The 116100-nt window shown below is 39.4% G+C and overlaps 6 protein-coding genes across 19 annotated transcripts; 3 read left to right on the top strand and 3 right to left on the bottom strand.

Annotated features, from left to right (window-relative positions):
• The first annotated feature begins 5853 nt into the window (after positions 1 to 5853).
• Positions 5854 to 9033, top strand: LOC102233234 (lens fiber membrane intrinsic protein-like). The gene is made up of 5 exons (XM_005800912.2): positions 5854 to 6028; positions 6592 to 6780; positions 8402 to 8551; positions 8642 to 8776; positions 8846 to 9033. The coding sequence occupies exons 2-5, from the start codon at positions 6606 to 6608 to the stop codon at positions 8905 to 8907; spliced, it is 522 nt and encodes a 173-aa protein (XP_005800969.1). The 5' UTR covers positions 5854 to 6028; positions 6592 to 6605; the 3' UTR covers positions 8908 to 9033.
• An 853-nt stretch (positions 9034 to 9886) lies between these two features.
• hsc70 (heat shock cognate 70) lies at positions 9887 to 18115 on the bottom strand. The gene is given in 9 exon segments (NM_001286281.1): positions 9887 to 10273; positions 12787 to 13019; positions 13117 to 13315; positions 13399 to 13601; positions 13673 to 14228; positions 15372 to 15524; positions 15868 to 16073; positions 16183 to 16392; positions 17987 to 18115. Coding segments are annotated over 8 exon segments (1914 nt in total). The 5' UTR covers positions 16388 to 16392; positions 17987 to 18115; the 3' UTR covers positions 9887 to 10114.
• An 8038-nt stretch (positions 18116 to 26153) lies between these two features.
• On the top strand, positions 26154 to 31895 carry LOC102225618 (zona pellucida-like domain-containing protein 1). The gene is made up of 11 exons (XM_014469481.2): positions 26154 to 26238; positions 26428 to 26534; positions 26622 to 26848; positions 27120 to 27304; positions 28616 to 28688; positions 28787 to 28884; positions 28976 to 29056; positions 29178 to 29349; positions 29431 to 29530; positions 31036 to 31062; positions 31151 to 31895. Exons 1-11 carry the CDS (start codon positions 26183 to 26185, stop codon positions 31237 to 31239), a joined length of 1215 nt encoding a protein of 404 aa, XP_014324967.1. The 5' UTR covers positions 26154 to 26182; the 3' UTR covers positions 31240 to 31895.
• A 412-nt stretch (positions 31896 to 32307) lies between these two features.
• Positions 32308 to 54273, bottom strand: LOC102225357 (synaptotagmin-like protein 2). Of its 8 annotated transcripts, XM_023351042.1 has the most exons (20): positions 53641 to 54273; positions 51657 to 51900; positions 48943 to 49106; positions 48689 to 48800; positions 47129 to 47177; positions 46911 to 47013; positions 46410 to 46821; positions 46136 to 46338; positions 41529 to 43904; positions 39361 to 39477; positions 39227 to 39277; positions 39062 to 39156; positions 38861 to 38974; positions 36880 to 37043; positions 36432 to 36534; positions 36148 to 36309; positions 35906 to 35990; positions 35047 to 35149; positions 34749 to 34954; positions 32308 to 32984 (listed from the first exon to the last, which is right to left on the bottom strand). In XM_023351042.1, the coding sequence occupies exons 2-20, from the start codon at positions 51755 to 51757 to the stop codon at positions 32836 to 32838; spliced, it is 4869 nt and encodes a 1622-aa protein (XP_023206810.1). In that variant the 5' UTR covers positions 51758 to 51900; positions 53641 to 54273; the 3' UTR covers positions 32308 to 32835. The 8 variants fall into 8 exon arrangements, with proteins under 8 accessions (XP_023206810.1, XP_023206804.1, XP_023206808.1 ...); XM_023351036.1 differs by having other exon boundaries at positions 38861 to 39156; XM_023351040.1 differs by having other exon boundaries at positions 38861 to 39156; positions 39361 to 39474.
• A 549-nt stretch (positions 54274 to 54822) lies between these two features.
• Positions 54823 to 84552, bottom strand: picalm (phosphatidylinositol binding clathrin assembly protein). 7 transcript variants are annotated; one of them, XM_005800906.2, is made up of 24 exons: positions 83826 to 84551; positions 73886 to 74028; positions 73733 to 73808; positions 73539 to 73641; positions 71588 to 71681; positions 71330 to 71441; positions 71124 to 71230; positions 70993 to 71034; positions 68670 to 68681; positions 68013 to 68098; positions 67789 to 67912; positions 67573 to 67706; positions 66660 to 66760; positions 66292 to 66444; positions 63935 to 64018; positions 62173 to 62265; positions 61931 to 62041; positions 61682 to 61798; positions 61539 to 61569; positions 61338 to 61437; positions 60171 to 60230; positions 59033 to 59137; positions 58565 to 58670; positions 54823 to 57138 (listed from the first exon to the last, which is right to left on the bottom strand). In XM_005800906.2, the coding sequence occupies exons 1-23, from the start codon at positions 83953 to 83955 to the stop codon at positions 58578 to 58580; spliced, it is 2211 nt and encodes a 736-aa protein (XP_005800963.1). In that variant the 5' UTR covers positions 83956 to 84551; the 3' UTR covers positions 54823 to 57138; positions 58565 to 58577. The 7 variants fall into 7 exon arrangements, with proteins under 7 accessions (XP_005800963.1, XP_023206937.1, XP_023206938.1 ...); XM_023351169.1 differs by lacking the exon at positions 58565 to 58670 and having other exon boundaries at positions 83826 to 84552; XM_023351170.1 differs by lacking the exon at positions 63935 to 64018 and having other exon boundaries at positions 83826 to 84550.
• Positions 84553 to 96820: 12268 nt separating this feature from the next.
• LOC102231769 (zona pellucida-like domain-containing protein 1) lies at positions 96821 to 106173 on the top strand. Its single transcript, XM_005800905.3, has 11 exons — positions 96821 to 97365; positions 97680 to 97840; positions 98818 to 99038; positions 99130 to 99311; positions 100882 to 100954; positions 103308 to 103405; positions 103743 to 103823; positions 104064 to 104235; positions 104339 to 104444; positions 105269 to 105298; positions 105418 to 106173. Exons 1-11 carry the CDS (start codon positions 97040 to 97042, stop codon positions 105588 to 105590), a joined length of 1623 nt encoding a protein of 540 aa, XP_005800962.3. The 5' UTR covers positions 96821 to 97039; the 3' UTR covers positions 105591 to 106173.
• The last annotated feature ends 9927 nt before the right edge of the window (positions 106174 to 116100 follow it).

The raw sequence follows: 116100 nt of genomic DNA, 5'->3' as shown, positions 1-116100 counted from the left end.
ATGTTAATATAACATATGACCATTAAACGATTTTCATATAGGGATGTTATATCATGACCTGACATGACCTGAAGATTCCAGGTTGAACAGATGTTGACCACAAGCAAGGTAAGTGACACAGGGTTATTTTTGAAGAGATGGGGTGGTCACCTTTCTAAAATAATGAGCCAATCATTTTTTGCTAAAAGTTGTTTTTCGGGTTGTTGTTTTTTTTTTCTCCCCAAAATCACTGTTGGCAAAAAACGACTTATCCATTAATTATTTCAGCAAGATGACAACAAGCGAGCATTTTACGTGAAAGTTCGGTGGAAGGAAAAAGTGTGGTTGAAAATAGTGCACAAGCAACGGAAGCAGAGTCCATTCGAGAGTCTTGTGGAATGACCTGCACAATTGGATATTGAAGAGCCCCCCCCACCCCCCCGCCGGGGGACTTGTGTTTTCTGATCCTTGTCTGTTTCAGGTCCTGGGGTCTGTGACTCCTCACACCCAATATCAAAAACTTGCATGGAAAAACTCCACCTACACACACAGACTAGTTTGCATTTGCTTTCTGTTGACTTCCATTCATTTATGCATCTGTATTTATGCCTAACCCAGACATTCTTCCTCGTCTTTGCTTGTCTATTCCCAACTCTAACCTTAACCAAAACTTAATTCACACCACACTTCTAAACCTGACTAGAACAGAAGAAGCGCAAAAGAAAAAGAAAGAAAATCAGGACCAGGAGAAAATAAACATGGCGCAAGTGATCCTGTGTGTCTGGTATAAAAGTACACCCCTACACACACACGCCTGTACCCCTCCACAGGTGTTTGAATTCAGGTGTTTATGCATACGCTCTATCTTGGGCGTCGGTTGCCACTGAATACATCATGTATTAATAGCATGATGCTTTTCAGCCACGCTGTTATAAAAGCATCTGTTTCTCACTGGTTACTGTGTCATTGTTTTTCTCTTTTTGCTAAACTTCTCTAACTAAACTTCTAAGGTGTCCTCTTGTATTCCCTTCATCCTTTTTCTCCCCTGTATTCTTATTTTCATCCTTCCCTTTTAGCTGTTTGCCACCTCTCTCTCTCTCTTTCTTTCTTTTTCTCTAAAGAAAGACGTTAAAAAAGCTGTGATTGCCCCCCCGGTTGCTGATAGTGATCTGGTGTGTCGTGTGATCCGTATAAATAAAACGATGAAGATCCGTTTTCATGTGACTGAGAATATTAATGTGGGGACGTGAGCAGACTGTCAGCATTAGCAGGATGCACATGTTTCATAGCAGGGTTACAATATATTGCCTAAACCTCATTACAAACATGGTTGCACATTGAAGAGTTTAATTATGCAGAAAGCAGAGGCACTGATATATGATGATGCTTTCATCTATGCAAAGGGGGGAAAAAGTGTCACTGGAGGATTTAGTGAATATGAAAACACCGAGAATCTCGCCGTCTTTTACCTTTGATCCGTAAGCAGAGATCTCTAGACATCGGAGGAATCTAACTCCACGTGTTGGACACGGAGAAGTTTCCACAAAAAACGACCGGGACCGGAAGGCCGCGATCGCTCCAGGAAGTTTGGAAAACCTTCCACAGAAAACAACCTGGTACCTGTTTAGTACCAGCTGGTTTTGTTCCACATCCTGATTCTGTCGTCAGTTTTTTAATCTACATCAATTCCTGGATATTCACAGAACAAATATATTTGTACTAAGATTAAATAGTACACAGGTTGACTCTCTTGACTTATTAGATGAATTTTGGGGCAGGAGTCTGCAAGCTTTGCAATCCAAAGAGCTGCCAATGTCCCATGAAATAGGGCGAGTTTAGTCACTTTTGATAAACATCTACTACAGGAAATTTGGACATTTTAGAGAGCAACCATTTAACTTGTATTTTTAAGTGTTAAGATAAAGAAAGGAGAATAGATACATTGTGCTCCTGTGAGATGTTGATATTTTCCACATAGTTTCCAGCCCAATACCAAGAGAAATAGATCAAAAATAAATATTACTGCTACATAATAGTGTATTTGTGTTGTGGATATTTAATGTCAAACTTCAATGGAAAACCTTAAAAACGGCTAAAACCTTACGTGTATCTATATTTGGAAAGTTTACCTGTGTATTTTTTTGTTGCTGTATGTTTTCATTTTCAGCTAGTTATTAAGAGCCACCTGTGGCTCCGGAGCCACAGGTTGAAGACCCCTTGCACGGTAAAGGCAGCCGAATAAAAACGCACATCACAGGTTGATGTTTTATTTCTAACGTCGAAAGCCATCTTTCGTTCGCCTTCCACCTTCCAGTCGTGGGTGTATTTGACAGAGACATGTCAAACTGAATCCTTTTAGATTCACTGAAGTCTGTGGTTTTAATTTGAGAAATGTAGAAAAGAAAAAAAAAAAAAGCTAAAGTGATATAAACACTTCTGCGAGACCAAAACAAGTTTGCGTGGAACTGTTTGCTCCGAAATGAGAATTTCCGTCTCATGTAACCATAGCAAACCTCTTCTGAGGTGCAATGAAATAACTTTGTGTCTCTGATTCAGAGAGGCCTTGTAGCACGAAAAAAAAAAAAAAAAAGAAGAAGAAATGAGCTCAAGTTTTTCAACCGGAGCCAAATGACCCCGAAGACTGAATAAAACTCCTGGTACGTCGTATCATGTTCCGAGGAAGAAAAAAGTAAAAAAAAAAAAACAAAAGTCTCATCTACGAGAAAGTTTGCTGGAGTTGATGCCTTCCTTCCTCAGATTGCAGCATTGTGAGGCTGAACGTGGCTTAATGAGAGCGGGAAGCCTTCATCTCGGAGTACAGGCCCTGAAACGTGACAGCGCTGGGATATGAAAGGCTTCCTCCTCATCCCCCCCACATCCTATGTCAGCTCTGTCATCCACTGGGTGAACCTTCCATGTGCAGATCTTATTAGCTGAAGAAGCAGCTGCAGCAGGGAGACATTCAGACAGCGTGGAAAACATGTTGGACTCCGTCGTCTTAAGCTAACACCATCTGGGTCCCACCAGGCCAGGAGGATGACGGTAATCCACTGCAATTTGAACAGGTCACATGATTCAGACTGCTGGTGCAATCCTGTGCTTTTAGGCATGTGGAGGCTCTGTGGTCGGGTTACGATTCTAACATTAAATAGTCTTACACAGGAGAACCGATGCACAGTGGGTTTAATATGAGTTCAATGCTGATACCCCAAAAAACTTTACTATAACTTCATATTGTAGTATTATTTTTATTCATAGAAATCCCAAGATGTTTATACAACTCACCTGATATGAGCCTAAGAGCTTCATATAAAGTACAATGTTTGCAAAACAGACATTCATTTAAAAAAAAAAAGAAAAACAGTGGAACCCCCTTGACATTGGGGCCCTGGGCTACTGCCCTGGTAAGGCCTTTCTTAAGTCTGACTGATTACACACATTTTCTGGCACTTGAATCTTATTTATTCTTGCTCTACCAAAAAGTAAGTTACCTCAAAGAACCTGTCTGACAACACGAAGTAGGTTAAAAGATTTCAAAAAGCAAAACATCCCGCGCCGAGTGAAAGAACATAAGAAAAACACACACGCGAGAAACAAAATCAATGACATCGATCGGTCAATGTACGATTTTTGAAGCACAGTAAGAGCAGCAATACGCGAAAAATAGAGAAAACACCAACAGCCGTAAACCTTTCCTCATAAAATTACATCGATGATTAATGTAGCAAAACTCAGAAAAGCAAGTGAAGCGTCACAAGTCGAGCTTGCCTCAGTGTTCACTGTTCATGAATTCAACTTGGTGGAAAAGAAGACAATACGTCTCACATTTACCCACAAAACGTCTCGACGATCCCCATGTTTTTCCAGGGGTAAAACATTCTCTCTCCCTGGAACGACGAGACAAAGTAGAACTTTTTAGTCTCAGTGTGATTTGTAGAAACTGAGAGATCAAATAAATCCACGACGCGTCATGAACCATGCGTGCATTTTGAGTTCAGGTTATACGCATGAATCATCACAATACAATCCACGCTGCTCAATTGCAGCGAAATCTCTCCAGAGCTCAACCCGAGCATGAAATGGAGCCCAATCAGATCCGTGTTCATGACGCTGAACGGTGAACACACACACACACACAACACACACACACACACAACACACACTGTGTACTGGCAATTAAATGTGTCGCGTTATTTTAGCACGGAAGCCTTTGAAGTTCAAGCGATGTCATGTTCATGTGTGTGCAATCTCTAAGCGGGTGAACGTTCAGCAGAGTGCACAGCATCGAAAAGTAACTGGAAAGCGCCACCTAGTGGTGACGTGTGGGCTTTTATTTTGAAGGTGGACTCTTTGTGTAGATAGAAAGAAAAAAAAACACTAAGGGAAACGCAGAACTCGACTATTTGCTTCAAAGCTACTGCTTTACAGTGTTGCCCTGGCAACCGTAGTTAAATCAATGTAGTCCAAAGCTGCTGTGCCGAACTACAGAACCTCCATTGTGGTGCGTTCAATACACCAATTAAATAAACAGCGATTTATTTCTCTCCCACAGCTTGTTTCCTTCAAACACACCAAAAAAAAAAATATTTTCTCTACTTTAACTTAAGAAAAAGCAATTAAATGCGCTTGCTGTGTGTTTCATTTTGAAGAAAAACCTGCGAAACTAGTGATGTGTTTTAAAATCGTCTCTACTTTGTCACGTCACAACCACAAGGTGTGTGTTTTTTCTGGTGTCACACATCAGCACAAATCGCGAGATAATTGTGTAGCAAAGAGAACATATTGCATAGTTTTTAAACTTTGTGGGTTAAAAAAAAAGAAAGTCAAAGTGCAGTTTCCAGTATAAAAAAAAGAGAGAGAGAGAAAAAGAAAAAAAAGTTCTGAATCCATAAGTAGAAATTAAATGTATAACTTATTGTACTTTTTGCTGATTCCAAGTCAAACAGGAGGGAAAAAAAAACAAATATGTGGACGTCTTTACCATGGCCAAATGTGACCCACATTTTACTTTCATGCATATGTGCACTAAAATATTTGTATCTGCACATGGAAAAACAAATGTGAGAAAGTTTCAGAAATGTGAATACAGATGTAAATGTGTGTACCAAATTTGTGCGTCACCATGATAATGCAGATGCTTAGACTATTGGAAAAAGTAATAAAAATACTCTCAGCGGTTTTTCTTTGGTTTAATGTACAACAAGAGTAAATCTGAACAAAAACCCCCAAACCATCTTCCCATCGCTTTACTCGCCACATTGACCCGCCAAGTCCATCGCATTCAATGTTGGTCATAATTATATACGTTTTTATAAACATCTGAGCAAATTTTCATCTGCAATTAAACGCATTTCATTTTCTCCGGGACGGCTGAGTGCCAATTAAAAGGCGGCTTCTCGGAAATCCAGCACTTAACGCATAATAAATCAAAGATAGCAGCAATTTGTCTCTCAGTTTTCATTAAGAGTCGCGGAGAAACGAACGGGAGCGCCGCGGCGAGAGCACCTCCTCTAATGTATTCACCATTTAAACCTTAAATGTCCGAGGGAAGAAATTATGGATGGGAATTTATGCAAATTGCGCAGTTTCAATTAATAATAATCTGGACGGAAGCCGGGTGGTCTGGCGCAGACAAATAATTGCCCAGAAGGGATTTGCAAACATTTTTTATTTTTTTTTTTTTTTTTTTTAAAAAAACGACTTAACTCTGCTGTACTGCTGCGGGTTTTGTCTCTGCACCGGCCCGGGCCTGTTGCAGGTCATGAGTTTACTGTGCGAGGTTTTGAATGGAAAGCCGCCCGTCATCAGTATTAACCGGGGCGCTTTAGGAGTTTTGTATTTTCAGCAGATTCCCCCTTAAACACAGAACTCATCCGCTGTGATTGGTCGCGGCTCCGCAGCGCCCCATTGTCCCACCGACCCGTTTGTTCGCTCGGTTTCCTGCACGCAAACAAAACTTTCCTGCCGTCCCGGGCGGCTTTGTGCTGTGACGACCTGGAATATTGGATCCCCCTCCACTGTTTCCGAGGAAAAGAACCAAAACGCAGAGGTATGCAGTCGAGTCCTTTCCAAATCTGCATTTGAAAGTTATTTTCTAACGTACGTTTCGAATTGAATTGTGATTTTCTTTTTGGGGATAAAAAATGCTGGAAAGGTCCACTTTGCATAAAATATTCCAAGAGGACGTCATGTTTTTATGGATGCTCCACTGAATCTAAGCAAGAAGAATATTCCTTGGCTCATTTTGCCTCCTGTTTGGTATTCCTGGAAAGCCTCCTGATTTATTCAGAGTCAAACGTGTTTAACGTCACTCTGACGGTGTCAAAGGTCAACGAGGTATTAGATCAAACCGGCCTGCTTCTTCATGTGGAGTAAGGGCTGATACTTCTGGAATTATACCCCCCCAAGTTCCCTCATGCATCTTCTCCCGGTTTCTTCTGAGTTGTCACACCGAACGCTTCGTAGTAATCAGTGAAGCAGCTCCATCCGGATCCGTCTCAAGCCCAGACCTGCCCCCCCTTTCTTTCTTTCTTTCTTTCCTTCTTTCTTTCTTTCTTTCTTTCTTTCTTTCTTTCTTTTTTCTTAATTTCTTCTTCTTTTTCTCTCTCTCAGTATATTTTGGAAGGATGTACAGCTTCATGGGAGGCGGCTTGTTCTGTGCCGGAGTCGGGAACATACTCCTCATCGTTTCCACGGCGACCGACTACTGGATGCAGTACCGCCACTCCAGCAACTACATGCACCAGGGCCTGTGGCGGTACTGTGTGCCTGGGAAGTGCATGACGCACACCGACAGCATCGGTGAGACTCGCTCCACGCTGGCTGCTGGAGACGGTTGTGTGTTTAGAGTCTGACTGTGTCGCATCAGGCTTGTTTGCTTGCCAGCGAGCAGTGGAAGGCCCCACGGCGCGTTGCGGATTACATGGAAAAAAAAACTTTTTAAGAGTCTCTTTGTTTCAAAAAAAAAGATGTTCCAGTAAAATCGGTGGACCAAGATTCTTCTGGTTCATTTCTACGTTAACCTGGTTAAACCGATAGAACCGACAGGATATATGATGGCGTACTGTAGAAGAATAAGCAGCAATAAAAGCAAAAGAAGGGAAAAGAAAATGTAATTAAGCCGCAGTGCATAAAACAGGAAACTCTGAATGATTATGTTCTGAGATAAAGCAGGTAAAAATGTTAGAAAAAATGTAAATCAGTAAAGATAAATTAGATAGTTAGATAGATAAATCTTTATTGTCATTGTCACAAGAACAACGAAATTTAAAAGGTGCCATCAGTCAGTGCATATGCTTAAAAACAAAAAATAATAAAGAATAATAATAATTAGGACTGTGACTAACGATTATTTCAGTAATAGATTAGTCAGATGGTCATTCGGACAGCTGATTGAGATTTTATAAAATGCTGCTGATTATTTTATGTAACCACTTTTTTATACAATATTTGTTATGCATTTAAAATGTTTAAATGAATAAACAATTCAGTTACTGTTAAAAAAAACAAAACATTTTTAACTAAAAAATAAACTTCAAATTCAATAATATAGCAGTACTTTAGTTTGCGCACGCGTAATCATTTGTAGATTAATCGACAATTTTTTGGGATTAACTGATTAATAATTACATAGCAAAAGATACTTAAGGGATTTTTTTTTTTTTTTTTTACAGAACTTGAACCAGGTGAAGCTAGTATTATATTCTATGACACTTCAGGAGTTCTATGTACAACATGTCTGCAAAGTTGGTTTTTTTATTATCTTAAATTCAAAATGCATGTTTTTTATGCAGTTTTGGCTTAATTATTGCTCTGACTGTGATATTCTTTCAGCAAATAACCTGTTTTTGAGTCTGTATACTCCAGTTAATGATTAATCGATTGCTTAATTCGTTGGCGATTGTTTCGACAGTCGATCATTCCTGATTAATCGCTTCAGCTCAAATAATGACATCAAAAGAGTGAAAAAAAAACCCAGTTCTCTGCCAACCGGTGTATTTACAATCATCACATTGTGAAAAAAAGTTAATTAGGGAAAATAAAAACAACTTTGGAAACAATAAAGACGAAACAAAAAAAAAGACTTTCAAACAATAAGTCAACCCTCCAGAGATCAGCAGCTCACAGGTCATCATGGATTACACTGTGAAATAAAATGTCAATGTTACAAGGAACAATAAAATAGAACCTTCAGTTCAAGGTGATGTAGCAGATAAAATGACCTCGATGAAAACTAAGCTTTTGATACTAGTCCGTTTTACTTAGACTGAGTAAACATTTTTCACCTACACCGCTGGCCGCTCCCTCTTTCCCCACGGCGACCTTTTGACCCCGAGAAACACATAAAGTCATGTCCTGTCATGTAGCCGAGAACACGAAACCCTGTCCACTCTCCCCAGAAAGATCTCCTCTCATCCCACAGCGTACTGGGACGCCACTCGGGCCTTCATGATCCTCTCCCTGCTGGCTTGTTTCATCGGCATCGTGATCGGCATCATGGCCTTCATCCACTACTCTTCCTTCGACGGGTTTGACAAGACGTTTGCAGCCGGGATCCTCTTCTTCATCTCCTGCAAGTCACTCGCTAATAACCACACGCCGCTCTCGTTCTCTCTGTTTGTGCCGAACTGAAACTGGTAACTGCTGAAAATCCGTCGCGCAGGCTTCTTCGTGCTGCTGGCCATGGCCGTCTACACGGGGGTGACGGTCAACTACTACGGGAAACGCTATGGCAGCTGGCGATTCTCCTGGTCCTACATCATGGGCTGGGTGGCGGTGGTGCTCACCTTTTTCTCAGGTGCAAGCCTTAACATGTTTGTACACGCACGAATATATGTCACTCGTTTTAATCGAGCGCTCTTTTTAGGTATCTTCTACATGTGCGCCTACCGGATGCACGAATGCCCAAGGAACTCCAACTCGCGCTGAAGCGCTTCAGGATCTGTAAGCGACGCCACGCGGCTGAAACGAACCAGTGTTGATGTGAACCTTCCCAACAGCTTCCTGTGACTCGTCACATTCAACGATAAGCAAAAATAAAGGATTTAAAAAGTGTTCCGCTTGTCTCGTTTTTTAATGTCTGTACTGATAATTTCATTGCTTCCAGCTGGATCGCGGCTGACGGCTCTCAGGACCAGTACCGAAAATGAACTGCAGTGCTACTTTCTCAACCATTGGAGTCTAGTCAAATCAATTTGATTCACTGATTATACATGACCATTAAAACTGTCGTTTCTTTTAATTTTGCTTCATTTTACGACAGCTTCTTAAATGTGTTTGATCAGGTTGGGATTTTTAGTGCGTTCCTTCCGTTTGTCTGTACAATCTTTGTCTATTAAACTGGGGGAACCATTTTCCTCTACAAAGCCTGCAACTGGTGGTGTTCCTCAAGGATTCACTTTCATTTGCTCTACATATTCTTCCTTTGGGTTAAATGTTTCTAACTGCCACTGAACACCGAAGACTTTACAGTTTTTGGTTAAGATCTACTCTGAGTTGCACTAAAAACATGCTTTTTTTTGTGTGCAATTTCTACTTTACTGTTGAAACTCATCGTGCCGTTCTACAGTTAAGTCGTAATGATTCAGCCTCTTTGAAATTTGCATCTCTCAGCACTATTGCGTCTTCAGATGCGAGACGGTAACATCAAAATATGGAGCCATTTTGATTTGCAGAAAGAGCGAGTGTAAACTCTGAGTTTTTTACTTAGACTTAAAGGAAGCATAATAGACCAACCTTTAAAGTTACAATGTTACAGAAATTCCACTTATACTAGTTATTGAAAATACTAGAAAGCTGTTCATTTTATAGAGACCGGAAGACTTGCAAGAAGTAAAAAAAAAAGTCCAAAGTTAAGTTATTTATTTATTTATTTATACTTCTTTTGGTGAAGAACTGTGCAACAGGTACAACTCCATCTCAAAGTAACCAACCGAAATACTTTGAGGCAAGATAAACATTAACCATTTTAACTTAGAAACTCGCAGAGAGTTAAAAAAAAAAGAAAGAAGGAAAAACAATGTCCAGAGGACAGTAATTATTTGTTTACTCTTCAGAACATGCATTGGAAATATAAATAAGGCCGACTGTGGCATCGAACATAAACAAAGAACATCTGTTGAGGCCGCAGTGCAGTTTAGTCGACCTCCTCTATGGTGGGGCCCGAGGCCCCTCCTGTTCCGGTCGCACCAGCTCTAGGCATCTGTCCTTCACTCTGGTACAGTTTGGTCATAATCGGGTTGCACAACTTCTCAAGCTCCTTCTGCTGGTGCTCAAACTCCTCTTTCTCTGCACTCTAAAAAAAAAAAAGACAATATAAACAATGTTAAATATGATATTCTACTACTTTCTGGGTAAAAATAAAGCTGAGAAGTGCCTGGATATTTTCAGTTAAGTCATTCTTAAATTAAACCTTTTGCTAAAAGAACTTTTTTTTTCCTACTGTGGGAAATATGCAACATAAAATTCAACAGATGTGTGTATAAAACTGCAGAGAGAATTATTTTCACCCGCTTGAAACAGTTTATTAATTTGTGTGCGCAGCTGTCCCCTTAATGCATGGACGTTGCTATGTCGACAGACGGAGATAATAACCAACAAACTCAATCTTTGCTGTTTTAGATAATTGAATAACAGAAAATGGGAACCATATTTGGATTGATTTTTTTTTTTTTACAGTATGACGGGAATAGGTATAATCACCGGCAGAAAAACATATTGACATATACGGACGGATGAGAACGAGCCTGAGAACGTGGAGGATCTGCGGAGGGCTGTTTTGCAACAAGGAGCCGGAAGAGAATAAAGCTGGTGATCAATATTGATTAAAAATAGACTTCAAAGTAAGATGGAGAAATATTCCAGTGGAGCTGTGACCAGAAAATGCTTTTTCAAGTTGATCAGTCGGCCAGTTGGATATTGATCCAGTAAACACAGACTCCCACTGCAGCTTTAAGCCTCTTATTAGCAGACATAGATTTAGTTGAACACTTAAGGCTGTTACAATAACAAATTTTAAAGGATGATAAATTGTCCCAGATATTAGCATTTCTCTAATTTCACAGTGAAAACAGAGTTAATGCCTCTTCAATGTATATGTACAAAACTATTGAAACTCAGGGTTTCCCCCAGAAAACTTGCTAAGCCCGGTGGTTGGGGTGCCGAGGCGTTCCACCGTGTTTTCTAATAAAAGATGTTAAGTTGACAGGATAAGTAAAAATATGTAAAAATATTATATGTTACAGGAAAACATCACCAGTGAAACGATATTTAAACCCACAACTAGTCTTAAAAACAACCAATCACAAAACACAATTAATTAATTAGTTATTTGCACTTTTGTTTAATCCAAGTTAAGTCGGAGGCTTCATAAGGCCCCCAGGGCTTCAGGGGCCCATAAATGCTAATATTTTAAAACAGACCACAGATACATAAATGTAACATTTGTCTATTGAGATGATCGATGCTGCTAAATTTGATTTAATGGTTTCAGCATACATAAATTAAAAGATTTTTAAATTATTTAACATTTATATGCAAGTTCTTAAGGAGCTGGCAAGTTTACTTTGTAAAAGTTCAAAGAACAATATTCATAGTTAAATTGTTTTGTTACCATAGCTACAATCTGATGCTGTGAGTTTAATCTTTGAATTTGAGCTTTGTTTCCCCCACAAATACAAATTAGTAAACTGCAATTATAACTTATTGCTTTTTAGGTTGGCCAGTTAAACTAGTCCCCGTCTCCCAGATTTCACTAAATTTAACACAGAAGCTGTTAGAGGCGCTGATGTTTTTAGCAGCAAGAGGGGCCCCTCAGTCAAATTCTGCTCAAGGCCTCATGCAGCCTTGGACCGGCCCTGCATGATGGGTTAAATCCGCTGCACTGCGCAGAGATATGCAACAAACGGTAGATTTAATTCAATGCTGCTAATGTGGCTTTAGTAGCTCTTCCATTTCGTGTCTGTTGAGGTTTTAATAAGGGAACAGAAACTATTTTGGTTGGTCCAGTTTATGGGACGAGTTTCTTAGATCTTCGCGCAGCTGTGCACATTAACTCTGTCTGACTAAGTGGACAAAGCATTTGATATTGTTTGATGCATCGTTTAACCGGAAAAACAATACTAAAAATCATAGTAAAATAATATAACACCAGCGTGAAGCGTGACTATGAGGCGAGCATGAAAGCTCCTCACTAAGCTGAACCTGCATGATGAGGTTAACGCTGGTTCGTTAACCACTAACGCACCGGCCAACCAGGACCACATACATAAACTTTATCAGCGCAGACAGAGCCACACGCTGGGTAGTGTGTTGAGATGGAAAAGCTGCACAAAATTCTTTGTCCACAAATATAAATCATTCTCACCGCTCACTCAACGCACCTCTGAAGCGCGATTACAAGTTATTCCTGCGGTTCATGTAGAGCTGCGCACCCAAAGCTAACGCGGTGGGGGTTTAAATTCCTACCTTGAGCAAAAACTCTAGAAAGAAACATAATTCCTCACAGGAGGTTGATGTGAATATCCATACAGGTCAGCCTGTGTCCAGTTTAAATGAAAGAAGGATTGCAGGATCACGGGAACATTCGCACTGAGGTAAACTTAAGACATCCAGCTGCTGCAGCGTGCAGAGGCGCCAGTGGTGTGATTGGTCCGGCTATAAATGAATAAACTATAAACCTATCTTCTATAAACATATCTTTTAGGAATAAATCTGCTCCGCCAGTGAAACGCTCAGATATAATATATATATATAATATACTATAATATACTGGGGTAAACCCTGAAACTACTTCTCTCAAACTCAAACCTGATTTTTGTCGAGCCAGCTGATGACCTCGTTGCATTTGTCCAGGACCTTCTTCTTGTCCGATTCGCTGATCTTATCCTTCAGCTTCTCGTCCTCTATGGTGGACCTCATGTTGAAAGTGTAGGACTCCAGGCTGTTCTTGGCCACCACCTTTTCTCGCTGCAAGTCGTCTTCAGCCCTGTACGTCTCCGCTTCGTGAACCATGCGCTCAATATCCTCTTTGCTCAAGCGGCCTTGAAGGGAGAAACAAAATTAGTTATGATAAAAAGCTATGATTAAAAACTGACGGCTGGGGTTAGCTTTTCAATAAATTTAAGAGAGTTTTGTTACCCTTGTCGTTTGTGATGGTGATTTTGTTCTCCTTCCCGGTGCTCTTGTCGACAGCGGAGACGTTCATGATGCCGTTAGCGTCGATATCGAACGTCACCTCAATCTGAGGGACCCCCCGAGGAGCTGGCGGTATTCCCGTCAGCTCAAATTTCCCGAGCAGGTTGTTATCTTTGGTCATTGCCCTTTCGCCCTCAAACACCTATGAATACGACAGCTAAGGTCAACTCAACTGGCACTTGTTTCATCTTTTGGAAGACGAATGTAAACAGACGGCTGCCTCGCCTGAATGAGCACGCCAGGCTGGTTGTCGGAGTAAGTTGTGAAGGTCTGGGTCTGCTTGGTGGGGATGGTGGTGTTCCTCTTGATCAGCACGGTCATGACTCCGCCTGCCGTCTCGATGCCCAGAGACAAGGGCGTGACGTCCAACAGCAGCAGGTCCTGAACAATCTCGGATTTGTCTCCGCACAAGATGGCCGCCTGGACAGCTGCGAAACAAACGTTTAGTGGTTTCGTCTTGAAATTACGGCGTCATTTAAAAGGTGTGTAGTAAGCATACCTGCACCGTACGCCACCGCCTCGTCAGGGTTAATGCTCTTGTTGAGTTCCTTCCCATTAAAGAAGTCCTGCAGGAGCTTTTGGATCTTTGGGATGCGGGTCGAGCCTCCCACCAAGACAATCTCGTGGATCTGAGCCTTGTCCATCTTGGCGTCTCGGAGAGACTTCTCCACGGGCTCCAGCGTTCCGCGGAACAGGTCCGCGTTCAGCTCCTCAAAGCGCGCCCTGGTGATGGACGTGTAGAAGTCGATGCCCTCGTACAGGGAGTCGATCTCGATGCTGGCCTGCGTGCTGGAAGACAGAGTGCGCTTGGCCCGCTCGCAGGCCGTGCGCAGGCGACGCACCGCCCTCTTGTTGTCGCTGATGTCCTTCTTGTACTTGCGCTTGAACTCGGAGATGAAGTGGTTCACCATGCGGTTGTCGAAGTCCTCGCCGCCCAGGTGGGTGTCGCCCGCCGTGGCCTTCACCTCAAAGATGCCGTCCTCGATGGTCAGGATGGAGACGTCGAAAGTGCCGCCGCCCAGGTCGAAGATGAGGACGTTTTTCTCGCACCCGACCTTAAATGAAATGAACCATTTTTATTTGTTATTCTAATGTCTGTAACACTTTACCAACCTTTGATACTCTTGGTAGTTTTGAATCCAGAAAAAAAAAAGGGGATTACAAGATCATCCCCATCAAAGCATCTGTTGGAAACTTTTGACATTTACTAACTCAGAAAGGTGCATCAAAGTGTTTTGATGCATTAAATGAAAATGAAAGAGAAATAAAAAACAATGAAGCATAGAGCTTTAAAGCTGCAGCAGAGAGTCCTGAGAAAACCGTGCACTTAACCTGAAATTTTTAACCATCGTACCTTACATGACCGTCCCCTTCCACACAGCGGAGCCTACAACAGTTTTCCTGTTACGTTTATCAGTCAATCAATCAAGTTTATTTGTTTAGCACGTTTCAGCAACAAGGCATTTCAAAGTGCTTTTCATCATAAAAACACAAGAAGATGAAGTCCTAGAAATAATATAGTCAGCAATTGAGAAACCAGTGACAAGCATTGCATTTAACTGTTGAAAGAAGCAGCTTTTTCAATAATTTTGCTGATGAATGGAAAGTTGGAGATCGGCCTGTACATCTGCAGTAGTGATTTGTCCAGATTGTTATTTTTTATCAGTGGTTTGATAACTGCTGTTTTTAAAACCTGGGAGAAAATGTTAGGTTGTTTCTCCACAATTACCACGGCTTAAGTAAAACAGCAATCTTGACATGCACTGTGTGGGAGTCGGGGGTGAGCAGCACGCACATGAGCGTGATTGACAGTGCCAAGACCTTTCCTACTCAATCTGACTCATTGCTGCTGACCAGGAGCAATATATTTCTGCAGATGGTAATAGGACCACTGGGGGAGCCAGAAAAGGTTGACCTTTCTCACAGATTATCTGTCTCATATTCTTCTGTCAGTACATAGTGACAGTTAAGGCAAATATGTAACAACCTTTTTTTTTTATTTTATATAAAAGTTACTTACCGCAGCTTTAAAACATAGGACTCAATTTTGCTCTTCTGTTTACAAAAGCAACAATTTCAATTATATCTAAATCCCTTAAGGAAAAAAAATATGTGTGGAAAAAAATTCAAAAGATAAAGAAAGAATTTGCCTGTGAATTGCAGAGAGGTGCTCAGAATTGGGTTGTTTTTTTTTTTACCTTTTTGTCCAAACCGTAAGCAATGGCAGCAGCCGTTGGCTCGTTAATGATACGCAGAACATTGAGCCCAGAAATGGTCCCAGCGTCTTTGGTGGCCTGACGCTGAGAGTCATTGAAGTAGGCAGGTACAGTCACCACGGCATTTGTTATAGTCTGGACCAACAAAAAAAAAAGAAAAAAAGAGAGAATATATTTTCACATTTTAACGAGATATTTTGTAAATCGATTTGTTCTTTATTGCAGTTTTAAATTGTCCTATTTGAACAAATTCAAACAGGTGTATAAACACATTTGGTCAGGTAAAACTCTTAAGATGAATATTGTCATGTTTTACAGCAACCTTTTTGTCTTGCAGATACTAAGGAAGAATTCTGACTCAACACATGCAAAGTTCATCCCTTTGCAAAATAAAACGCATCTCAAACACTTCACAAATGGTGAATATATGCCAAACGTTGTACAGCGGCAAGCTAAAAGTTTGAGTAGACTTGTGTACCTTGCCAAGGTATGCCTCAGCAATCTCCTTCATCTTCAGCAGCACCATGGAGGAGATCTCCTCTGGGTAGAAGGTCTTCGTCTCCCCTTTGTACTCCACTTTCACTTTGGGCCTCGAGCTATCATTGATGATGGTGAAGGGCCAATGTTTCATGTCTGATTGGACAATACTATCATCAAAACGACGCCCAATAAGCCGCTTTGCATCTGAGGAAACAGCAGAGAAATCATAAGTGAGCTTTGTTTCCATCTCCCCAATGAGGCCAGTATTCATACTTTTTTTCTCTCTCTCTTTAAAAAGGAGCAAAAGTCGTACCAAAAACGGTGTTGTTGGGGTTGAGGGCCACCTGGTTCTTGGCTGCATCTCCAATCAGCCTCTCTGTGTCAGTAAAGGCCACATAACTGGGCGTGGTCCTGTTCCCCTGGTCATTAGCAATGATCTCAACTTTCCCATGCTGAAACACTCCCACACAAGAGTAGGTAGTGCCCAGGTCAATGCCTACAGCTGGTCCCTTGGACATGGTCTCTAAAAGAGGAAGAGTAGTTATTAATCATTAAACAGACAGTATCAGCATATCACAGATGACCCCGGATCTGTTTAAGTCCCTGTGAAGAGTTGTGATGAAGTGTACGGCGCAACAAAGCTATTAACAGACTCTGAGCATATCATGCATGAGGGAAGGGGAAAAATCCAGAGCACCTGTTAAAAGGCTATTAGTCAGACAGAAGCCTAACAATAGGCCTTAATTGTGACAACACGGATCTCTTCCAGGAACAATGTCCACTACATCCTAACTGACAAAAAAAAAAAAGGTTTTCTATAGACTTCATGTATTTAAGTCAGACCCAGAACACCAAGAATAATAGGACGAAAAGCAAGCTGTAACTTCACTACATGATCACTACCAATAACCAAGAATATTTTTAGTGTTTGGGTAATAGACTGAACACATATAAAGTTCAATATCAAATTGCTTCAAGAGTTGAGTGGAGTAGTCTCGCTCCTGATTTATTAGAAACTAATTTAATTTACAGAATGAAGGAACTTCCAAAACCTAAAATAGACCTAATGACCACATGGTAGCAAAGCTCTAAACAGTTCGCTACAAATGGGAACACGAATTGCAAAATGTCAGGCTATGAATGAGCTACAACCTCTATTTTTTTATACACCAGGCTGCAATGAGATTAACAGTATCTGTGCCATTTGTTTCAATAGCTCTGCTGTTGCCATGCTGCTTGTGTTCAGCTTGAGTTTTCTTCTCTGTAAAGAAAGAGCATTATTTGTTAAGGCATAAAAAGTTGCTCTCATACAAGTTAATGGTTCTTAGAAAATCTGAATCCTCTGTAAATTTCACTGTCAAGAACCAAAGCATCTTAACATCAAAACACAAACAAGTGCAAACCCAATTTCATTTACTTATAGGTAAATGAATCGAATTAAAAGTGATTTGATTATCCCTACTTGCTTCAGACCTTTAAAATATAAAGATTGAGCATCTCGTTTGCTTGAGCCGATAAAAATTTGGAATAGACCATTTATACATAGATTTTAACATTTAAAACCTGATGTTGATCCAGCTTATCATGGTAATAATTCGGTTTGACAGCAAGGGGTAGCCTAATGCTTCCTTAAAAATCTGCATGCTTCTGCACCCCAAATTATCCGCAGCAGGTTAAGTCAGAGCTGGGGGCGGTGTATCCTTAAAGAGTGCTCGGAACTCTCTGGAACTTTCCCTTTACCTTATATACGACCGATACGTTAAAGAATATTAAAGACAAGCGTCTAGGAGTGGAGTTCAAGGACCCAAAAACTGTTGGAGTCAACCGATGTGAATAACAATAAGTACAGATAAAATGCAACAGCATCATTTCTGACACATGTTGCTGGGGGACTTTAATTATGCCCAAAAAGTAATTTGGACGTTTGTAACGCAAGAAATGGCCATGTAAAAATGGGGAACAGTTAAAACAGTAAAACTTGTAAAACAGTCGTTTGTTTGAAACGTTGCTCGAACGTTAAGGACTCAAAAATCTACTATTTCACGTTTTTTTCTCCCTCACTACTTAAAAAAAATATACAAATAAACATTAATAAGACTAGAAAAAACGTTAAATACCTTCGCTGAATCAGCAGACTTGCTTCTTCTCGAATTACAGCGGTTGTAACCGATACTCTTAATGAACTTCTCCGTTCAGTAAATCTGGATGAGAACAGTTGTGATTCCTCCGGTTGTCTTGGTGATCTTCTCCTCAGCGCGTGTGCTTGCTGCTGCTGCAGGGGCCGCGCCTCCTCATAAACACTGGCACGCGGAATTCTCTGGAACACAGGAGGAGTCAAGCTGGCCAATCATCTGCCGTCATACTTCCCACCTCCTAAAAATCGACCAATTAGAGAGGTTTACACACCAGCCGCTACAAAGCAGAAATTTGTTTCGAATAGTGGAGGTTTCTAGCAATGACTAGCAATATTGAGAAAGGAAAGATCCAGTAGCAGCCATAGACTTCTTGTTCATTCACCTACGTTTCAGAGTATTATGTTTTCCTCGGTGTGTAACTTTTTTTTAACACAAAACCTGAACGTTTTTAGATTCTACGGAGCCCTCCGGGGGACATGGGATTTTTTTTCTTTTGCGTTCCCTCGCAATAATCTACTGATCAGTTATGTGGCATAGTTGAATACCGTAAGCCCTTCTTACGATGGCCGCCGTACTTTCTGCCTTAGTACAAGGTTATGTAAGGTTTTTCCATGTATATTAATATCTCCTTGTGAAATATCTGACATTTTATACCTTTTTCTTTAGTATAGAAAGGCACCACAAGTCTATTATATAAACAGAAACTTTCCGAGGGAAAGAAATAAAAATACATCCAAACTATTTGGACTATTTCTGAGTTATTATCGCGGGTAATAAGTCATCTGACAGTTTTGATTGTGTCTCTGTTGTGTTCATAGTCTGAATGGTTTAAAGGTCCGTTTCCATGTTCAGTTCCATCTCAAACTTAACAGACATAAACATGCAGTGAATAAATCGACTTTCAATCAGTTTTTGCGCCAAAGACTTTATAATAGTAAACACGTTTTATTATTATAAAACACGACAAACTAGTGGTGGTAAAGGGCCGCACTGGGTTAACTCGGGGAATCTGATCTGTCCGTGTATCAATCAAATACAAACCTTTTCTTTGTTCTGTCACAATTATCGATTTATTCCATTTTGATTATCATGGACTAAACTTTGCAAGGATCTGACCACTCGGCTCACCGCTTCCTCATACACACGAAGCCAGCAGGTCAGTATCCGTCCCATTCATACTTGATGACAGCCACGCCCACATCGACACACCCACCACCCAGGTGTCAAAGTCGCCTGTTCCTGTCATATCAATAATTACTTATTTCATTCTTATGGCTCTTACAGAGCCTCAGTGAAAACTTGTTTATGATTATTAACTGGTGCAAAACACTGATTGAAAATACTGCATGTTTATGTCTGTTAAGGCTAAGATGGAGCGGCACTGAAAGCAGCTCTTTAAGCCATTCAGACTCCAAACACAACAGAGACACAATCAAAACTGTCAGATGATTTATTACCCGCGATAATAACTCAGAAATAGTCCAAATTAGGATGTATGTTTATTTCTTTCCTACTTACGGAAGGTTTCTGTTTATATCTTAGGTTTGTGGTGCCTTTCTATCCTAAAGAAAAATATAAAACTTCAGATATTTCACAAAAAGTTTGGAGCATCATCATCAAAATGGAATAAATCGATAATCGTGACAGAACAAAGAAGTGGTTTGGAGTTGATTGATACACGGACAGATCAGATTCCCCGAGTTAACCCAGTGCGGCCCTTTACCACCACTAGTTTGTGGTGTTTTTAATAATAAAAACTTGTTAATAGAAAAAAACTGTTTGGTGCGAAAAACAGATTGAAAATTAATTTATTTTTTCCTGCATGTTTATGTTTGTTAAGGCCAGTGCTTCTCAATTCCAGTCCTGCCCCCCTGCTCTGCATGTTTTAGATGTGCCTCTATTCCAAAACAGCTGATTCAAATGATTGCATGACCATGAAGTGCAACAGAAACCTGTTGATCACCCACAGACTCAATCCAGGTGTGTAGCAGAAGGGAAACACCTAAAACATGCAGGGCAGGGAGGCCTGAGGACCGGAATTGAGAAACGCTGGTTAAGGCTAAGATGGAGCGGCACTGAAAGCAGCTCTTTAAGCCATTCAGACTCCAAACACAACAGAGACACAATCAAAACTGTCAGATGATTTATTACCCGCGATAATAACTCAGAAATAGTTCAAACAGTTTGGATGTATTTTTACTTCTTTCCTACTTACGGAAAGTTTCTGTTTATACCATAGGTTTGTGGTGCCTTTCAGTACTAAAGAAAAATATATAAAATGTCAGATATTTCACAAGGAATATCTGAACATACATGGAAAAACCTTACATAATCTTATATTAAGGCAGAAAGTATGGCGCCCCGTAAGAAGGGCTTACAGTATTCAATTATGCCGCATGACTGATCAGTAGATTATTGCGAGGGAACGCAAAGCTTTTGCCAGAGAACGCAAAAGGAAAAAAAATCCCCATGTCCCCTGGAGGGCTCCGTACTGGTGTCTGCAGAAGAGCAATAGGAAGAATAGTATTGAATCAGTAAACAAAAAATTATTTACTATACAGTACATATGGCCTCGATCTATCTGACCACATGGGGGCAGAACAAGATGATTTCAAAGGTCAAAGACATTCACTAAATAAATAGATGATCATCTTGCTGGGGGATTTAATTAAATAATGAACTGTTGAAAAATAGCGATCAGCGAACCTGTTGCTAGACTAAAAAAAGAGGAAATTACCTAACATGCAATTAATAGGAAACAAAACATGGAACGATAAATATAAATTACAAAGTGATAGAAAATTGAAAAACAGAGAAAGGATTGTATGATACAGTTGTGCTCATAAATATACAAACCTTGACACAATTTAGAGTTTTTGTTTTGGCCACTTTTCCGAGAACATGAATGATAACACAAAAACTTTCTCCTACACATAGTTACTGGGTGACGCCATTTATTAGACTTAGACTTAGACTTACTTTATTGTCATTTTGCATGCACAGGGTGTATACAGAACAAAATGTCGTTGCATACGGCTCAGGACAATGTTTTGAGCTTCCAATGTTGTGAGGTTACTCCAGAATAAAATAAAATACAGTATAAAATATGAATATAAATATGAATATAAATATAAAATATAAAGTGCAGGAATGACAGTAAAATAGAAGTTACTTAGCTCTGTATATGTGCAAGGTATGAAGTGGAGACCAGATTTTAAGTGCAGTCCAGTTAAGAGTTCAGCAGTCTGATGGCAAGTGGGAAAAAGCTGTTTCGGAACCTGGTGGACCTGCACCGGATGCTGCAGAACCTCTTTCCAGAGGGCAGCAGGGAGAACAGTCCATGGTGGGGGTGTGAGGGGTCACTGATGATGTTTCGGCCTCGGGACACGCAGCGCTGGGATGAAATGTCCTGAATGGAGGGAAGGGGGGCCCCGATGATCCTCTCTGCTGTCCGCACCACTCTCCTCACTTTCTTCCAGTCGGAGGCGCTGCAGCCTCCACACCACACAGAGAGGCAGCTGGTCAGAATGCTCTCTATGGTGCTTCTGTAGAACGTCTTGACGATGGGGCGGGGGCAGGTGTGCTCTTCTCATCCTCCGCAGGAAGTACAAGCGTTTCTGTGCCCTCTTGACCAGAGACGTGGTGTTCACAGTCCAGGTGAGGTCGTTAGTGATGTGCACCCCCAGGAATTTGGTGCTGCTGACCACCTCCACAGCCGAGCTGTTGATGAGCAGTGGAGCGTGGCTGGGCCGGTTCTTCCTGAAGTCGACGATCATCTCCTTCGTCTTGTCAACGTTCAGGATCAGGCTGTTGTCTCTGCACCAGTCCACCAGCTGCTCCACCTCCTCTCTGTAGTCCAGGTCGTTGTCGTCTCTGATGAAGCCCACCACCGTTGTGTCGTCCGCGAACTTCACGATGTGGTTGGTGGCGAACCTGGGGGCGCAGTCGTGTGTCATCAGAGTGAACAGCAGAGGGCTCAGGACGCAGCCCTGAGGGGAGCCTGTGCTGAGGGTGATGACATCGGAGGTGTGTTGTCCGATCCGGACTGACTGAGGTCTGTCGGTGAGGAAGTCTAGCAGCCAGTTGCGCAGGGGGGTGCTGAAGCCCAGGTGTCCCAGTTTTTCTGCCAGATGCTGTGGGATGATTGTGTTGAACGCTGAGCTGAAGTCCAGGAACAACATCCGCACATGAGTGTTCTTCTCCTCCAGGTGAGCCAGGCTCAGGTGTAGGGCGGTGGAGATAGCGTCCTCAGTGGAGCGGTTTCGGCAGTAGCACTGGTGAGCCATTCAGAGGCATTGTCTATAATACAGTATGTGCTTACTCCTTTTAAATCATGTTGACACCAGAAACTTTCCAAACCCTGATCAAAACTTCACATACCCCAGTCCTTAATATTGTGTATTGCCCCCCTGAACATCAGCTTGGAGTCCTTTGTGGTAGTTGTGGATGAGGCTCTTTATTTTCTCTGGTGGTAACGTTGTCGGTTTTTCTCGGCAAAAAGCCTCCGGTTTCTGTAAACTCCTGGGTTGTCTTGAATGACCTGCATGTTAGAGTTTTCTCCAGAGTGGCTCAGCGAGGTCAGAGATGGCCACTCCAGAACCCTCACTTTGTTCTGTTGTAGCCAATGACACATCAGTATGAATAAGTAAGTCCCATGTGCAGCTTCCGGGCTGATGAGCCCAACCCCACCTCCCCCTGAGTATTTCCTGATAACATACCACATTGTTGCAGTTGTGGCCAAGAAGACTTTGTTCCAGAAATGTTTATGCTCGTCTCTGTGCTGTCTGTCGTACTGTAAGACGAATATTTCGTGGCATTTTTATAGTAATATCTTTCTTCTGGTGACTCGATCTTGCAGTCTATTTTTCTTCAAGTGCCTCCTTATTGTGCGTCTTGAAACAGCCACACTACTCTATTTTCGGAGTCTGGTTTTTCAGGTGAAGTTATTCGTGGAGTTTTTCTTTGAGTCCCCAACAATTTTTCTGAACTTTTCGGTGGTTTATCTACCTCTGGTTTCAGTCTGTGAAGCACCAAAACAACCCCAAACTATCCCACTGCAATGAGTGTTTCTGTATAATGCTATGTTTCTAAAATGTTGAGTTAGTTTTACTCTGTATGTAACTGGATCCTCATCATACTCATCATACGTTCCACATTAGTCTATGGGTTGACAAGTCCTGAGAACCATCAGGATGTTTTTGGTAAATGTGAGCCAGTAGGTCTTTGTGTTCTGGTTGGTCAGCAGTGGTTTTGGCTTAGGATCTCTCCGATGATTGCTATTTTTGCTCATTGGTTATCTTGGAATCATGAACACTTAGATTGACAGAGGCAAGTGAGCCTTGCAGCACTTTAGATCTTCTTCTGGGTTCTTTTGTTACCTTTCTGATGAGTTGCCATTTGGCCTTTGGAGTACTTTCGATAGGTTAACTGCTCCCAAGAAGGTTTATCACAGTATTGTGTTTAGTACATTATTAGATAGTGGTTTTATGTGTGAAAATGTTTGCATAACCTTTTCCAGCCTGATATCAATGGCTTTGTTTTCTGTTTTTTAATTTTCTGTTCTTGTAACAGTAAACTTTTGATTCAACAAGGGTGCAATGACTTTTCTTCTTATGCTTCAGTTTTGGATATAATTTTTCAGAATTTATAAACAACAAACATCCACTAACAAATTAAAACAAAAAGACAAATAGAAGAGTAGTTTTAGCTTATTTGATGTTTGAAAATATGTCACGCAAATGTATTCACACCCTTTGAACGTTTCCACATTTGCCAAGTTACAATCTCAATCTTTATTGGATTTTATGAAGATTTTATGTGACAGTCCAAAACAAAGTAGTGCATGTTAGCAAGTGGAATGAAAAACTTACATCATTTTCACTTATTTTCACAAAACCACTTCAAAACCAAGAACCACTTCTTTATGGAATTACAGCTGCAATGCCTTTGGTGTATGTCTCTCTACCAACCCTGGAGACTAAAACTATTCCCAATCATCTTTCCAAAAGAGCTCAAACTCAACCTGGTTAAATGGTGAACATTCGTTTTTGAGTTCTTCACATGGATTTTCAGTTGAATTTAGGTCTGGAGTGGACTATTTAAAATTCAGGTAGGTTCACCTGTTCACCTTTAACGTTGGATTGATCATTTTAAAAAGCACTAGATGCGACGAACCAAATAACACAAAATGTACGCAATACAATATTTGTTGTTTTTTTGTAGATTACAAAAGCTTCACAGACCTTTAGTTGCTGGAAACATACTCCCTCCCGATTCACATAAGAACAAATGCTGAGGTTGGGTAAAAAGGAAACATCGGGGTCACAGATGATCAAATTTTAGGCCTACTTTCGGGATTGGCTTACCTTTACAATGCAGAACATGCGTGTTTTGAAATCGAGAGCTTCTTCTATGTGACTGGTGCTACATGAGGTGTTGGATAGATTTTCAGCTATGACTCACAGTACAGCAAGCTCTACCTACAATAGTTGTTTGAATCCCTATAGTTTATTCAAATGTAAAAAAATCAATACCTTTTGCTCAATGTGACTCTGTACAAGTGAAGCAGAAAGAAAGAGGAATACGATCTGTAACGATGCAAAAGTAAGAAATGATACCCGAGCAAAATGTACTTTAATAAGACCGTTAATCCTGTACATGGGGCGAAAAACATATAAAACTCTACCATTCATTGCTTTTTCCCCCATAAAAGTTTTTTTTTTAATAACAAGGAGTCCAAACAGCAAAACGATGTACTTCCAATTTCTGAGAAGCAACAAAGGCTTCATTGTCACATCATGAGAGCACTTAATCTGTGTACTGTAGCAAAATGTTGACATTTTTGAGTTATACTCCCTCGAGGCTCTCTTATGAATGTTCATTGAACTGACTGTTCCGTCACAGGAGTACACATAACACAACCCTAAGCACCATTCCTGTTTCTTTGTCATCCTCTATACTTGTTCTTGTTGCCGGTGGACGTCTAATGTATCTCCTATTTCCATTCATGGTAAAAGGTCAGATTTATGGACACATGAGATGCGTTATTTTATTATGTAAATAGCCAAAAAAATATGAGGAGGCATTTATGGGAGGCTCAGACCAATCATGGAACGCAGAGTTCTTGAAAAACGTGCGGCAGGTACATCGACCTCTGGTCACAGGTCCTGACCCACATGGTGCACAGCCTGCTCTCCTTTATCGCTCTCTCCCTAAGGTGACTGCATTGAACGCTTTTGGCACCAAGTTCTGTGTCAGCGCTGACACAAATGGCATCGCTGGGAGACAAATGCTGTTTATCAATAACAACAGAGACACCAAATCCTGTATTTGACATCAGATACGCCCCGAGTAATCCATTGGGAACCCTTATTCAGGCCGAGTCCTCGTGTCCGTATCATGGCGATGTTCTTCTGGGAACTTGTGATTCCATTTTTTTGGGTCAGGATGCTCCACAAAAGTGTTGGGATACCTTTTCAGATAGGTGTGTCGTTTTGTTCCCAGATTGCACAAAACAGCGGGGACATTTTTCTATTTAAGGTTCCGAGCCTGAGGCCACAACAAAAAAATTGAACAGCTCAGTTCCACAAAGTCAATGTCAGAACGTTTATCGTTTAAAAAAAATTAAAAGATAAATACCTGATATCCGATCACTGATCCAGATATTTGATAGATCTGGGATTTAAAATGAGATTTGGAGCATGTAAGGGTGTCCTGGTGGGGAGTGTGTTGTTTGTATGATGGATATCCTGGGGTCTCTTTGTTTTACGCCTGAGATCATTTAATAATTTGGTCAGAAGAGGATTTTGTGGTATGTTTCAGAAATGATCCTCCATTACGACCACACACAGTAACAACATCTTAATGTCACCTGCTTATATGTCAAAAATGATACATTTCTCATAAAATAAAAAAAATATCTCTGGCTTAATAAAGAGATTTAAAAAATAAAATCAATGTCCAAAACTTTTCACTCAAGAAATTAAGTATACATAGAATCATTAATTATTCATAGAATAATTCATTTCTGCAGTGAAATGAATTATTCTGTGATTATTTTTGATTTTGGCCCCAAAATCAAAACCCTACGTCAGCTATTATGAAAAATGAAATTGAAGGCCCGGTTCAGGTTACTCCATTGTGCTGGCAGTCACACGCATGTGGAGCCAGCGCTTATAAATGGAGGCATCCGTCCACGGAGGAGAGCAGACGCGACGCAAGATGAAGACATACAGGTGAGTCTGGGAATTTTTCTTCTTTAATTCAGTCTTTCTTTTGAGTCGCATCAGTGACTTAACGTCCAGAAACTGTTTTTTTTTTCTGAAGAAGAAAAAAAAAACACCTCTTAAAAAGGGTCTTTTTAGAATCCCAGACATCTATAACAGTTTTTGAAAAGTTTGATTGTTTTTGCTGCTTTCTCGCAGATCCACGCTGATGCTGGTCCTCCTCGTGTGGCAGCTCGGCCTGTTTCTGCAGGCCGACGCCCAGATCCCAGACGAATGCATTTTCAGCAACACATACAGAGATCCAGGTTAGACTTCTTTGGATTGCTGCTTTTTTTTCCAAGTTGACGTTGCTTTAATTTGCATCCCTCCTCCGTTTTCTCTCTCTCTCTCAGAAAATGCTGACATAAACGTAACATGTGGCACCCAGTACATGGACCTCAGCATCTACATTTGTCCTATTTATAACTCTCAGTACAACGAGTCCCTGATGGCGCTCAACAATCAGTTCAAAAACCCGGTGTGCTTCGGAAAAGCCGACTGGACTGTCACTCCGCCAGTTTTAAGATTTAGATTCCCCATAAATGAAACTTCCTTGTCAGCATGCGGCAACAACTTCCAGGTATTTAATTCTCTTCACCTACCTATATTGTTTGAATCCACTACGTTTTTAGTGAATTGGAGTAGAGGAAAAGGATTCAACCCTCCTGTGTGGTTTCGGAAATTGACGGTCTGACGGGACTATCCCCCTTTTCCCAGCTGTCCCATCGTGACATTTGCCGGGCTCCTCCTGAGCCTCTGGCTAAGACCGCCGGGAGGGTTTTAATTGTAAAATATTTGCAAAATGTGCATATTCTGCTCTATTTCTCATTATCATTATTATTATTTCACAGATAACCAATCAGGTTGGAACTGGAGAATTTGCAGACTACTCCAAAGTGGAGTTTGTGAATATCTCAGGCATGGTCATGTCTGTAGACCCGTCGGCTGGCATGATCACCTACCGACCGCAGATCCACTACATCTTCTCCTGCAAGTACCCAATGCAGTACCTGCTCAACAACACTCAGCTCAGCGTGTGAGTACAGCAAGGAGACAGCCGCCGTATCTGTAGAGCACACACAGGAGGCCCAGAATCATGGAGCATGATGTTAATAGCTTTAGTCTTAAAATAGAAAAAAACAAACAAAACTAATGAACAATACTGCTGAAATATTATGACAGTCCAATAAAATACAATTTACCATGCAACAACAATTGCTCAAATTAATTATTTTAAAATGAAACTGAAACAAATCCGGATACAGAATCTAAAATGAATAAACTAGTGTGTAATTTTAAAACGCATATGTTAGTTAGTTTTTTTTCTTTCAAATTGCTTCATGGTCACAAACTATAGTAGTCGAAACGTGCCGGAATTTAATAATAAAAAAAATATTCAAGGATCAGTTAAATGTTACAAATGTGTGGATATTTTATTACATATGTTTCTATGTAGCAAAACCCAGTTTTGCTGCGACTAGATAGAAATTGTTTCAATATATAATTGTTTTTATGGTGACCTGCTGCAGCACTAAATGAATTTTCAGTAAGCTTTATCTATTAAGACAGTGGCCAATACCAGAACTGCAGCGTCATTGGTTGGACGTTTACCAGCTGTGCGGGAGAGCCAATCAGATGTTAGAGAGCAATGTAATGCAGGAACCATGTAATCATTTAAAAACTGGGGTGAATATATAAGTTTTTAGATTTAATGGATGCAACTTTGAATTATTTTATTTAACCTATAGATTTATGTGATTGTTGCCAATTTATTTTATATGCCAGCTTTATCTGCCACCGTCGGTGCTAAAGCTGTTCAAATCAATCTCTTTGGTCCAAAGCTTACTTCCTGTAGCAACCGTGATGTGGCCTGTGTGGTAACTTACAGAGACGAATCGAAATCATTTCATGTTGCAATGCAGCACAAGAACTAGTAAGTAATTGACAGAAAATGATCAGGTGGAGGCCCCAAAACTGGCACGACTTAAGCAAAAACTGGGAATGTGGAACAGCGGTTTAACTCAGAGCGGTTTAGCTGAATGCCAGGAGCTTATGTGTTCCAAGAAATGTTGAAATCAGTCAAATAATTATGTATGTATTTTCAGTTTTAATGGAAATCAATAATTTATTTGCTTCTTACGTTGTAGCACATTTTGCTGCAACCGAAAGGGGGAGTAGAGAGCTACGTCAGTCTATGCCCAATGCTGCCAACAAAATTCCCATCACTCACACATTTTCAGGCGTCTCATGAAAATGACATCAAACCAAAGAAACATAAAACCAGACAATTTTAGCACCTTTGAAACCTTAACTTTATTGAAAACCTCGGTATATTCTATCCATGCAGATCGGGTGTCAACGTTGCCATACGAGACAACAACGGTAGCTTCATCAGTACCCTGAGTATGGAGCTCTACCAAGTAAGAGCTACTCTCATTTGAATTCTTTTTTGAAATAATATTTAATGTTTTTTTTTTACTTGATTCGATCTTTTTTTTTTGTCTTTTTCCCAAAACAGGATGCAGGATACCAGAACCCGCTTACAATTCCTCCAACAGGACTCAACCTGAAAACCAAGATCTACGTTTCAGTAAAAGCAACCAACCTGACAGAAAAGTATTCAAACTTTGATCATTTAAATCTAAACCGGCCACATCTGTGCTAAAGGAAAACAAGCTACTGAAAGTGTAACTCTGCTCCTCTAAAGGTTCAACTTGCTGCTGGACCGATGCTACACCACCACAGGTCCTTTTCCCATGCAGACAAATTATTACGACCTCTTTGTCGGGTGAGTTGGGTGCCGGATACGTCTAGCCGCATCAAGAGACTTTCTTTTTACTTACATGACATTCAACCCTCTTGGGAACTCTTTGTTCTTGACAAACCTCCCGCGTCTTGATGCATCCCAGGTGTAATCGTGACCCGCAGACCAAAGTGGAGGAAAACGGCGTTTCGCAGAGAGCTCACTTCTCCTTCGAGGCCTTCAGATTTATAGAGCACAAGAATCTGACAGTTTCCACTTTCTACCTGCACTGCGTCACCAGACTGTGTGAGACAAGCACCTGCAGCTCCTTACTGCCTGTAAGCCAACTCATGTGCAGCCTTGCGGGAAGATTTTTACTTTAAGTGGGTTTGAGTTTTTCTCTTATTTCCTTACGACAGGTCTGTAACGGTCAAAAGCGTAGAAGGAGAGCAGCCACGGATGTGCCGGCCAACGCTACGATCACCTCTCAGCAAATACGCGTCGGCCAACAGACCACTGGTGCGTCTTTAACTAAAACACTTCATATGTCTATTCCTCCAACACCATCAGAAACAAAGTCACAAAAGGAGAGAATATACAGCTGTGAAATTTCGGAATAAAACTTTTAAGTAGCATCACATAACACAACCTGTTCTTTCCCAGAGCTTACAAGTAAGTACAAGTGTCAGGCTCAGGCACTGATGGACACAGGGACTGAACAGAAAATTACAACCAGGTATTTATTGGGAGGTCGACAAACTCTTAGTCAGACAGGCTAGGGTCAGAACCAGGGAATCAAATCAGGATCAGGCGGCCCCTGATCTTCGGGCCGGGCAAACAGGGGATCCGAGCCCGCGGGTCCAGAGCCCAGGTCGAAAACGGGTATCCGGTCAGACAGGCCGGGGGGGTCGAAGCCAGGAGGTCCTTTTCCAACAGAGAGGATCAGGGACAGGAGAGGGATCGCGCTGAGGGTTTCACAACAATCTGACGCCGTGCAGGGAGAGTTCCGTCCTTATATGGCAGCAGCTGGAGATCAGGAGGATGATGATCAGGTGCGAGTGGTCACTGCACAACAGCAGCTGTGACAACAAGTGAGCTCTGGGAAAGAACTGAAAGAAAGAACTAACCAAGTACTTTCTTGAAATTTCTGGGAACTTGCAAGGTACTTTTTTGGAATGGTAATGGAACCTTCCTAGACTTTTAGGTTACGCTTTACAAAACTGACTGGTGAGTAGTTCCAAGTACCTGGTGAGTTCTGGGGAAGTACTAGTTAGTTCCACTAACATACTTTGTCTTTGGAAAGTACTTTGCGAATTCACCTGGGAAGTTCCAGTATTCATACTGCTGGCAAATATCAGCCAAATCAGATTTTTTTCTTAGTGGGCAAAGGCTCATGGTGACAAGGTCAGACTTTTTAGAAGTGTAAACACTCAGGCCTGGCCTACATCAGATGTGAGCCAAGTCCTGAATCCGGCTCGGATCCACCCTTTTGGAATGCGGTTCCAGTGGGAACAATTGAAGTGGGTTTGATGCTCCTTTGACGTTTTAAAACAAGTGTCCTATCATAAGAGCCAAGAGGAAGATACTGTTAAATAAAAGTTGCCCTCGGCTTCCTTAGTGCGGGATGAACTTTCTGTGAAGTCAACATCCCTGTCTCACCCTTCCTTGCTGCAGTACCGGCATCCCAACAAACCTGCACTGAACCGGAAGCCAAAGCTCCGCAAAATACCAAAATGCATTATGTCACTTCCTTTAATATTTGTGCCTTTTGACACATTGAGCGGTTCCCATTGGACAGATCCTTTTCCATTCGCATAACCCTCAATGGTTTTCACAATGTGGTTATTAGAGAGACTTATGAAAGTATTTCCTAAAGTACTGTTTTTCCTGTTTAATCCTATCTATAAGTAACAAAAAACACACGTAACTTTCCCAGGTTTAACTTAAATATGTCAAAACTATTTGAATGATATTGACTAACGTGTTGAATTCTGAATATACTTCCTTTGTTCTTTTTTTTTAAGATGCTGAAAGTAAGCCGACTTATCACAGTAAGAACCTGCCGTATAACTGATGTTCATGTTTACCGTTTTCCTCATTTTAAGGTGGCTCACTGTATTTTTTTCCCTCTATTTCTAGCCGCTTCATCGGCTGAAAGTATTGCATCCGCTTTCTCGTCGTTGCTGTTCTCGTTGCTGCTTGCCGTTTGTGCCACGAAATACGACTAAAACGCCTCGGGGGGCAACGTCACCTGACGAAGAATGAAGCCAATCATAAATCACAGCACATCAGCTGCAAAGCAGGGCGGGACGGGATTTTACACTAGATCAGGTAGTCATGAGATTCAAACGCAGATTTACACCTAATACACAGTCTTACTATTTGTTAAGAAGAAAATAAGGGCTCAGCTGGTGTATAATAACAGTGCATTGTAATTATATGTCAGTCATAATCATTATATTGGATTAATTTCCATGTATTTAATGAGAGTTGACAGCTTTTATAATCAGGAATGTTGTAATTGTTTTGTTTTGTTTTTTTGCTGGGAATAAAAAGAAAAGCAATTTAATCCTTTGTGAAATGTAAAATATTTTGGACTGAGCACATCTATTTTGACAAGTTGTTGGTGTAAACTGATTTATTTCTCCCTGTTTTTACGGTAGGTATGTAAGTAGACTACAAGAAAAGATGAGCAGGCAAAAAGGTTGTTTATTTTACTCTTTCAGTTTATTCAGTGAAAGTGTTCAAAGGCCATTTGACTATAACCGAAAACCTTGGGACAAAACTGATCTGCGGTTGTTTTGCCCACAAATTTCCCAGAAATGCCATAAATTTGTTAAATAGTTTTTTTTTTTGTTTTTTTGTCAGGTTCTTTGTTTTTAACCAGTTTTTTTTTTGTTTTTACCAGTTTTTTTGTTTTTAACCAGTTTTTAACCAGCAAACCATTTTTGTTTTTAACCAGCAGACCATCACAAAGTCATTTTTAGGTAGTTGAATGCATTTTGATATGCATTAAATCTCATTTTAGCTGCAGAAAGCTGTCAGCTGAAGTCAACTAAAAGTGTAATTCATCTCCACGTCTTTTTAAAAAAGGTTTATTCAGGCACCGCGTGGTAAAAAAAACCTCCTCAAACTGGAGACAAGGAACGCGAGACTGGATCTGGACAACTTCAGTCAAAAGAAACGCTGATCTGAGGTGATCCATGTTTAATAGTTGCAACTGATGTAATGAAAGTTTTAGTGCAAGTAATTTCTACTGGCTGTTTCACTTCAAGAAACACAAAAAAATACAAATGTAAGATAGGAAATTGTGAATTTTATTGGTATCAAACAACAGGTTGTGGTTTTATGGGGTGTAGGTTGCAGACTTTGGAAACATCAGCATATAAGGCGACTCTATAAATGCAACTTTCCTAAATTTCATGACTCAAAGTGGAATATCTATAACATAGTACTCAAAGTTAAGGAGTCCCCATTGCAAGGGTTAAAAATAACCAAATTCCCAACCCAGTGTATTTCAGGATTCTTTGCATAAAAATGTGAAAACTTAATTTCACAGCCAAAGCTTTAAACTTCTCCGATAAAATACAACAAAAAGCTCTTTTAACCTTTAATATGAAGAGACGTCAGTGTCCATATCCTTCATTTTGCCAACATTTGTCTCACAATCTTACTACAGAAGGAGAGTTTGCTTTTTCTGCATCATAAAGTCAAATTGTTCAAACTTAGATGTAAGGTTGCTGTTACTATTTCAGCTTAACACAATAATTTAACCAGGTTTTTGTCAATGGAAATAAATACTTCCTGCAGCAGTCGGGTGTATTTTATTTTAGAGCTGCTCTGGCAGAACTTAACATTCTCAGCGGCAGCACGTCCTCCACCCATTCACTGGGAGAAGCCATCATGCGGTCCCAGAGCGCCACCTCGTACGGGCCGGAATCCATCCAGTCCACCAGAGCGCCGTAGCTTCTTCCTGCGTAGAGGAAACATGCAGCCGACACTGGATTATCCTCTGGTATCGTCTGGATTCAGGCACTTTAACACTTTCAAATATTCAGCTCTTTTTTTTTTTTTTTTTTAAACCATTTACACCAGGATTTCTTTGTTTAGAGCAGGGGTGTCAAACTCTTTTTTTCGTTTTGGGCCAAATCAAGATTATAAATGCTCTTAAAGGGCCGGTTGTGCCAGAATGTATTGATAAAACCCGTTAAACTGTTAGAAATATTAATGAATTCTTTTCAGTCCATCCAGGATTAAGCAACTGTGTTTGTGATTTATTTTTTTTGCAATAAAATCAAAGTGTTTGCGGCACTAATTTGGAAATATTTGTGATATTTCTTAATGACGGTAAATGCAAGTTTTTATTGCTCGCTGTATGGATCACAGACTATAATCTGACATCCATTAAGGCTGAGGCAGCTGTTTAGTATAAGTATGAAAGTTTTCGACAATTTTTGAGAAAAATCTGCAATAACCTCCCAACTATGTATTTGTGCAATAAAGTGCGAGGATCTGTTGATTTTGGGTGAATTTCCACAATAATTCGGAAAAAGCTGGATCGACTGATTGATATAATTTGGCAGTAAACGGAAAAAAACTGCAATGATTTGATTAACATAATATTTAAGCACACTTGGTGTTTAGTCTAGAATCTAAAAGGCCACATAAAGAGCTGCGGCGGGCCGGATTTGGCCCACGGGCCTCGAGTTTAACACATGTGGTTTAGAGTTGCCTTTCTCTTATCGATTTGATCTCAAAATATAATTCAGATCTTAAAAAGGTCAGAGCTTCTTCTCGGTTTCAGGTTTCTGACGTCTTTTCTGAACTTCGATGCAGCAAAATTGTGGTTACGGTACGAAAGCGGCGTTTTCTTTTCTGGCAGGGCCCAGTAAGGAAAAGTGACCACAAGTTAGTTTATCTACGTGCACCTCATTCACGAGGATGTGTAAAACTATCCAAATGTGTCAGAAAAACAATAAATACAGCCAAAATAATCAGAAACAACAGAGTACATGACACATTTGTTGCGAAAATGCAACATAAGAAAAACCAATTGTGACACAAGTTAACCATAAACTACATACAATGATAGAGATAGATTTAAAGTCATAATTGAACAAAAATTGAATGAATAAATGAAACATAGAGACGGAAACAGATGGCAACAAAAAAGCCAGAAGAGAAAAATGACAGAATGAAGTAACAAATCATATTTCTGTTCATTCTGGTTGATTTTGTTTTTCGTCTTTTTTTTGGATTCTTGGTCTCATTTCTAATGCAAATATCTTAGCAAACTTGAAATAAGACAGAAACTAACTCACAAGTAGCTTTTAAGCAAAATACAGGAGCTTGTTTTAAGTCAATAACTCCTTAATATTGATAAAAAAAGATTTTAGCTACAAGTGAAATAACGTACCAGTGGAATAATATTTTTCTTATTTACATATTATAAAGGGAAAGTGTCCCGTCATTGAACAAAAACAAAGTTATTTCTTTCTGGAAAGTTACTTGTAAGTTAGTTTTGTCTTCTTTCAGGTGTACTAACATATTTGTATTTGGTAACACTTAGATTTTTTTTGGCAGTGAGGAGACAGTAAGAGCCTGAAACACTTCTTCTTTTAGCTTTTTCCTACCAACCGACCTAATTTTTAAGTTACAACGACCGCACGGGGGGAAAAAAAGCAGCCAATGTCCAAAGAAAACCTTTGGACCCGTTCACGGATCAGGCGATGGTTACCTGTTCCGGCGCCGAGCCTCAGCCCCCCCAGCAGGTTGCTGGCGAGTCGGTCTCGGTCCCACACCGTGAGCTCCACGCAGGCCTCGGTCAGATCGGCCTCGCCGATGCCGTCGTACACCATGGTGTGGTTGAACACCGGCTCCACGGTCCTCCGCAGGACGCGCGTCTTCTGGCGGCTCTTCCTGCTCGTGTCCGGCAGCACGAAGCTGGAAGCAAGGGAGAACGACAGGGCGCGTTTACTTCACACATCAGACGTGGAAAGCCTAACCTTGTTTGAGATGATTTATCCGCTGCCTACCATTTGACGTACGGGTCGATGGTGGCTCTGATTAAAGGGAGGTTCTTGCATTCCTTCACCCAAATGTGAATCTCTCCGCTGCTGGAGACATCTCTGGGTAAACCTTGAAGAAAAGGAACGTTTGCTTGTGTAGCTGAACGAAAAATGGTTTTACATTGTTTTGGTGCATCTGAAAAGTGTGGCGTGAATTTATGTTTAGCCCCATGAGTCAAAACTTTGTAGAAGCGGCTTCCGCTGCTGAAAGCTGAACAAAGAGTATCGCAATGGTTTAATAGATAGTTTTAGAAATACATTCTGCCACAGCCGGCCCTTTTGAAGACATTCATAATCTTGCTGTGGCATGAAATAAAAATGAGCTAAAATTTTTTGAAAATATATAAGTCGTCAAGAGCTGCAAATAACTATTTTTCTAAATATATACTCCAACGAATGTTTCACTTTGAAAGCTAACAAAGTGTAACTAAAATGTTTTTCTATTAGAAATAAAATAGGGACCAAATGCTAGTTACTTTTAAAAGCCTGTTGTAGATATCATATATAGATTTTGCATAAAAACATAGGGGGAAAAAAATCCTAGAAATACCAATTTCTTGTTTCGTCCACATTATAAAACATTTCCTTATTGTTGTTGAGCTACAGAACGAAACTGACAGAATATAATTTCCTTTACTTTCTGCGCCAAGTTTATTTAAGCAGGCAAAAGAGGTGCAATAAGCTAAAAAAAAAAACACCCAAGAAAGTTACTTTAAATCCTGGTCTCGTTTTTCATTTTTACGATTTTCACTGACTTTCCCAAGCTAAAGACTTACATCCCTAACCAACTAATTCCCAACGCAGAGGATGATGACTGTGAGCAGACCTTCGCTGTGGGTGACCTGCGGCAGGTAGCGGATTGCCAGTCTCATCTCTCCCCGCCCGCTTAGCGGCGCAATCGACGGTAGAGTCTGAAAAAGAGGCGAGGCGCGATATGAGCAGCCTGGCTTAGCCCGGTGGGAATGAGTGTACAGGCTGGACCAATGGAGGTAAAAAAAAGTAAACCCTCTGTTATTCGGCGAGGAAAGAAGTAGCGCAGCTTTTGTGCCGCGGTGTGTTTGCGTTTACCTTGGCTTTCAGCGCCAAGTAATTCATCTGGGTGTGGTCGAAGTCCCACTTGGAGAGCTCCACGTCCACCTCGCCCAGGAAGCTGTTCTTCCCAAAAGTGTCGTGATGCCAGACGGAGAGAATGAGCGTCTGTGTCCTGAGGTACTCCATGCGAACACGATACTGTACAGACAGGAGAGACGCTTTTGTTTTGCCGTGGGTCGGAGTGTTTAGCGTGTGAAAAAAAAAAAAAAAAGAAACACCCAACCAAAACCTCAGTGGGTCAACTGAGTGCGCGGCCGTACCCGGAGGATCTCGTTGAAAGTCGGATTCAGTGTCTTTTTCTTTACAGATGTTTTCCTCTTTCCCAGATTGGCTTTGTCAGGAACCAGGTAACTTTTGACGTACCTTTAAAAAAAAAAGAAATTTAAAATAAAGCAACATAATGATATTAATGACAATTAGCAGGAGTAGAACGGGACTTCTATTGAAAACCGTACAGAAAATTATGACTAGATGTTACCAACCATCAGCAAACAATATCAAAATTGCACTTTTGTTTTGATTAATACTACAAAAGGTTCTTTTTATTTCGTATTATGAAAGAAAACCACAGTTGTTAATTAGGTGTGTTTGTAAGTCAGTCTACGCCACATGTAGCCGGATATATTTTACGTCTAATTGGTTAATTTGCTGCACATTAGCACCGGCCACAAACAACACCGGCTGGTAAAGAATACGTTCAGGACTGACGGGTCGGAGCGGCTCCTCTTTGGGTCGACTGCGGCCAGGTCGCGGCACTCTGCCACAAAGATGTGAAACTCCCGCAGCCTTTGGACGTAGTTGATGGAGAACTGGATGGTTCCCTGAACCTCCACAAAATCGCCGCTGTACATGGTCATCACACTCCCACTCAGCTGAGAGCAGGCAGGAACAAAAAGAAGAAGAAGAAGAAGAAGAAAAAAAAAGTTAGGTAAACCTTTACAAGAATCTGACCTAAAGTTGAGTGAACAAATTTTCTGGCAAATAGGAAGAATACCTATCTGTCCAGTGGCTAGGCTAGCTTTAGCATCTTAAGGACCATACGCTGTTGTGTCTCATAAACGTACAATTTGAAGTCACTTCGCCCTTAGAGTATGTTTTTTTTTCTTAGCTCGTAATTACTTGTTGCTGCATTAAGAGAAGATAATGCTTTATTGAATTTTCAAACAAAAAAAATTATTTATTTAGGAATTTTTGCATTTTTTTCACAAGTTACCCTGTTAAAATAAATTATCCATCATATTACTTCACTCATTACATGTTTGTTTGTTGTTAAAAACATTCTTTCATTTCCTTGTTTATGTTTCGGAGCAAAACACAATGTCAAGCTGCCAAGGAAAGTATGAACATAGGTTCTAGATGTGCTCCCAGTTTTTGAAAAAAGAAACCCGACTAAACAAAAACAGGACTTCTTGTACCACAATGCCTTTCCAAACTTTAATAAATTTTATGAAAGAAAAGCGAGTTAGACGGAAAGCTAAACATTTTTTAAACTTTTAATTTTCTTGCAAACCAAATCCTGAAAACGTGACCTCCACTTCTATTCTTCTAACCCACAGGAGATCATGTGCAACCAACTGCACAAGCAAGTCACTTAATCAGTAAATAAAGTCCATCTGTTTGTAATTTCGGGTCATTATAAATCCAGCTGTACTGGGAAGGCCTGAGCGCCGTTAGAGAATATTAGAGAACAAACAGTCATAAAAGACAAAGAAACGCTGTCAGGACGCATGATAAAGCTGTGAAGTTTAAAGCGGATAGGTTATAAAACAACATCACAAGTACTGAACGTCTCGCTGAGCTCTGATCGATCCATCATCTGAAAATCGTACAACTTCAAAGCTAAAAAAAAAAAAAAAATTCATCTAATCTGTCAGGCTGGGCAAAAAGAACCTTCTAATCATCAAAGAGATCCATGGTGACGCCGGAGGAGCTGCAGAGATCAACAGCTAAGATGGCCAAATCTGTCAGTAGGACAATTATTGCTCATCCACAACACAGATCTGGCCTTTATGGAAGGTCATTGTTGAAAAAAAGTCATGAGACGTTGTGTTTCCCTCAAGCCAAGAGGGGAACACACCGAAAGTTGTTGGTCTGTACATCAACTTTCAGTTGTTGTATAGACCAACAATAATCAGTTATTGGTGTCTGCAGATTATTTCATTTACAGTAAGACATTTTCCCATGTTATAAGTGAAATAATCTGCCAAAGCAACTAATAGTTTTTCATCAATATAAAGAAATTACTGACTTGAAACAAGCTCCTACATCTTGCTGAAAGATTACTTGTGAGTTAGTACACTTGAAATAAGACAAAAAGTTATTTGCACTAGAAACTGAACCAAAAATACTCGGTAAGATTTAGTGTTTTTTAAGTGCACTTAGTTATTTGAACCAAGTAACCCTCCGCAGGAGAGAGGCAGTTAGGTCCAAATACTTAATGTGATTAATCTGCATTATGTCATATTAACACTTTAAGTCCTAGTTTTTAGCACTGGTTTGAACAGCAGACACTTTAGCAAAATATAAAACACCGATTGAACGTGGATGACCTGCAACAGGGACACAACGTCACATTTCAAACATCTGTGAGACAGTGGAAGTGAAGTTTTAAACACAAAGCCAACAGGTGACGAAGGCAGCGTTTACACAGGGAGGATGCTCATGCAGAAGCAGTAGTGTGTGAACGTACAGAAGACACAGACGTCATGCCAGAGGAGCTGCTCAGGATAGTCGCTGAGCTGCCCGCTGTTAGTCTTTCTAGAGGGTTACTGCCTTCGCAGAAGTCGGTGTCAATGCCGCGCTCCTGAAACACAGACGGACCGCAGGGGAGGAAAGCCTTGTGCGGCTGAACGCGGTGCAGGGTTCGTTCTTCAGTCGGGGAAAGCTTTACCTCCTTCTGTAAGAACGACGGGACGGATTTGCTCATCTTCTTTAAGTGGTCCGGATCCGAAAAAGAAGAGGAGGAAGGAGTGGAGATGGCTGAAACTGTGGAGCAGTACAGAGAATCTTTAGTATATTTGCAATATTTGCGTTTCAAACGTTTGCGCGTTTTTACCTTCACTGCTGCGCCTGAGGTCAGCAGCCGGGTCAGCCCTCCTTTCTTGTCCTTCGAAAACAGTGAAAAACAAACTCATCTCAATTGTCATTACCAGATGTAAAACATAAAAATGTTGTAGAGGGCGTGCTGACGTGGTGCTGCGGATGCGGTGATGTCCTCCATGCTTTTAGCCAGACTTTTAGGCCGTGCCTCCGCTCGCCGCAGCGCCTTTCTGACCGGATTTTGCTCGTCTTCATCGTTTCCTTCTGCTATGCAGGAGGAAACGACACAAGTAGGGCAAGACATTTTCACAAGGAGATTTGATTTTGACAGCTTATTGCTCACATTAGACCAAAAAGGCAGACTTTTAAAAAAATGCATAAACATAAATATAACAAAATGCAGATTATTGAAATAATGTGAAAAGTGAGAGTTTCTTTAATATTGTCCCGGCACAATGTTACACTATCAAAATTCAGCCTAGATCTAGTTCTGTTCCCATGAAAATTTTTAGCTTATAAACAAAAACCACATAGTTGTTTTTTTTAAAATGGAAGATTGTTGTTTTTGTTTTTAGCTGAACTTGTCAGTTGTTCACATTTTCACTAATCAAAATCCACTTATGTGAAAATTCTGATGTTCAACATCTGCAGTACGTAAAAGACAGAAAGCTTCTTTTTGTTAAAGTTGGCTTTCGTTTTTGTTTTTATAGGTTATTCATTTCTATTTAATTATGTTAATTGATAGCTATCTAATAAGAATTTTCTAAAAAAAAAATTCGAAATGCCACTCGGTTCTCTCAAGGCTTCATAAGTTTGCTTTTCTAAGAATATTTAAATACACATATAAAACAATGTTTTGCGACATTATTATCTGTGGAGCTTGTTTGTGTTTAGCTTCGAAGCCAAACAAAATACAAAACTGATGTAATTTAGATCAATCTAACAGTGATTAAGGCTTAGCCTTCATTCCTCTCATTGTCTTTTAGCAACTTTTCTTCTGTTAGATTAGGGTGTGGCAGTTTTAAAAATATATGCTGTTTTTATTTATTTTACAATTTTATCTTTAAATGTCATTGTTTTGGCGTATTTTAAGTGTAGGAGAGAGAGAGAGAGAGAGAGAGAGAGAGATCTATCTATCTTGATCAATCAAGATAGATAGATTGATCAATTGTCGATTAATCAACAATTGATTGTTGATTGTTGGGGTGTTAAATATTAAAGTTAGGCTCGTCTACCTAGTAAATTTACTTATTTGCTACAATGGCTTTCTGGCTGCAAGACAACATCAATCAAAGATCCAGTGGCAGAAAACCTGGTACTGCTTTGAAAAAGGTTTAACATTCAGGAGTTTATGTGACACAATCAACACAACAATGATTAGGTCAGCTGCTAAAATGCTCAGTGAAGACAATCTGTTTAACAAAGCAGCCACTAGGTAACTAAACTCTTTTAGTTGTGATTAAAAAAAAAAGTAGAGATTGACTTTCTTCTGCTATTTAAAAAATGCTGGTAAGTTCATTTCAATGTCTATTTTGGCAAAAAATAATATATAGATAGATCTCTCTCTCTCTCTCTCTCTCTCCTACACTTAAAATACGCCAAAACAATGACATTTAAAGATAAAATTGCAAAATAAATAAAAATAGCATATATTTTTAAAACTGCCACAACAGAAGAAAAGTTGCTAAAAGACAATGAGAGGAATGAAGGCTAAGCCTTAATCACTGTTAGATTGATCTAAATTACATCAGTTTTGTATTTTGTTTGGCTTCGAAGCTAAACACAAACAAGCTCCACAGATAATAATGTCGCAAAACATTGTTTTATATGTGTATTTAAATATTCTTAGAAAAGCAAACTTATGAAGCCTTGAGAGAACCGAGTGGCATTTAGAATTTTTTTTTTAGAAAATTCTTATTAGATAGCTATCAATTAACATAATTAAATAGAAATGAATAACCTATAAAAACAAAAACGAAAGCCAACTTTAACAAAAAGAAGCTTTCTGTCTTTTACGTACTGCAGATGTTGAACATCAGAATTTTCACATAAGTGGGTTTTGATTAGTGAAAATGTGAACAACTGACAAGTTCAGCTAAAAACAAAAACAACAATCTTCCATTTTAAAAAAAACAACTATGTGGTTTTTGTTTATAAGTTAAAAATTTTCATGGGAACAGAACTAGATCTAGGCTAAATTTTGATAGTGTAACATTGTGCTGGGACAATATTAAAGAAACTCTCACTTTTCACATTGACAGAAAAAGTAATGCTATCTAGGGTGAATGTTACTAAGAAAACATAAAGTTAGATCTTACGATTCGAACTGTTCCAGATGTTGGACCATGTTTCTGACGTACTGCTGACAGACGACTCTGGGCCTGTGTCTGAACTGCTGTAGTTTGCCCAAACCGGCCGCTGGCTTGTCTTGGTCGTCTTCCTGCCATGACGCTCCTCTGAGCTCAACGGTGTGCTCGCCCCCACTGGTTCACTCAGATCAAGATCGTACATGGACTTCACCTCTGCGGCGTCTTCGCTCAACGCGAGCGCGAGCGTGGTGTGAACGCTGGTCTTGTCCGTCATCCCCAGGTAGTGGCGGTAGTCTGTGGGGACGAAAGCCCGTGCTCGTGGAATCACAAACTCTGGCTCGAGCTGCCTGTGTTTCCTGCTCTGAGACCGGAGAGGACTGAGGTCTACTCTCAGTTGGGTTGGATCTTTTTCCTCATCTACGCTCAGAGCGAACATGCTCGTGGCGCGGCGCAGAGAACTTCCACGGCTGCTGGAGATGCAGAAGCTGTCCTTTCTGCTTTTCGGAGACCGACTGTCTTTGGTTATGCCGCTTTGTGGCTTTGTGGACTTCTCTTCTCGACTGACGTCCTTTGCACTCCTTTTGAACTGTTTTTGCTTCCCTGTCTCTGCTTGCGTGTAACTGGGCAAGTTACTTTTGTTGTCACTTTGTAGCTTTGATCCAGATCCAACCTGTTTATCATGTGGAGACTTCGACCTCTGGGGAGAAGGAAACGACTTCATGGCAGCTCCTCTTGTTTTCTCAAGAGCAGTACTTACATGATAAATCTCCGCATCAACAGACTTTAAATCCTGGGATGAAAGCTGGGAACGGAGGGGCTCTTTCCTTTTGGGGCTTTTAGGTTTGTCAGAGGTTAAAGACGCCTTAGAGTCAGCAGTAGCCTCGTCCCAGAACTCTCGCAGAAAGTTAAACTGGGCACGACTCGTTCCAAGACTTGGATTCATCTTGTCTAACCTCTGATTCAATGGTAGAACCGTAAAATTCTGGGGATTCTTGTTACTACCTTCCTCGTCGCTTCCCGAATCATTTCCAATTGATCTCAAGTCAAACTCGGACTTCGTGAATCTCTTCATCAGTTTTGTTTGATTCACACCACGGGTCACTTTGCCCTCTCCAGGACCTTTAGGTTTGCCGTTGCAGAACATTGGCTTGTTAAGCTCCTGCTCCCAAAAGGACTTCAGCTGCTTTATTCTCTCCGCTGTGCTTTCCTGGTGTTGCGATGGTTGCTTGTTTGAGTATGAACCGCCGGCCCTGTCCTTGGTGGCTGGATCATCTTTTCCTTTGGGAGACGAGCCTGAGTGTAAGTTTTTATCCTCACCGTCTCTCCTTCTCACATCTTCAACCGAATCTCTGTGAAGTTTGGCTTTTGTGGTGAGTTGCCCTCCATTCTCATCCATGTACGAGCCATTTCTGGACAAACTGAAATTTTCCGACTCTAAGCCGACCTTTGTTGAGAGGTCTGGATCCAGCTGAGATCCAGGAGCGGTCTTGGACAGAAGGTCTTGCAAGAACATTTCTTTAGATCCTGAAATGCCATCTGGTTTAGCCACAGAATCACTCTCAAACTCTTGATCTATGATTGTTCTCTCTGATGGGTTTGGTCTGTTTGCAAGTAAACCTTCTCCTTCCAACACTCTTCTGTTGGCGGCTTGTAGATTGGATATTAACTTCAAATGGGTAGAGTCATTATTGTACTTTTCGGGTGCTTCTGACTGAATAGAGTTCACCATTTGCATGTTTTGGTTGTTGAGTGGCTGCTGCTCGCTTTCAACACTTTGATCTGGGGTGTACTTATCATAGAGCCCCTTTCCACTGTACTTTCCAGGAACAAAGTGTACATCAGGTTCTTTGACTGCAAAACCCTGAGCTGAGTTTACTCTGTCGGCTGGCGTCACGGATTTGCTGATAAGTATCTTTGGGCCCGCGTTGCTTTTCTCCCAGAACGATTTCAAATGAGAAATTTTCAACGGCCTGCTTTCATCGCAACAATCCCTAATGTCCTGTGAATGCAGATGTTGAGCATCGAGCGTCTCCTTGCTTCCTTTTCTGTTGAGCTCATTGTTGAGCTTTGTTGTCGTCTCAGATCTATCTAGCTTTCTTTCACTGGTCCCTCTGTCGAATGACTCTTCCTCCCTTGATTTGCTGACAGACGCGTGCTTGTCAAAGCTTGTGCAGGCCTTTAGAGTGTCTTCTGAGTTCAGCCAGTCGCTGCTGTCTGTGCTGCGGTTGAACCAGTCCAGCACCTTTGCTATGGAGTCGTCCTCTTCACCAGTGGGGCTCGTTGTCTGAGAGGACAGTTTGAAAGCAGTCATCTGATTGGGCTTCTGAGCTTGCTGATTGGATTTGTCAATGAAGTGGAGATCATATGACATAGGAGGGATGGGATCTAGAAGTGGAGGAGGAAGCAAAGAAGATAAATACATATCTCACTGGTGTGTGGTTTCCTTTAATTTATTACATTGATCAGTGTCAAAAGCGCAATATACCAGTCCATGTGGAAAGAAAAAGACTTTGTCTTGCAAACGTGTTTACACCCTATAAACGTTTCTACGTTAATTTACAGTAACACATTTTGATTAAGTCGCAGGCTAACACAAAGTAAGTGATACTTTGTAGAACTACCTTTGTAAATCTTATGGGGTATGCAAGCAGTTTTTCACATCTAGAGAATTAAATGTTGGACTGACTATTCGTCTTTGCAAAATAACACCAGCTCAGTCCAAATTGATTAAGGACAATATGTTGCCATCAACATTCTTGTCTTTGAGATTTTTTTAGGTCTGTACTTTTGACTAGGTCATTCTCACATATGAAGATGCATTGGTCTAAACTGCTACATATTTTTTTTACCAGGATGTGTCTTTGGGTTTATTGTCCTGCTGGAAGTTGAACTTCTGCCCTAGTCTCAAGTCTTTTGCAAACTCTAGCAGACCTTCTTGTAGTTTTGCTCTGTGGTTGTGTTGCTCCCTCTTTCCATCAACTCCAAAAAAACATTTTCCTGTCCCTGCTGAAGAAAAGCAATCCCGACTCCAGTGGAGTGCACAACGAATCATTTTTCAACAGATTCTCCAACCCCAACTCTGAATCCCTGCAGCTCCTTCAAAGTTTCTATGAACTCTTGGTTTTTTTTCTCTGATTAATGCTCTCCTTGCCTAGTCTGTAATTTGAAAAAGTCCAATGGGCTTGAGTACTTTTGCAAAGCATTGCGATATAAAAACTGTACAATTTTTATGCATTCACTCTTTTCATGGAGCTCATTTAAATTAGTAATGAGCATTTATTTCTTATTTTTATTTTTTTTAAATTGGAGCTTTAAAGCTTTCACCATTACATAATATGTCCAAATCTTTAAAAAACTTCTTCCTTCTAACATTTAAGCTGTGTAACGATGCTGGGTCATCGTTTTCATATGAATCATGTCAGGACTGGAGGCTTGCCAGTCCGCTGTCCTCTTCCTCTGCAGCCATGTCTTTGCCATGTGTGCTCAGTGGGGGGTTTGCATTGTCCTGTTGAAAAATGCATGCAAAATATGCTCTGAAGGCAGCATATGTTGCTCCAAAACATTTTCTGCGTCTTTTCGACTCTAATGCTGCTATCACTAAGGTCTATATGGTCTGATTAGTCCTTTTCATGTTTGATCCAGAGCACATGGCATCAATTTCTTCAAAATGAAATAATAACTAGGATAAATTTGGAATACAGACTTATCTGACAATAACAAATCCATTTATCGGGTAATAGTCTGCCCATAAATGCCTTTGATGGCAGAATAATGAATGTCATCCAAGGATAACAGGAGTCTGATTTGCCTTTAAATACCAGATAACCATGAATTTAACCTGCTGACACCTCCCGCTTGAAAAAGCGTCACGGTTTTAGCCAACTTACAGCTATTCTTTTAAAATATGCAGCAGGAAAAGCATGAAGCGATGGATGTTCATGACTTAAATCAAAACGGTGCTAAAATTAAAGAAAAAATACATTTTTGACCCCATTATTTATCTCTTAATGACCTGGTAAAGATATTAAGCCATAGAATAAATGATACAACCTTAGCTTGATGATGTTCATTCAGTGGGGAAAATGCGGCATGTTTTTAGAACTACATTTTTTCTTGGAGTAATTTTGGTAGGCTAGCTATTCCTGGAAGGGTTTAGATATGTTTCCTGTTTGTTTTTTATTATTATTTGTAGATAATGACTCTCACTGATGTGCTGGAGTTCAAAAAATCTGAGAAATGGCTTCATAAGCTTTTCAAACGTCATAATAAACAATGTTGTGCTGCAAAAACACAAAGTCTTACCAAGTATTTTTGGTTTAGTTTATATCGTAATACACTTTAAATAAGACCAAACTAACTTTTCATCAAGATACAGCAGCTTGTTTTAATCAAATGATTCCTTAATATTGTTAAAGTATTAGGTCCAGTGGCAGATTATTTCACTTAGAGCAACTTGTAAGTGAAATAACTTAAAGCATTTTTTGTCAAAAGTATTTTTTTTGTGTGCCAAAATCAGCTTTGGCAAAAACTTGACTTGGGTCATTATTTTAGGAAGGTGATGATTATAGGAGAGATACTCAAACAAAAGATGAACTCATAATTGAAAGAGGGCTCACCCAGTGTGTTTGGAGGTAAACTCATCTCCTCCTGCCGCCCTGCTGTTCCCACGCTGCTGCTCGTGTCTCTGTCCTGAACTTTATCACTCGGTAGGTTGAGAATGCTCAAGGTCGCGCGCTCTCTTCGATCGTCTCGGGCTTCGACCCACTGCTGTGGCGTTTCTCCGTCAGCGCTCACATCAGTCCCAGAGTGAGCAGCCGGTCTGAAACGTGGCAGAGCTTCAGAAACGCAGGCGGCTTTGGATGAGCGTATCAAGTAAAGGTTTTTACTCACCGCTCTCTTGTTGTTGATGCTGAATTCTTGTCCATCTCCAGACTTGAATTGGAGGAAACCTGAGATACAGCACTGAGTGGCTGCAGGGAACTTCTATCTGCCGCTGTGGACGTCGGCGCAGAACCCGTGACCGGTGCATAAACACTTTCCTGAGGCGTTTCATCTGTAATCTTCAGGCCAGACTGGTTTGAGCTCCCGCTGGATCCCAGCTGGCGGCTCCGTCGCGGGGCAGGCACAATGGCCGCGGGCCTCGCCGGAGCGTTTAACCCCCGCTGGCTGCCGCGTCGAGGCAGGAACGTCCTCTTCTTCGGTACGGGCCTGAAGCCCGTGGAGGAGCTTTCTGATGTGACGGAGCCCCCCGAGGTCTGACTGGACTCCCCCGCCGGGGCATTCTTCCGCCGGGAAATTGCCTCTGGGTGGAAAAAATAAAAATAAAAAAAAGATTAGATTTTGTTGTGGCTTTTATCACAAACCTGTTTGCTCCAAATCTCAGCTCCCCACCTGACTCCTGCGTCTCTTGGTCCAGACGGGGGGCCGTGTTATGGTTATTTTCAGGAGGCTCAACAACAATGAGGGAAGCTCGATTAAAGGGGTTGTGTCTCGGCTGGGAGGGGAACGAAAGGGACAAACGATTTAGATCGCAGCAGCTGCTGTACCACAGAGAAAAGTACAGATGTACAACAGGAAGCTAACCTGTCAGTTCTAAAAACAATGCCTACCATTTTGGGGGAACGAACTGATGAGTATCGATTTTCCTTTTCAGCGTCACTGCAGGGGAAAAGATAAATAGCTGATATTCTTAGACACTTTCGCAAGATGAAAAGTAAAACATCATCAGCAATAAGCTGACATTAACACATGACATGAGAGTTTCCATGCAAATATCACTTTCAGGATTCCAGGCTCCAATTTTTTTAGGTTTTATTTTTTTGGACTTTTTTGTGACACTTTTACATCAAGTTGGAGGTGCTGCAAATTTGTACCTGGAATGTCCCACACTCAGTTTGTGATCTGCGATAACGTCCATTCTCTGAGAAACCTCCTATTACTTGGATTTATGCTTTGGCGTCTAAACCCAAACTGCGAGTCACGTTTATGATACCGGTCTAAAAGAATCTATAAACTGAAAGATGAGGTGAGATTGACTTTTTCCTTCTTCTGTAAAAGAGTTTCAGTACACTTGTGGGTCAGCTGATAAATAAAAGTTGCTCATTAATATGCATCCTTGGGTCGTAGTAATGCAGTTTTCTTTTTCTTTTTTTTTTGTTGGTAGTAAAATGCTCAAAAGCTTAAATTTGCCATTTACTCTGTCAACATTTCTATTTAAACTTTATGGATCTTTATTTACATATGTTCCTAAAATCAAACCACTTTGATCGGGATTACAAATATTAACATGATGGGGTAGACGGTTATTCTCTAAAATGTAAAATACCTGCACTGTTTTCATGACTGTATTTGTTTACTGCCTCATAAATAACTACAATACCTTCCAAAGGACTCACAACATTAAGTGTAATATAAAACATATTGAAGTTTGTGGTGTTCTAACATGACAAAAACATAAAAAAGATACAAGGGGGAAGAAAACTTTGAAACACACCGCATATGTAAAACACATTACTTTAATCAAATTAAATATTATATGAAATGCCATAACTCTGAACATGGGGCAGATGGAGGATGGAAGAAAATTTGCCTAATTTAATGAATATGACTGCACTAAAAGCTCATGTGATGAGGTGATGAATTTAAAAAGTACACAGTAAGTGTAGCCTTTGTCATAGTGTAAATACCTGACAAGGAGTTGGAGTTTTTACAGCCTTTGAAAAAAGTTCAAAAAGCCTAGCCAAATCAAATATTGACTTCTTCTCTTGCTGACAGAGTCTAGGCTGTGACCAAAGTTATAAAATATGCCTTTCTGTTATCATTACTTTTGAAACGTCTCAGCAGTGTAGCAGGCTTATTTTCGAGGGTTTCAGTCCATATAAAAAGTTTAAATGTTGCTAAGCTATTGTCCTGTCAATTTTGCCGTGCATACTTCTAAGTGGGTTAGAAAACGGCCTGTTTCCAGGCAGCACCACCTATGTTTACATAAGCCGAGTCACAAGGCTGTCTGCACACTGGCAGGACGCCGGCGTCTTTTAAGGGCCGAGCAAAAGAATGTCTCTCAGATGTGAGGGTGTCTGAATCTCAAGCCGAATTTAAGATTTGTCACAAAATCAGAGGAGCTCATTGGAAATGGTCTTTCAAGAGGACAGATCAAACTGATTGTGTACTTCGTCTCCGGTGGTTGTGAGGATTCGAAACACCTGGCAGGTTTTGGAGGAGGCGCTGCGTCTGAGCTGCGGCTGCTGGGCGTTTTGTTTCTCTCCACTCGAACGGACCCGTCTGCAGGGAGGGGGGGGGGGGGGAAGGAGAGTATATGTTTTAATATATACTCTCAGATTCTGTCACCAAGACCTCAAAGTTTAAAATGTTGTTTGTTTTTTTGCACAGTTGGAACTTTTGCAGGTTTAAAAATCAAGCAGACCCAAACTAGCCGGCTTCCCTTGCTTCATGGACGCCAGGATGATTTCTGATCCGTGGATTTTGTCGCTGTGTCTTTGGGACTTGGCCTCGTAGAACCATTCCCCCGACAGGTACTTCAGCTTCACATCTGACTGAGACCCGCTGTCCAGAACCTTCTCCAGTTTCCTGTCATGAAAAAAAAAAATCTAAATTGCAACATTGACCAGAGGATTTTTTTTTTTTTTTTTTTCTGTAAGTCGCTTTTAAAGATGGAAAAATATGAGCTAACATCAGCAAACAAAAAGGAGTTAGACGATATTTGTTTATGCTGAAAGGCACTTTCAATACAAAATCTCAACTTAAAGTTCTGGTTAATAATGAAATAAAAAATAAAAACATATCAAATGAATATTTAAAGACAAACTGTGCAGAAATGTCATGCAGCGTTTTAACTTAAACCGATGGAATTGCGTTTCCGGTGAGAAGAAAGCCTGTTCTGGCTGCTGCCTCCTCCTGTCTGTCTGTGTCATGTGACCTGCTCTGTTTGATGTGTTCGAAAAGCTTCCCACACCGGAGGAGAGCAAACACTTCTCAGGAAACTTTACGACGTTCAAAGCAAACGGCTTCATCTAGAAAGCCGGAGAACGACTGCGATCGCATTTGAACGTGTTAAAAGTCAATTGATCAACAAGTCATATGAAAACGGAGAGTAAACAAGCTAACCAGGCTAACTTAGCCTAGGCCTTCAGCAGACAGCTTACATGAAAACTATTGCTAGCTATGGGAAAGATGGGAATGTATTCAAAGATCGCAGCTTGATGTGCTTATCAAATCTATATTGAGACATATAAAGAAATTAAGGAGAAACTTCTGGTGGGACAAATTATCAGTCACTGTCAAGAAAAAGACAATGCTGCCGTTACATCACTGCAATGTAAAGTCACTATGATTTCATACTGCACACCATATTGCCAAAAGTATTTCCCCGCCTGCCTACATGCACATAAACTTGACTAAAATTCAATTTTTAATCCAAAGGGTTTAATATGACATTAGACATTTAGCCTTTTGACTTTTCCTCTGGAGGAAAGACCCAAACTGATTGACATCAAGGACGTTTTTTTTTTAAAAATCTCTTCTTTAATTTTATTTGATCAGTACATGTCAGACAGGTTCTATTTATAATTAATCACAGTTAATTCAATATTTGACAAAGAGGGGATTCACTTTCTTTTTTTTTTTTGTTTACATGGTCAAGTTGGGTTAGAATAACTTTTTTTCTCCCTAAAGGGGCAGTATTATAAATTTTCCAAGCACAAAGCACCATTTTATAGCATAATCAAGTCACTGTGTTGCCTTTAGTTGTTATACAAAGACTGCATGGATCCATCCATCCATCCATTTTCTGTACGTCCTTGTCCCTAGTGGGGTCAGGATGGCTGCTGGTGCCTATCTCCAGCTAACGTTTTGGGCAAGAGGCGAGGTTCACCCTGGACAGGTCACCAGTCTGTTGCAGGACTATGTCAAAGATGACTTCAAAAAACTGGTTTCGTAATTTGACTCCTTAAAATTGGGTCTCTATCTCTTTAAGATGCTCCTACTCTTTCCAACACTCTGCCCTCAGCACCTCATCACAACGGTGCTTCTCGTTATGCCATTAACAGCCTCTCTGAAGAGTGTTGGACCCAATTGCTGCTGCCACTAGTCTGGAGGAGCTGAGTGGGGAAGGCACAATGGAGGGATGCTCAGCTGAAAACCGCGGCTCCAAGGAGGAGCTTCGCTGAAAAAGGCGGGGCTTGGTGAGAGCAAGCGTTTAGGCACCCTGAATGGTTGCCATGGGAGATTCAGGGATGTTTTTAATGAGGAAACATAACATGATATAAAGCTTAAAAAAAAGTTATCTGTCTTGGTTTTGTACTCTGATCTTTGGTTCTTTGTGCAACAAGATGAATCCATCACTTCCATTACAATTTCCGTCAACAGCGTTACACAACTGCTTCACATGATCGCGCTCAAGAGAGTAAATTGGAAAACATCTCAGTGGAGTTAAAATAGAGTTAGAGGGGGATCAAAACAAATTCCACCACTCCGGCTCATCTTTCCGCTGGCCGAGGGGAATTACGGCCGTCATGTGAGGCGGAGGTAGCGCATTATTACAGGCTGCTGGCTTAATCCTTTTTACATCAGACCGGACGGGACGCAGCCATCATTCAGGTAATGAAGTCAACTCTATTAAAACGCCCAATGAAGAGAGAGCTCTTTGTTTTACAGCAAACCTCACTTTAAAAAAAAAAAAAAAATTAATTAAGCACATTTCCAACTCGGGTGTATTTATTTTGTACATTTACAGCTGATTTGGAATTTCAAAGATGGATCCTCAAATTCTCCTGACGGTCAGGAGACAAAAGCTTCAACTGTTTGCAGAAGAAGGCGATTCGAGAATAAAGCTCATTTTGAAGGCTGTCACGGGAAATTTCTGCAATCCAGCTGTAATCTAATTGCTCTGATCACATTTAGGACCCTCAGCGTCCAACCCCAGACAGGCTGTCATTGTGTTACGCATCAAGCAACGACTCTCCTTCATGAGGTTTGGTGTTGGCGGGATAGTATAAAAAGACATCAACTTAAACTCAGATGGGCTTTCATTTCAAGTCTACTAGAACATTCAGGTTTGCGTAAGAAAATAACGGCAAGGAGTCTTTCAAGGAAAAGTAGACTGCGTGAATCTCTCTCCACCTGATTCTCTCCTCCTCGGCCCGCTTCAGCTCCTCGTCCCTCTTCAGGACCGTCAGTATCGCCTCCTGCTCCTCCTCCGTCAGGTGGCTCAGGTCGATCATGCTTTCCCCTCCTCCTCCTGTTGCTGCTTTCCCTCGGCGGACAGGTGTGAGAACGCCCAACGCGCGCTGGCTCTGTTGAGCAAATACCGCCGTTTACCTCCCGAGAAGGATGTATTTGCGCATGTATCCACGGTAACAATACACTGAGAAAAAAACAGAGAGGACAGGAAGGTTGCTAAAGGAAGTTTCTCTCTCACATGGCGCACACTTCATGTAAAACTCTACTGAAAATTAAGCCATTAAAGGTTATTTTGGGGACTTGTGTCTAACAACGAGCTTCTGATTATGATTAATAGATGTTGGTATTCACCAAATTAGGGCCCCTAATAGCAATTTGAGTGGCCATTTTTTTGTTCATTTGTTTTTAGTCAAGGCATCAATATATATATATATTTATATATATATATATTTTTCCACATGAAGGTTTCTCAAAGTACAATGTTTAAAAACGGAAAAAAAAATCGCAGCTAATTCTGCTTTGTGTTTGTTTGGGTGTATTAAATAATAACAGGCACAATAATTAAGCTGATCAGCCAGCATTACATATTAAGGACAGAATACTAGTAAACACCTCCAAGGGAAGAACAATAATATGACAAGAACTTCTCAAAAATGACTATTTAGTTGCCTTGTGATGTCACCATAGGCCTGTAGAATTTAGTTTTTGTTGCATTTTACCTTTAATATTCAAAGTTTACAATAAAACGGCTATAGACAAGTACAAACAAAACGGACCATGCTGTTTTATGGGTGTCAAAATATTTCATTTGTGAGTTTCGATATTGCAGAAAAGATTGGCTGGAAGCTTTAAATTAATACTAAGGCAACATGTATTTTCCTTTGTATAACCACATAACATTTTTGAGCTCTTTTTTAAAAATTGAAAATAAATTAAAATGTTACATTTGAATACATTTCAATTTCATCTGTTCATAATCCTTAAATTAGACACATTTTTTCACAAATAACCAAAAAAAACGTGAAGTTCCAAACTTTAAAGTTTTGGAGCATTCTTCTTCAGCTCGGTTCTCCTTGGCCTTGAGTTGAATCTGCTGGCAAAACCTTTAAGCCTGAAGGTGTTTCAGCCGTTTCATAACTGCAGTTCATTTTGACTGTCTTTACCTTCAACTGTATCACTTCCTCACCATTAAATGTGAAGAATTCAAAGACTTGCAATGCAATGCTTGGTCTGGACAAAACGTACCCACATGGATAATCTATTATTCAAAACAGTTTAATCCACTTTTGCTCTGAGGAATGTGGCTTTATGACAGTAATTACCACACCAGCACGAGGTCCCCTGGTGTCTTGATGAAGGGTCGCACAACTCGTGTTTAATAAGAGACAACTGTCCCTATAGAGGGATCAGAACAATAAAAAAAATAATTTCAGAGAATGATTACGTAATTCAATTAAAAATAAAAAAAATCATTCATCGCCATAGTTTGGGATAATGCTGAACTACAACAAAATCATGTCTATAGGCAAAACAGGACGAGATCACAATGGCAACAGAACCACCCTAACTTTGGAAATCAGTTTCCCTAATCGATTATTTTCCCCATTGTATTGTCTGGATGTGTAAACTGCTTCCTGTTTAATCAATATTGCGAGTCTTCCTCTTGTTCTGGACAATCCAGAGGTTAAACTGGAGCTGGGGCCGTTTATTTAAGGAGCAGGTAGTTGACGCAACAGGTAAGACAACTTGTTGTTCTATCCTGCCTCATTTCTTCGTCTGAAACTCGATCCTTAGAATATTTTTTTTTTGAAAAACGTTAGTAATTTAAGACAAAGAGTCGTGAATTCACTGAAACACACTGCGATGAAACCTCTCTGCTTACGATCGGCGACTGTTGGAAAACATATGAATAGCTTTCACCTACCTTTAAGGATAACTTTGCGACTCAGAACCTCGTATTCAGATGGGAAAAGGAGGGGGGGGAAAGCAAACAAAAATGATAAATGCATAAAGTTTTTAACTTCACCTCCGCAGGTCTGCTGCCACTGCTGGATGCGCTCGACGGGAGCGGAGGAGAGGGGGCGGACTCTCCGCGTAGGGATGGGGAGGATCTGACAAAGACGAGCAACGATAAGCAGCAGCCATTGTATTAAATAACCGCCGTATCCGTCTACAGCATCATCCAGCGGCTTTAATGTAGGTCTGGATGATTCATGTCGGCTGCTGGGTCTCCTTTCGAAACGGGCTGAAGAAACAAGTCGCGGATGGGCGTGTTAGAACCGGCCCGGGCTGCAATGACAGGCATTGTCCAGCAGGTGTCACCGGTGGAGATGCGGCTAGTGTTTGACAAAAGGGTGGTGCGCATCTTCCAGACAGGCGGAATGAACAGGACGGGCTGAGGTCAAACAGCAATTAAAGCTGCGCAACACGAAGCTGTTTCACCATCTGCGCTACTGGTCTGGAGGAATAAACCCCCCCACTGCGACTGCGAGGTGATTCTCTGACCTTCAACACGCAATAATGGATGAATCTCACACTTCCGGTGTGGTTTTGTGGGTGAAAGCAGTGGGAAATCATACAGCAAATAAACAGTTGCTGTATGGACATCCAAAAGTGCCACAATTCAAGAAATATATCATGACATTAACGAGCCCCTTCTAAAATAAAATAAAAAAAATTGTAAATATCCAATATATTAAAAATTAATAGTTGTGAGCTGCAAAATATTAAAATAAAAATACATTTGCACCATCAGCAAGCCTTACTTAGGAGGACTACCACTACAGTAACTGGCTGTGCAGGTTACCTGAAATGTAAGGAGTTATTTAAACTACAAGGAGAGTTCAGTATTTTCAATTTAAATTTAATTATATGATTTTAAAAAATAGTTGTAGGTTGTAGTTTTGGCACTTTTTTTTTTTACATGCACATTTTTGTGCCACTCTTATAAGAATCAGTGGAATATGCTAGCAATTTTAAATGATAGTTGCTTGTTTTTCTCAAACCAGAGAAACGAAGCTCTATGACAAAACAAACAAAAACAGACACCTTAGATACTAGAACAATGTTAACATTCTTTCAATTTTTTGAGAAAATATATTCAATCTTAAAAGATAGCTTTTTGCATTTAATCACTTCACAAAATAGCAAGCATACAATCTTTCAATAAAAAACGCGAGAAAGCGGGTAAAACTGGATGTAAACAGAAAAATGTATCCGATCAGCTTCAGCTTACTGAAAAATGTTTGTGTTGTTGTTTTCACATAAATCCTAGGATAATACATTAGAGTTAGGGGTCATGTGTCAAAATGGGAAAAAGTTGCAAGGGCACTTGCAACACTTTGCATGTGGCCTTGGAAAATAAAAGGGCACTGAAGCTGACTAAGCGCTTGTCTTATGCAGGTACATCTCAGCATATTTTGAACAACAAAGTATTCTGTCACCCATTTCAGAAAGTGACACACATCGTGTACAGATTCTTTAAACTCATTGTACATGTGCACAGTGACAAATCCTAATTCACCAGAAGTAGTTAAAATACTACATGTAATGAAAAAATGTATTGTCTTGTAACAAAGTCAGAATATTTTTGAAAGTTTTCCACCAAAACAGTCATGGTCAACTAAAATCAGAAGGTATGAGGCAGCATTAATGCTGAATGGCACCAATAATGATTGAATGGTGAACATAAAGACGTTCTAAAAGTTGATGTTTCTTCACACATATTTTATTATATTATATTTGCCAAAGAGGGTCAGAAGCCAACGCTCTTTGGGAACCCCTGATCTACCGAACATTCAGAGCGAGAGAATCACACACCGACGTTTGTGGAAGCTGCTCTTTATTTGAAAAAGAAAGAAAGAAAAAAAAAAAAGACATTGTCTGCTACACGATCTAATTACATAAAGAAAATATCTGCGGAGACAAACGCAGAGAATATCCTGAATCAAACTTAGGTAGAGTCAAATTTGATTGAATTGCTTTCATATTTCATACATCTTTCACTTTGTGCGCTCAAAGAACAGTCGAGTGTTTATGTACAACGTGGCACCGATCAACAGTGCTGCTCCGCTCTACGACCCCGCTCCGCTCTCACTCTTTTGTACAGCTAATTTACACCAAACCTTTTTTTTTTATTTTTTATTATTATTTTTATCACTGTGAGGACAATCTAATCAGCCGGCCTGCCTACCCGCTAACCCGCCCCCCCACATACTGACCCCACTCCATCTCTCTCTCTGAGAAACTGCAACGTGGAAAGATGTGTGCAACATGAAGACAACTCGTTCACATTCAGAGTAAAGGCAGCCTTGATTACAGTCAGTGAGTCAACGGCATGCCAAGCTTAAAGCAAATGGAGCCCACCACCCCAGTGTCGCCCCTCAGGTTTTGTGGATGAAGTGGTGTGTTTTTTTTGTTTTTTTTTCCCCAGATCTGTTGCAAAACAATAAAAAATAAAAAAAAACCCTAGGCACGCTATATACTGGTAACTGACTCGTACTCTAAGCCCCGCCCCTCCCTGTGCTGTAAGTACAATGGAGATCGTGAAATCTTTCATCTAGTAAAAAAAAGAAAAAAAAAGTCCTTAACACAAAACTGAAGAATATTTAGTGCTCTATCATTCCGCTTAATAGGTGTAATTTATATAGTATCTATTTTTTTTCATCTCTACCTCTTAATGATAGTCTGAAGTCCTTTGTTTTAATGCTGAAGCACTCCCACGTGTGTTCGTCTTACTGTAGATTTTACATTAACCCCCCCCTCCCCTCTCAAAGGCCCTCCCCGATCTTAAACCAATAATCATAAATAAATACAAACAACACACAAGGAATGTCTACTGTAAACACGGTAAAAAAGACAAGAACTAAACAGGTGTAAACGTTGTTAGCATCACTACTTAGTGACGGTTAAATAACTGCAAGGGGGGGGGGGGTTCTGGATGACTGATGACTGGATCGAGAAAGGGAAGAACGGCAATCATTTTTACCTTCCACCCCAGTTTCACCCACCGCTGTACATCATCAAAAGCCCTCGACGACCGACCGACCGATCACGTTTCCGAGCAACCCAAGCTATCCTTAGAGAGGAGGAGGGGGGCGTGGGGTTAGAAAGCAGCACCACTCGGCGCGTCGGGCGAGTTGTTACAGAACAAAAAAAAACAAACAAACAAAAAAAAAAAAACAGGGGGTTCGAGTTTCTGCCGGACGTCGTGCTGACGTGGTTACCATGGTTTCCGACAGTCGGTGCGCCGTCGGGTTCTTGACGTGTCTGTGTTTGGGTGGGTGGGTGAGGGGGTTCAGGGGAAAGATGGGGGCGGGGGGGTGATGCTTCTCCGAAGAGTTCGACTGCAACGAGGACAAAGTTTTGCAGCTAAGTGCTTCATCTTCTGAGAGACACTTCCTTCAAATTACATGAACTGCATCTGCAAGAAAAGCGGAGGGTCGTATCAGAATAATGAAAATGAAATGATCAGTTTAGCTGAAGTTTGCTAAGCTTTTTCTTCATTTTCATTTATTTATTTTACCAAACTGAGGTTAACAAAAATGTTTAGCAGATTCTGAATTTATGGCCTTAATGAAGCGAATATGTTTTTACTAATGAGGTTGAGGAGTTACACGGTTGCTTTGAGCGCCTTTTAGTTATAAAGCAAAACCAAAACCAGAAGCACACGATGTTACCATGACACCAACATGGAAACGCAGCTTAGCAAACATGCAACTGCAAATTTGGTTTCCAAGTTCATGTTAAAACAATTTGTCAGTAAAAACGTCAACAACAACAAAAAATATTGATTTGAATTCAGAAGCAAATTATTAAATCACAATACAAATTTAATATAAATTATAAATTTGCCAAATTTATTTGAGGAACAAGAAAACGATAAAATTGTCTCTGCAGACACACCGACTGCAGTCTTCTATTAAATGGGTAAACTCTGACCAGTTCTTACAAGAATAATATTAATAAAAGTTAAAAAGTGTTTTACTTCACTTGTGGCACATTCTGCAGAATTTTCTTTTTTTAACATACAATATTACAAGTTAAAAAATCCAAATGAACAAATAATTTTTTAAAAAATACAAAAATATACATTTTATTGCCTAAAATGCAATAACATAGCATTATTTTACTGCACATTTGATCATTTGTACCAAAGCGTAACGTCTGTAGCTAAAAAATAAAAAAATCTAACATCAAAGCTCAAATTATGCTTTACTTCATACAGTGTAGAGCTGATCTGGTGAACATTTTAGGATTTACTGAGCAAAATGTGTCTTTTTTTTTTTTTTTTTTTTTCCTTTTTACTGAATTTGAAGCAGGTGAAGCCAAAATGCCACTTTTGGGTAAAACATATTTACAGACAAGTTTTTTCTTCATCTTCAGTGCAAAATGTTTAGATTTTTTTTAACTACTCCTCTTAGTATCTTGTTCTTTCAGCAAATGGCCTTTTTTTTTAGTTCACTTAACGATTCATCAATTACTAAGTTAGTTGATTGTTTCAATAATCGAATTGTCACGACTAATCGTTTCAGCCCTCAGATTTACCTCGAAGGAGGCAAAGCTTAGCAAACAGCCAACAAGTTAAATTTAGCAGCAGCTGCAAGGCAGAAAAAACAGGTCTGAGCAACGGAGATTTGAGGAACGAAAACCAAAATGAGTTGGTCTCTATCTGATAACACAACCAAGCAAAATAAAAACAAAAGAAAAGAAAAAAAAATTAACATGCAGTGCGTGATCCACTGGCAAGGACACCAAGGGGCGTAAAAGTTAGCGACAAAAGCAAACATGCATCAGCGCCGGACAATCAACGCATGCGGGTGCCTGAGCAAGCAAACAGCATGATGTACCTAAAGAGATGCTCTACAAGAAATCCTTGAGAGAGAGGTGTGCAAACGGGTCCTGTCCAGGGGCTCGGAGAGGACTCTGGCTGGAAGGACTAGAGGCTGCAGAGGGCTAACAGAGGAAGTAGGAGGACCAGAGGACAAGTCAGAGTCAGTACAGAGACTGAAGTAGGGATGAGATTAGTTGGAGAGGCTGTGATGTATGATTGATGGGTTAATAATAAAAGAAAAAAAAGGAGCTGTTTGGAAACAGGAAGTTGAAACAAGAGATGATGATTTACAGTTTTTTTTTTTTTGTTGCTTTCAGCTCCAGAGAGTGAAGGTTTTCTTTTTTGTTAAAACTGTCATCATCTTCAGCAGTATTCACACCGACAACGAAGCCTTCACGGTGACTAACCGTGGGACACAACAGCGCACAATAGACACGCCCCTCTAACTCCCCTGCCGCCCCGTCCTGATGACGCGTGGACCCACCTGAGCGCTGGACACCGAGCCAAAGGGGTTGGGTGGCCTCATGACGGGCTGGGTGTACATCATGGTGGGCGGATTCATTATCCCCATGGAGCCCATTTGTGGAGGCTGTGGAGGGTTGCACACAAAGTCGGGTCAGGCGTTTCATTTAGTTTGCCAAAAAAACAATATGAACAATTCTGAAAATAAATAAATTAAAAAATTCAATTTGTTTAATGTTCAAAATACAAGTAAAAAGATGAATAAGTCCTTGAGCTGTTAGGAATAATAGGTATTCATAACACTGAAACAATCCAAACAAACTGTGTTAAGATAAAAAATTAAAAAAATCTAAAAACAAACAAACAAACAAAACTGTTCTCATCAACTTCTCTGGCATTTAGCAAATAAAAATAATTTTAGTAATTATGAATGACTCAATATAAGAAAAGTTATGTCTGATTTAACTTCAGACAGTGAAGGGAAAAAAAAAATCGGTATTTTTATGAGGTGTTTGAAAATATCTGATCGTACCTGTAAAATAAAGCTGTCCAAATTTAGGCTTACGAAATAATAATAATAATAATAACAATAATAGTAATAATGTATTCTGTGGGCTGCACAGCGGTGCAGTTGGTAGCACTGTTGCCTTGCAGCAAGAAGGTCCTGGGTTCAATTCCCAGCCCGGGGTCTTTCTGCATGGAGTTTGCATGTTCTCATGCGTTTGCATGCGTGGGTTCTCTCCGGCTTCCTCCCACAGTCCAAAGAACATGACTGTCAGGTTAATTGGTCTCTAAATTCTCCCTAGGTGTGAGTGTGTTTGTGCATGGTTGTTTGTCCTGTATGTCTCTGTGTTGCCCTGTGACAGACTGGCGACCTGTCCAGGGTGACCCCGCCTCTCGCCCGCAATGTTAGCTGGAGATAGACACCAGCACCTCTCCTGACCCCATTAGGGAACAAGAGTGAACAGAAAATGGATGGGTGGATGCATTCTGTCATAATGTCTCATGGTCATTATCATCATAAATATCTGTAATTTTTAAAATCTGCCAAACCACTGCTTAACCATAATAAAACAAATTGTTGCATGAAAAGGAAAAATTATTTGCGGAACTTTTCTGTGCTCTTCAGAGAGGAAGCAGTAGCCGAGCGGAGGACTCACCATGCTGTATCCCATCATGCTCGTGGGAGTGGTGGCGGGGAAGGCCATGACTGACGGCGGCTGACGGGAGAGAAACAGTTTGAGAAAACCTTATAGCAAAACCTCCAGAGAGTTTCAGGACAAACGTTTTACATTGTTTATTTACTCCGTTTACATACTTGAGTCTGTACGTAAAATTGTGAACTTCTATGGATCAGAGAAAACCTACAATCAAACCTTTACCAGCTAAAAATGTAGTGGAATGGCTTAAATCAAAGCACATTTGTTACGGCTGAAACAATTAATCGGATTAATCCTGATGAATCGGTTATTGAAATAATCGTCAATTAATTTAGTAATCAATTCATCATTAACTTGGGTATGCAGACACAAACGAAAGACCATTTATTGAAAAAAAACAAACAAATTTGTAGTTATTAAGCCAAACTGTAGAAGATTTAAATAAATTTGGCATTTAAGATAAAAACACTTTTGCCTGTAAACATGTTTCATACAAAACTGGAGGGGTAAAGTTTTAGCTTCACAGTTCACAATGCTATGTTATTGCATTTTAGAAAACAAAATTTTATTTTCTTAAATTAAAAGGTATTGAATTATTTGTTTGTTTTCATCTTTTTATGCATTTAATTTTTTATCTGATTAATTGATAAATAATCCTTGGATGCAGCCCTAATATTCATATGTCAGCTAGAGCTGTTTTGCAAAGAATGAGCAAAATTTCAGTTTACTCGTCTGCAAAATGGTTCCACAGAGTATTGAGGCACAAGGCCCAAAACAAATGCATGCCACACTTTTCAGATTTTAAAACTTTTTAGTCAATTTCTTTAAAAAAATAATATAAAATTATATATATATATATATATGTATATATATGTGTGTGTGTATGTATTTCCTCTCTTACATTTTACACTAAAAAGTGTCTATCACATAAAAATAAAATATTGGAGGTTTGTGTCTGTAACCTCTCAAAAAGGGAAATACTGTTGACGGGGTGTGAATACTTTTGCACTGCTGGTCGTCTGTGACACAGTTTGTAAGTAAAAATCTCAGCTTTTAAAATCCTTATTTTTTGGAGCTATGAATAAGACTTGAAATTTTTTAAAATTCAGATTTGAAGGAAAAACTACAGCCGACATAAACATGATTAAACGTGCGCGTCTGTGTCACCATGGAGACAGGGTTCCAGGTCGTGGTGGGCGCAGCCTTGGGTTGCCAGTTGGTGCCGCCGGTCATCCTCTTCTCCCCCGGCTGGCTCCAGTGCATGTCACTGCGGATCAACAGAGCTGGCGTCAGCAGCAGCTGGCAGCACAGAGCTGAAAACGCGCACGCCGCCCCCATCCACCAATCAGCCAATCAACCGTCACTTACTTCTTCATCGTTCCGTTTCCGATGCCCAGATCTGGAAAGCAACATTCGTCAAGCAGCGGTTAGTGGAACAATTTCGGTCATTTTTGTTTGTGTGTCTTAATGAAGATGCATGTTCACTAGCTTAGATAAAGCGCTGCACTCACTGCCGACAAGGTTGGCCAGGGAAGAGTCAAGGTCGTCCGACACCAGCTTCTCGGGCTGCTGATTGGACGGCTGGTTGGAGCCGGCGAGAGTCGGCTTCAGGATGCCTCCGGCGAGATCTGACAGGGAAAATAAACAATATAGTATTGCTTTATTTTTTGTTCAAAATTCATGTTTTGTTTTTTCTTTTAAAACAACACACTACTGTGCTACATTAAGCAAGATTCAGTCCCATGAAATTCAATCGTCACCGTCAGAGTTGAGGCTCCCGCCGGCGGCGGCTTTGTTTCCAAAAACCGACTCAAAGTCCACCTGCAGGCCCACTGCTGGCGGTTGTGGAGGGGCTTGAGGCGTTGAGTATCCTTCGGAAAAGAGACGAGAAAGCTGACTGACAAAGCTACAGCACTTCCGAACTATATTCCCAAACAGCACAGTGGCAGGATTGCATAAGCAGAGCAGAAAATGAGAGGAGAGCGAGCCTGGCGTACTCTACCTCTGAATAGACCTGCTACAGTAGAGGGCTCAGTGGGGAAGGGAGCCTGGTGTGGGAGGTGTTGAGCAACGGACACCGGACCACAGAAGGAGTCTGACAGGCCGCGTGAAGCAGCCGGAAAAACGGCAAAGAAAACGGGAAGAAAAAGAAAAGAGGAAAAAAAGCATTCCAAGGACAGGTCAGAAACAGGTAAAGAATGACAGCAGCAATACAGAAAGCAAGAAAAAAAGTGCTTATATATTCATTTGCACATATCTATTTTATTCAAACAAGTTTTTCATGTAATCTTTCAGTAGATCTGTTAAATAGGTATAAAAGTAAAACATTGCAGCATAAAAATTTAGCAACCCACAAGGGATTAAAGGTAAAGTTGGAACATTTTGGGAATTAATCTTTTGAAACGTTGGGTAAGAATTTAATATTTGGCAGCAATATCACAGATCATTCCAGACCAGCTCATCAGACCTGCTACGTTTTAAAAGAAAAATTAAAATCATACTAAAACCCTATTCTAATTAGGGCTGAAATGATTAACTGTGATTAATCGATTGTTGAAATAGCCGTGAAATAATTTAGCAAACAATTAATCGTTAACCAGAGTATAGAGATTAAGGGGGGGGAAAGGTCATTTGCGGAAAGAAGAACACAGTAAGAGCAGTAACTAAGTCAAAACTATACAATATGTACGTTTTGCATTTAAGACAAAAAAAAATTTCACCCTGTCTAAATTCTGTTTAAAAAATGTCCTATTAGGCACCTTTTGATATCTAATTATTAATCGATTAAATGAAAAATTAAACAGATCTGTCCTGCACTGTTTTGATGTTAATTCCATCAGAAACAGCTAAAATCAAAGCATATTTGTTACGGCTGAAACAATTAATCAGATTAATCCTGATGAATCGGTTATTGAAATAATCGTCAATAACGTTAGAAGCATGTTTTTGTTGCAGATGCATCTTTTGCTACAATTGATTAATTGTACACTAATGAAATGTTACATGTTGCTGATTTTTAGGCAATAAAATGTTTATTTTCTTATTTAAAAAAGGAATTGCATCATCAGTTTATGTGCATACTTGTATCCATTTATGAAAAAAGCTCAAATGGTTAAATGAAAACTAAAAAATGTGCCATTTTTAATTAATCGATTAGAATGAAATTGACAGAATAATCGATTACTAAAATAACTGATAGTTACAGCAATAATCTTAATGCTTCACACTGACTACTTTAAACTTGTCTTTTTAAACCCAATCATTTGTCTAAAATGTTTGTTATTTTTTAAAATCAAGATTTCACACAGCTCTTAATATTGTAAACTTGATACCACTTATCAAGTTTACAAACTTAAGGCTTTATTCTAGAAACTGCTATAAGACAGTTTGTAAAATGTACAGATATGCTTATTTTGGACATGGTGAGCGTTTAGCTAAAACATCTTCCCATTACAAAGGCTCCATCGAAAGATGATTATGTGACATCTGGCTCGATGCAATTAGAACTTTTTCCCCAACTCACAAAGATATTGGCAAATAAAAAGTTGATGATCTGGTCTGGCGATGTGACCGTTTTACACGTTTAGTAGTAACAAAAGCACAAACTTTAAAAAATAAAATAAAATAAAATCCCAAAATGTAAAACTCTTCCTTTAATTCTAATAAATTTGCTAGAGGCATTAAAATAATGGCTCTGGGGAGTTGTGGACAGGAGTCTATGTTTGCCAGCAAACATAGGTCAAGGCTTTGAGCCGTCGTAGTACCTGAGATGGAGTGCTCTATCCGCACTGTGCGTTTGTAATTGGTTGAAACTGATGAGTTTGTGTCAGTAAAGGGATTGTAACGATCTGGAGAATCAAAAATAGTGTAAGAACAGGTTTCAACTTAAAAGCTCTACAGCATCTGAGCACTACAAAGCCACACCAAACTGCTCAAGAGCAGTAGCTAAAAGCTAACTGGGAACCAACAGTATGACATGGACCTAATCTGGATCAGAAACACAGAAGATATGATGGCAGATTTTACAGTCAGCTGAACTTTTGACACAACCGTTCCACAAAGTTAAGTGTCAATCGCTCTGCTGTGTGGAAAAGGTATTTAAAAGATGGTGTGATTCATATTTGAAAATGCTGTTGAGCAGTAGGACTAGAATCTAATTTAATACAAACATTAAGTTAGTTTTTTGCACACAATGACAATCACTCAATTTTGGCTTCATTTTGTGCTTATTTTGTAAAGTTTCTCGACCAATGCATGCGGTTGTTCCTTTCAAAGCCTGAACCCACTCGCACTGCAAGGCTTTGTTTAGAAAAATCAATGCAAGTAAAGATGGCAAAAAGAGAAACGGGGGAGCAAAATGTCCGAATGACAGATAACGACTGATGCGCAACGCAATTTTGTACACAGAAAATTCTGAAGCCCTTAGTGGCAAAAATCAAACAAACAAAAAATCAGTTCATTCCTAAAGGTGCCAGATTGTAGTTCTCACAATCTCATGTTTATATTTTTTTTGCCTTTCCAAAAGTGATCAGAATAGAGCAGAGACCTGGTTTGATTTTGTCAACAAATAAAGATTATTAAACTACTATTAAACTACCAGGAAATGGTAAATGTTGCTTAGGAAGAACATTGAGCTGATATTGGATTAAAAAAAAAAGTAAAACTCACTCAAATCAGTCACATTTAAAACATTTAAATACCTTTGTAATGCCAAAGGTACCTCTACCCTTAACCCAAAGTTTAAGGGTAGAGGACAGTTGAGGGATCCTGCTGTATTTCAATCAAGTGAAGCAGAAACAGTGAAACTTCTGTAGTCTCTGGCTTTTGGGAGCAACTTTGTGCTTTTCAAACTAAATACCGTTTTCTAAAGCCTTCACCCCCAAAGTGCCAAACTTTAAAGTTTGTTTTGCACAGAATGCACAAAGACTCGTATGGGTAACAGAAGTGGGGCAGTGGCGAGAACCAACGCCGTCCAGCTAATCGGCAATAAATTTGTATTTACCCATGATGAATGATTTAAAAAAAAAAAAAAAAAAAAAAAAGGTAGTCAGCAAATCTACATTAGCAGCTAGTTACCGATATCCGCAACCGCTTTGAGTCACAGAACGCAATGAAGATGTCTGTGTTTGCCTGACAGAAAAGTCCGGTGAGAAATAAAACTACTACATGGAATTCACAGGACTAAATAGTCATACAAAGACAAAATCTAAAACCTGTGATGAGCATTTATTTGTTTTTTTTGGTTGAAAATTTGAGACACATTAAGACCTTAATTTTAAATGTACAAATTTAAAATCTCTTGCAAATGCGCTCACACCCTGTGATTTAAAAGACAACTCTATGTACGAGTTGTACTTGAATGCACCATAGAACCTGCTTGTGTAAACCCACAAAAACCAAAACGTTCTGCCATGACACCACCGGAGCGGAGCTGAACGTCTGCTATAAGGACTCTGAGGCCATTTGGGACTGGTTAAATGTGACAGGCAGCTGGATTTGGACTTTAGCCTGTTTGTCTCTGCAGCATTGACGCTTACGTTCAGCTGGATGTCATTTCGGGTTAGTAATTAAGTTTAGTGTGGAGAAAAACGCTGATGTAAAGCACTGGTGTGATCCAACTTTTCCCCCCCTCTATGCTTAGGTTGCTAAATGAGAAACTGTAAAGTAGAGAACAGAGAGTCCGGCACACTGACCTTCAGCGTGAATGCATGTTTAAAACAACATATTATGTGCGATGAACTGAAAGGGCTACACAGAAAATTTTAGTATACATTCATGTAGCGTTGCACCTCTAACACTGATTATTTGTAAGAACTCAAAAGATTTATCTTTAAAACTTTTTTTTTCACTTCATCACCATTAAACGTTAGCTAAATACCGACAGGCTAAATAGAAAAAAGCTCTAGGTTTTCTTCTTTAATCACATAACTTGCTAAACAAAACAAAAAGATGGCCAATCTGAGTTTGGTAAGTATAAGGAGAGAAGAAGATCTGCACAGACAAAATATTCAGACTACAAAAGCACATCAAACATGCAGGATAATCATGCGCTTAAGTATTTTACAGATATATGAACGAGAGAGGCGAGAGACTTTGGAAGAGAAACAAAATGAGTTGTTACCACCAAACATTTCATGACCGGATGTCCTAGAGGAAAAGCTAACACCGTCTGAAGACACGACAGGTAAGTGAGTGGCATCGACAACGAGTTTTGACAGGAAAGGGTTAAGGTTTGGCATGGAATCATCTCCAGCTTCAGTAGAGGTGAAAGGATCTATGCAGGCAGAGGGAGGAAAAAAAGAGAAGAGAGAGACAGGAAAGAAGAAGAAAAAAATGACAGAGAAACAAGAGTGAAGAGGAGAGGAAGAGGTGGAGATCAGAGTCAGACAACAGCAACAAGAGAAGGATAGCATGCAGAGCCAAAGTCTATAGCCACAGTGTTGGTGGAGGATGACAAAAAGAAAGGGGCAAAAGGAAAAAAAGGTTTACCTGCCCACGCCGTGGCCACTGGGAGGCCTGTGGAGGCCGACTGCATGGAGGACTGGAAGCTCTGCTGCAGGTCAAAAAGGTCGCTCTCCATCTTGACCGCACTGCGTCCAGAAAAACAACAACAAAAAACAAACATCACATCAGAAGGTTTTATTAACCCACTGCTGAACCATAACTGTCTGGGGGTAAGTAAGAAAATAAAAGCTCCTTTAACCAGCTCTATGTTCAGTGATGTGCATCATCACAGAATTGAAACATGCAGTCTCAGTAAAACCCGATTGATAGGACTTCAACTGTACAGACTACTAGATTTCTTTATATTTTTGCAGTTTTGAGAATATTCAGAGACTGCAGGAAAATGCATTTGCCATGAACGGCTTTAATAGTGGTCACATCTGTAGGTTCCAAAAATATTTAAGCAAAATGCTTACATTCCAGTTTTTAGTGAGCATTTGGGTACCCCAGTTTACCCAGCATTTAAATGAGGCTACAGTCTCATTTAAATGCTGTGAAATGTACCTTTTTGATTTCTGAATCTGCATGTATTCAGATGGCAATACGAAAATAGCGATGGCGAAAAACGTTAAAAACAAAGAGAGAGATGAATCAAAAGTCATGTTTGACATTTAAATTTAAGTCAACGTAAACATTTCCAATTATTAAGCAGCATTAGATTTCAGTCTCTGTGAAGACTGGCGATAAAGAAAAACGGTGGGGAAAGAAAAAAAACTTGCATTGTTATGCCATTATCAATAAATTACTTGAAAATCATCTCTAAACAACAATATCATGTATCGCAATAATTTCTGAGACAATTTATTGTCCAGCAATCTACTAAACTTGACGCAAGAAAGCAAAAAAAATGTAACCTAAATAAGCCAATAAATAACTATTGGCTATGTGAAAGCAGTACCCGTTTGAGCAGCTGGGTGTGGAGAAGAGGTCGATGGTTGGTGCTGTGCTGATGGTGCCCCCAGTGGTGGAGATCGGCGATGTATCAGTGGTGGAAAAAGATGGCCTCTTCGAGAGCTCTTTGAGCCTTTGCTCCTGGGGAAAAAAAAAAAGCGCAACTTAAGAAAGCAGTTAAATGAGACACGTTCATGGAGTGGATCTCGACCTCTACACAAACCTTGAGAGCTTTGAGTCGGGCCTGTTCCTCCTCTAGAGCTGCCTGCTTCTCCCGCTCATCCACCTTAGTGAAAGACATCCCTGTGCTAGCCAATGATGACACTGCATTTGATAGAGTGCTGGCCCTGAAGCAAGAAAGAAAAACAGACAAACAGAGCCAATGAGCAATCATTGTCGATCAAATGCAGAAAGAAAAGCAGCAATCAAGGCGGTGAGTTAAAGTACCTGCTGGCTGCAGTGGAGTCTTTGACCTTCTTCCCTTCTAAAGAGGCCAAATGTTGCTCCAGAGCTTCCAGGAGGCTGCTGGGAGCCTGGTGTGACGAGGGAAAAATAAAAAACAGCGCACAGTCAGCAACGGCTTGACACGTCGAAAATCTTACATGAACGGACATCAACACCATTACGGGCAGTGGTGGGCAACGACGATGGAGCAGGATAGCACGAAACCTCATGAAATACCATCGGAAACAAATGAGTCGTCAGCCAATTTCAGAGATTTACGCCTGCTCCGGGGTGGAAGTCACCAACCACTGAGCGATGACCGGATTCCAGCCAAAAAGCTACTCTGGGATGAGAGAGTAACATCTGTGTGGGATGACGGACTGCACCACAGCTCCTTCAACAACCCGGTTGTTGAATCGGCCATGTCTAAAAACACGACAGGGCAGCCATTTTTTTTTTTCTTTTTTAAACAGGAGAACGAGCTACGCTGCCTCAACGACACGACCCGAGTAAAGCAGAATTTACCACAGCGAGGGTTCTATCCTTCAACTGCGTTTCACCACGATGTGGGAGACACGAGTCAGAGCAGAGGCATGCAAAAAGACAACACTGAGGCAAGTCACGAACAGAGAAGAAGAAGAGTGAAAGAACAGTACTTACACAAACCGTGAACTAAAGTGGAAAGATAAAGGAGGGAGGAGAATACAGAATATAAAGGTGGTGACAGTCAGAGGGGGAAAAGCATTTCAACTCAATTTCTTTGGGGTGATATATTGATGCAGCAGCATGTGTGGTTTTATTTATTCTTTTTTTTTTTTTTACTTTAATTTGGAGATAAAGCTGTCAAAATGAAGTCGATCTCGTTCTATAGGGTGGACTATAAAAAAAAAAAACACCTTTATTTACTGAAGCAGACGCAGGTTGGAAGAGCAGAGGGAGAATCGGAAGCAAAAGGAGGGAAAGCGTCCCCTTCAGGAAAAACATGCGGCCAAAAAAAATAATCATGCAAAATTATTAGAGATGCACCAAGAAACTGACTAGTGAACGGAAGAGAATAATTTCCATTTTAACTACAAAACATTGACTTTACTATATTCTAACCAGAACCAAATCCAATTGGGACTGGAAGCGACCTGTAGTCTTGGAAAACAAGACGACTTGTGGGATTGTCTGTTTTTGTCATTTTAAATCATAAAGTTGCTGAGATTTCTGTTTTACAATCAGAGGTCACGTTAACCAAATATTTTCCGTATTTGACCGGTTGTTTTTTTTTTTAAACGACGAGAAAATTTAAAGCCCGTCGGTCGTTTTGACAGGTTATAATTAACACCCTTGACTGGTGCACATAGGCAGACATTATAGACTTTACGCAAAGAGTTCATCGTAGAGGCAACTAAAATAAATCAATAAAAAAAATCTTTTCTGAATACCATCTCATGGACACTGAGCTAAATGCGTCTTTCTGACCGGGAGCTGACATCCTGTTGAAAAGTTACGGACGCTTTGGAGCGTCTGGGTAAGGAAGCGCATTCAAAACCTTTGGTTGAAATGGCTCATTTAATTCAAGTCTCCATTACATACAGAATAGAGAAAACTAAAGAGTTTTCAATGTTGTTGATCCGTTTATAGTCTAAACAGAAGAGCTGGTGGTTTGTCTTGATGAAATAAATGACAGTGCAGAAGTTAATTAGACCGTAACATGTGCAGTGCGCTGCACAACCAATGCGGGCTCCGCCGCTGCAAAGAATTAAACTTAATTCATCCTTAACTCATTCAATAAAAGGAGCCTGCTTTGTTCACGTTACCCTCCCGCGCCCAGGAGGAGAGCGGCAGACATAACTTCTGTCCGTTTCGGGGAAGGGAAACCGCGCAAAAAGATCATCGTACAAGCGCACGTCCAGGCCGCGTATAGGGTAAAAAACTTGCAGAGTTCTATTAATCGGTTTGAATCAGACGGATCCAAATGATGAATCATTTCTCTGTAGATGCGAACAGGAGGAATTTGTGAGGCTGTGCGTTCAGAACCCAGCAGTTGAAGTGACCGTAATTTAAGTGGAGTCTTTAATTTTATTTATTGTAAGTTATTGGGGCCACAGTCAGAGATTTTTGTCACTATGGAGAAAACGTTAGATGCATTTACCTGCTTTATGTGTGATGGGATCTACTAGGCGAATATTAACCATACCGCATAAAAATTCAAAATAGCCTATGTTAATATGATTATAACTTGAAGGGTAAAAACAGTACATGACCAATTTTTTTGAATGTTGGCAGTCAAGATGACTGAGAACAAAAAATCTACCATGACCTGTTTACAATACCACTACATAGTGATTGCTATTACTCCAATAAGATCAATTGCTTTTGCTAGACAAAAGTTACTTACAGGAAGATACTAACAAGATCTCAGTTGTCAATATGGCATGTCACACTTTAGTGGATTTGACCCTCAAAGGCAACCATAGTTACTCATGTGACCTTATGGAAAATTTACCCAGCCCTGCTCTATGCAAAACATATGGAAATCACTGTTTTTGTCATGGCATTCATGCTAATCGCTAATGTAAGATGCTAAAGTCAGCTAAGAATGTCAACTCTAACCATTTGGTATATGATTTATAATGTTCATAACAGCCTGTTTTACAATTTACTTCGCGCAATCATGAAAACCTGAAGAAAGAAAGAAATATTTTGAATCTTCATCTTTGTCTTTTTCTTTGGTTTTTAGCTCTTACAGCCAAAATCGGCAGTGGCACAGCCATGTTTTACAAAAACGGCATCTCACAATTCTGATTGGTGCATCTCTAAAATCACATGTCTCGTTTAATTAACATCTCAACATAATCTACATCTGTGCTTTAGGCAGACCAAAAAAAAAAGAAAACACAGGGACGATCTTAGCTGGAAATATAGGAAGCAAAGCAAGGCATGGCTTTTTCTAAAAATAAATAAATAAAATAAAATAAAAAATAATGTTGCTCACCTGTGAGAGGTCTGGGATGTCGCCTCGATCAATTCCCACCTGCTGTTTAAAAATGGATAAATAAATAAAAATGAACCAGTTGAACTCATTTATGGCAACAGCTTTCAGTGTGAAAATGAAGCGGCATCTACCTCGGCCACTTTGAGGAACTCCGATATCCGGGTCATGCGAGTGAGGAACTTTTTGTAAATGTCCAGGCCTTCTTTACACTGAGTCTTCTTCATGTCAAAGTACTTTTCTGTTTGGGAAGGAGAGGATGCGGTTTGTAACACTAGTGCAAACATTCACAAACTGACAGAGGGGGGGGGGAGGGGGAGAGCAAAGCTTAAGGTCTCACCGAGCAGGTTGATGATGCCTTCGTTGTAAGCAGCAAAGAGCCTGATGGAGTCTTTGAAGAGGAGCATGAAGGCTGCATTGATGACTCCATTAGTCAGCTCGTTGGCATTGACCTAAGAAAAGGCAGTCAGCCACGACTATTTCTATTATAAGACACTGCGCTGCCATTTGCTGAGGCACAAACCGTGTGAAATGTGAGTTTAGAAAACACAACGTAGCCTATAAACTTCAGCCGAACGAGGCTTTAGCGGAAACTCACGTTAAAGTCGAGGAGGGCGTCCATCTGGTTCTGAATAATGGGTATAGTCTTGAGCAGCTTCTCTGTGTTCATAGTCCTCATTACACCGTCGACTCTGTTTGGACATGTAGAGTCATGGTTACTTAATGAGGCAACAAATAGTCTAGAATGTCAGACGAATTTAAAGAAAACATTGGAAATAATGTGTCTCTTAAGTCAAACTAGCATATTTGAACATGCCGTTTCTCCAATGAAAACACCAAAACCTCAAATGGCTTTTAGTTATTATAATTAGGAAATGGGCAAAGAGAGAGACGCAGCGTAGGCACAAAATTTTAGTGACATGGGCTTGTGACATTTTATTTAGAAATGTATAGTTTATTAAAATAAATACATTATTTTTCCTGCAAGAACTTACTGTGGTTCTGTTTTGCTATTTAATGAGAAAGTGATTTTGGCAACAATAAAAAAATAAATCACCACCTCTGTCTTTAGAAAAAATATTTTAGGCAAAAAATAAAAAAAATAAATAAAATTAAGGAAGATAACAATACTAATTTAAGTTAATGCAGATTATTCTACTTTTTTGTGAATTTTCTAAATCTATATACAAATGTATAACACTTAAAACATTTTTGCATTTTCAAAAGGGGACCATTATCTTTGAAGTGATTGGATCCTGAAGATTCTTGCCACTGTCTGATCTTGAAATGATTAATCAGTGATTATTTTTTCAGAACAACTGGGGGAAACACAGTTGATGTCTGAAATAAGTTAGAAATAAAGACATTCAAATCACATTCGAGTTATTTTTGTAAATTGTGAAAGATGTACGAAAATGACTGGACTGTATTGGCATATATGACATCATAGCCATCACAATTTAAACAAAATCCTATTGTAGCAAACTGAGAGAAACATCTTATCATCTAAACAAATCGGTATAATATTGTATGTTGATTAACATCCCTTGTATATGTAATATTTGTGTTCAAAAGACTGAATAAAGTGATTCCAGGGAAAAACATGGATTTTATTTTTCATAACTTTATCATTGTTGTTAAAACCAGATCTACAAACATGCAGCAGTAAACAGTAAATTTAATATATTTTAAACATTTAACAAATGCTGGTAATATGGTTTTCTGATCTTCCTTAATTTTCTGTTTCAGTTTCTCATCACAGCCTCTGTCTGAGTAGAGGCAGGCAAAGGACTAAATTTGCATCTGCGTGCGATGTAGGCCTTTCCTGGTTCACTTTTCGTAAGCAAGCACTGATAACAAGCTGAGGTACTTCCCCTTGATAATAAAAAAAGATTAGAATTAACCAGGGCTGCACAGAGGCGTAGTTGATAGCACTATTGCCTTGCAGCAAGAAGATCCTGGGTTTGATTCCCAGCCCGGGGTCTTTCTGCAAGGAGTTTGCATGTTCTCCCTGTTCATGCGTGGGCCCTCTCCAGGCACTCTGGCTTCCTCCCACAGTCCAAAAACATGACTGTTAGGTTAATTGGTTTCTCTAAATTCTCCCTAGGGGTGAGTGTGTGTGTGTGTGTGTGTATGGTTGTTTGTCCTGTCTGTCTCTGTGTCCTGCGACAGACTGGTGACCTGTCCAGGGTGACCCTGCCTCTCGCCCGGAACGTTCGCTGGAGATAGACACCAGCACCTCCTGACCCCACTAGGGACAAGGGTGTTGGAAGATGGGTGGATGGATGGATAGAATCAACCAATATCTGACTGACACTTAAAATGCGTAAAAAATAAGACTTGTGTTCTGATCTTCAAGTTACTAAATTGTCACAGTCGACAAATTACTTGGAGGTGGATAGTTGGTCAAACAAAAAAAAAGACAGAATTTTAAGAAATAGAAACAAAAGTTGGTTTAGTAATTGGCCAATTTATCTCTGCAACTATGAAGAACAAGATTGTATTACTGCAGTAAACAGAGGAGAGAATCCCAGCTTGTTCAGTCTTACCCTCGTTTAACTTTTGTGAAGTCGAAGGCGACCTGTCTGTAGGAGACGGCTTTTTCGTTCAGGTACCGACTATACCTTCTGATGAACGTAGACATGTCGTAGCCTGCAACGTCACGCCGCAGAAAAAAACATTAGTTTTAATTCTTCTTTTTTTAAAGAAAAATATATTCAACGCCTTTCTTTCGAAGCATTACCTTGTAGGCCGCTTTTGTCCAAAAAATTGCTGAGGTTGAAAAGTGTATTCCTTGAAGCCAAGTACTGGATAAAACGCTGCGAGAGGAGAAGAATGGTTAAAGTGGGAACTCTGGGGAACTGTGTGACGGCGATGATGCGAGCGAATATTTCACCTCGTTGCCGTACACCATGAGGTGGTGTGTGGTGATGAGCGACTTGAACACCACCACCCAGCTGGTGTTGGTGGTCCTCTCGAATAAGGAGTCGGCCAGTTGGGGAATGTTCACGTTCATCTCGTTGGTGCAGTGGATCAAATCTGGAAACAATTCAAAATTGCAATTATTACCAAACACACGCAAACACATGGAAACCCTGAAGGTTTCATCCTCATATTCTCATGTATTTCTGTTTCTACAGAGACAGTCAACAATTTTGCATATTTGTTTAAAAATTATTTTTTTTCTCTACTGTGTTCAATGGGACCCAAAAAACCCCTGATTGATCACATTATGGGTTCAATTTTTTTAAGTCATAAAAACTGCATAAAACAACTCGGCTGTTGTCATATAAAAAAAACTTCAACCAAGCCTATTTGATAGGATTATTACCAGAGGATAATAATAATAGTATAATCTGCTGCCTCAAATGACACGTTTTCTATGCCGACAAGCCTTTGAAACAAATTTATTGTGATGACAATTTCAAAGATATTTGCTAATTATCCAGGTTCTCTTTGCCATTACGTGATGTGATAGTTTAATGCCGCAGAAAATGTTTTATGAGGGTTTGAAATGTTCAGGTAAAATTCTTAAAGAAACTTCAACTAAGTTGTTTTCTTGTCATAATTTGAGGATATACCCAGATGAAATGGTCATTAAAATAATCATGGAAACAATATTCATTTTTTTTATATTGTGCAGTCTTTAGTGTAAAAAAATATGTGACTTATAAATATGTATTCAGAGACAACTCAACCGATTGTTTTACTTGACAACGACCAAAATTACTACTCCTTAGCTTTTTTTTTTTTTTTAAACCGGTATGATCAGATTTGTTAAATCCATCAGTTTAATTAGGAAGCTGGTTTAGGAAGCAGCACCTATACTTTTAATAAAAATAAGAAATGTTTTGAAATCAATAAAATAATGTGGAAAACTGACTAATGGTCCTAGTTAACTTTACACATGATTCACATGAACATATTTTTTGTTAATCAATCATTTCTATGATCAGTACAGATTAATTATCAGTCAACTTGTTTACAGGCCAGTACTTCCCGTTTTCTCTGGTTTCCATTAAATTAAATAAAACATGTTGGAATTTAACATTTCCTTAGACATTTGGCCCGCAACACATTAAATGTCAGTCTGCAAACCCTTATTTAATGCCTAGAGGTTTCCATTTGTATTGCGGATAATGTGAACTTTACATGATGGCATCAGCTACTCGGTTCTCTTTTGAAGTGAGTAGCGTTTACTTTTGACTTGTTGAAAATGTTGAGTGTAGATAGAGGCTCCACCCTTCCTATAAAACAAGAAAAGGGTGGATCCCAGGGCTGAGGCCAGGAATTTTATCTAATCAAGTCTCCAATGACTGTTTTACACCCATTTCAGGACGTTTCTATTTAAACCCAACAAAAACGCTGCTTACTTCTGACTCAGACGGAGACAAAGTTGGTCAAAATATGAAGTCTTCAAGACTGTCAAATAAAAGTGCAAAACTGATTTGTGAGTTCAAGCCATCTTTTGTATCTCTAAAGTTCGATGTCAATCAGCTGTTTATTGGAACATGAGCAAGAAAAAAAAAATCCCTGATCAGAGAAACAGAAATGACTTTCAGTACTGTTAATATGCTTACAATGATGGAAAATTGACCTGAAAACTGAGATTTAACAACAAGAATTATATGTTGTAATTTGTTTGATTGGCTTTAGTAAAAATATTTGAAAAAAAAAGAAAAAGAAAAGAAATGGGGGTGGGGGCAGTTAAATGAGCACATTTTCTGCAGTACAATGAAACGGAAAATCATGTGTGAAAGCAGTCACGCAGCCCTGCATCTGAAGCCGTTAATGCCCAGTCTGATTGTTAATGGTGAAGACGCACCGCCTGGCCAGGGCACCAGTGAGTGCACTGCATTAGGACATTAACCGCTCATGTTCTGCCCCACTTCCTTTGCTCGTACTTTGCTTTAATGATCATAGTTTGAACAGCCGGGCCCCAGCTGCGCAGATGACCCTGCCATTCACGGCAGCAATCAGACCGACCGAGTATATGGGCCTCCCTTTCTGTCCTATATTTGACTTTTTCAAAGGGGGAGGGCAGGGGAGGGGGGTACTACAACTAGGACAGAATAACCTTCCAGAGAAGCAGCGGTAGCTGTGGTTAGCATGGCTGGCTGAACCGCCCAGAAGAAGAGGTTGACGAAGACGAGAAGAGCCGGGAGGAGGAAGGGGGGGAATAATTTCAAAATGAATCAATCCACAAGACTCAAATGAATTCATGTAACAGCCATATGACGCCACAACAAGGTCGAATATTTCGTACAGGTCAGATCCATTCAAGGAGTCGCTCCGTTAAAAATGTCCACTCATAATGCAGAAGACTGTTTTGTTATGTAAAGTACCGTAGTGGATCTGTAAAACACACATGATGATGGTGTGTTTAAGGTGTCAGAATAACACTCAGCTAGGGTGAATTATACAACATCTTCGTAACGTTAACCTTTGGCCTGGCAGCAGTAATCATGCACAGCTCAGGTTATGGTGGCTTTGTCAGGAGACAGCAGCTGACATCATGTTCCTTTGCGTCTGATTCGCAGCCCGTTTGATTAATGATTTCCTCAGCCAGCTCCTCGGTTTAAATCAAACTTTGGCCAGTGCTCAGCCTCTACCTGCTTCCGCAGAGTTTAAGAGTTTGTATGTTTTAGTTGGGAGCGGTTTTAAAAACTTTGGGACCACTTTCGCAAGATTAGAAATCGAGTTGTGCTGCTGGTTTATCCATTTGGTGACCGTTTAATCTATGTGGGTTAACTTGCGCGTTCAATCTCTGCATATCTGGATTGTTAAAATATAACTTGCATGCATACGTCTGCCTCTAGATAAGTATGCTTTTACAGAAAACACAAACACTGATTTTTATTTGTCCTACATAATGGAATAACATGTTACTCAGCCCTTTGGAAACCATTTATTTATTAATGGATTGTGACTTAACCAAACTTTTTAAGTGACTGTTTATGTTACGATACCTTGAGTAGGAAATACAGCTCATTAATTAGAGAGCTTTTTGTTCTTGTAAATCATTGATATGACACCTGTTTCTAGGACTAAACGCTACTGTATGTAATAGGGCTGGATGATATGGTATAATTCTTTTTATACAAGGTCCAATATTAAGTTGATTTTTTTTCCCTCGCTTTCTTTTCTAAAAAATAAAAAGAAAGAAAGAAAGGAACTACACAACAGAAAACATTTTCAAAAAGTGGTTTTCATATTAATTATTCCTTCAGCAGAATAAAGATGTAATCTTACCAGAAGAATGTCTTAAAATTATGAGAAAATAGGTTATTTTAATAAGAAAAAGGCCTGAATATACGTACATACATTTTTACCTTTTGCAGTCTCATAAAGTTACTACTTCATCCTCTAATATTACAACATTATTCTTGTAATATTAAGACTTAATTTTCAATATTTTGACATTGTCATGAGAATTTATTCTCATAATAATATTTTTAAAAATCTATCTTAGCCTGGCCCCAATTTTTTGTCATGGAGTTGAACTGAATTCGAAGTCCGAATAAACAGAAGCTATAAAACACGCTGGTCAAACCTAAGGGCAGCATTGGCGTGCGCTGACATCACTGTGAACTACGGAAACTCAAGGAGATCGTTGGTGGATTTTTTTTTTTTTTTTTTAATTCCAGATTTTTCACAAATTAAATCTTCAAATGATTCATAAAACTCAAAGTAAGTCATTTTCTCCAAATCTGTTTTTCTCCGTTGACATTGTGCTGCCTCTCTTTGGCCTTTACAGATAATACTGTGCAACTGGATTTACATAAAAATAAGTAAAACGAACAACATGCTCCAAATACCTATATCCAAAAACAGATAAAAAAAACAACCATTATCCATATCATGTTGAAGAACTGCAACATGATATGTATGTAGGTTCACTTGTCCTTGGTTGACACAAATCGTCTTTGCTTTGTTTTAGCTCTGCCTCACCATAACCAGGGAGGCTGATATTACACTGATTTATCACACTTATACAAGTTTACCCCCTTTTAACTCTAGATGACCTTTAATAAAGTTTATATTCAAGACTTTAAGTCTACATAGTTCCAAATTGTTATTGTTATAACCTCAAACTATAAATTTACCATAATCTCAAAAGGTAGACAACAAAAACCACAAAGGTAAAGCACAACGATGCTAAATGAAAATATGACTGGTATGCAAATATCGTCCCAAAATTACTGAGTGGAAATTTATCAAAACTATCAGAATTATTTTTTCACACATCAGTTTATTAATAGATGTAGAATTAGCAAATGTTTAGCATTTTATCAGAAAGTTTCTATGTGAAAAGGATTTTTTTTAGTCAAGGTCTCAACAAATTTGTTTCAGTTCACTTGCTAACTTGTAGGAAGATGAATGATAAAGTTATGATCATTTCTGAAACGTTAAAGTAACGCCCCATCTTTCCCCATTAGAGCTGGCTTGATTTCTTCTACATGAAAGTCTTTTAGAATGCGTGCCACAGTAAATCCAACTAAGACTTAAGAAATTAATCGCACTTTAAATTAAAATAAGCTTGATAATTTAATATTTTTTGTTTGCGTAGACATAATGCATTTTATTTGTGGTTTCGGTTTGTGTGTGGTTTTTATTTCCGTTTTATTTATTGTTTTTGGTTGTGTGGGTTTTATTTAGGATATTTAATATATCTTCCAGCTCCAAGTGTGAAGCGTTCTTTACAAAGTTAAAAGTTTATTAGTATTTGACGAGAAAACCCTGCATTATTATGCCATTATCAATACATCACTTAAAACATGGTCTTAAAAACAACATTATTGTTTATTGCAGTAATTTCTGGGACAGTTTATCGTCCAGTATAATTGGTTATTGTGGCATCCAACAGTCTGATTTGTGGATACATCAATGCATTTTCGTCTCACAATCCAACATAATTGGCAATTATAAACTTTAGGAAAACAATGTAACGCAATTTAACAGCATTTCATTGCTAAATTGTAAAAACTAAAACTAATTAGAAATTGACTCCATAAACAAATAGAAATATAATAATTACAGTAAGTAGTTCAGTGAATATGAACTTTATAACAAAGCATTCTTTATTAGACAAAACTCTGTAAAAAGTAAAATAATGTATATGGTAAAATATTGGACACAATTCTATTCTAACTGCTTTTATTCTAACCTTCAGCTCTACCAGGAAGTACTCAGAGCACATTATGAACTGAAATAATATTCCATAAGTGATGAATAACAAAGATTACAAACAGAGACGGTTTGGTGTTCAAAAAATAATAATAAAAAAATAAAGAAACTTTTTTTTTTAAAATCCAGTGTTCTTATTTCCAATTTAACACATAACAATTGTCCTCAAAGAAATTGAGAACTCTGACCGGCTGCTGTTATATAACAAGTTAATATTCAAGTCAAGTGATAAGAAATTATGACTTTATATTTATATTATGACTTTGAAACCTATTTTAAAAATGTGTGGTTTATCAATTTCTTATCTTTTGTGGGGGAAAAATTAACAATGAACCCTCAAACTTTAGAATGTGAAGTCAAATTTATTTAGAAACAACCAAAAATTACAGCTTACTTAATTTACTTTCTCGATTTTGCATTAGCAACACAAAATATCTGAAAGTCGTTTGAAGCTACCTTTGCTCAATTTTAGATTACGCAACAGCTGCAGGTGTTTTTAACTCAAGTATTGACAGAAGAAAATTACACCCGTCAGGATAACACATTCTGCTGAGCGACAAATCTTCCCGAAAGTTATTGCGGTAAACGATGATGTTGTTGTTTTGAGAAAATCTTTCAGTAACATAATGATAACGGCATAACAATGCAAGAACACATTCTCAAAGATCAATGAACTTGAAATGCTAATGAACATTTGACACTGGACCTGCAAGACATTTTAAAAATATACAAAATAAATAAAATGAATAATGAATTCTCTGAACAAAATTGTCCTTAAAAAACAAAGAAGAAGAAAAAAAAAGGCTAGTTGATACCGTTGCACCAGACTGAAGACTTTTGTCAACCAGTTTTTGGTAGGAAGTTTGAGATAAAAGACAAAAATTATAAATCATGGAAATTATTGAGTTTTTGATTTATCATGCGATTAATTGATTGATCACTTATTGCAACAGGCCTATGGAAAATAAAAACTTATAACATATACCATTTTTTATGCTCTTCATAAGTAACTACACTTATCTACTTTTAGTGGCACACCTATTCACAGCATGATGACATGCATTTCTTCCCTTATGTAACAGGAAGACGACTGGGTTTCCTTCACAGACACAAAAGAACCTTTTAAACTTTTCATAAGATCCTCCTGTTTGCCACCACAAACAACCAAAAACCAATAATATGTTAACATAATAAAAAAAAAAAATAGCTACTAGCTGCCTTAGAATAAGCTAGCAGTCTGACAACATTCACTCATCTCACAATTAGGGAGCAACCTCAGCGACAACACGCGTGCAAAACCTGCATCATGCAACACAATAACTTATTATAACCAGCTCAGAGAGCCACTTTCAGCCGTTTCAGTCCACAAAGCGCTGTGATGAGTTCGCAGTCTGACAACACACAGGGTTTATTGTGACTGAACTTCACCCATCACACTGGAGCGCCAACAAAAACCACCTTTATTGCCGCCATTGCGTTTGCAAGCAACCGTCGATATGCAGAAAATTGAACAATTGCTCTTGTGCCGAGCAGAGGCCGCCTCTTCCGTGATTCACGTGAGAAAGGAAGAGCCTTCCACAACCCTGGGCCACAGTCTGTGTCCTTACAGTCACCTCCATGTTTCTGAAGCAGAAAACCACAGCTTGTATCGCATTACCCACACAGCAGTGCATGTATCAGACATACATTCCAGGTCTGTGGATTTTTGTTCTGTTTTTATGTAAAAATTCACTCAAAGTAATGGTTTGCTCCACAATTCCTATATTGTTTTTTTATTTTTTCGATGGTTTAAAAATCAAGCACAAATATCTAACAGTACACTAGCTTGAAACATCATAAAGACAAAAAGTGATTGTGCACAAAATGAAATAAAATGTCTAGGCGAGGCATCAACATAAGACGGAAAATCAGGTATTTGATTAAATGTTGCTTTGCATTTAAAGTCAACTTCTTTATTGTGTCAAAGTTGTTGTTGACATAACATCCTCTTATTTGAAAGGGGCAGTATTATGTATTCTTCAGCCATATTGTGCAATTTCACTGCAAAATCAACTTACAATGTTACTTTAATGCTGTATGTATTAACCGTGACTTTAAAGAAATTTGACTATGCAATTTAGTGCCATAAAATTGAGCCCCTGTCTCTTTAAGAAGCTCTTGCTCTTTCTGACACTCTGCATTCAGGAAGTCATCACAACAAAGTTCCCCCATAAAGCCTTTAACAATGTTTTACCAGCATTGCACTTACTTGAGAAAGAACAAATCATTCAATGCATAGTTAAAAAGTTTGTCCCAAAGGGAAGACAACTAATTTTTGTCATTGAACCAGTGTGGAACATTTTATTTACAAAAGGAAATGGTATAAAAGTTGACAATTAAGAAAATTAATCTATAAAAAACATAGAAATACCATGCTAAGAGAGATGTACTCTATTAGCATTTCATAAAGTAGGGAAAATGTATGACAACCAAAACCTTTGCTCCCCATCAGGCCCCCACTATATTCACCAACTTATATCCCCGTCATCCTCCTAGAACTGACTGAAAATGTCAGGTACAAAACAACCTAAACTGAACACAAATTGGCAAATGAGGGGAAATTACATTTATAAACTGTTACTCTAATATTATATTTTATATATATAAAAAAAATTAAGATGGTGACATTGAATCATCAAAACATTCTCCTTTCACACATATTTCTGCTCCAATTAGTGTGTTTTACAAGAAATACAGAATAGTACTCAATTATATGGTGAGGCTGCATTTTACCTTTTTTACTGACTTACTGATAAATGCTTATACGCTAATCATAAAATTGGATAACAATACAGTTGGATCCATCTGTATATTATAATTTTCAAGCAGAACGTCAACTAAGCAAAGGAATTCACCAAAATTAACATTTTGTGCACTTTCACTAATCCAATGTTAGCTCTAAAATTCATACATTTGTATTTTGATAGTCTGAAACCTGTTTAAAATGATCCAGTTATGGCTTGACTTGTACAAAAGCTGATCAAAGGTATTCCTTAAATCTAGTTACATTTTTTCTGACCATTGACAAAAACGGTTTCAATGTAAATTGAGAGGGGGAAAAAAAAAGAAAAACAATGACGAATTTCAGAATTCCAAGCTCTCTTAATTTTTAACTTTGCTAAATTTCACATTCCTTAAAATCAATAGTGTTCCAGAAACACTAATATGTTCAGATATAGAGCTATTTTCAAAATTTTGCTAGCATGCATATCGAAAGCAATTAAGCAAATATTTATCCAATTGAAAAAGGTATTGCTGAACATTTTACAGTAGTATCCAAAACACCCAAATTATTCAAAGCATTTTGATACATCTTGAGTTTTATGCAAAGGGGGCGTACAGCTCAGAAAAACAAAAGCAAAAAAATTGTAAAGATCAGAAAAGGAAGTTCAGTGGAGATATGAGCTGTTGGGAGACCAATATATTCTGCTCAATGTCACCAACAACCTTGGGAAAGCTCTTACTATTACAGTAAATTTGTAGAAATTCAACAAAAGTGCTGAGATTAGTACAAAATAAGTACAATCTAATTAGTTGCTCTAAACTATAACAATTACTCTACTTTAAAACTGAATTCATGCATAGCCAGGCCTATAATCCAGATATAAAAGACCCAAGCTCAAACAATCCTAGGAAATAAGTTATTATTACTTCTTAATGTTTTCCAAAATAAGTACAATGTGCACAAAATGTTTTATAGAACGCAAACAAGAGCAAAAGTTCTGAAAATAGCTCAAAGGATGACTAATGGTATAACTTTCGGACTATGCTCTCTAAAATGTGGACAACTTGGGCATTTCTTACTGTGTAAATTAAATTTCCCCTTAAGCCCCCAAAACTTGCAACAGGAGGTAATAATGTTAACTTGGTTAACATTATTATAGCCCTGGTTTCAGGTCGCAACTTTTAGTTTCAGAGAAATGACCTGAGAATGTTGGACTTTAAAATGCTATACTTTTCATAATCTCTAACCTACACACATAATCTTTATATCACATTACATTATTTTGAATGAGCTTTTAAATGAAATCATTTACTTTGACAGACACCTGTCATAAAAATAACACTAACCCTTGAAAGCAGTGAAATAGTCATTTACTCAAGTAACAATTTGTATGCCAACTCCATCTTAGGAGCTGTATCAATCACTCATTTTCAATTTTTAAAACATATAATGCACCCAAATCGGGAATTTTGATATTTTAAGACCCGTAGAAACAACGTAGTGCTTTGTAATGTACAAAGCACCACGACACACGTTCAAGCTATGTGTCAAGTATCGCAGACAGAACCAGGTAGCCTGATAAGCTAATATGACAACTAACGTAATGAAAGGAGTAGAAAACACTACTGAAGCGTTAATACAACATACTATAGGATCAAGACAAATTAAACACCCATTATTAGAATATCAACAAGGCATGTGGTCGCCGTGAAAACATTATAATCCCCCTGTCATGAGCAGCATCTGCTAGCATGTAGCCTCCGGTGAGGCTTTGAGGCCTTCTCCTAGCTTCCACCATCGCCATAACTGAGCCCGGTTTCATTTGGGAGCAGCTACGCCGTGGTTTTAACTTTCAACCAGGAGCGAACAGTGCAGACATACTCACAATCCAAATGTTTCTTCTTTGGGCCCATAATTTCGTGCGTGGTGGCCTTGCATACTGTTTTCGACACCGCGGATCCCGTTACACTGTGCTGGGCTGCCGTTATCCGGTCCGTAATGCTCTGTCCCGACATCTTCGCTTTACTCAATGAAACAAAAGACTCAAAAAAAAAAAACGTGAAGCCCGAACGGCTTTAGTCTCCGAAGTTAGATTTTCGTTTCCCCAGCTGTTTAAAAAAATGAAATTTGATATCCACCTCCTCCTTAGCCTCTCAAGACCCCCCCTTTTTCCCACTCGCTCGGAGGAAAGAAAAATCAAAACTAGGCTATGGCAGCCGCGGACCAGGGGAGGGCGGAATATAAAGGAAATCGAAATCTGACAACAATAAATATATATAAAAAATATATAGACTAGATTTTTTTTTTTCAGGCAGGGTCAATCCCGATTCATTCGGATTTTAGAAAAGACTGAGAGGTTTCTTTCGCTGACTCATTCGACCCGGGTCTCTGTCTCGCTCTCATCCCGATGTAGCACACCGGATCCCTGCCTCCGCCGCTCCGCAAGTCGTCGTTGTCGCCGCCGCTCCTCCTCCTCTCCCTGTTCTCCCTCCTCCTACTGCCCGCTGCTGCTCAGCGTCAAAGCGCCGTGAAAAGGAGGAGAAAAAAAAAAAAGAGGACCTCTGAGAACGGGAAATGGCGGGTCTGTTCTGCTTGGCTCTCATGAACACCACCCAGCAGCAGGCCTACAATCAGAACCTGCACGGCTCGATTCTGCAGAACACTCCGCGGAGAATGTGTGGCTGTTCATAGATCAGCTATGTGGGGGGGAGAAATAACCAAATTCTCAATCTGTCAAGCCTAGATGGATGAAGCCTGTGCTCAATCTGAGTAATGGATGTAGCTCATTGGGAAGCAACACAACAGGCCTAAGTGAAAGAATGAACCAGAACGTTCTGGTTCATTCTAAATAAACTTAAGTGTATGGATTTTATGTTAAACACAAACACAAAGGGATAAACGGTTTCCAAAATGTTGCCAAATAAATCCAAAAAAGTGGTAACCATTTTTATTTACCACCCCTTTTATTCCAATTCCCCTCAATAAAATCCAATCCATCTAACTACCTTTAAAAAAATGAGCTAATTAGCATAGTCCACCTGTGTGTGATTTATTCTCTGGATAAATGAAGCTCTTTTGGAAAGGCTTGTCCATAGGGACCAAACACAGCATAGGTCAATGTTAAAGTTGTGTTGAGGTTCAAGTCCAGGTTAGGTTATAAAACACTCTAGAGCTGTGCAGTCGACCTCAGGTGTGTGTCTTCTACCCACTGCTCTGGTCTCAGGTTTTGCAGATGCCACCATCGTGATCCAGAACAATGATGCTTCCACTTACAGACAGGAAGTTGAACAGCTAGGGCACAGGTGTGGTCTGAACCAGCTGCAGCTTAATCCGCTCGAAACTGTGGAAATGATTTCAGACTTACTGAGAACGAACACCCGTCGTCATCCATGACATCATGCTCACTGTGGATCACTTCAGACATTTAGGAACCACCCCTTTATTGGGATCTGAGTTAGCCTTACACTGCTCGGTAGAATAGTAAAGGTTGTAGTTGCTGATGCATCTCGACAAGTACAACCTTCCACAGGATCTGCTGGTCAACTTGTACACTGCCAGACTCTGTACTGAATCTTTCCTGTGTACAGGTCCAAACTCCAACAGCAATCAGGTCTGCAGAGTGGATAATTGTGGCTGGCATTCCCTCTATACAGGACTTGTTCAAGTCTAGGGTTAGAGAAAGAGCAGCATGGGCAACCAGCATCTTTGCAGACCCCACACATTCTGGACACAAACTGCTTAGACTTTTACCTTTAGCTCAACGCTATTAGCAAGTGCTGTTAGCAAAACCCAGTCTCCACAGAGGCAGCTTCTTCTCCCAGGATGTCTCTGATGCACACAACCTCTCACTGGGTGCTTTATATTTTTCCTCTGTAAGTGCATATAAATATATTCAATGTCCGTACATTATACATGTGAAACCAAGGTCAAATTCCTTGTTTGTGCACACAATTTTGCTCACTAAAGACGTTTCTAATTTCAGTTCATCATCTAAAAATGGAACGAGTAACGCACAACAGCAGACCTATAGTCTAGGCAGTCCAGCTAAACTCCATATGTGGAAGGATCTGTCAGTAGGATTAGTATTAATCAGTCAGGGTTTTTGTATGAATGATGATGTGGGCAAGCTTTATTCTGCACCCCTTGAAATACCTGCCAATTTATTGCACTGTTAAATATAAAAAGATTACTCTACAAAACCATATTTTCAATAACTTTACTATTAGTGTTTTAATTTGGCAGTTTCTCTATAACTTTCAGTTTTCCAATGTATTCTTAATGCCTTGACAGCTTTAATTCTCAGTTTTTGTGTTTTCTAAAAGTAAGAGTTATATCTTCACCAATCTCTCTGTGTTTTAAAGAATCTGTGCTCTGTGAAAGTGATACTGTTCAGGTTTGATGAGTCTGCATAGACTGTTTGAGATGTTGAACTTTAGGTTAATCAAATGCCGTCCAGAGTTCTTAAAACCTCAACACCAATATAGACTTCGTTGTTCTGCGTCATTAAAAGCCATCAAATAAAATATTATATAAAAATAAGCAAGAAAAATGAAACAGAAGACTTGCCTGGGTTGCAACTGATTGACGTTTCTTCCCCAGGAGAGGCAAGATAAGAAAAAAATAATAATAAACCACACAAATTTCCCATAGAGTTTACCATAAGCCATGCGAGGAATACATCCAATATGTAGAAGGGATTGCTCTGGTAAGATGTTACCAAAATCAAACCTTTCAGTTGATTAGCAAATGATTTTCTGCTTAGAACAAACACTGAACACTTCTTCACATACGCACTAAAGTCACATAAAATTCCAACAGAATACATTGAAGTTTGTGTTTTCAACGTGACAAAATGTGAAAAGGGAATGAATACATCTGGCGGTGTACGTACCTACAACTTCATAAGTCGCTTCTGCATTTCAGTGCGACAGCATTGGGGGTAACATTCTTCTTTAAGCAAACTAAATGAACACCACTCAGAGGGAAGCCCAGCACTCCGAGGTCGCAGGTGGCATCTCTTGCTGTGCTTCTGCATTGGCGGGGAGTGCAACTTCAGTGCCAGGGAAGCAAGCAGGATCAATACACTCATTCAGAAGGCTGGTATCATTTGTGGTTGGAAGCCAGAGACCTTTTGATTCAGTGAACAAACGGCTCTCCTTCACCGACAACCCATCCTGAGGCTCGTCATGACTCGCACCACAGAAGGATAAAGGCCGCTTTAAGAAATTTCTCCTGCCTTCAGCAACCGTCTCTTCTTTGGCTTGTTGCATCTCTGCGATGGTGGCAATTTTTACACATAGGTCAACAATTTGTGTGACTCATACTGGATGTTGGTGCATCAGGGTTAATGGGTCTGGAAACAAAAATATCATTATTTGCAAAAAACCCGTGGAAACCACGATTTCTTCACGTGCGCGGTTACTTTTAGTAAGTTATACAGTAAAATTATATGTATATTTTTTGGTCTTTCTTTCAAAGACAGCATTTTGAATTTTCCATGTTAAAAAAACATAAATTATACGTAAAGTTCACAATGTGCTTTATTAGTACAGACCCTTCTCCCTAATCTGCTGCAAGTGTCAGTACAATGTGAAAGTTGGATAATGTCGCTGCCACATGATGTACACACAGAATCACAATTCTGGTTATTCAACTACTTTATTGCAAACTGCTTGTAAGAATCCATTGTACAGTGCAGAATGTCTACACAGTTTTTAAAAAATTATTATTTTCTTGAGCAAATAGAATCCGACAGGCTCGGCATGCGTTCGTATTCAACTCCCCTGAGCCAATAACCTGCATTTACAGCTAGAGTATTTCACATTTTCATTAGCTTTGGCATTTTTGCTCATTCAACTTTGAAAAACAGCTCAAGATCTGACGGTTTGAATGGAGATAGTCTGAAAAGCAATTTTACAAGTTTTGGTACAAATTCTTCGTAGGCCTGTACTTTGACTGGGCCATTTTAACACATGGATATGCTTTGATCTAATAGCCTATTTTAACTCTGCTTGTATTTTTAAGGTTGGCCTGCATTATGCGTTGCTTTCTCTTGGTCTGTTATAGAAAATCCAGATGAAATATATTATAAATTGTGTTTTGTAAAGTGATGAAAAATGGAAATGTTCAAGGGTTGTGAAGGTCATGCCAGTTTAGTATCTCAGTGTATTGCAAGCGTGGCTCTTGTCGAATGTTATGTTATCTGTGCAGAAGGCCATGATACGACCACATAACTCCTCAGAGTCTGGTCTTTGGATTGGCTAAGTAATAATCTTTTGTATCCTTCTTTGTACCAAGCACTATTGACATTTTCAAAGCAAAGATCTGGAATACTGATTTGCCTGACCTCAATTTCGTTTTTGCTTCATGCGACAATGACCTTTACCCAGATGCTTTTAAAACATCTGCTGCTGTAGCTGCATTGCTTTTTGATTAATACAATTAAAGTTTAGGTCAATGTGAGGATCAGTGGTTTTTTTTTATTGCTTTTTGTTTTAATTTCAATAACTGCTATTTTTGATTTTTTTTTTTTTCTTTTCTGATTTTATCTAACCGTTGAGGTATTTCAAATTTTCTGTTGTTGTTCCATAAGCAAGAAAGAAATTAGCTTAAAAAACTAACATTGTACAACTATTGTAATCGCTCAAAATAACCTGATAATTTGTAGAATTTTTTGGTACCAAAATGTAGCTTCTTACATTTTCATTTAGTCTTAAATATCCCCACTAACCTGGACCCGGCCCACTTCACTTAAAGAGAAAAATCCCTCCCCACATGCTGCAGTCCCCACCCGGCTTCATCTACTCGGAGAGCAAGAACACCTTCACAAGAATTTTGTTTATTAGTTTCACCTGGGCATTTAGCTCAATCTTGCCAAAACAGGTTGTGGCAAAGCGGTTGCTGTTGGATTTGGATCCACAAGCAGGTGAGTTTCTGACAGTACAACAGCAGCCTTTGTGCAACACGCGAAAACAACTATTGCAAACAAAGGCCACAATGAGGTGTGCTGATCCCCTTACTAATTCACACATGACTAGTCAGCCAGTTTCTCCAGTGTCAGGAGAGCATTCACTGTGCTTCAATTTTTTCACATTTTATGTTGCAGCCTTATTCCGAATTGTATTAAATGAGTTTCTTTCCTCAAAATTTTACACACAAATACGCCGTTATGACAATGTGTGTGTGTGTGGGGGGGGACCAACACAATTTACATAAGTATTCACAACCTTTTACTTATGTATTTTCCAGGCACATGGTGCTGCACAATCAAGTAACAATGTTACCTTCAATTGTAAAAGCTGTATACATCAAACATGACTTTAAATAAAGTTGACTTCCTAATTTGACGCCTTGAAATTGGCCTCTGTCTCTTTAAGAAGCTTCCAACAGTGATTCTCATTTTGCCCTTTACAACCTTTGTTAGCGCTGAGAAGTAGTTTGAATGATGAGCTCAGCAAACCTGTGGTATTGAGGTATTTGCGTGCAGAATTTTGAGGAAGGAGATAAATTTGATAACATTTGGAAGTGAGTGGCTGCAAGTTCATTAATGATCCCGCTGTCGTTGGGCTCGTGACAGTGAGGATGATTCAGATTTCAGAATAAAAGTACATTCTGGTGCGTAACACACAATTTGACCCTCAGTACAACTACAGGGACGATTACAGATTTAATAAGAACTGTTCTCAGCAAGACGTCTCTTCGACCATCAATGATCCTGAGGTGGAGAGGACTTGTCAAATCTTTGCAGATTTAAAAACGTCACCATTTCCGTCCTTGCCACGACGAAATTCTGGAAAGGTAGCACCAAAAGCGCATTTTGTATTGCGTAATTTTCAGGTTTGGCGATCGACGGCTAATGAAGCTGGACGCTTCATCAGGTTTTTCCATCAGTGTTAGCTTTTTTCTTTTGCTCCATCTTCTTCCAGAATTTTCTGAAGTGTTATTGCCAGCGATTAGATCTTATTCTGTCCTAATTAGTCTAATGCTTTTCTTTTACAACTAAGATCCTAATATAATCATGATACCCATTTAAAGATCAGAATCTGCCATGTGTTGTCAATCACTCACTCTTTCCATATATTTATCTCCAGGACTAGTTTTGACTGCCTGTAGTTGTGAAATTTCCTCTTGCAAAACATGTGCAGGAAGTGTTAGTCATTACTTTCTATTTGTCACTTTTTATGGCTGAATAAGCACCCAAGTGATTTCCTGCAATGTTTTGCAATGCACTTTTTTTTTCTTGTCCAAAGTCCACCATGTTAAAACACAGTAAGCATCATTTAAAGCACGGCTTCAATTTGAATTTCTACATACCGCAGAATTGGACCGTCTTGCACATTTTTGCTTGTTAGTATATTATACGTTATACTCTAAAATCTAAAATGCTTATCTTTGCTTGGTCACCAAGGGACCTGTGCTTTTCTCCTTTAAAAAATAAATAAATAAAATATGGTAATTAAAAAATTGCTGTTCAAGTTTTCCAAATCTGATCTTTTTTTTTTTAAAGAATATGCTATGTTTGTAAATGTTCTTTTCTGATACTGTTTAATGCACTTCTGTTTGTAATTTTACTTGATTGCTGCAAAGAGTGTTTAGAAAAGTGCTATTCAAATAAAATTTATTATTGGACATAGCTAATAGGAAGCATTTTAGGAAAATAATGACTACATAAAATAGATGAGAAGTGATTGAATCTCCTTGATGTCCTCTCTGCGTGAAGTGTCATTAAGCTGGCTCACCTGCTCTGGTTCTGCCCAATATTTACTGAATTTTAGACTACAGTTTTTCAGTGCTTTTCTAGATCATAATCATGGAACATCAAACCCAATCACAACCTGAAAACAACTGGGTGCTTCTCGGCGTCACGTCGGCTTCTGCTCTGTGTTCACATGGCTGTGAGTCTTGGGATGGTGATGGCAACGAAACAAATTGCAGTCATTTAGAAATGTGTTATTGAACTCAGTTTTGCATGCTGGCTAAATGAGATGTTGGTCGTACTATAAATGACCAAACAACCCCAGAAGCCACGACAAGTTTGAGAGAATGTGAACGGTCATTATATTGTTCCACACTTGAAGGGATAGCTTTAAACTTTATGAGTTTCATTTTGTATAGCTGTTTATTTTTAAGAGTTAAGCCTTTTTCATGAATAGATATACTTACTGTAACTGCTTTTTGGTTAACACTGATTAACTTTGTTTGTGTTTTCAATACTGATATAGAGTTTATCTAAAAAGGGAATATTATGTCATGTTACAATGTTAATCCTTCATCAAAAACAATGAGTGTCGCTTTGATTCTTTCGTGCACGTTTGATAAATCCTTGAATCTCCCGTGGCAACCATACAGGGGTGCCTAAAACACTTACTCATACAAAGCTCCGCCCATTTCCACAAAGCTGCAGTCTTTTTTATTTCCTTCAGTTGACAAAGATGTTTTCTCAATTTCAGTTTTAGTTATTTCGTTAGCTTTAGTTAGCCATAGTCATGTTGCACTGCACAGCAGATCCCTGAAGTTATGAATTCAATCAGAAGTCGTGTGCATTCTGTTCCCATGTTTGAATTACGTCTTGCTTTAAAATAGACTTACTGTTCAATGTTGCTCAAATGGCAGCTGAGCCTTCATGAGTACGAATGAACTCACAAGGAGAATTTACATTCAAATGGACTAATTTCTGAATATCAAACAGTAAAAAGTCTTAAATTAAATGTCTCGCATTCCATGTCTGAAAATACCTCATGCGACCCTTTTCTCATGCGAGCCCGGTTCTTAAAAGCTGCCAGGGCGCGAGGCGCTTTGAGCTGCAGCTACGACAACCAAGGAGTCCACTGTGAAAGCTTGATCTTTGAGGAGGGATTTCAGATTTCCTTTCCTCTCCGTTGGCAGCCGTTCTCTTCCGAAGAAAGACAAGCGGTCGACTTGCAGGGTTCTTTGCTAATTCAGCGCACGCACACCTGCCAGCTAATAAAGGTTTACTGACACACTGCTCACCCTGTCCACTCCTTTCATTCGCACCAGATCAACCTTGTTTAGTGTGGAGATGGAGCACACGACTTGTGCTGGTGTCGTTGTTACTAAGGGTTGCAGATATTTTCAGCAGTTATTTTGGTGTGGACCTGCACACAACGTGTTCTGTGACATCTAATTTCTTTGGTGTCGATCAAAGTTGTTGAAAGGTCAGTCATTAACAGGTAAAAGGCAGACCAGACATCCTGTCGGTCGCAAGCTTAGATGGAAAATGTCTTTTTCTCCATATAAAAGTGTTAAATCTTTCCTTTGGCAAGATATTATACCGTTGACATTTACTAGTCATGATACGCTTACATCCGGAAGAACCGAAAACCAAAAACACAGCAGTTTTTGAAAAACATCTGCCCCCCCAAAAAATGGCAACAACAAAAAACTATTTTAATATGGGTTAGAACAGAACCAAGACAGGGAAGACGAGGCTAATGGAGACAAGACCAGACCATGAGAACCAGATAAGACTAACTAAATCAAAAATCTAATTTAATTAAAACAAGTGGAAAATAACCCAAAGAAACAAAATATGATACCAGGACAACTGTAACTAAATAACAAACCTATGGAAAACAAAAAACAACAAAACAAACACACAGACATCATCACAGACGTACACATCTTTCAACTTCTTGGGAAAAGAAAAACCCGACCTGTGTGAGTTGCTGCTGGTGCTTTTCAATCGTTCCACCATTCAAAGATTCCCAATGTGTCTGTACAGTGTGCTTCAGCGGACACAAAAAAGCAATGCAGAGAGCGACTAACACAATCACTGGCCGCTCTTTTCCATCTTTAGAGAAAATTGCCAACTTGTGAATGTTTTCCAGAGATACCAAAAACACAAAGACTCTTCTGAGCCTGGTCACTGACTGTCTGAACTTTGTCCCCCTCATCAAAACGTTACAGGTGTCTGAAAAGAACAGAGTAGTAGGTTGAAGAAAAGCTTCTTTCCAAAAAAAAAAAATAACAGGTTCACCTTTAGCAAGAGAATGTGGTTAAAAACACACACACACACACACGCATACACACGCACACACACGCACAAAACGAAACGAAACGAAAAAAGATATCCATTACTTTCCGCTGGCCTACCCCAAAAAATACATTGAAGTTTGTATATAATGGATGGCAAAATGTAAAAAGTTGAAGGCGCATGACTATTTTTGCAATATGCTGACAATGAAGTACTATAAGTACTTTATTATTTAAAATATTTTATTCAAAATAAAGTGTCATTGTTTTGCCTCCTCGTTTATATTTTTCTTCAACCGACACTGAAAAGGAGAGCAATAAAAGTGAAAACGCGTCATTTTCACTGTAATATGTTGACGCTGCGTGCAGTGTGATGGGTTTCCCACCAGGAGGCGCCACAGCGCCACGGCTGACGAGCGTTACAGCTTGTAGTCAGTTTGAAGGATAACTAGTTGTAATAAAAGAAATATAATTAATTTGACTTATTGAAAAAAATTAAACGTAAGTTAGCTTACATTTATTGATGACAACAAAAAAATAATTTAACTCTTTAATATGTAAATCCTATATTAAATTCTCTCAGAAGAGAACTGGACAACCCAAGTTTTTTTCCTTCTTCTTCTCTTGAATCCACTTTTAGAATTAAAAACAAAGATTAGCAGATAAACAAAAATGTAAACGTAGATAGTTTTCTGTGAATTTTTGATGATGTCATGCTAACAGCAGCGCTATAAGCTCCTAAATAATCCTTTCCATCTCGACTGGGAATTTTCACAAACCTTGATACGAACAACAAAAACAACAACAAACTGTCAGGAACCTCAGGACACTCTGCAACCTAAATTCCCTTTTAAATGGAAATCTCAAACAAACTTTTACCTTTTTAATCTTCTGCACTAGTGGAGCATTAAAAAAAAAGAACTTAAATTAGTTTTCTTTTCTTTTTTCCCTCTCCCCCTACTTTTTGTCCGTAGTGCAAGTCATTTGTGGCGACATAAACAGCCTTATTACCCAAATCCATTTTAAATGGTTCCCCCTTCTGCTGCGGCAAGAAAACAAACATTACTCAGCGAGGATCAAATGGCAAAGAGGCCTTTGATGAGGGCTTTACTTTCCTGTCTGCGTTAAAACTGGAGCGTCAGATTACAGCCGCCCTCTCTGGGGTTTTATTTTTTTGTGTGTGCTGTGCCCCAGATCGTCCGATTCAGACGTCTGCTCGCTGAATCTGGATGTTTTACATGTTGATCAGATAGAGGACGGCCTTATCGGGCACATCTAAGTTTGGCAGTCGGTCCAGAGACATTTTAAGTCTCCGAGCACAACGACCTGCAAAAAGAAAAGAGCTCAAGGGTTTTTAACTCAGGCATGAGCTTTCGCTGCAAAGGCAGGACAAAGTGTTTAAGGGTTGAATATGAATTGAAATATAGACCGTGTGTGTTCCTTCTTTATTTGGAGGCCAACGAAAGAGGATACGTGTGAACATAATCGACCCTGACGCGCCGAGCGTTATGGATGTGGAGGAGGAATTTGCTGAGTGCACAAAGAGTAGCTTCACCACTCTATGATTCTCTATTATTTTTATTTTTTTTAATGAATTCACACCTCTTGAACTTTTTGGACGTTTTTGCCCCACAGGGTTTTCTGTTCTGTTTCAAATAACATTCCCAAATCTAATGTAGTTTTTCTTAGCAATTGCAAACTTTATGTTAATAATCTCGGTATCTAAATGAAACTAACACTTGGGAGACTCCATCAAAAGTCTTAAGCTGCTATGGTTTCAACCAAAATGACGATGAAACATGAAATAATAGTATATAAACCTTTTAGAAAAATAAATAAGTCTGCAAACTTTTGGAAACTATAAATTCACATTACCTGTGCAAAAGACTGATGCGGTTGAGGTAAGCTAGAGCAAATTTACAGAGGGGTTAATAAAACAAAATACCTGGGTGTTTTGCCTTCACCACACGGTGGCACCATCTAAACTGGGGATATCTTAAACTGCTAGATTTGATTTTTCTTAAATAGTATTTAAAAAAAAAAATCAAATTAGAATAAAACAATAGGAAATTGTTATATTAGACTCCAGTTGAAGTGTGGTTTGTGAAATCTATGTAAACGGCAACAACAAATTTAGGCACATTTTGCCAAAGAAAAAGTTAAAACCACCAAAATATGTACTTCTTTTTGGCAGTACCACAGCTCCCTACAATGTCTTTATGGTGAATTTCCTAGACACAGAGTCCTCTCATAAACTCAAATGTTTTTTATCAACTTCCAGCCAATAGTCTGACGTTTCTGTAGATACCAAATATATTTATGTTTAACTGAGGGGAGACGCAGTAATGAGTGTAGGGTAAAAAAGTTAAAGTCCGACCCCGGGGCAGGGGCCCAGGGCTTAACAAGTTTAATTTGTTTGATGGAGATTTTATGTGACAGAGCACATGACGTGGGGTATGACTGTGAAGGGAAAGAAAACTGATGTTTGTTTTTTATCAATAAAATCGTACAACTATGTCGAATAACAACGGGCAGCCTTTACTTTGATCAGTTAAATTAAGTGCAACCAATTACCTTTAGAAGTGAAGAAAAAAGTGAACAAAGTAAATAACCACAGAACACAGGGATGATTTATAAAAGAAAAAACTCAAACTTTTAACTTCTCACACAGCAATGTTCAATCAATCAGCATTAAATTTAAAGTGTGTGACCCAACTGCAAACCTACCAAGACTTGGTCAATCTTCACTCACATGCTGGGCAAAGACAGCGTTCATTCGAGAGGCTAATGTTACTTTTGGAAGAGCTGCAGAGATCAACGGCTCAGGTAGGTGGATCTGTTGGCAAGCAACTACTAGTCACTAACTCCTCAAATATGGTAACTAAGGAAGAAGAAAGTTATTGCTTAAAGAAAGTCTTTAGATATCCAATCTAAGCTTGCCACAAGCCGTTTTTGGTGAGATGAGACCAGAAGTAAACGTTCTGGCTAACATGAGCCTAGCATCATGGTGTGGGAAAAGGTTTCTTCAGGGAAGCTGATAAACGTTAATATGAAAAGATAGCAGATGGAGCTAATGCTGAATTCCAGTTGCACTCTGAACTGGGAAATTTTGACTTCCTAGTCGGAAAACAATCAAGCGGAACGCCCTCCAAAGTCGGATTTCCTACTGGGAAACTAGGCGCAACTCCGATTTTGTGTTCCAATATGGCCGCTCCTCATGTCAACAGTTGTAAGATGTGATGGAAACATGCTTGTTTTACAAGATGCACATGTAAAAGTGTGTCTAAAATCATCATTATTACATGTAGCACCTGCAACTATAAACTGAACAAATGAAAAGTGGTGTTTGCTTATGGAAAGTAAAGCTTAAAACAATGTTTGTAAGTCATTGCAAACAATGTTTATGGGTGTTGCCATGTTGAAATTCAGACTTTTTAACTAGAACGCTGTTACTTCGGGTCTGACGTCAAACCCAACTTTGAGTTGCGACTTCCGAGGTAACTGGAACGCAGCATAAACGCAGAGTGAAACTAGGAAAAAAAAGAAAAAAGACTCCAGACAAGGTCAGAGGTTCATCTTCCAGGACATTGGTGCTAAATACACAGATAGAGAAATGCAATGAAATGGTTTCGATCATATTCATGAGCTAGAACAGTACAGTAAACATCCAAACCGAAATCGAATTGGCCATTTGTGGGAGACTCAGAACTTGCGTTTGACAGATTCCGACCCTACTGAGTTTGGGCTTTAGAATAAAGAGCAAAGTTAAAGGAAAAACCCTCATCGACTTTTCAACAAACTGAAACTTCAACAGACTAATCAAATCATTTCTTTCTTTGAAGATCTGTAGGAAGAGTGAAGGTAAGGCCTGTTTTCCTGGTAGCGATTTAGAAAAAGAAAACGTCTGCCGTAGCTGTATGAACAGCTGAATGCTCCTACTTTAAGTGATGCCTTGCGCATCACAATTACTCACACACAGCTCTGCATCGGACCGTGATCTGACTTTTGTGCTCGCGCGAATGTGAGCCGCCGCAGTAGCTGATGAAAGCTGAATTCCCGGGCGACACCTGCCCCCTGCTGAGGCCCACCATTTGTTTGACCTGACAGATGGAGATCAGACTGAAGAGAGATGAGTGGGAACCCACCGAGCACGCTCAGGTTTCTTGGTGCCGTGAAAAGATTTGTCCCGTCCATTCAGATCCGATGGAGTTTCCCATGTTCCGCGCCGCACCGGCTTTTTGTCAGACTATCTTTCTCATCTCCGCGTGCACAAGAGAGATACAGCGTAAGGCTGACGTCGGGGGTTCAGTTTGGCTTCCTGGGTGCCCACCACAAACCGTGGTGTCCCCCCGGTTTGGAGGTTGCTTTCTCGTCACAAATCCGCAGGAAGACGACGGTTCCGGCCAATTACCTTGGAAAAAGACTGGAGACAGGTAAACAGGTGAGGGGAAAAACACACAAGGGGGGTGGGATGGAGGAGAGAAGTGGGATGAAATGAGTCGGAAAGAGGGGGTGACCTCAGTTTAAAAGGCAGTGGGTGAAGGGGTCAAAAAGAGGAGGCAGAGAAGAAGGATTAGGGGACCTGAAGACAGGAGGCTGAACTCCTCTGGTCGAGGTCAGAGTGTGCAGCAGATAAGTGGAAGGAAGCATTGTGTTTGCCACCTCTAATTTCGACGTAGGTGCTGGGCTTTTTTTTGTTGTTGTTTTTTTTTTTTTAACATGTAACTGAGGAATGTGGTTGATCCAGTGTTGAACCCCCGCCCCTGACGATGATCCCGGGCAAACCTCTGTCAGGCGCCAGAATGGCACAGACCTGCTTCCTCCTCCTGTTAATTGGGAACGCCATCTCGGTTTCCACGCAGTTTAACGGATACAACTGTGACGCCAACTACCACAGCAGGTTTCCTGGTGAGAAAAACAAAAACAAAACTCACAACACTGTTTTTTTAAGGCCATATTTTGTCTATTATTCTGCATTGATGCGACTAAAATCAGCACAAGCCGAATTAAGCTATGCCCTCCTCGGGTGTTCTTAGTGAAATGTTTAGTATTCCTTCCACTGTGTTTCCAGAGAAGACGTTAGCTTTCTGCAGGGCAAGATTTATCCTCACAGTAAAAAAAAAACATCATTAGAGAACAACTATATCTTTGAGGATGAATAAATCTGGAATATTTACATTCGCATCACATTTGTGTTATATTTTTGCACAGCTACAAACACAATTAAAGCAAACGTATGTATTTTAATAGCTGATGGTACTTTTTATACCCCAAAGTGTATTTATTTTATTACTGTAGTATAATGAAGACTTCGAAATATTCCATCTTGATGGGGATTGTCACACTGTACATGTAAAACCTGTAGAAATATTTTTTCTTGAAAAGAAAGAATCATTTTTTTTACAATTACATATTTAATTATTTTGCTATTTTTTAAATATTGTTCAAATTTTTCTCTATATCTTATCTGGGTGAGAGTTTTATTTTTCAGCTCAGTCTAATTGAAATCTATTTTTATTTAATGGCTTTATTTAACAAAAAATATCAACTGTTTGTTTCACACACACACAAAAAAAAAATCCCAAATTGACTACATTTTATTTTGCTTTTTACCGTAAACAAAAGCCTTGATTTGTATTCTGCTTCACTCTTCCCTTACTTGAAGTTCTTCATGAATCCCACCAAAACAAAGAAAAAAGATAAAAACGTCATATTTATATATAAAAAAAAATTAAGCAGCAAATAAGACAGATGTGATTTACTTTGACAAGCCACTTACCGCACAACTTTAAAAACAAAATGTTGCTGCCGATCTAAAGTGACTCACTCTGGTACGAGCTTTACCCCCGTCTGTCTGTCTGTCTGCCTCTCCTCCGCCCCTCCAGCCGAGCGAGACATCAGCATTTACTGCGGGGTCCAAACCATCACCCTGAAGATCAATTTCTGTCCCGTGCTCTACTCGGGCTACACAGCCGCAGACCTGGCCCTGAACGGCCAGCACGGCGACGCTCAGTGCCGCGGCTTTGTCAACAACAACACGTTCCCCACCGCCGTCCTGTTCAGCATCAGCCTCAGCACTCTGGAGGCCTGCGGCAACAGCCTGGTGGTGAGGGACCACGGAGAAAAAAAAAGCGTCCCTTTTATTGAATCAACAACCGATTTCATTGTTCTGTGAGATGTTCCCCCTGTTTGTGCAGGTCAGCACAGCTCACGGGGTCAACGCCTACGGGAACATGTCTCTGGTGCAAATTGGGAATATCTCAGGATACATCGACACCCCCGACCCGCCGACTATAATCAGCTACCTGCCTGGTTTGCAGTACAAGTTCAGCTGCAGCTACCCGTTAGAGTACCTGGTCAATAACTCACAGCTGGCGTCGTAAGTTACTTTCCCTTAAAGGGGCAGTGTTATGTAAAAGCAACTTTCTTGTCTGTTTTACATCATTATAGTGTTATTCCCTCATCAAAAACACACCTGGAATGTTGCTTTGATTCTTTCATGCATGTTTGAGGAATTCTTGAATCCATTCGAGTTTGTAAAACGCCTAGGGCGCCTTCCACGCTCTGCTCCATCAATAGCTGCAGCAATTAGAAAACATCTGGCCACCTCATCAAAAACATTCTTGGAGTGCTGCTTTCTTTACTGCATGTCTGAGCAATCCTTGAATCTCCCAAGGTAACCATTCGAGTTTGTAAACCTTCAAACTAGCTGCAGCAGTTAGCAAACACCTGATGGAAGTGCACATCAGCTGATGAGTTCATTATAGGAACTATTTCCCAGTCCAGAACCCCAACAAATGTTTGTAAAAACTTAATAGAGGAATGTTGATGTATCGGAAAGAGCAGGAGCTTCTTAAAGAGACAGAGGCCCGATTTCAAGGTGTTAAATTGTGAAGTCAGATTTCTTTTATGTCCATCCATCCATCCATCCATCCATCCATCCATCCATCCATCCATCCATCCATCCATCCATCCATCCATCCATCCATCTATCCATCTTCTTCCGCTTCGGGTCGCTAGCAGCTTCAGAAGGGAGGCCCAGACTTCCCTCTCCCCAGCCACTTGTTCCAGCTCCTCCGGGGGAATCCCAAGACGTTCCCAGGCAACCTGGGAAACATAGTCCCTCCAGCGTGTCCTGGGTCTTCCCCGGGGCCTCCTCCCGGTGGGACGTGCCAGGAACATCTCACCAGGGAGGCATCCAGGAGGCATCCTGACCAGATGCCCCTCAACTGGCTCCTCTCGATGTGAAGGAGCAGCGCTCTACTCTGAGTCCCTCCTGGATGACTGAGCTTCTCCCACTATCTCTAAGGGAGAGCCAAGACACCCTACGGAGAAAACCTATTTCGGCAGCTTGTATCCACGATCTCGTTCTTTCGGTCATGACCCAAAGCTCATGACCATAGATGAGGGTGGGAACGTAGATCGACCAGTAAATCGAGAGCTTCGCTTTTTGGCTCAGCTCTCTCTTCACCACGACGGACCGGTACAGCGCCCGCTGCGCCAATCTGTCTGTCGATCTCCCACTCCCTTCTTTCCTCATTCGTGAACAAGATCCCAAGATACTTGAACTCCTCCACTTGGGGCAAGACACCCCCCCCCTGGCCCGGAGAAGGCACTCTACCCTTTTCCGGCTCTTTGATGTCATGTTTGATAAATGCAGTATATTTTTATAACAACTGAAAGTGACATAATTACTTGATTGTGCTATAAAATAGCACTACATAGCTGACAAACACACAATACTGCCTCTTTTTGATGTCTATAAGATCGCCTGGCCTTTTATTTTTTTAAACTGAATTTCTGAAGCTTTCATATTGGTGTATTTTTGTCCATGGAGTTTTGAATCATCTCTTTTTTAAAAAGGCTCACATATTCATTCAGATACAAGTAAACAAATCCAACATCACTGAAACACGATCAATAATGAATCGTTTATTTTTTTTCCACAGCTCGTCTGCCGCCGTGTCAGTGAAGGACAGCAACGGCACGTTTGTTAGCACGCTCAGTATGATCCTGTACAATGTGAGTACACAGCTTAACTATATGACCCTCCAGAAAGCATTCATTCAGTGGAAGTTTATCAAAAATGTTCGAATGATGTTTTCATTCCTCTGTAATCATTCTAAGAAAAGTAGACATTAAGGCCCCTTTCTCATGAAAGGGATGTTAAAAGATAGAATTCTTTTCAACAATTATGGTGAAAAATCAAAACAAGGAGAGAAAGGAAGTCACAGTATTTATAAAAAAAAAAAAAAAAAAGCTAAAAGAACTGAGTTTATTTTCACTTTGTCAATGTGAATACTCCACAAAAGGGCTGCAAGTATATTTATTGACTAGGAGCGAAACTGAAAAATTAGCGCTGCGGATTCTCATCTTCTATGAGAAAATGCTACAGTTGTTCGAAATGAGCGTGTTTGTAGCCAGATAAACTATGAACATGGACTAATTTGTTTCTCTCTGTTGAAATATTAAAGCTGACTCTTGAATTGTAAATATAAGCCACTTTAGATAATATTTTGTTGAAAGAAAGAAGCCCACAGCATCACAGATCCTCCACCGTTCTTAATAGTGGTCATCCTGTGTTTTTTGCCAGACTCACATGGAATGTTTGTTGCTGAAAAACTCAGTGTTGGTCTCATCACAAAAGCCCACCTGGCCAGTTTAAATTCCCGCTAGTGTTTAGTTAACGCTACACATTTACATTTGTGATGGTAGGGCAGAAAATACTTCCTCATTGCTCGAGTTTGACTGAGTTTTCATAGTCTTGGGTCCAGTTATTTAAAACCTTTTACTGACTATATGTATAGAATAGTTCGGGAAAATATCCAGGCCAACTTTATCCAGTTTATCAACCAGATAGATGCATATCATAGCAAAACAATCCAGTTATACTTACAGCTCTGATTCAATAAGTATCTGCTTTCTTGAAGTTCATTTTCTGACACACAAAAAAAATCAACACTTCTACTGTTTCCTGTCTTTCCCATTTTGAAGAGAGGCTTAGAAAAATGGGTTTTTGAGGAACATCATATTTATAGCCAAACAAAATTGAAAGTGACAGATTACTAATTAAGCGTTAACTAAACTTTGCTTAACCTTTGAAAATACACCATAGGAACAATTAGGGGTTCCAATGAGTATTGCACAAGTAATTTTATAGAAATAGTTACTCATTAGCACGATTTTTTTTTACCACTTTATAAACTCAACTTGAAGGTCAAACTTTTCTAAAAATATCAGAGTGAAATTATGCTAGAGCAATAAAAGATTTGTTTTAGAAATGTTTTTGGTGAAATCTTTACCAAGAGCACCAATAAATATATAACTCCTATGAATGATTTTAAAACATTTCCCATGTATATTGTGACATATTGTCAGCTGTACTGTAAATTACAAACAAACAAAAGAAGAAAAAATATAAAATAGCAAAAAAAAAAGAAAAGAAAAAAAACACACAAAAAACGTTGAAGTATCTTTTGATTTAATTTCATCATCGAGTTTTCTTGCCATTGATTATATTGAAAATTTAGCTGCCTCTGCAGAATTTTCCAGACATTTCCATCATTTAGCAAAAGTCAGTGTTTGCAGAGCAGTTGCTAAGTTATGAACAATGTCACTAAATAAAGGTATCAGTCAGGAGAAACCCTCAAAAAAACTTCCAATGCATTTTATAAGGTAAAAACTGACTCAGAATGGAACCATTTACAATTTCATCCAAAACGACATGAATCAAAAGGAGAAATGATCACATTTCTTCTTTCTGAAGAAATGTAGCCACATAGCATGACACTGCCACTACCATGTTTCACTGTGGTCATAAAGTTATTTTATTGATGTAAGCCAAACGTACCATTTGGTATTGTTCCCAAGAGTTCAACTGTGCCTTCATCTGATCATAGGATCTACTCCTACAAGGTTTCGGTAGATTTTAGTCAAGCATGCATGTTTTCTGGGAAAGAAAACGCTTCTGTGTTGTAATAATCCCAGACATAAGTACTTTCTGATGCAATTTCAGCCGTGCTGTCCGCCTGCTGACAGCCTAGTCTTGGTTTTTCATCAGTTTTGGAAAAATGTAGTCGAATATTTTCTCCAGTTATGTCTATTTTCAACTTGGTATATGTGCTACGCTGCACGACATTTTCTAATCTACTTACTTTATTTAATCTTACTGCTTTATTTTAATACTTTATTATCTCCATGTGAATCATGGCACGTTACATTAAAGGAAGACAAAAGTTAGGAAATTATTTGTCAAAAATTTAACAGGTGTGTGTACACTGTTGAGACACACTATATGTCGAATCAGATTTCCAATATTTGACACAGCAGAAAGTTAGTTTTATTTGTTTGATGCCACTTTTCCCTTCTCCTGCAGGACTCTACGTACAGTCAGCCCCTGTCGATCCCAATGACCGGCCTTGCTCTGAAAACCAGAGTGTTTGCTGCTGTAAAAGCTACCAACTTAGACAAACGGTACAGAGCACTTCATTATTTTTCTCATTTCAGCTTCATAGATCTTCATATTTTGAAGAAATACATCTCATTTCGCCATGTTGTTAGCATGGCATCTTTACTCCAAGGCTTCACTGATGATATTTTTGATTCTTGACACATTCTTTCCCAGCATCATTTTTTTCCCCTCACTTTTTCCAGATGTAGTCATTTTTTCTGTTCTTAGGCTACTTTCATTAGGCCATTATGTTATTATTGGACGTGAAGGCGCCAGTCTGCGGCAAAGAAAGCCCAACCAGTGCTTTCCCATGTGCAGTTAGATCTCTATCCCATCTCACAGTGTTGTCCCCCCTTGCAGATGGAATATCTTGATGGACTACTGTTACACCACCCCCTCAGGGAATCCTAATGATGAACTCCGCTATGACCTTTTCTTCGGGTAATCTTGCTTTTTTTCCCCCCATTCAAGATGATGACTTGATAAACCCACAAAAGAGAGTCATTACCTTTTCATGCTCTCTGCTAGGCTTATCCTCATGAATGCTTCCACCCTGTGACAGCTTAAGCGCACGCCCAGACATCCAGTCTGTCATTTGTTTTTAGTGCCTGCATGTTTAAATATGCATGCGTGCGCGTGCTTGTGTGTGCGCGTGCTTGTGTGTGTGGCGCATGTATGCAGATGCTCCAAAGATCCACAGACGACCGTTTTCGAGAACGGGAAGAGTCAGATGGGGCGTTTCTCCTTCGAGGTCTTCCGATTCGTGAAGCACAGACACCAGAAGATGTCCACCGTGTTTCTGCACTGTGTCACCAAGCTTTGCAGGGCGGATGACTGCATCATGCTCATCCCGGTACGGGTGGCAAAAAAATAAAACAGACAAAATAAATCTGAAAGTGTGCGTGAGCGTCGTCTGATCTTGGCGAGGACTGAAATGCGACAGTTGTGATTGACAGATTTGTGGGCGACGGCGCAGGAGGGATGGAGAGCAGAGCCTTGATTCCCGGCCAGTGGCGTCTGGGAGCGCCGTTATCACGGCCGGTCCAATCATCACAAGGAGTGGTATGAACAATGAACTGATCCGTTTTGTTAGTTTTTTTTACAAGTAGGCTGATCCAAAGAGTCCAAAGATGAAAAATAAGATATTTCTATAAGTATTTTGACCCAAAGAAACAAAAGCACTTAAGGGGCACCTATTATGGAAAATTCACATTTTGCTGATTTTTCTACTTCTACTTGGGTTTCAATTGCTTCTAAAAATAGCCCAACCACTTAAAATAAAAAACACATTTTTTGGACAAGTTTTTTTTAGTGTTTGGAAAATGTGCCATTTCAAAGACCTCCTGATTCTTGAGTTACAAAGCGCCATTACTTAGCAGCCCCAGCTTATGCCAGCCCCGTTACCTAGCAACCCAAGCTGAACTCCAGCACATTTGGTCAGTTAGTTTTACCACTATATGTGATGTACAATGGCTGCTGGAAAAGACAAGTGTTTTGTTGTTGAAGTACCATCCGGAAACCCACTTGCTGCATTCGTGTTGGTTGTGCAGGAGGCTCCACTTCTGCTTTTCAAAGATGTAGAGTGGTACAGTTATTCATCTACTTTAAGCCATAAACGTTGAGTTAAGTGGGCATAGCCAGCAGCAGCCAATTTGGATTTAAAGTGACAGAGGCTCTAAACACAACGTATTCTGAAAGAAGGTCGAAACAGGCAGCAGTGAGCAGACTGAAGTCTCACTATCTAAAAATGATTTTGTGCAAAAATGGTAATGAACATGTTTAGTATAGCCCATAGTTCTAGTCTAACCTGTTCAAGGAAGCATAATAGGTCACTTTTAAAATGATATAAAGAGATTTTAATGTTTGCCTACATTTCCTTTCTGCAGATGAAACACCTGTCAACAACTCTCAACTTGGTAAGAATATTTTATCAGCTCGGACAATTACTTTTAAATTTAAATAAGTCATTTAAAAAAATAGTATTGACGCATCATCAAATGATTTCTTTTTTTTTCTTAAATTTTCCATCCACCAGCAATTGGCAACTCCTCCCGGCCATTAAACGCTTTGACCATCGCTCTGATCTCGGGTGTGGCCATACTGGGCGGAGTCTGTGTTGGCTTCCTGGTTTTGTCGCTCCGCCTCCTGCAAAAGTCCCGCCTCCCGACAGCTGCAGCCTCTGGTGTTTGGAATCCCAGCTTTAATTGAGTTTGACTGCATTTTTTTTGTTAGTTTTTCTAGTCTCTTCAGAGCATTGCATACTTTGATACATTCATACCTACTTTTTATATACGTATACCATGTTTTGGGTATTTATTGACTTCAATACCTCATTTTCTTTTTTTCTTTTTTTGGGTATGTCAGTAGTTGACGACAATCTTAAATGTTAGGAAAATAGAAAGGAACAACTTGGGTAGTTTTCGCAAATATTTTTGGTTTATTTTAACTTTCCGGTCATTCAGTGGACAAATTGTTGCATTTTAAAAAGATAATATGTCTTAAAATTACCAATGAATATTATGCTGGATACTGTATAAGCCAATGAGTGACTATAAAATGGATTCACACTTGATCATCTTCACATTTGTCATGTTACATCTACAAACATCAACGTATTTTGTTGGTATTTAATTTTTTATAATATACGACACTTGTCGGTTTTATAACTACATTTTAGAAGTAATTGCATTGTCTTTTGTACAATCCCAATAACATATATTCAGGTTTATGATTATAACTTCACATTTGAAAAGTTTGAGAGATATGAACACTTTTTTTGCCATACACCATAATCCAGTCAGTTCATAACGTTTTTGAATTATCAAGGTTAAAAGTGTTTGTGTAAAACAAAGAACGTGTATTTTTTTTTGTTGTGTTTCAAAAATAAAATTTTATTCAACCTTTTGTATATGCTGGGAGGCATGTCATAAATGAAACACTAAAGAGCTGCTTTTAGAGCAAGACTGAAAATCTTTATATCATGGGAATGAATTTACGAGCTACGTATTTGTTACAAATTAAAAATACCTGGTGTTTCTTCATTTTTCTGACAATGAGACCAGTAACCAGTTAAACACCTCAGTTCGAAGTCAGTCTCGCTCATATGCAGTCAGTATAATTTTCTCAGAACATCGAATCTTTAGCTGTCTAAGACGCAAAATTTAGTGATCTATGTAAAGGGCACGTATCATTTTTACAGTTCTCCTCAAGTGTTCAGAACTCATGATAGGTAAGTTCAGTTTTATTTGACTGTCTGATGTCTAGAAACATCATATATAAACTATTACCACAAGGTTACAAAAAGATGCTGACCGGCGATGATGCTACGTCTGGAACACAGAACTTGGACCTCGATGCGTATCACAGCTTCCACCCCAAGAAAAACTAGCCATAAAGTGTCCAGCTTGAATATGAGTCCATAAAAGTGAGGATTTATTTAATGATTTATGCGGTGAAGAACATGAGCTCAAAAGAAGCCGTTGCTTGAAGGCCCAACAAACCGGCAGCCTGCCCAGAGATTGAAAGGCAGGGATTTAAAGTCTGTGCGATGATGAATGATTGCTCGGGACGAAAAGTGTCACGTCTGAGTTTTGTTGACGAGTGCTCAAACGGCAGCAGGACATTGGGAGGCGCATGATGGAGTGTGCAACGACAGGTTTAATAACGGAAAACTTAAAAGGAAAAATCAACATGGGAGAAAGAGCAAGAGTAGAATCCAGCAATACTGAAAACTCCTAAAAACTGAGGAGTGTGATTACTAAAGCCGCTTCTCACTCAAAGTCTCACTCCAGCCAGTTAAAGTCTGGCTCGGTTCTGGTCAAGGTGTGTGCGTCTCCGTTGCAGTCTGTTCCTCACTATTGTCGACGTGAATATGGACAATGGAAAGACCTTTTTTGATTTACTTCTGTTTTATTTTTAGCTGTTTTCTGGCTCTCAAGCACGATGATGGCCTTTTAAGATCGCGGCCGTTTCAACTCGCACGTTTCTCAGGGCGACTGACTACTCGCGAAGATTAGGAATTACTCCCACTCTTTATCTAACAGACGATTTACAATGTGATTTATCAAAAGATGAAGCAGGTGTAATAATGGAAGAATTAAATGTTGCGGCGGGAGAATCATTATTTCTTGCAGATAACTCTCCAGGAAAGGTTACAGAGGAAAAATATTCCTTGGCTTTAAAGATAACCAAATCTGTTTAAGAAGTCAAAATCTGAATCATCATGTCATGCCTTAAAGTTTACTCTCAAAAGGTAATTCTTCTTATATTTGAACACAACTTTGTTCAAAGTTATGTTGCATTTTCACTGTTTTAGGGTTTCACAACAACCTCAGATGATTCTGCGACCTCAGAGCATGACGCTGCCAATACCATGGCTTGTTGTGTTCCTTCAATGATGCGCAGTTTTTCTGAGCCAAACATATTGCTCGAGATTTTGTTTTCATCGGACTACAACAACTTCTCCCAACAGGGCCCTTTCAGTTTATCCTGTCACCGTTTCCCTGGAGAGAAAATATTGAGGAAGTTGATTTCTTTTTTTTACATTCTGAGCACACTATAATCTTGCCATCAGCGACAGCAATTTCTAGCACGAAACATTGCTAGCTTGATTAATTAAACATCCTTTTTATACAACTATTTGATTATGTGTGCAGCCTCGAGTGCCCTGACTATTCCACTGACTCGTGAAAAAAGTTTAATTCATAACTTGTTTTGCATTCTGATGACAGCTTATGCCATTTTTGACAGTAAAGGCTCAAGAAACAAAAGGATGACAGAAATTACACACAAGCTGTGAAGCTGTGCTATTAACAGTTTCAGTGTTTTTGGTCAGTTTTAACCCAGACTACATAATTGTAGCATCGCAATCCTTCTGGTATATCGGTTTTTGACAGACTCTCACAATGATGCAACATCAAAAATCATAATTAAGGCCTACAGATTACAGTTTGGAATAAAAACAGATCAAACACTGCCAAAGAAGAGTTTTTCCCTTCCTGTTTTTGTGTTAGATAAAGTCTCTGGTAATCCTCCAAAGATCTGCAGTCACAGGAAGATCAAAGTTTGTGTGTGAAAACATCAAAAATCTCAGCCTTTCATGTGTCATGCTGACCTCAGAAATGTTTTTAAGAGGACAGAAGGATATATATATAAAAAAAATGAAACTCTTCAGTTAGCAGCTGATATAGGTAAGGTGTAAAACATGTTCACCAGTACACTGCAGCAAGTTAAAAATAATAAAAATAAAAAGTTGCCATAAAGGATTCTCAAACAGCAGAAGTTTAAAGCTGCATCCTGCAGCATAACCGGCCATGTGCAGTTATCAGGAGTGGACAACTCTGGTCCTGCAGGTCTAGAGTCCTACATTTTTAGACATTTGCTCGTCAGAACACACTGTACTTAAAGGAAGAGTTCATTATCAGGTTCTGAAACACACTGGTGAGATGCATCAACCATCTGAATCAGATGTGTTGGAACTGGGACACGTTTACAACATACAGGACACTAACCCTCTAGCTTCGGTAGAAAAATAATAATTCATCATGGAAGACAGAATGCTGACAGAGGGGCAGAAATACTTAAAATGGCAGTTTACGAAAACAGATAGATGGAAAATCAGCTGTCACTCAGTGGTTTAGTTTGACTGACAGAAAAGGAGAAGCAGAGGTAAAACAAATCAAAGGCTACAACTGTTTGAGGAGAATATCGAGCCTAGCACTGCTTTAGCCGTGCTGTGGCTATCTCCACATCTGATAACAACAACAGAAAGTACAGGAGAAAGTAATAATAGCAAAAATATGTAGCAGATAAAAATAAAAAAAATAAAAAAATCTGACGTGGAAAATTTCGTACATTTAAAAATATTTACGTGTTTCTTATGTAAACGCAATATAACTCCATCTGTTTTGCGTGTTGCTAAACAATATAATTTCTACATGTGTGACGTCAAGTGAAGTCAAATATGTCGTGCTGCAAGCCTTCATAAATGCCACGCGACACCTTTTTGCTCACTACTACACAATTGTTTGGGAAAACCGTGTTGACCCGTTTCTTTCACGGTGGCATTTCCACCCGTTGCTAAGCAACACCAGTTCTATGTTCAAAAGTTTACAGGCAAAAACAGAAAATAATCGTGCAGTGTTTCAGTGTGACGAAACATGTAGGAAAATCTTCCACGTGTGAAAGCTAGCACTCAAATCTGAAGAAATTCACAATTTAAATGACAGAAGCACAAAAGGCAGATTTCATAATATCCACATCAAATGCCATTGCCATTTAGAAATATATATTTCTGAAGACGCACGTACCGACCGACTAGTGGGAATTTTAGGGCACAATAGGAATTCTAACATCCAATTTAAATCAATACATTTGTGTGAACCAAACCCATATGTTTCCTACATGAAACTCAAGTGTAATGAATTTCACTTAATCATTTTCAAAATCAGATAACATCTTAAAACTCATGTTTGGTTCATTTGGCATGACTGTGTTGCCTGCTTTTGGATCTTTTGATTTCTCACTCCAGACATTCACCCTGTGTAAACCAAAGTGATATAAAAACAATTCAAACATCAATTTTTAAAAATCTGGAGATCTTTCCAAGCGCAAGGGTTTAAATTTTAAATCTCAACCAGAAAAGCCTACAAGTCAAATCAGGTTTATCCGTATAGTGCATTTCATCAATAAGGCGGCATTAAAACACAAAAGTAACATTTCCAACCAAATGTAAGTTTTCTATGGATTTGAGGTCATGTACTTTATCAAAGAGTTTACAACTTCCTTTCTAATCACAGAACGAGCAAACAAGAGCCTTTTAAATGTCACAATTTCGTGAGTGCTCCAGTCTCTTTGAAAATAAACGAAGAAAAAAACCCATTTGCTATCAAAACCCTATTTGATAACTGAATCAATCGTGCATTTTTCTTTCTTTTTTTGCCCTATTGATTCCCTCCTCTGATGACCTATCTAAATGTCTGTTGGCGGCTGATGCGTCTCACGTGTCACTCCGCTCGGCTCGCCTTTTTCTTGTGCGCCGCTCGGCTCTGCTAAAGTCGGCGCTCCTCATTACTCTAATCCGTCCTTTCAGCAGCCATTCTGCCGCGCATTCAGCATCTACAATGTCCGCAGATAACCAAAAATGGGACGAATGAATTCTATCATCCCCCCTCTCGGCTTTCAATCGGCGATAATTGATTAAACCCTCCTCGTGAAAAACAGAAGCGAGGCTGAGCTTTGGCTTTTTAACGCTGAGCCCAAAGTTCAGGTGGACCTTGAGGCTAAAAGAAGGTTTTTTATTTATTTATTTATTTATTTTTTTTTTAACAAAATTTGTTCTACATAAATTATTAGGTATAAAATAGCAGAAAGACCTCCTGTGATGCTTTTAATGGACAGAAACTCCCCTCTTCCAATCTCTTCAGATGTTTTCCTTCCCAGGTGGCTCATCTGACAGGATCGGGTTTCTAATATGCTTACACTGTTTCCTCTCTCAGCTAATAACGTTTTAATTGACGCTTTAAGGAATTAAAAACGCTAACTAAGATCTGAGTGTCCTCAGACAAAGTTTCAGCCTAAATCTTTTTTGGTTTTGTTTTTGTCCTACTTGCACTTCAAAACCAAGCAGATCACGAGGTTCGATTGTGACGCTGTCAGGCTTTTATTTTCACGATAATAACTTGTCACAAAACTGGGAGCATCAAAAGCCTCCTCACAAAAGCTCCTTTATTCTAGTTTTTTTTCCCCCGAATTAAGACTCATTCAGGTCGCACCGAACCAGTAGAAATCACGGCAGACTTCATTCCTCCGGGTGAGCTGCTTCATTTTACTTTTCATTTTTTTAAGCTTAACATTTGTAGGAAACAATAAACTGACACCAGATAATTCCCATAAAGAATATTTAAAGGATTACGGTTCAAACCAGACATTTAACTACGCAGTATTAAAACGACAGCCTATTTTTTTTTTTTTTTTGCCCCCAAACGTCAGATATTAAATCAGATATTAAATTTACCGTTTCAGTTCAGCTAACCAGACATTTATAGCTGATAAATATCAACATAGATGTCAGTCTTTTAAAAGACTGTATACATTTTCTTAGCATTTGGTACAATTGCTTTTAACTGCATAACTTTGGTAAGATGCTATGGACGGCCTTCCGCTAGCATTTCACAAGACTTTACTGAAGGTTTGGCTCATTGCAGCAGAGATAACTGCTCCAATTGATCTGGTTACCTTTTCAATTTGTCCATTTTGACCAGTTTGTACCCAAAATATAACTTCTTGGCTAATGTTTTGCCTTAGTGGTAAGATGACGTCCATTTTGTGAATTCAGGACTCCCTCTTTCACCTCCCGCTTTTTCCTCCTAGTGCAGCAGCGGTCGTCAAGGCCACAAATGTCTCCTTCTTTGTCTCAGTGTTTGAAAACGTTACTTTTTAAGTTGGTTTTGAAGTAGAACTGAGAAATATTTCGATTTTCTATCGTCTTTGCAATATCAATGTGTGCAATATTGGAGCCCCAAAATAGAACTTGCGATGTTTAATATGACGCAAGATTGCAATAGCAAATACATTCACATTTATTTGGATGATTGTTCTATTTGGCCCAACGATGACCGCTGGAGAGAGGCACCGGACCTCCAGCAACCCTTCCAGGTTAATGAAGAGTTGATGACACAAACATTGGATGGATGAATGGATCATTTTATTTGTGGCCAGTGGGACAGACGTTCACAGTTCTACTGTTAAGCTCAGTAGAGACATTGTAAAAATGTCTCCACGTCTTCATTTTGACAATGAAAATGGTCAAAACAATGGTTAAAAATGGGTTTTCATTAGCGATATCATCATCTTTATCATCAATGGTATCAAATTAGGTTTTTCTAATATCATGCCTAATATTTCCCCGATTCAGTGATTGTTTGTTGTTGCTTTTAATCTTTATTACTGTACGTACAGCGTTTTTGAATGTCTAGAATAGCGCTATAGGAATACCATTTATTATTAATATTCTTAATCCAGTTTTGCAGCAAAGTCTTCTTCCTTTCTGAGTGGCCTTTCAGTCCATTATCGTTTTAATAGGTAAGCAAATGCCCTTACCAGTTTCAAAAGACTAGTTTTTTTGTTGAGGAGTTAAGTTCAATTTTTTTAAAAAACCAAAACAACTTTCTCTTTTCTAAATAGTATGATGGCACTGCAGAAAATTATATATATATATACACTTTCTAAAAAGTATGATGGCAGGTAATTATCATTTGTAATTCACCAGGAAAATCCCATTGAGATTTAAACTGAATGTTGTATCTAATTATACATATATATATATATATATATATATATATATATATATATATATATATATATATATATATATATATATATATATATATATATATATATATATATATATATATATATATATATCTGATTGTACCAAACCAATATAACGTTCATCTGTTTAAGCAAATTAATAATTTACGCACATAAACACTATGGTGTCCATTTCTGGCCAGGCTTCTCTTGTAAACAAGATGTTAAATCTCAATGGGATTTTCCTGGTGAATAACAAATAATAATTTCCTGCCATCATACTATTTAGAAAGTATATACAGACCAAAGGTTTGGACACACTTTCTCATTGATCTGTACTGTATATACAGTATATTACATCATCAGACAAAAAAGTGACACAGTATAAGTCCCTGTATTCAGCTGTATCTCTAATTATTAGAGTCTATTTTTGCTTTTCTTTTAAGACTCACAGGAGGCGCTGCAGTGAAAGCTTTTAAATAATCAATGTTTCATTCAAGTAAACCCCGTTTCCGTGTCCTGCTAAGTATGTTTTCACCCAGTATGTTTTGAGTCAGTGACGTCCACGTGTGGCGCAAAGGGAACCATGTTCTGTTTATTGCAGAGTTAATAGGCGGCTGAGAAAACCAACAAAATGCAGAGATGATAAGAATGAGAGTTGCACTAAAAAAAATAATCAACATTTCAGCTATATTTAAAAGAAAAGAAAATCAAACCCTGTGGGATGAGTGAATGAAAGAAGTAAAATCATTATTGGTTGAAAGCAGCGATGTGGAAACGAGACAGAATTATTTTGAAAGCACGAAAGTGATCGAAACGTCGCAGAACTTGGAATACAGGAGAGGGGACAAAGCATGCAAGAACATTTTGCTCTTACTTCATTTTTACTGCATGTGGAGTAGAAACGGTTTGTTCCTCGTCTGAGAAATCACCGTCAATTATGAAGTACTGCCTGGAGTTAAGCACCTGGGCAGCTATGAACAAGAGTTCACAAATAATCACAACTTAGCACAACCGCATATTAACAAGAGAGAGAAAAAACAGGACGCATTGTCAGTTTTGTGAAATAATCTTAGGAGTATTTTCTTGTTTTGCGAAAGTCTGATTAAATATTGAATTCTCTTACAAAATTAACAGAACGTACAATAGACGAGAAGAGAAACCTGCCTTTTCACATCACCTTATCTTTGAATTTAAACAACCTCTTCTTTTTATTTAAAAACCATGTACATTTAGCTGTGTTTGTAAAACGTTTTAATCTGATGGTCTTAAGATTATGAGAGTTTTGCAGTAAATTACGCTGCGTTACATAAGGCAGAGTAATGTGAACCACAGCAGTTTTCACTCCTCTGATTGTGCTGCTCCATATTAACAGAAACTGTCACAATTTTCACTTTTTTAAGCTTCAGATTTGTAGGAGGCAGCTGTAGCATGAGGCATCCTTTCTAAATCCTCTCTTCACTGATGTACATTTCAGCTTGTCGGCAGAAATGTAGGACCTACTCAAAATTAAAGCATCTCTCTAATCTTTTAATACAGGGATGTTTTTCTGACTTTCTAGACTGTTGTATTGTTCCACCTATTCCATCTTTGGTTTTATTGGATTGTAACGGTTAGCCACTTGATTTCATCGTCAGGATAAAGAATTAATGTTCATGTAAGAACATTAATGTCATTCAGCTGTTATCCATTTAAAGGGCCAGTGTGTGTTTTCCAGTTACATACTACTATTTTATAGCACAATCAAATAACCATTTTACCTTCAGGTGTTAAAAAATGCTATATATAGAATATGACTTGAGAGAAACCTGACTTTGTTATTTAATGACTTGAAATCGGGCCTCTGTCGCTCTAAAAGCTCCCGCTCTTTCTGAAACTCCGCCTTCTGGAAGTCATCACAACATGGCTCCTCTATTAACACTTCAGCAGCATTTTTACCTCGATAGTGAGCTAAGCAGATGAGCAGTTCCACCAGGTGTTTGCTAATTGCTGCTGGCTAGCACCTCTCCCCTGTACCTTCCCCACTCGGCTCCTACAGACTAGCGGCAGCAGCAATTAGCAAACACCTGGCGGAACTGCTCATCTGCTGAGCTCATCACGCTATTTCTCAGTCCAACGACTAAGAACGGCATCATGAGAAGCACTGTTGTGAGGAACTGCTGAAGGGAGAGGGTCAGAATGTGTAGGAGCTTCTTAAAGAGACAGAGGCCCAATTTCAAGTTGTTAAGTTGCCAATTCAAATTTTTTTTAAGTTATGTTTGATACATACAGAATTTTAAAAACAACTTAACCCATTTAATCCCACTGGCAACAAATGTTGCCAGACATTTTATCTAACTTATGGAAGCGCTAAAATAATTATTTTGACTTTTGGCAGCTAATTGAAGTTTTAAAATAAAATAATAATGTGTTTACTCTAAGCAATATTAATTTCATGTGGCAGGTGTGAAAGGTCACATGACCAGACCTCTTTACTTCCCGCCTGTAACGCTGGAGGTAAATGTCAGTCACAAACCTGTATAAGAGGAAGTCAGTAAAATACTTTAACAAATATAAATAAAATATTTTGAATATATGTTCTTTCAAATGTCTTCTACTGATATATAAAGAAAATAGTATCCCTTCATCCATATTTTGATCATAAGAAGAGTGAATGTAAGCATGGCAACAATAGTAGCTGCTAGCATAATACACAGACAGCACTATGCCATGTGTCCATAGCTTTGCTGTTTATTCTGTCTGCCTTGTTGTTCCCACACAGCTTAAAACTATCAGATATTTTAGATCTTCCAGACCTGAAGGAACCTCAAAATGATGTCTTCTACATCACTGTCATTCCCACTGTTGAAACCCTCCCTACCTTCACTCCCCCAAAACGTGATCCTTCACACAAAGTCTAGTCTATCCACTGAATGACGACTAAAAGACGACGCCTGAAACTGCTTTAGGACGGGGCTAAGGTGTCGTGTTTGGTCTAGTGAAACACAGAGAGTGTCCTCCCAGAGGCAGATTTGCTCATACTAACATTTTCACCTGACTTTGCCTCATTGATGAAACAACCAAATGAGGTCAAAGGTCGCTTGGCACATCGAGACAATGACATCTGCAGGCTGTGGCATTGACTTTGTATATATCTAAAATATTTCTGAACACTCTTGTAACCATTCTTTGTTATCATAGGCTATGCATGTCATAATTTTTCTTATTTTTTTCTATGTATAAAGAGGCCATATTTGTGTAATTTAGACTATGCAGTTTCCCACCCGGCAACAGTTGTTGCCGAGTATAAAACCGACATTTTCACTAACATAACCAACATAAAATGTAATAATTCATAAATATCATGAGTTAGGAAGGTCCAAGGATTAAAATGCATGCACTTATTTTGCGGGAAAAAATTTGGGATTAA

This window comes from Xiphophorus maculatus, chromosome 18, assembly GCF_002775205.1.
Source record: "Xiphophorus maculatus strain JP 163 A chromosome 18, X_maculatus-5.0-male, whole genome shotgun sequence".
In the NCBI taxonomy this organism is placed as follows: domain Eukaryota; kingdom Metazoa; phylum Chordata; class Actinopteri; order Cyprinodontiformes; family Poeciliidae; genus Xiphophorus; species Xiphophorus maculatus.
This window is presented reverse-complemented; position numbering and strand designations above follow the sequence as displayed.

Bases quoted from the DNA above. Each gene is read 5' to 3' on its own strand.
- LOC102225618 (XM_014469481.2), top strand. From the start codon at position 26,183: ATGGAGGCATCCGTCCACGGAGGAGAGCAGACGCGACGCAAGATGAAG. The intron at 26,239-26,427 runs GTGAGTCTGGGA...GCTTTCTCGCAG, and splicing joins CGCAAGATGAAGACATACAG to ATCCACGCTGATGCTGGTCC. The intron at 26,535-26,621 runs GTTAGACTTCTT...TCTCTCTCTCAG, and splicing joins CAACACATACAGAGATCCAG to AAAATGCTGACATAAACGTA.
- LOC102225357 (XM_023351036.1), bottom strand. From the start codon at position 51,757: ATGATCGACCTGAGCCACCTGACGGAGGAGGAGCAGGAGGCGATACTG. The intron at 49,107-51,656 runs GTGGAGAGAGAT...TTTTCATGACAG, and splicing joins GCCGAGGAGGAGAGAATCAG to GAAACTGGAGAAGGTTCTGG. The intron at 47,014-47,128 runs GTAGGCATTGTT...TTCCCCTCCCAG, and splicing joins CAGTTCGTTCCCCCAAAATG to CCGAGACACAACCCCTTTAA.
- LOC102231769 (XM_005800905.3), top strand. From the start codon at position 97,040: ATGGAGATCAGACTGAAGAGAGATGAGTGGGAACCCACCGAGCACGCT. The intron at 104,236-104,338 runs GTACGGGTGGCA...TGTGATTGACAG, and splicing joins ACTGCATCATGCTCATCCCG to ATTTGTGGGCGACGGCGCAG. The intron at 104,445-105,268 runs GTATGAACAATG...TCCTTTCTGCAG, and splicing joins TCCAATCATCACAAGGAGTG to ATGAAACACCTGTCAACAAC.
- LOC102233234 (XM_005800912.2), top strand. From the start codon at position 6,606: ATGTACAGCTTCATGGGAGGCGGCTTGTTCTGTGCCGGAGTCGGGAAC. The intron at 6,781-8,401 runs GTGAGACTCGCT...CTCATCCCACAG, and splicing joins GACGCACACCGACAGCATCG to CGTACTGGGACGCCACTCGG. The intron at 8,777-8,845 runs GTGCAAGCCTTA...CGCTCTTTTTAG, and splicing joins GGTGCTCACCTTTTTCTCAG to GTATCTTCTACATGTGCGCC.
- picalm (XM_005800906.2), bottom strand. From the start codon at position 83,955: ATGTCGGGACAGAGCATTACGGACCGGATAACGGCAGCCCAGCACAGT. The intron at 73,809-73,885 runs GTGAAATATTCG...CTCCTCTCGCAG, and splicing joins TCATGGTGTACGGCAACGAG to CGTTTTATCCAGTACTTGGC. The intron at 64,019-66,291 runs GTAACAACTCAT...TTGATTCTCCAG, and splicing joins CGGTCATGAAATGTTTGGTG to ATCGTTACAATCCCTTTACT.